Here is a 144,179-nt window from a genome sequence, read left to right as displayed (position 1 = left end):
AACAAAATAAACAAAAAAAACCAACCTCAAAATAACAAAAAAATATATAATAAAAATTACTAAAAAAAACCCCAAAAAACTTAAAATGACAAAAAACAAAACAAAAAACAAAAACAAAAAAACCTTAAAAAATAATCTCAAAATAACTCCAAAAAATGAAGCACTGGATCATGCAGAGCGGGTTAATACGAACATTTAAGCCCAAAATGATGAGTCTGATTGTTCGATATATGACATTAACGGGGATTTATTTTCTTATTTTATGTAGCATATCAAATAATTTACATCTATGACACCAATAAAAATAACTAAGTGTAAATGTGTTTTAATGCACTGCTGGCCACGTTCTCGTTGTGTTGATCAAAGAAGATTACTGAGATTATCCTGCTTTACAGTTACTGTGTCAGTGATATAATAATAGTTTCAATATTATCGTTTATCAGGATATTTTTTGACTCCTGATCTCTGCACACCTCACTCACTCCACTGAATAAAAAATATAGACGATTTTCCTTTCCTGAATTTTTTAAAGTGATAAAAAGTGTAAAAAATAATCATTTCTGGGAGATTTTATATAATCGTTATATCACCAGACTGAGCAGAAAAAAACGACTTATGCACAGGGGAGTCGACAGGGGGGACAAAGGGGTCTGCTGTCCCGGGGTTTAGGGGCCCAGAACTGGACGCTCTTCCTATTAATTTGTATTACAGGGGCCCGTGTGGGACTTTTTGCCCCCCAAATTCCAGTTGACGGCCCTGCTCATGACTATAACGGTTCTTTAAACGTGGAATTTATGATTCATGAGATTAAAATTACAATTATTCATATTCAGAACATTTTAAACTGTCAGAAACTTATTCCTACATGGGATGATACTGAAATTTTGTGTGAAGATCATCAAAGCCAAAATAATTACGATTAACGATTATATCACGATACTGATTAAAGTTGATGACAGTTGAAAATGTTATGGATATGAATAATTATAATTTTATGAAAGATTAAGAAATGTTATAGTCTTGTACTTTGTTATCAGTGAAAAAAACTACAATCTAGTGAAGAATATTGTGTATGAACAGGGCCGTCAACTGAAATTTAGGGGCCCGGGGCACAACGTCTCACATGGGCCCCCCGTAATACAAATTAAATAGGAAGAGAGTCCTGTTGACTTCCCTGTTGATAAGTAGCTTTGTTCTGCACATTCTGCTGATATAATGATGATTATCTTTGTTGCCGATTATCGTGATTATATAAAATGTCCCACGAACGATTATTGTCGACCCTTTTTATCAGAATAAATGATATTATTGTTTATTGTCCCATTCCTAAATTTGTCTAATTTATGCCACAGACATAATAAAGTAGAATTATCTCCAAAAACTAGTCTACAAGTAAAATATTGCTAAAATAATAATAATAATAAATAAATACAAATAAATAAAAATAAAAATATAAATAAATAAATATATAACTAAATAAATACATTAAATAAATAAATACAAATAAATAAAAATATAAATAAATAAATACATAAAATAAATAAATGAATAAAATAAGAAAAAAATATTGTAAAAAGAATTAAAAACAGCAATAAATAAATAGCAGAATGCAGCATGTTAGCAGTCTGTATCTGTAATGAGTCCTAAAAGTTATTTATTCAACCTTTTTAAATTTAAATCTAATCGTAGAGCAGGAAAACAACAGTAAGGAAAGAAAAAGTTCCCCACGATACACAGTGCCCCCCAAAAAACCCTATTCCATCAGTCCTGTAGTGAATAATAAGTGGATATAATAATGACTGTGACAGGTCTAAGTCCAGTTTGTAAAATAATAATAATAACAGCAGACTTTGACCTTGTTGTATTGACTCACACGAGCACTGGGACATTTAAGGACGTGGCCTTGACCCATTTTACACTTGAACAATTTGGACTCTGGCTCGTACAGTCCTGAGTCAACAACATCCAACATCAGTTTATCTCTTCAACAAACCCAAACATTCACAGCAAAAGAAAAATTCCATTCCGTCAACGCGACCAAAGCTCCGGATCACACCTGGATCTGACGGCTGAAGGATCACACGACAAACCCAAACATTTATTTCACTATTTCTTCTTTTTACAACATACGTCGCATCAGATTTATGAACTGAAATGGCATGTGGTCTGGGCACTTACACCTAGACAAGGAAATGGAGCCAGGAAGTGCACACATAATCACTTCCTGTTTGGAACGCGGCAGCTAGCAGGTTAGCTTATCGTTCAGTATATGACATTAGCATTGATTTATTTAGCTCATTTTATCTAGATGAGACAGATCTTATGTTTAAATTGTACTTTACACATACACGGTATAAAGAAGTGGATTAAGCGTCCAGCTCCAGTCAAATTAAGCTAATCAAGGCTAGCAGTTATAGCGGCTAATTTGAAGCAACGTTCCATATTAGGAATTCTGACTGCGAGTATCATAGCAACCAAAGAGCCAATCCAAAGCGAGGCTGTTGAAGGTAACGCCCTTTGGTTGAGCAGGGAGCAGGCGCTAAGCAACGCCGTCAATCAAACCTGTTGCTAACGCTAGCGGGAGTGACCTCGGGGAAAGAAGGCGCCTGATTCGTCTGTTTTTAATGTTCATATCTTGATTTACAGACACAATAGTGAAATAAAAACACCAGCAGCAGTTACAGCGAGAAAGACGTGACAATTTTTCTAAGTAAAGTGAATCGGAGCAAGAGTCGATGGAGCCGGAAGTGCGCACGTGATCACTTCCTGTTTGGAACGAAGCAGCAAGCGGGTTAGCTATGTCCATTTATATAAATAATCTATGACTTTACAGGAGTTTCAATCAGATATCTACAGTATAGACCTGTCACGATATATTACTGAAGTAAATAAAGGCAATAAATGATAATATTATCTACTAAAAAGCTATTCTAAATGTACAATATTGTCAAAAAACATGAGCTTAAATAACAAAATTGCAGAATAAAACACTTAAATAACTGGTTTGTAGCTATATTAAGTCATAAAAAGTTATTTATTCAACTTTCTACAGCTCAAATCTTATGATATTCCAAAAAAAACCTACCAAAAATATCCCACTACGGCAAAGAAAAAGTCCTCGTGATAAATATTCACCCCCAAAAACTATTATTCCATCTATCACGTACTGAAAGATAAGTCAATATAGTAATTATCACGACAGGCCTAGCAGTATCTCACTAAAACATCACGCAGTTTTGCCCTTTCGGATTTTTCCCAAGGAGCTTTAACCTCCCATAACCTCTGCCACAGTGACCAGCTCCGAATGGAACGCTCCGGGATTACCGAGAGCCACGGCGCCATCACATGATCCAGGCATGCCACTCATTCACACGTTCAGTATCGCTGTCAGCAACTCAAAGACACTGAGCCAGGCAAACTAGTTCCTCTTGTGCAATCAATAGTGAAGGCCAAAGGGGGGAGCGGAGGAGCGGGGGAAAGTGAAAGGAGGCACTGTAGCTCTGAGTGGAGGAATACACAGATGCGGAGGTGGTGACGGGGCGGCGAGTAGAGGGGAGAGAGTGCGTGGTCGTGACAGGCAGCGGAATACAAGGAGGCGTCATTTCCATGTCATGAATAGTTTAGTAGTGAAGGTTCTTGGCTGAGTCGAGTACAGTGCAGGAGCGTGAGTGTGAAACGCAACTCCCAGGTTCAAAGTTGACGTGTTTAATAAAGACGTGGCGTGTTCTGCGTCCCGATTGGCTAAGGGACTGCCAGATTTACATAAACGTCGGATCGCAGTGTGACTCTGAAGTGCTGTACGTTTGCAATTTGTTTTCTCCCCGACAAAACCCACAATGTCGATGAAACGTTCAAAAAGGCACCTACGAAGGTTTGAACTTCTAATCTTGATGTTTATTTTCTGTAATTAAAGATCACTCTCTAATCAACTGTTGTGTTGATGTAAAAGAAGTAATTTAAAAACAAAATGGCTTCCTGGGAAATCGTTGTTACTAAAGTGAGAGGCTGACGTGAAAGAATTCTTAAACATTTTGTAATTTAAAGGTTGGTTTGGGATGTTGCTTTGGAAGTTCACATGCATTTTGACAAAGAAGGAGGACACCCAAGCACGTGAATTTATATTATTAAAGGTGTGACTCTGAAGTGCTGTATGTTTGCAATTTGTTTTCTCCCCGACAAAACCCACAATGTCGATCGTTCAAAAAGACGCCTACGAAGGTTTGAACTTTGAGTTTAAACGAGAGAGAAATGTGAGAAAATGTTAATGCCTGTGTGAGAAAAGTGTATAAAGTGTGTGGTGAGGGGTTTTACAGACAAAAACATAGAGAATAATGTAAAAAATAAAGCTGATACTTCGCGGATTTTGCTTATCGCGGGTTATTTTTAGAACGTGACCCCTGAGATAAACGAGGGACCACTGCACATGTTAAATCTGCTAAATTAACTGAGCTAATTGTATTTAAAGCCCCACCGTGTAACTCTTTAGCCAAAAACAGACCAAAAAAAATGATGTTCTTCATTTCGGACGCTTTTATTACACAAAAAAATAGAAAAAAACATGTGTCTATACTGTGAGTGGGCTCGCATCTCCACAAACCTGACTGTTACTTGGCCTGTTTCCATGGAAATGTGGTTCCTTTGGCTTTAATAAAATTTATTTCCAGGGAGAATGTTAACGCCTGTGTGAGAAAAGTGTATAAAGTGTGTGGTGAGGGGTTTTACAGACAAAAACAGAGAGAATAATGTAAAAAATAAAGCTGATACTTCACGGATTTCGTCTATTGCGGGTTATTTTTAGAACGATAAACGAGGGACCAGTGTGATTCATGTTTGTGTAATCTTTAATCACTTATTTTCAAGACGCCATTTTGCCGATCAATCCCCGTTTTCACCTTCACTGTGACATACTTATTTAGTCTTACTTATTCTTCAATTTTACTTTCTTAATCGCTGATACTCGTAGGATTTGGCAGCGTCGCTTCCGTCATTTTGGTACAAACGGGGAAAAAAATCCGCTTCTTTTTAGCGTGACGTGCAGCTATCCATAGAAGTTGTTGTGATGACGTTTACGGCGACGTCAGCTCCCATTGGATGCCGCAGTTTTCTAACGCAGAAATTAGCAGACTTGTTTCTTTTTTTAAGTCGTTTTACATGAATATTGTGGTTTAGGTAACGTCCCTTTCCACCTGCAGCACCGTTTATCAGGGGAACGCAGGCGTCTGGTTTGTCCGTTATTACCTCTAAAGCGCCGGATGCTGTCGTCGCCGTTAGACTCGCGGTTGTGGATTTTCCATCACCGTAACTCCGCAACCGATTGTGCTTCATGTAAATTCAAACTGCGTCTCAAAGCGAAGACATGAGGCTCTTTAAATATGTTACTATCATTACGGTCATGTGCTTACGTCGCCCTCGAAGACGACCAATCAGAGCGCAGGTGCTAACAGGATTCTCCCAGTCGGTTATTCGATGTGTCAAAAGGAAAAATACGGATGGATAGAGGAGTAAAATAGAGGAAGTTGTATGAAAAAAGGCAAAAGTACAGGCTGATACTTCCTTTAACATGATTTTTATGGCTAAAAAAAAAAAGAAAAACCGTCTCGGCGAGATATAATGGTCTATAATGTGCTCAGTCCTTAAAGGGTTAATGTTCATATCTTGATTTACAGACACAATAATGAAAAAAAAATATCAGGATGAGGCAGTTTTAGTTTAGTTTATTGGTTTATTTTAACGGGGATCATGTGTAAATGCATAAATATCATAAAAGAAGAGACGCTTTACAGCAGATTTACTTAGATTTAGTCTAATTTCCATCTGGTCAATACGAACATTTAAGACCAAAATGACAAGTCTGACAGTTTTTCCAATAGAAAGCGAACTGGAGCCAGAGTCGATAAAGCCGAAAGCACAGCTAGCAGGTTAGCTCTGTCCGTTTATATATAAAATCTATCGCTTAAACGCCAAAGTACATTCACGTTCGGCGTCCTGTTCACCGCAATTACTCTCAAATCCAAAGTTTGAGAATCTGAACAACTTTAGCAGCACATCTGAGCTCAAATGAGACGCAACTATTTCTCACAATCCCATCCGTTTGAGTCCAATCATCAGCGCCCACAATCTCTTCACTTATAGTATTACTCAACGTCAGCCCCGTCTCGCTCATTTGTAAGCGATGAACTGCAAAGTCGTCCATTCAAACGCATGTAAATCTATTAAGCCGCCGAAAACAATTAGACGGACGGCGCGAAGTAGTTAAAATACCCTGACCAGTTCGGCAAATGATTGTACAGCCCGAAATGATGAGTGCGCCGCAGAGATTCCCATTAAGGAAGATGAAAACCGCCCCGAGCTACACGTCGGCGCATAAGCTAAGGAAGAACGATGGTTGGATTTGGGATGGGCTAATAAATAATACAATCACGGTAATAGAAAGACGGGAGGGGAAAGAAAGGGGGGGAACAGACTGCAAAAAGCACAAGGAGACTGCTGCATAGTTACTGCCTAGCAACAGAGCGCCGGCACAGTGGCTCTCAGACGTCTAAGTGTAAGTTTTAACACAGCGGCTTCAGCGAGTGTCTGCGTTAAAAGAGATACAGCCAGATTTACTCAACAGATTTGAATCGAAAAGCACAATAAGGTCACGGAAGGAGCGTCGGACATGTTGAGAGCAGCGGTGAACGTAAAGAAAAGAGGGTTCGGGTTTATTTTATGACTTATGAAACTGGAAGAATACGATCTTGCTGTACAGGTTTGGTTAGTTTACGTTGGGAAGGAATTATATGGAGTTGGCATCGAACTTAACCTACTTAGTTCCTCCTCTCGCTTTGATATTGCACCAAGATAGACAAGAAACGGTTTGGGATGGACAGATAGTGGTTTCTACGTCGTTCTCAACCAACTAGCCGCCTGTTTGGATTAAAAAATGGTTGTTTTTAGATCAGGGAAGCCCAAATCCTCCAAGAAGTCGAATTTAACATGTTAATCCACAGAAAACACGCTTAAATCTGGGCTTTGGTACGCTCCTTTTTCTTCAATCTGGTCTAAATCGCATTTTCTTTCTCAAATAGCTGCGATTGATAAGATATATTAAATCGATTTACACTGGTCCCTCGTTTATCAGACGGGTTATGTTCTAAAAATAACCCACAATAAGCGAAATCTGCGAAGTATCAGCTTTATTTTTTACATTATTCTCTCTGTTTTTGTCTGTAAAACCCCTCACCACACACTTTATACACTTTTCTCACACAGGCGTTAACATTTTCTCACATTTCTCTCTCGTTTAAACTCTCTCAAAGTTCAAACCTTCGTAGGCGTCTTTGTCGGTGCAGAACGTTTCATCGACATTGTGGGTTTTGTCGGGGAGAAAACAAATTGCAAACCTAAAGCACTACAGCACTTAGCTAAAAAAAAACATAATAAAGAAGCAAAAATTAATTTAAAAAAAATGAATATAAAAAACATAATAAAGAAGTAAAAATTAATAAAAAATAAATATAAAAAACATAATTAAGAAGTAAAAAAAAATTAAAAAATAAATATAAAAAACATAATAAAGAAGTAAAAATTAATTTAAAAATGAATATAAAAAACATAATAAAGAAGTAAAAATGAATAAAAAATAAATATAAAAAACATAATTAAGAAGTTAAAAAAAATTAAAAAATAAATATAAAAAACATAATAAAGAAGTAAAAATAAACATAAAAAATAAATATAAAAAACATAAAGTAAAAATGAGTGTTTAAACGAGAGAGAAATGTGAGAAAATGTTAATGCCTGTATGAGAAAAGTGTATAAAGTGTGTGGTGAGGGGTTTTACAGACAAAAACATAGAGAATAATTGTAAAAAATATGTATTTGTTAGCGTGACAGGTCTATTAAACTGAACTAGCTACAGGATCTTCAAATACAAAGTCTGTCAAAGTTGAATGACCTTATACTTTTATTGTTTGGTTGTATTTCACCACAAAAACCAAACCCTCCAGGCTGATAAAGGCTGTTCTCTGTGTCATGACATGTTGCCCATATTTGCTACTTCCTGTTTTCCTCGCTGACAGACTGAAACTGCTCCACGTCCGTCAGTCTGCGCTGTTCCTGGCGGCTCGCTGACACATGGAACACACCGCGACACACTTCTGTCACTTGGTATGTAAACCTACACAGAAACTAGTCCCACCCACTGACAAAATAGCACTTATCACACCCAAGGCACACAACTTTATCAGCCGCACACAAGCAGCTCCTCGTGTCACTGTCAGGGGCCTCGTCTTCCAAAACATGGATTCTACAAGTTCAGGATGTGTTTGTTTTATATAACGTCAATATTATAAACTGGTCACATGACAACTGTCTTCAAACATGGCGGCCTGTGCGTTTGTTTTTCATATAAACAGCTTTTACCTGTTACTATTATCAATATATTACAATGAATGAATCAATTAGTTTTGATATTTTTAGGTTAAGTGTCTTGCTCAAGGACACAATGACAGCAGTGGGAGCTGGAATCGCACCAACAACCTGTGGGTCAGTGGACAATGATGTTGAGAGCAGGATTCGAACCGGCAACCTTCAGATCAGAGGACGAGCACTCTCCCCACAGAGCTACTACTTTGACTCGTTTACTTTTACTTTGACTCGCATATTTTGATTTGCATACTTTTACTTGTTTATTTTGACTTGTTTACTTTTACTCGCATACTTTTACTCTTTTACTCGCATACATTTACTCGCACACTTTGACTCATATTCTTTGACTCGTATACTTTGACTCGTATACATTTACTCGCATACTTTGACTCGCATACATTTACTCGCATACTTTGACTAATTTATTTTGACTCGTATACTTTGACTCGCATACTTTGACTCGTATACATTTACTTGCATACTTTGACTCATAAATTTACTCGCATACTTTGACTCGTATACATTTACTCGCATACTTTGACTCATTTACTTTGACCCGTATACTTTGAATCATACATTTACTCGCATACTTTGACTCGTATACTTTGACTCGTATACTTTTATTTGATTACTTTTACTTGTTTACTTGAGTATATCACAACACTAATTACTGAAGTTGTAAGGTTTTGTTTTTAATTCATAAAGTCGTATAAAATATTAAAGTTGTAAAATGAATGTGACTTATTTACATTTACAGGCATACTTCCGTTTAATGCCTTAGTGTGGAATATTACAGCCAATAGAACAATATTCCCATGGAAACAAGCAGACGCAGGCGCTCCTCCAGGTCAAATACAGGTCAGGTTTGTGGAAATGCAAGCCCACTCATGGTAAAAACGCATGTTATTCTGTTTTTCTGTGCTATAAAAACATTCAAAACGAAAATACACTTTTATTTTAGTCAAATTCTCAGCTAAAAAGTGACATAGTAGAGCTTTAAGTTTATATTTTTAAATCTATGTAATAAGAGATAACACTAAAAACTAAGGAAAACATTTAAAAACTGAGAAAAACGAAAATACTCGCTTTTATTTTAGTCTAATTTTCAGCTAAAATGTTACATAGTAGAGCTTTAAGTTCATTTTTTACTACATAGATTTAAAAATGTAGACACTAGAAACTAAGGAAAACATTTAAAAACATCCAAAACGAAAATACTCGCTTTTATTTTAGTCAAATTCTCAGTTAAAAAGTGACATACTAGAGCTTTAAGTTTACATTTTTAAATCTATGTAATAAAAGATAGACACTAGAAACTAAGGAAAACATAAAAAAAATACAAAAAAAACGAAAATACACACTTATTTTAGTCAAATTCACAGCTAAAAAGTTGCATAGTAGAGCTTTAAGTTTACATTTTAAAATCTATATAGAGATAAACGCTAAAAACTAAGGAAAAGGTCTTGTAATAATGGCGTTTTCATGTTTTTACGTAACCGAAAAGCTGCTTTAAGAGAGAAAAAAACCAACAAAAAATCATTATGTGTCTCTATGCAGGGGAGCGATTGCGAGACGGGGTCAACCAGCTGGGTAAACAACAGCACAGAGAAGACAGAGGGGACAGAGGGGACAGAGGGGACAGGGTGCAGAGTATCTCCTTTCACATCTACACTGCAGTTCGAGTGAGACGCCCCCGCTGCAGCGATAGGGGCCTCGCCGTTTATCAGACACTCGCAAACGCCGTCGACCAAGTGAAACAACAAAACTAACAAAACTCGACGAGCTAATCAGGAGAAAACAGACGATTGTTTCACATGTTTGTCTGGCAATTGAGAAAACTTGGGTTTAAACGTCCGATACTTCCCAAAAACTCATATTTAAATTGTTTTTATTAAGCTTCTGTATAGTTTTGTCAATGGAAATGATAGGAGTTAAAATGACAAAGTACATTTTTAAAAACTTGTTCTACTTTTACACAACAATTTAAGCATGGGAAGAAATAAACAATCGAATTTACAAGGGAAAAAAGTTGGTTAATTGGATCAGTATAAGCACAATTTGGTTTAATAATAATTTTAGTCTTAAAATGTTGTTTTTCCAGGTGCAAAACTACAATTAAATGTGCTTTATTATACACAAAATTGACTCTTGTGAGGTTTAAACCGTGTTATAATGTTGTTACGTCATCAAAAACAGACCTGGAGTTGTGTTTTGTTTCATTCACACATGTTTGAGTAACATTTCCAAAGCTCAAAACGCTCTGTTCCACCTTGTGATGTCATGAAGTGGTAGTATTCTTGAAGTTACCAGCTACGTTTTTACCTTTCGTTCAGTAGAGACGGGTAATTCCAAGGCTGAAACGATCCAAATGATTGTAGAAATGAAGGTGTGTGGAGTTTAAAAACACTGTGGAGCACTTCCTGTATCACCACATGATGACATCACAAGGTGGAATAGTGTGTTTTCTCAGCCTAAATATGCAGGATTGTTTGTGTGTTAAACATGTGAGAATTAAACAAAAAAACACAACTCCACGTCTGTTTGTGACGAGGAAATAACATTAGAACAGATAAGAATATTGCATAATATGGGATCTTTAAGAATTTAGGAAAAATATCTGAGTTTAAAGTTGTGGAAAGTGCTTATAAACTCATCCTGGTGAGTAATTGTGATGCTCTGAATATAAACGGTAAGTGAGGAGTAACTTTGGACGACTGCAAACCAACATCAGCTAAAAAAAAACACGTAAAAACTTCAAAATCAGACTCGAATTAGATGGAAATAAAAAGTAGGAGTGGTAGTAGTAGTAGTAGTAGTAGTAGTAGTAGTAGTAGTAGTAGTAGTAGTAGTAGTAGTAGCCCCTCCAAACACCACCAACAATATGAAGTAGCAGTATTGCAGATTTGCCTTGCTCCAGTATATAATTAGTATAATAAGTACTTCTTCCTTGTGTACAGTTTTGTGATCACTCAGTGTTTTGATCTGGACACAAACGTTGCCAAATCGTCCAATATTTCAAACTGGAGGCACCGACGCGTCTGTTGTCCTCTATTGTTTTAGCTTCAAAGGCCTGTTTGAAGCACCTACACACTTCACCTCTGACCTCTGACCTGACACCTGCCGTTTTTACATTTCACACAGATGAAAGACGAATACTACTACTACTACTACTATTACTATCACTATTGCTACCATTATTACTACCACTACTAGTATTACCACTTTTACTACCACTACGACTACTTCTACTACTACTACAACTATAACTACCACTTCTACTACCACTACTACTATCACTACTACTTCTACAACTACCACTACCACTATAACTACCACGACTACTACAACTACCATTACTACTTCTACCACCACCATCACTACTACTTCTACCACTAGTACTACCACTACTATTACCACTATCACTACCACTACTACTACTTCTATGATTACCACCACTACCACTATAATTACCACGCCTACTACAACTACCATTACTACGTCTATGACTAACACTGCTACTACCACAATCACTACTACTTCTACGACTACTACCATCACTACTACCACTACTACTACTAGCACTACTACGGCTATTACCACTATTACTACCACTACTACTACTATTTCCATTCATTTGTAGGTTAAAGTAATTCTTTAGTTCCAGTTACAGATTTGTGTTTATACTTCGTCCATTTCTTGATGTACTCCCTGAAGTACTGCACACTTCTTGATGTACTCCCTGAAGTACTGCACACTTCTTGATGTACTCCCTGAAGTACTGCACACTTCTTGATGTACTCCCTAAAGTACTGCACACTTTAAACCCTGCTGCAGTGACATCAGAGCGTGGTGTCCGTGTGGCGTCTCATCCTCTGCCCTTAGACGATGAAACGCCTCAGAATCTTACATAAAATTACATAATGTCCCACCAGGGAAGTGACAAAAGGTTAATCTTGGCTTTAAAGAGCGTCTCCGGCCGCTCGTCCCGCCCGTCTCGCCCGTCCCGCTCGCGCTGTGGTCAAACACTCTGAACGCTCGCACTAATGATACCTTCTCATTCTGTCCCAGTCCAATTACCGCGCGCCCCGAGGAGAGCGCCGAGTCTATTAGAGCGGCGCTCCTCCACATTAACCACTCACAGCCCGTCAGAGCAGAGGCCGCCATCGAAGAGGACGCCATCGAAGAGGACGCCGTCGAAGAGGACGCCGTCGAAGAGGACGCCGTCGCACAACTCGAACATCACAGTCTGAGGGGTTTTACTACTTTTTTACTACTACTACAACAACTACTACTACTGCCACTACCACCACCACTATTACCATTCCCATTACCACTACTACTGCTCCGATCACTACTATTGCCACCACTCCTACTACTACTACTGCCATTGCTACTACTATTACCACTATTACCATTCCCACTACTACTAATAACCCTGCTAGCACTACTATTACCACTACTACTACTACCATTACTACTACTACTACTACTACTATCAAAAAAACAAGAGCTGCAACAAATAAATGTATGTATACAGTATAAGGTAAGTACACATGTTTTTAAGGTACTTTTCACCTCAGTAAAACACATGTAAATAAAGAAATACTTCCTTATTATTAGTAAAAGCAAAATGCTTTCCCCACTGTATGTGTGTGACTGTGAAATTAATGGTGGTATTTGGAAGGACTACTACTACTACTACTAAATGCTCATTTTTATACAGTACTTTTGCATCTTCAAGTCACTCAAATCTCTTTAAATCAAAGGGCAAGGTGAGTTATGCATCTTGCCCAAGGACACAACGACAGCATCTGAACAGAAATAACAGCTTTTCAGCCTTTTACGATGTGTTTTTTCCTTCCTTTTTTCAGACAAAAGCTCCAGAGTAGGGCATTAAAACAGCAATTCCAGTAAGAACACATGTTTAAAACCTACTTTCAAACTGTAAAACACATGCAAATAAAGTAAATAAACACTTCTGTATCATTAGCATCAAGTTTTAAATCTGTTATGACACGACGCACATTAAGGAGATAATTTGAGGTACAGTATTCGACCGCGCGGGCTAAATTAGCGCCCATCGTCTGTGTGTATGTTTAGCCCCATCCCGTGCCTATTCTATTCTGACGTCGCCTTTTATTTACTTTATTATTGCATAAGCGTTATCCCTCATTGATATTTCCACATTACGAAGCGCAACAGAGTCTATTGTAGGTTTTGACAGGGGCGTTTCATTGTTGTTGCCACTCTGCTGCTCTGCCTTTGAGGGATCAGGTGTCGACGGGACGGCCTAAGCCCCGCCGTGCGCGTCCGGGCCTGTGCAATCCAAACACGCACAGAACAGCACACTCATCACTTCCTGGTTGCCGTCACGTCCTCGTTTGGGATGTCCCGTCAGCTGGAGCGGGGACAGAGACACGGAGAGCGAGAGTAGAGTGTAGTACGACTCAATTCTGATTCTGTTAGCGTAGCGTTTGGGGTTAGCCGGGTGATTCTCGCCCGAGCGACCTTGTCAGAAAGTGAAGTGAAGAGGTCAGGGAAGACAAGTGCCCTCCTCCTCTACTCTCCTCCCTCCTCCTCTACCCTCCACCCTCCTCCTCTACCCTCCTCCTCTACCCTCCACCCTCCTCCTCTACCCTCCTCCTCTACCCTCCTCCCCCCTCCTCCCTCTCCTCTACCCTCCTCCTCTACCCTCCACCCTCCTCCTCTACCCTCTACCCTCCTCCTCTACCCTCCTCCCCCCTCCTCCCTCTCCTCTACCCTCCATCCTCATCCTCTACCCTCCTCCCTCCTCCTCTACCCTCCACCCTCTCCTCTACCCTCCTCCCTCCTCCTCTACCCTCCTCCCTCCTCCTCTACCCTCCATCATCCTCCTCTACCCTCCATCCTCCTCCTCTACCCTCCATCATCCTCCTCTACCCTCCTCCCTCCTCCTCTACCCTCCTCCCTCCTCCTCTACCCTCCTCCCTCCTCCTCTACCCTCCACCCTCCTCCTCTACCCTCCTCCCTCCTCCTCTACCCCCGTCGCACATGCACCTGTCACGGAGCTGCACTTCTGCTGCTGCTACTGTCAACATGGCATTTGGAGCTATTTGTACAAAAGCAACGAATACCACAAGCAAATACTAATAAGGATTTCTACGAGGACCTTTCAGACTCTATTTGGACAGATTTCAATAAAATCTAATACGTTTACACAATCTCCTTACAGCTCAGCGCACATTTTGCCACGTGCCAGTGTTTTTCAGAGCATTATGTAACGTTCAAATGGTTCATATATGTTAAAATCGGCTTTTTGGGTGGAGGATTCGTCATCACGATATACGATAATATTGCTAATCGCGATCAAAAAGGTCCGCAATTAATCGTTCGTGGCATTTTTTAATAATCATCACCAGACTGTGGCATTTTTACGGTTTCAATACAACGTTTAGATGCAAACTTGTTCTGAATCGGGATGGTTCTTCACCGTCGTACCTTCTGGGCAGTGAATCTACATCCAGATTATGCCGCACATTTATATCCTCCACTCAAGAAGGTGAAGTCTGATGTGTGGAATTATTATGGATTTGAAAAACAAAACAAGACCAACAAGATGAGCCACCGATCTGCAGAGCCTGACGAAAAAAAGTCGCGCATCCGAGAGCAAACACGAGCGACTTACGCGCACATTTACGACACAAACATCCTGCATCGTTTGACAAACTTGAGCTGAAAATATCCATCGTAAGAAACACCCCATGAGAAATAAACTATTGAATGTAGTTTGTGTTAGTTACGATTTGTGTGAATAATGGTGCGTGTTTGTGTCGACTTTGCTATCGCTAGGTTAGCACTAGCGGAACAGCATTTTGCACGGGTGATAGCACAGTTTGCTAGCAGCGGCGCATGGTTTTACAACAATCATGAATTAATCTGAATACCTAAAACCTCCTAAGACCTGGCAACGCATTTTGGGTTTTTTTTAGGTCACAACACATTTTTTTTTTCTCTAGAAGTTCCCGGTGTCACATATGAGGACATTAAACTGCCTTGGTTTAATAATTATCCTGTTAATGTCGTTTATCGTGATCTAGATCAAGTTGCAGGTCAGATTTTTTTTTTTAAAGATTCAAGATTTCATCGTCAACGTCAGAGAAAACAACAAAATTACTGCAGAGTTTTGATGTAAACTGGATTAGAAAAGATGCAAGAGGCCATTCATAAATAACCCCAGAGTAAACGTTAGCAGAGCGTGTAATAAACAGAAAAACGTCCCAGCGTCACAAGGACAAAAAGACAGATTTGTGGAGCAAGTTACGTCATTATGCAACAATTCAAAGTCCAATTCAGTGGTTCTGTATTGACGGTTTATTGGGAGTTATTGTCCTTCGAAATGGGGCAACAATTACGAAATTAATCCTCCCGCAACTGAATAAACGAAAGAAATCAGTTTAATGCCGCACTTCGGGACGTTCCAGGCAACAACATCTCCATGGAGACGGCTGATCTACCAACAGAAAAGTTACGTAATGCCCCGTTAAAGACTAATCGCTCAAGAACAGCACGATTTTACCTGCTTTTCAAAACGTCAAATATTCAAATATCCGTCCTGATGTTAAAAGTCAATCGAACCCGTTTTGAATCTCAAAGCTCACGGGACAAAATGCGTTTCTATTTTTATGTTTTTAAAGTTCTCCTCGTGAGTCTTTCAGGCTTTTGTCGGCGCAGAAGGAAGCTTTGAACAATTGCAATCGCGCCACGTTCTTGTGATGTCTTCCCGGGTAAAATGAAGTCGCAGCGTTTCTAAACAGAGCAAACAACCTCATCAGGATGCACCGCGGAACATCGTCAATTATTCAGCCTGCCAATGGGGAATACAAAACTTAAAGGCCCATCACGATAACGCATTTGGAAGCACGAGATGAGATTTTTTTTTTAAACAGACGACGGCCTGAGCTGCAGCAGAAGAAGAAACGGCAAAATGAAGCGATAATGAGCCGTAGAAGTGATGTTTTCGACTCTCTACGGCGCAAATCTTATCATGTTACAACTAAAATAACAAAAACGTACACACGGGAAACACTCTGCTAAAAATATATATTGTTACAGTATTGATGTAGTAATTATCATGACATAACTTTACATCATTTTCTTATTGTCTAATTGTCTTAAAAACATAAAAAAAAACAAAAACAAAACTGGTTCATCTGCCGTGTTCCAAAAGGTATTCCCCAGTTTTTAATGGTTAAAAGTTGTGAAAAGTGAGTTTATAAGCACTTATTTTGCAACTTTTCATAACTTTTAACCATCAACAATGACAACAACTAGCATGCCAACCGCACAATTCCTGACTATCACCCTTTATAATTCGATTGAGACAGTACGCAGCTTACGCAAATATGACCTCAAGAGCTGCTTAGACGATATATCTGCACTGGGGTGAGACTAATTTTGCTCAACAACAAAACTCTGTGAAAGTAGCTTAGTCGGTTGAGCGTTTGACCACTGATATGAAGGTTGCCGGTTCAAATCCTGCTCTTGAGTGGTCGGGTTGGTGTCATAGATGTGTCTGAATACACTGGTGTATAAATGGGTGAGTGATTCCTTGACGTAAAGCGCTTTGAGTGACTTAAAAGTGAAAAAAAGGGCGATTTGACCATTTACGTTGAAAAACTCAGGTGCGAGGGTCACGTTCCGAAGATAACCCGCAATAATCGAAATCCGCGAAGTATCAGCTTTATTTTTTTTACAATTATTCGCTACGTTTTTGTCTGTAAAACCCCTCACCACACACTTTATACACTTTTCTCACACAGGCGTTAACATTTTCTCACATTTCTCTCTCGTTTAAACTCTCGCAAAGTTCAAACCTTCGCAGATTTGAACGTTTCATGGACATTGTGGGTTTTGTCGGGGGAAAACTTGCAAATACACAGCACTTTAGAGTCACACTGAAACAAAAACTCCTCTGAAAGCTGCGAAAAACAGGCATTAACATTTTCTCGCATTTCTCTCTCGTTTAAACACAAAGTCAAAACCTTCGTAGCCGCCTTTTTGAACGTTTCATCGACATTGTGGGTTTTGTCGGGAAGAAAACTTACAAACATACAGCACTTCGGAGTCACACTGCGGAGGAGATTGATGGACAATGGTGTACAGCATTTTAACTGTCATTTTTGCCATGTTTTTTTCACGTACAGCGCCTCCTACGTGTCTCCGCTCACTCTTCTGACCTCCTGTCCAGCTGCGGGACTAGAATCCGGAGAAGCCCCTTGCGTATTAACCGCTTTATCAGCCGTCTCGATGTCCCCCCACCCACCAAATTACGCACACGCATCTCCCTAATGGGCCGGCTCAAATGCCACAGCTGCAGTTCATGTTGGATTTTTACTGGCCCACATTATCAGCCGTGAGCAGACGAGCTGTGGGCATCACCCGTTTTTACTCAACCCCTCCGTACTTCTCTCAGCCTCGCATCAAAACCATCGGCGATAACGTGTTTCATTATACGCCGCGGTGGAGGCTTCAGACGGGACAGATGAGCCAGATTAAAACGCAATTCACTGTGGTCCCCGAGAGGCCGAGGGGTTATCGTCCGTCGTCAGCTGAGTACGCGACGACGGGAGGTTCGTACGGGCGACTTTGATGAGTAAAGGTTGAATATATACAGTTTGAAATGGCATTAAAGCGACGTGGAGTTGCGGAGAAGCAGGATACAAGCTGCAAAAGTCATTATATTGTATTTTAAGTGGTACAATTAATCAGATTTTAAAGTTTCTGTGATTTCTAAGTGTTCATGATCAGCTTGGGTCGTGTGCAAGCGTCTGGAAAGAAGAAATGTACCGGATTTTCTGGACTATAAGTGTCTCTTTTTTCATAGTTTGTCCAGGGGTGCGACTTATACTCAGATGCGACTTATATGTGAAATGATTCAACTATATAATGCCATATCTTGGTTATTGTCGCCAGTTTCTACTCCTCCTGAACCACTGAACATTTAAAATTTAAACATTACGGTGATTTAAAAGACAAAGAGAAACACTGAACAAAAACGCCCCTAAAAGAAAACGGTAAAATGTTCAGAAGCGACACCGAGGACGAAGAATTCAGTGGATTTATTGATTTGGGGTGAGATCCAGAGTAAACTTGTTGCTTGTTTTTTCTGCTTTATTTATCTGATTAACTGTTAATATCTTACGTTAACAAACCAGACACGTGTTCAGTTCTGTCTGTGCTTCATGTCGCTGAATAAATATAAATGTGTTACGTTAGCGTGATGTACTGATATTCAGCCTGTTGTTCCACATTTTATTATTATTATTAGAACTTGACTTTAAAGATAAAATGTCTGTTTTTGGTCTTGGATTTTGTAAAATAAATTTCCTACAAAAATGCAACTTATATGTTTTTTCTTCATTATTATTTATTTTTCACTGGTGCGACTTATACTCCAGAGCGACTATAGTCCGGAAAATACGGGATTCTAAATTAATAAAATGTATGAGCTGCAATAAATAAGTAGCAAAATTAATCACTTTAGTTGTTTGTAGATGAGTCATAAAAGTTATTAATTCAAACCTCTACAGCTCAAATCTTATTGTATTGCAAAAAACAGCCAAAACGTTTTTGTAAAAATAATTTTGTAAAATAAATTCCCCAAAAAATGCAATTTATAGTCCAGTCCAACTTATGTTTTTTTTCCTTCATTATTTGTCTGGTGCGACTTATACTCCAGAGCGACGTATAGTCCAGAAAACATGGTACGGTTTATTAGATTTTATTGAAATTTGGCCAAAAAAAAGAGTCTGAAAGTCTTCATAGAAATTCTTATTAGAATTTCCTCATGGTATTCTGTTCTCGGTCTCGGATTTTGTAAAAGAAATTGCGACTTATATGTTTTTTTCTTCATTATTATTCATTTTTTGTCTGGAACTACTTTTTTTGTGTTAAATGGGACTAATTTAAAGTTTGTAGTGTTTATGTTCAGGAGATAGAACAAGTTTTAAATTATAATGATTTAATATAATGTAATTTTGACACATATAAGTGAAAAATACATTATTGTTGCCGTACCCGCCTCTCCTCCCTGGTATTTAACACAAGCTCAAACAGAACATCTTGGTGTTTTACTGAACGTTTTTGTTTTTTATTCACTTTTATGTGAAACTGAAGTCGACCTCGTATATTATATTTTATTTATTTTACAAACTGTCCACCCACAACAAGTCTCAAACATGAGGGCACGGAAAAGAAACGGAAATGCAACGGAAAAGCAACGGAAATGCAACGTTACGCAACCGATACTGACAAATCTGCAAACTTTTGAGTAAAGACACATCAATGTTTCTTATATAAAATGTAAACACTGCTGCATCGATGGTTAGTTATGAAGTAATTCCCTTATTTCCGTGATTGTATCTGACCCGATGCGAAAAATCACCCTGAAAAAAAACGTGAAATCCTGATTAGATCCTGTTGTTTGGTTTGGGTCACGACAGGGCGGGAGATGTTTGTCCAGGGATGGTGTTGCATTATTTCAAGTGTGCACCGGGTTGACCTTTGCTCCAAATCAAACGCTCTTGTGACTAAATCGTCCATTAGAAGCAGCAGATTCAACAACCGGACGTGAAACTGCGGCGTGTGGATGTGCGCCATGTTTCTGTGCGTTAAACGTGTCGCCGATCGGATGAGTCACGTCGGAGAGCGTCCCCGGCGTCGCCCACATCGACATAAACGCTTCATTATCGCTGGAAAACTCTGTCAGCGTGAATCCGGCGCGACGTGTGGAAGAAAAATACAAATACAGTTAGTTGTTCCTCGTTAAATCGCGGTTCAACTTTCGTGGTCTCGCTGTTTCGTGGATGTTGGATCGCAGTGTGACTCTTAAGTGCTGTATGTTTGTAAGTTTTCTCGCCGACAAAACCCGCAATGTCGATGAAACGTTCTGCAGCGACAAAGGCGTCTGCGGTCGCGCCCAAATGGTCAAGGAAGAAGAAAAGGTTGGACTTCTAGACACGCTGAAGGAAGGGAGAAGTTACGCGGCAGTAGGGGGCGCCATTACGGATAAATTAATCTTTGTTTTGTTGCGTAAAGGAGGAGGAAATACATAACATAAGGATGACAACATAAGGCAGCAATAAGTTTTAACGTAGATAGTGTATAAAGTGTGTGGTGAGGGGTTTTACAGCAAAAAACATAGAGAATAATTGTAAAAAATAAAGCTGATACTTCGCAGGTTATTTTTTAGAACGTAACCCCCGCGATAAACCAGGGACGACTGTAATTTAAAGTTAAAAAAACCAAAGATGCACTCAAAAAGTACAAAATAAAAGTTTTTATTACCACATGACAAAGTTAAAATCATGTCAATGCGTTTCAGTCGTTCAATCTCGAGTTTGAAACATGTTACCGCGATTTTTAATTTATTTGCCATGTGATAATAAAGGATTTTAGTTATTTTGTACTTTTTGAGGGCCTTGTTTTCTGAAGAGGACCAAAAGGACAACTCTGCACAATCTCTGTAGCTCTCCTGCCATCGAAATCCGTGAGGTATCAGCTTTATTTTTTACATTATTCTCTCTGTTTTTGCTGTAAAACCCCTCACCACACACTTTATACACTTTCCTCACACAGGCGTTAACATTTTCTCACATTTCTCTCTCGTTTAAACTCTCTCAAAGTTCAAACCTTCGTAGGCGTCTTTGTCGGTGCAGAACGTTTCATCGACATTGTGGGTTTTGTCGGGGAGAAAACAAATTGCAAACGTACAGCACTTCAGAGTCACACTGAGATCCAACGTTTATGTAAATTTGTCTGAACACATTCTGTACTGGACAGGAGACACGGCACGGAGGAGACTGATGGACAATGGTCTACAGTCCAACAGCCAATCAGGACGCACAACACAATGGTCTACAGTCCAACAGCCAATCAGGACACAGGACACAATGGTCTACAGTCCAACAGCCAATCAGGACGCACGACACAATGGTCTACAGTCCAACAGCCAATCAGGACACAGGACACAATGGTCTACAGTCCAACAGCCAATCAGGACGCACGACACAATGGTCTACAGTCCAACAGCCAATCAGGACGCACGACACAATGGTCTACAGTCCAACAGCCAATCAGGACGCACGACACAATGCACGTTTATACGATGTAAAAAAAACATGTGAAACTACGCTAAAAAAATCCACCAAACAGCGAGACCGTGAAAGATGAACCGCGATATAGCGAGAGACAACTGTATCTAAAATAAGTCTGTGACAATGAGCCGATATTTGCACTTTCAGCGTATCAGCTATCGGCCTTCGATCTCCAGGACAGGCCGATATTTAGTTGTTGCAAAAAAAAAAACTGCACAAACTGTGGCTAAACTGCTCTCTCTGTGTGTTTTTAAAAAGGGGCTGTCGTAAATGTAACTTTTTTAACTTAATATGAGGAAAATAACCTAAATCGAACTTACGTATCGACGCAGAAAATATCGGCAGAGCTTATCGGCCTCTGAATTCTAAATAATCAGCAATGAACATGGAAAAACCCAAATATCGTCCGATTTTTAGCCACAATAATCACAAAATCGAGTTATTGCTCCATATATGAAACCTGGAACAGTATATTTTGGCTCTTTTTTTGCCATTTTTATTCAATTGCACAAGATTTAAGCTGCAGATTGTAGAGAAAATAAACAGCAGAGTGAACACAGACGATATTATTGTTGCAGTTTAGGCGTTTTAACGAAGCTGTACATTTAAAAATCAGTTTAATGGGGTTCCTCGGGTTGTGGCAAAGTAGTTTTTATCGTTTATCGCAGTATTTCTCCGCTCAGACTGACACAGCTGCTCGTGTGGGGGGTTTCCCTGGTGTGTGCGGTGACATAATCAAGTTCGACAGCAGTTTCAATACATGTAACTCAATGGAACTGACAATAGAAGCTCACGCGGCGTTTTCAAGACGTGCTACAGAAATCCTGCATAGAACTATTTGCCAAATCTGTTCTTCTGAGTTTTTGTAAATGTCATACGCTTCGTCTGGATTTGCTCAACATTCAAGCTTCTCTTTGGGTTGGGTTCTTTTTTAAATGGACCTGAAAATACGAGAAGTTTGAAGAATTGCAACAGAAATCTGACAGTAAAAGCGAATAACAATCTGTCGAATCTGTTCAAGCTTCTCCTGAGGTTTGCAAATGTCATATGTTATGTTTTAGCTTTATTTTGCATTAAAATTCACGCTTTTCTTTGCGTTGGGTTCTTTTTTTTACGTGTAAATGAACCAAAAATACAAGAAATTTGAAGAATTGCTGCAGAAATCTTGCCCAAAAAACTGCACAGAACAAATTTACAAAGCTCAGGAGAAGCTTGAACAGATCTGGAGATGTTATATGTCATTTTTTTAGCTACATTTGCATCAATATTCAAGCTTCTCTTAGTGCTGGGTTCTTTTGGACGTGACAGTACAAGAATTTTGAAGAACTGCTGCACAAATCTTGCCAAAAACTGCACAGAACAATTTGCCAAATCTGTCCAAGCTTCTCCTGAGCTTTGCAAATGTCACATCCCGTTTTTTTTTAGCTATATTTGCATCAAAATTCAAGCTTCTCTTCATCTGAGGTTCTTTTTATGTGTAAATAGACCCGACAGTACAAGAAATTTGAAGAACTGCTACAGAAATCTTCCCCGAAATGTGAAAAACGATCTGCTGGAGGTTTCCCCTGAGCTTTTTTAAACACCACCTGCAGTTTTCTACACTGTATAAACCTCCAAACCTGCAAAATATTGTCTTCTTTCAGTATTTAAACGCCACTTTTCACATGTATCGTATTTATTCCACCGCCTGAATATAGAAAAGTAACGTTATGTCAACCCGACCTGTCAGTCCACCGTGTTACATCATGTCATGAGGTGAGTAATACAGGTTTAATAATACAACACAATTGATTTTAACTTTGACTTTAGCACATAGCTGTTAGACTTAAGAGCATGGCAGAGGAAATTGCGATGCTTTAATTATTCAGGAGGACAATCTTTCCTCATCAGAGCAGAGGAGGGGTGGATTGGTGCGTGTCCATCACTGGGAGCTTCTTACCTTGGTGACCACATTCTCCACGAGCCCAGTGTGCAGCTCAAACGTCCACTCACTGCACCTGCACTGCACACTGGCGCTGTCATTCAGGCTGATGCTGGAGGTGGTGGTGCTGCTGGTGGTGGTGGTGGAGCTCACGTTGGCAGAGACATAACCCGGTCTGGAGCTGCTGCTGCTGTTTGTCCAGGCAGTGTCCAGGAGCGAGGCGAACCCGCTGCTCACGTTGCTGAGGTTGGCAGGGGGCTGGACGCATGTGTTATTGGGCTGCGCCAGGAGGAAATTGTCTGAATAGTGACTGAATCCAATGAAAATCGCCGGGATCCATGTCAGCACGATCAGCTGTTTCTGGTACTTCCCAAATCCCCCGAGAAAAGGCAGCACGGCGCCGTCAATGCGCGTGAGCAGCGACGACGACGACGACGAGTTTTCCGGGGACACGAATCCGTTCTCGGGCTGCGGACGGTCCTCCCCGCCGGTGTCGAGCTGCACCACGGCCATCTCCCTCTCTCTCTCTCAGCCGGTGGATAGAGAGATGCGTGTTCCGTGGCGCAGAGGAGAGAGGAGGAGAGAGGAGGAGAGAGGAGGAGAAGCCGGGGGTTTTGCAGTGCTTTACCCCCCTGTCGTCTCTCCACACTCTGCGTCAGTGAGCGCGGCGTGTGCGCAGTCAGTCAATGGGACAGACGCGCCTCTCCGTGCGATTCTGTGTCTGATCAGGAAGCACTTCCCCCTGCGCCGGGTTCAGCTGCTCACTTCAAAACAAACTGCGGCCAGAGAGAAGAGGAGGAGGAGGCAGGAGAGGGGAGGAAGCGAGGAAAGAAAGGAAAGGAGAGGAAGGAAGGGAGGAAGGGGGTCTTTTCCGACATCGCGTGATCCATCCGTGGTTCCCTCTCATTCCGCCGCGTCCTCGGTGTTTCCCGCGCGCGCTACAGGTAACTCACCTGAGCACAGACCCTCCCCGCGCTGACTCAGCCCAAACATGGCCTCCCAAGAAACGCAGCTCTGCCTGTAAACGTAGAAGAAGTGAGTCCTGCGCGGCGCGTGTCCACTGCGCACAGACGCACAGACGCGCGCCTCTCCAGCTGTTTACCCAAATAATACAAGTCTTTGTTAGAAACACACTCAGCCACCGCCTCTTTCTGCTCCTGCATATTTTAATACAGCAGCAGCAGAAGCTCACACATTTGTCAGGACTGAGACAAAAGAGTCACGAGTTCAGTTCAGTCATAAACACTGTTATTAAAACGATAATTAAACTAAGAAAACAGGTCACAATCTGCACTGTCCTGCAACAAACTGATGCAACTTCACACGAATCCACCCTAAAAAAAAATTTAACAAATCAATATGAATTTTTATCAGCCATCTCCCTAATTTTGTGTCCAGTATAAACTTTAATAATAATGTTTAACAGCTGCATTTATTTGTCAAACGCTTGTTAAAAACTTTTCATCTTTACTGATTCAAATAATATTTAATAATCCTGCAAAATCAGACAAATAAAGCTGAAAATAAACACAATTTTGAGGATTACTAGTCACCTGACCACGTGACAGTCTCCCATTGGTTTTAGTGGAGCCTGTGTTTAACAATACTGCCTCCTGCTGGACAGAAGGTGAAATTACACTGTGGTTATTTGTAGAATTAAATGTTGGACTTGTTTTCTGGCCCCAATGAACCAACAGCACTGATATAATTATATAAAAACAGTGGATTTAACAATAATAGTCTGAATAAGTCTGAATTAAATCCTAAATATAAAATGTTTAGATGTTAAGTGCAGGTTATGAAGCTTTATTAAGTGAAATTTACGAGAATTTCACACAAAAAAAACAACTTTAAACTCTGAATCCATGCGTAAACTTCATGATTATTATTATTATTTTGATAAGAAACATTTATTCATGTCTTTAACAGGTGAGAGTGTTTTTGTCAAGTGCACTGATGACCCCTGGTGGATGATTGTAGAACTACATGCAGCACAAAGATTGAAACAGAGAATAAACTTCACTGGGAGAGGTTTGTGTAGCAATAAAAAAAAACACAAACAAGCAAAAAAACACATTTATGACTTGTAAATATAAAAAAGTAAACAAATTTTCTGCAAAAGTGTAATAAAACATGTATTTGTAGTATTTATTTTGCTCTACTGCTCGTCTTCCTCCTCATCGACACCACTTTATTTATTTATTGTCGTGTACTTTTTATATAATACCCCACTTCCCAAACACGTACTTCCCTCGATTACTGCGTTCACAAGTGGATACACGCCAACAGAAACCCTTTTTTTTTTTTTTTGTCCGTTGCACTTTGTCCTCTCCCTGGCCGGGCCGTGCGGTGTCATTCAAATGCGGCGACCCCTCCCTAACAACCAGGTGTGTCAGGTGCCCCGCCCTGCGCCGTGACTCATGCAGTGACTGTGTGTGTGAACGTTTCAAATCTTCTGTCTGCGACTCAACTCCTCGTTACACATGAAGAGAAAGCATTCACCGCCCAAAGGTGTGGCCCGCTGCAAAAAAAACTCACTTTTAAGATAACATCCAGTGAAAGGTACTAGAGATAATCGCTATCTTTAAAATACTCGGTGTATTTGACCCGCGCAGGATGCATTCTGTGTACTTTGGAGTCTCAGATTAGTGAGGATGCGATTTATTACTTGTGGTTAATGTTTGTGCCTCAGAGACATATTTTGTTCAAGTCTAAAGGCTCTGAGTTTGTGTCTTTAAACAACAAGTACTGCGAAGTTATACGAGGAAAACGTGGTCGAGTACGCAGTCAAGTACTTCAAATACACACTGAAAATTCAATAAACGCTGCTGCTCTACTGGTTCTGCTACTCCAACTACTACTACGTCCTATAATACTACTTCTATACATGTACTGCTACTACAATAAATAGTGGAATATACAAAATTAATAGTACTACAAACAGTATGGCTACTACTACTACTACAACTGCTGCAACTCTGCTACTAGAATAAAGAGTGGAATATCCTAAATTAATAGTACTACGAACAGTATTGCTGCTGCTGCTGCTACAACTGCTGCAACTTTTACTACTAAACAAAGGGCTAAATGAAGTTTCCTACTTAAAGAAGGAAAACGTGGTCGAGTACGCAGTCAAGTACTTCAAATATACACTGAATATTCAATAAATGTTGCTGCTCTACTGGTTCTGCTACTCCAACTACTACTACGTCCTTTAATACTACTTCTATGCATGTACTGCTACTAGCACAAAGAGTGGAATTGTACTGCAAATAATATTCCTACTTTCACTTCAATTGCTGCAACTCTGCTACTCCAACTGCTACTACTACTTCCTATAATACTACTTTTATGCATGTACTACTACTAGAATAAAGAGTGGAATATAAATATTTGATAGTACTACGAACAGTATTGCTACTACTGCAACTGCTGCAACTTTTACTACTAAACTCAGGCCTAAATGAAGTTATCTACTACTCCTACAAGTACTATTTTGTGTGTACATTAGCAGTAGTATTATTCAGTCAAATACTACAGTTTTTTTTGTATACCACTTTACTCGCTTTATTTCATATATTACTAATTATGAATACTTTCTCGTAGGTTGAATAATTACGCTAAATGCATCAGTACGTGCAGTGATTTTTGCTTTATTTTTTTATTTTTCACGATGATTTTTTGTTTGTACGACAACAAATCAAAAAATAAACAATTAATTAAAAAATAGGTAAAAATGCCCCATTCTGAGCTGATAGTGACGTCCCGGGGAACAAAAACCACGACAAAAGTACTAAATATTTGCCACTACTACATCGGAAAGTGGAGTGAATCACAATCGACGAGACAATGTCACTGAGTCAAGAGTTTTAATAAGCACCTGTGAAACTGTTGTGTCAAAGTGTGATGTAAGCGCCGTGTCTGGAAATGATATCAGGAGCGAGTCTGAAGATACACGACCGTGATTCACCGCCAGGATTAACTCAGCACAGTATTTCTCACACTCCACCAGGTGTTACATTCCTGCACCTGTGACCTTTTACGGCACCGGGGAACTTTTACATGCTTTTTATTTATTTTGACATCCAGATTCAACCCGGAAACGAGGAAAAAAAAGTCCAAAAGTCCAACATTAAGTTAAAGATTCACCTGTAAAGTGAAAAGGACAGAGGTTTTTTTGAGGTTTTTGTACTTGTGGGCCTTAAAAACATGTGAATTATGCAGAAAAAGAGGTAACAATCAACGCAAAATACATGATAAGGAAGGTAAAAGTTAAAGTGAAACGTGGTTGCCATGGCGACGGTGGTAGACACGCCCTTTTTTTGGCCAAAACAGTGAATAAAAACACCTGTAATGCAAGAAAAACACCTTTTTTTCACCATATCGCGACATATTTCAAAGCGGTAACATGTCCAAGGAGGCGAGAGAAAAGCTGATGCACCGCCAGAAAAGCTCCACAGTGCAGCTTTAGTCGTCTCCCTGGTCTCCTGCAGCTTTCTCTGTCTGCATTAGCTTAGAATTTCGCTAAAACCAATCGTTTATCGACTCACTGTGTGGTTGTGGTTAGCATTTCTGCGTTATTATCCAGCTCTCGTCGTAAATGCGTCTAAAAAGTGTTGCTAACGATAAAAATAAAGCAATGAAAACGTTATTACGATGTGAATCCTCTGCCACGAGCTCCAGTCGCCCGTAGCGTCCAATAAAACTTTAAACAATCATTTTCTAATAGTGTTTGCATAAGACTTATCAACTATACAGCTAATTATCCAGATAAAACGCACTATAAAAGCTCATTACTGCCAAATAAAGCTGCAACGTGTAACTTTCCTAGTGTTGGATCTATGTTATGGCTTAATCTGGGAGTTTAATCTGTCTATTTAGCATTTATTTAACTGTGGTAAGTGTTTTTATTGCTGAAAAACACCTGGCAAAACGTGCTTTCTCACTGCGACTGGGCTCACCGCTCCACAAACATGACCCGTGACCCGCGTAGCAACGGCACCTGCTCGTTTCCATGGAGTTACAGACACACACAGACACACACAGACACACCGGGGAGCGTTTTAAGCAAAGACAAGACAGACAAACTTCAGACCGAGCGGTGGAAATGGTGGAAATGGTGCAAACGAGCGCAGCCAAGTTCAGTGAAATTGAAACGCGTGTTTACTTTTAATCCGTGTAATTAACATGATGATCTTGGCTGCGTGTCCCGGTCCTTCCCTTTTCCGTGCAGAATGAAGATGGGAGCTGCAAGTCGAGTCCTGCGCTCGGCTTTGTTTAAACAACGGTAATAATGTCTTAAACCCGCAAGGATTACTGTCCAAAAATGCATCTGGGTTGGTCCTCGTCGTGCCTGAGAACAATATTACACTGATAAAACACTTAGTTAACCATAATCGCTCTGCAAATTAAGCTTTTCCATGAGTTTTCCTGACAAGTTGAGCTACGAAAAGCAATATTTTTACGGAATATTGTTTAAATACTATCAGAATTCCTGTGTGGGGCGTTGTCTGTGTGAATGTGTTGAGTGATTCCTTTGCAGTTCCTCAGGTTTTCTTTGCAAAACGCCAGAAAGAGCCGCAAAAAAACACGTTCTACAGTGAAGTTTTGGTGCAGAGTTTCACGTTTCTGTTCATATTTCACTTTTAAACGAGCGAAAGCAGAAGAGACGTTTGCAGAATCCTCAGAAAAGTTTGAAACTCGGTGTCGTTTCGCGTCACGACACCGATCCCCACCTTTCACTTTTCAGAGACACACCCTGATGGAGCTGAGTGTGCAGGACTAAACCAGGACTAAACCAGGACTAAACCGGGACTAAACCGGGACTAAAAAAGGACTAAACCAGGACTAAACCAGGACTAAACCAGGACTAAACCAGGACTAGACCAGGACTAGACCAGGACTAAACCGGGACTAAACCAGGACTAAACCAGGACTAAACCAGGACTAAACCGGGACTAAACCGGGACTAAAAAAGGACTAAACCAGGACTAAACCAGGACTAAACCAGGACTAAACCAGGACTAGACCAGGACTAGACCAGGACTAAACCGGGACTAAACCAGGACTAAACCGGGACTAAACCAGGACTAGACCGGGACTAAACCGGGACTAAACCGGGACTAAACCGGGACTAAACCAGGACTAAACCAGGACTAAACCAAGATTAAACCGGGACTAGACCGGGACTAAACCGGGACTAAACCAGGACTAGACCAGGACTAAACCAGGACTAAACCAGGACTAAACCAGGACTAAACCAGGACTAAACCGGGACTAAACCGGGACTAAACCAGGACTAGACCAGGACTAAACCTGGACTAAACCGGGACTAAACCGGGACTAAGCCAGGACTAAACCAGGACTAGACCAGGACTAAACCAGGACTAAAGCGGGACTAAACCAGGACTAAACCAGGACTAAACCAGGACTAGACCAGGACTAGACCAGGACTAAACCGGAACTAAACCGGGACTAAACCGGGACTAAAAAGGGACTAAACCGGGACTAAACTGGGACTAAACCAGGACTAAACCAGGACTAAACCAGGACTAAACCTGGACTAAACCGGGACTAAACCAGGACTAAACCAGGACTAAACCAGGACTAAACCAGGACAGAACCAGGACTAAACCAGGACAGAACCAGGACTAAACCAGGACTAAACCTGGACTAAACCGGGACTAAACCAGGACTAAAACAGGACTAAAACAGGACTAAAACAGGACTAAACCAGGACAGAACCAGGACTAAACCAGGACTAAACCAGGACTAAACCAGGACTAAACCAGGGCTAAACTGGGACTAAACCAGGACTAAACCGGGACTAAACCAGGACTAAACAAAGACTAAACTGGGACTAAACTGGGACTAAACATGGAGACTCTGTTTGACTTTTCTGCAGCTAAAACCTTTAAATCCAGACTCTGTTTTGTTTATCTGTGCGGGGGTTTATTCTGCTCCTCTGCGGGGGTTTATTCTGCTCCTCGTCTTTCTCTTTTAAAACACACGCCCTGATGAAGCTGTGCTGAGGTTTACAGAGATAAAAAAACAAACAAAAGTAAGTTACCAAAGGGTCGAACACGGTGAGAAAACGACATAAGATCCTCAGAGTTTGAGGTGGAGAAGCGTCACTCACAGATGAACTCTTTAAATGTGACCTCTGACCTCGAGAATGTTGAACCCCAGATGCAAATTCTTCACCGGACTGAGCAGAATCATCCTGCGCTCAGAGGACACGACGAAACACAACACAGATTTAACCATTACTCTATGCACGTATTTTTAGCTCGGAGAGACACTGACGACCGCGTAATAATTCACATTTAGGTGTAAAATGTTTGAATCACTCGAGCATGAAAATAAACCAGAAATATGTTTGAAATCTTGTGTTTTTTTATGTAATTTGGATTTGACTGTGCGATTTGAGCTCGTACGAGACATTTTAAACAGTTTTTCGTTTATTAAACAGTTTGTTAATCACATAAACTTTCAGAATGATGAGAAAGTAGGACCGTTGCCATAGCGATTAACAATTATACGTCTGTTCTAAGCAAAATCTGTCTATTTGAAAACGAAACGAAATAGATCGATTTTGCTTAGAACAGACGTATAATTGTTAATCGCTATGGCAACGGTTCTATTTTATAAACATGAAAATGACGAGAGAAAAGTCAAGACACAAAGTAATAAATAAATAAAGAGCAAAAGAATGAACCAAGTGTCTAAAGGAGGATTTTTATGAAGTTTATGCACAAATGTTCCAGGACTTAAACAGGACTAAACCAGGTCTAAATCAGGACTAAACCAGGACTAAAAAAGGAATTAAAAAAAAGGACTAAACCAGGACTAAAAAAGGACTAAACCAGGACTGAACCAGGACTAAACCAGGACTAAAAAAAGGACTAAAAAAGGACTAAACCAGGACTAAACCAGGACTAAACCAGGACTAAACCAGGACTAAACCAGGAATAAAAAAAGGACTAAAAAAGGACTAAACCAGGACTAAAAAAAAGGACTAAACCAGGACTAAACCAGGAATAAAAAAAGGACTAAACCAGGACTAAACCAGGACTGAACCAGGACTAAACCAGGACTGAACCAGGACTAAACCAGGACTTAAACAGGACTTAAACAGGACTAAACCAGGACTAAACCAGGACTAAACCAGGACTAAACCAGGACTAAACCAGGAATAAAAAAAGGACTAAAAAAGGACTAAACCAGGACTAAAAAAAAGGACTAAACCAGGACTAAACCAGGACTTAAACAGGACTTAAACAGGACTAAACCAGGACTAAACCAGGACTAAACCAGGACTAAAAAAGGACTAAACCAGGACTAAACCAGGACTAAACCAGGACTAAACTGGGACTAAAGCAGAACTAAACATGGAGAATCAGTGTTTGAGTTTTCTGCAGCTAAAACCTTTAAATCCAGACTGAACCTGATTCTTTTTTATCTATGCGGGGGGTTTATTCTGCACTTTCCACCTTTCACGTTCCTTTTCTCCTGATTATTTCCGTTTTAATCCGTTTGCTTTGTGCCTTTAACGTCTTTCTCATCCTGTAAAACACTTTAAATGCCTTTGCGCTGTACAAATAAACTTCCCTTTCCCTATTTCCTCTTATTTTCCCTTTTTTTTTTCTTTAAACACCGAAGCTCATGTTAGACTTTATCCACCTGCGTTTAACCCAACACGACCCGCGTTTCTCTTTAACCTCGTCCAAATCCACAGATCGAGTGTCTCTTTAAGTCGGTGCCAAACTATTTTTCAAACAGACCCATCGCGCAGAGTGAGTGACGCGCGGGACAGCCCTCTCACTCGGGCTCTGCTGTTTCGTAAACACAGCAGTAAAGGTGTGGTTTCAATCCAAAACCGAGCAGCTTCCGACTATTCACTCCAGAGCTCAGTATCTGCGCAACAGGAGAAGGAGGTGGAGGAGGTGGAGACGCGCAGCCCGAAAGAAACACGACATAAAACACACCACTTTGACTTCACCAGCAGCTCCACAGACATGAGTATGTACGGCTCCAACCCCAAACTGGCCACGCTGGGACCGAGGACTAACTCCAGACCGGATTTGTCCAACTTCCGTAACGACGTTTTTCTGAGTGGGAACGGTTACGCAGGGGAGTACCATGACGGGTACGCGACCACCTACTCCAGGACGTCCATGCACGGAGGAGGGGGTCACGGGGGGCAGAAGGTGGCCATGAGCATGGTGGGGGGCGGCGGAGGAGGTGGAGGTGTGATCAGGTAAGGACGGTTTTTTTACTGTGTCCTGACGCGTTCACGGGGCCTGTGGGGGAAAACTGTGCGTCAAATGGAGTTTTTAGAGTTTGGAAAAGCTGGGGAAACGCGTGTGGATGTGAAATGTGGACGGAAACACGCGGGGGAAATGGTTCAAATGGTTAAACAATGGCAAAATGAAATGTAATCCAACTGGTTTTTACGCTAATTGGGCACGATGAGGCTGTAGAGTCGCCATTACGCACGGGGAAAAACGCCACTGGATCCACTTTTCTGCGCTGGTTTTTTATCTTTAATGACACCATCTTGTCTTATTTCTGTATTTTTGCGGTGCATTTTTGTTAGATCCATGTTTTATTTCTCATGACGCTTCCAAATCTCCTGAATCAGATGAGTTTTACGCCCCTGACCCGCGCTCCCACTCATGATGTCATCTCCAAATGTCAAGTTTTTACACATTTATTTCACTCATGAGAAGTTTCACAAGTTTCTCACTTATCACCGTGACGCATGAGGAGAGGAGAGTCAGCATGACCCCCCTGTGACCCCACGGTGACCCCGACCATGACTCCTCCATTTACAGAACCAGGACTGAACCAGGACTAAAACAGGAGTAAATGTGGACTAAACCAGGACTAAAGTAGGACTAAAATAGGACTGAACCAGGACTAAACCAGGACTGAACCAGGACTAAATGTGGACTAAAGTAGGACTAAAGCAGGACTGAACCAGGACTGAGCAAGGATTAAACCAGGATTAAACCAGGACTAAACCAAGACTGAACCTACTTTAGTCCACTAAATGTGGACTAAAGCAGGACTGAACCAGAACTAAACCGGGACTAAAGCAGGACTGAACCGGGACTGAACCTGGACTAAACCAGGACTAATTCAAGACTAAACCAGGTCTAAAAAAATAAAAAAAACACCACATTTTTGCTCTAACGTCTCATCCCTGTCCTTTCGTAAACTCATTTACTTGCACTGTTTTATTATTATCATTTCCCTTATTTTAATCTGTATTTTCATTTATTTTGTTATTTTCAGCACACAGGCGATCCAGCATAAGTCCAACCTTCTCACAAGTCAGTGCCACGAATTCCTCCAAAGAGCAAAGAGCATCCTGCAGAGCGTAAGTCCACCGTAAAAAACCTGTTTTTGTCAGTTTTGAGGTGCCGTAGACGCTTTTTATTCCAAAATTAGCATCAGATTCCTCTTCCAGATCATGGCGTTTACCGAAGTACATGGTTAACCGTCATATTTTGTGCTTTTTTTTTTACAGGGCGGTCCTCCCATCGAAGCCGAGAAGCAGCTGGCGATGGCCCTGGAGTCGATGGAACAGCTTAAAATCTGCGGAATGGAACTGCAGCACCTGCGGATCCCGAACGACGTCTTCAGAAAGTGAGAACGCTCATCCCGCCGCTCGTTACGCCGTAGTAATCTTAACTAGGGGTTGGCGTGTGCACATAAACTGTAATGACGAGGCCTATGGCTAAGAAACACGCCCAGCAATGATAACAAACGCACAAACGCACACACAAACGCACAAACGCAGTAGTAGTGTAATTAATACTTTGGGTAAATACTTGGACACGTTCCATCGATGTCTTCATAGAAATGCAACGCTTTGACCGGAATGTTCCACTCAGCCTGTCACGATAACAAGTTTAATTTTAAAATGCAAAACATGACGCAACACCTAAGCGGTTATTTTATTAATTAATGTATTTGATTTATTAGTTATTTTATTTATTGTAGTTATTTTGTGTCTATAATGAGCGAGAACAGAGACGTTATTTATTCAACTTCTACAGCGCAAATCTTGTTATTCTGCAAAAAAAAAAGTCTCCGCGGTAAATTTTAACGGCTAAAAATAATTGTCCCATGTCTGTACGTCACGACGAGTTGGTGGAGTGATCACCGAGACAGGTCTATGTTCCGCAGTGGAGCTTTAAACGTACGTAAACTTTCACGCTTTTGTTCAACTGCAGCCGTTTCTGTACGTGCGTTTTTACTGTGAGTGCGCTCGCTTCTCCACAGACCTGACCTGTAACTTTGTCTGGTGGTGTCGCTTGTTTATCGGCACGGAGAGAGCTACGTTTAAGATGTATTTTTTACTTCTTTTTTTTACTTTACAATCCTTCAAATGTGAGCAAAAGTTGTAAATTGCGTGTTATTAAATATGAAAAATCGTCTAAACTTTGATCCAGGGCTGCGTCAGGAAGGGCATCTGGTTTAAACATCTATTCCAGTGTTTATTTTTTTGCTTTTGCGGCTCTAAAGATGCAAGTATTTACCCAGTGGCCGTATATTTTATGTCAGATGCCCTTCCTTTTGCATTTGGAGTGAGCAGCGCCGGATGAAGTACAGTCAGTTTTGTTATGTTTAAGTAAAAGTACAAATACAAAGGTAAAAAGTGAAGTAAAAAGGCAAAAGTTACACAAGTAAAAGTAAAAGTATCACATGAAAAAATCTGCATGAGTAAAAGTATTTAAGTATCTGTTTAACAATGTACTTTAAGAGTAAAAAGTACGTGTAAATATCGTGATTTTGAGTCGAAATGAGACAGAAACAACACGAATCAATTTTAATTTTAGTCTTAATTTTTCTGCTTTTTGTGTTTTTATTTTTGTTTTTACTCAAAGTTGAATCTCGAACTCAAACTTTAGTCAAAACGTTTGGTAAAAATAACCCCTTAAATCATATAAAAAGTACTTTTACTTTTCAGTTCTTTTCAAAAATGTAATGGAGTAGAAAGTACAGATACTGCTCTCAAATGTACTGAGGTAAAAGTAAAAAGTACACACTGTAAAATGTACTGAAGTAAAGCACAGATACATAAACATTACAGTACTTTACTCCTTGTCCTTCGTTACCTTCCCCAGTCTGAGCGACGTAAACAAAACACTAGAAGTACGAGCTAACACATGCGTCTGTTGAATCAGCGTTTTCCCATATACTTCACTGAATATTTAAGTATTCGAGTCTCTGCGGTTAATTTTTCTCATCTGTATCACATTTGCAGCGACTTGCACCGAACATTCTTGGCCTCACGGCACCTTTTAGCATTAGCCGCGTTAGCCGCATTAGCATTCACTTCAGGGACGAGCTAATTCACAGCTAAATTTATAGTTTGTCTTGTGTTTTTTTGTGTTTCTCGTCTCAGTTTGGACCAGCTCCAGCACATGCACGCCGCCATCCAGCAGCAGTTTGGAGGAGGCATGGGCACGAGGAGGAAGAGGACCAGCGTCGGGTCGGGGGACGGGGGGAGGCTTTACAGCGACGCCATGGCTTGGATCGCACAACAGAAGGTAAAACTGGAAGTATCCAACCTAGAAAGTATTTGCACTGAACTGAACCCGATCAAAGTTTAAACGAGGTCCAAGAAAAAGACAAAAAAAAAACGTAAAAGAACTGAAACTTTTGAGTAAATAAATCCTCTTCTTCACTTCGTTAAAGCACCAACATGTACTTTTACCTCCAAAATAGACAAAATCTCTTGCGTTTTTAATATGCGTGGGCTTGCATCTGCACAAACCTGGCTCGTACCCAACCCAAAAGACGACTCCCGTTTGTTTTTTCCTTGGAATTGTTCATCTTTTAGCGTCATCAAACATTAAAATCCTCCCTAAAGTTGAGTTTTAACTGTGTATCTCCGCGGAAATGTTAAGTTTACGCAGCGCCGCTTTAATTCGACGCCGTAAAACGCAGTAATTTTTCACGCTAAATGTAAAAAAGTGAAGTCTTTACTCAAACACGTGCGGGACGTTTTATTAAATCAAGTGTTGCGCGATGTTTTTTTGTTTGTTTTCGGTGTGAATCTCGCAGAAACGAACGAAAACGACAACTTAAACGAGGTCTAAACGCGAACGAGCGAACACGACCGGCGCTAGAACCGATTCGTATCTGCGGTCGTCATGGTTACTATCGTCTAAATCTGTCCTGGAAACGCAGTTTGAGAAACCGCTGCCTCGTTCGATTCTTCACAAACACAAACACAAACAGAGGAGTTAATGGTTCTCTGTGCACGAAGAGTCGCATCCCCCTGTGAATGAACGTCTGTGTGGAGGAGGAGGAGGTGGAGGAAGAGGAGGAGGTGGAGGGTGAGGGCGAGGGGGGGCGGGGCCAGTCACCGTATCGCTCCGCTTCGTCTGACCTGGTGTAACCGGAACCATCTGGACAGTCTAAACCTGATCCGTGAGCGAAAGAGGCCAAACGAGCGACAAAGAGACGCTGAGGGGAGACAGTGGGACAGAGTAGAGACGGATGTGGGACGTGAAAAGTACTTCTTAGATACTACGTGCTGAAATATGTGTGTTTTTTGTACTTTTCTTTACTTAACCCAGAGTATAACTGTACGACACACGGCACAGCAGTTTAGATTCTTTCTCAGCAGATTTTTGAAAGAGAATTGTTATTTTTTCTTATTATTTTGTTCGTTTTTTTCAGTTTTTTCATCATGTGTAGTAGTAGTAGTAGTAGCAGTAGTAGTAGTAGTAGTCATAAGTACTAGTAGTTGTACTTGTAGTTCTAGTTCTAGTTCTTGTTCTCTACTTTAACACATTCTCATTTTATAAATTAGTCTCATGTTTAAGTTTAAAGATGCAGCAGTTTATTCAGTATCGGTATCAATACTCTGCCGATACCTGATACTAACCGATACTTTGGCCGTTTTTGTTTGTTTTTTTTCTTTAAATTACTGTTGTGTTATTCCACAAAAGATTCAAACTGTGTTCTGCAACTTCACATCACGACTGAAGAACTTTGTATGAGGAAAAGTTTAAACATCTGAGACGTTCTGGGTCAAAATCCGTCTGTAAATCGTCTTTTTATTATTATTATTATTATTATTATTATTATTATTATTATTATTATTTTATTATTATTTTATTATTATTTTATTATTATGTTTATTATTTTTTTTATTATTATTTTATTATTTTTTTATTATTATTGTTATTACGTCCAATTAAAAGCTCAACTAGGAGATCGACTTAACCGATATCATGGAATCGATCCAGTATCGGTGCAGATATTTGATTCTTTGCGTCTCTATTTAAGTATGTGATAGATTTATGTTTTTAGTTCAAATCAAGTTTAATCCTTTATCATTTATATAATTATACTTTATATCATTTTTGCGGATTATTTTCCCCAAACTTTCCTCTGGTTTAATGATTTTAATGATTTTAATTATAATTTCTGCAAAACCAAAAGTGAATGTTGAAATCTGATCTGATTCTGACTGAGGCGTTTCATGAGACAAACTGAACCAGTCTGTGACATGTTCATGAGAAAACGCCCCGAGCTCAACCTCTCCCTCTCTCCCTCTTTATCTCTCCCTCCCTCTGTCTCTCCCTCTTTATCTCTCCCTCACTCTGTCTCTCCCTCTTTATCTCTCCCTCACTCTGTCTCTCCCTCTGTGTGTCTCTCCCTCCCCCTCTCTCTCTTGTTCTCTCCCCCTCTCTCTTCACTCTCTTTCTTTACCCCTCTTTGTTCTCTCTCTCCCCCTCTCTCTTTCTCTCTCTCTTTCTACCCCCTTTTGCTCTCTCTTTCTTTCTCTCACTCTCTCTCTACTCCTTTCACTCTCTCTTTCTCTCTCTCTTTACCTCTTTCTCTCTCTCCCCCACTCCCTTCCTCACTCTATTGCTCTCCCTTTCTCTCTCTTTCCTTCACTCCCTCCCTCTCCCTCTCTCTCTCTTTACCCATTTCACTCTCTCTTTGACTCTTTCTCCCTCTCTCTCTCCACCCCCTCCCTTTCTCTCCCTCCCTCCCTCCCTCCCTCCCTCTAACCCTATCACCCCCTCCCTCTCCCTCTTGTTCTCTCCCTCCCTCTCCCTCTTGCTCTCTCTCTTTACCCATTTCACTCTCTCTTTGTCTCGCTTTCTCCCTCTCTCTCTCCACCCCCTCCCTCTCCCTCTCTCTAACACCCTCCCTTTCTCTCCCTCCCTCCCTCTAACCCTATCACCCCCTCCCTCTCCCTCTTGTTCTCTCCCTCCCTCTCCCTCTTGTTCTCTCCCTCCCTCTCCCTCTTGTTCTCTCCCTCCCTCCCTTCCTTCCCAAACACACCCTTCACTCTTTCACCGCTGTGACCTCTCCCTTTCATTCTTCTCTTCTACTGTATCTTTATCTTAACTCAAACGTTCCTTCTTCTTTAAAACCCCAGACTCGACTGAGACGTTATAATTTAAACGCTGACGGTTCTGGATTCTCTGTCGTTTGTTTTTTTTTTGTTTTTTTGTCGACGTCCTGGAGGAAGGGCGTGTCGTAGAACAAAAGCCCGAGAGCAGAGCAGGACAAAAATGTGTGAGCAAAGAGCAGAGACGAGAGCAGCAGAAAAGTCTTATCAAAAGAACAGGACGAGGGGGGAATATTTGGCATAGTTTCCACCTAACGACGGGTACGACGGCGCACGCTGACACCTACAGGCCGGAAGGAACAACTACACTAAACCACACTGCACTGTTAAAGGTGCAGAGAGCTGTCACCTGTGTTTATGTTTCTTTTTTAATCCAAATTCCACATAAAAATATAATATCAACAGGGTTTTGTTTGGGAACCATGATGCAGTCGTTGTGTTTAGGGTAAATTATTCAGACAACATCCTTTTAAACTGGATTCAGAACAGAAAATAGAGCCATTACACTCATTCAAAGTCTTATTTATGTGTCTGTGAATTTACATTTAGGTGTTTCTTATGAGAATTCCACCTAATAACATGGAATTAATACAGAAATCTGACTGTAACCCTCCATCTGGCACTAAAACCTCATTTATTTTTGTCTGAAAATGACCAATACAAACTAAATAAAGTGTATAGACGGGCCAGGATAAGACGGCATGTTCAGAGCAGGAGTAGAATGTTTGTTTGTTTGTTTATTTATTTATTGTTTTATTGATTCATTTTATTTTTTATTTATTGTTTTATTTATTTATTTGTTATTTATTTATTGTTTTATCTATTTTTATTTAGTTATTTTTATTGATTTATTTTTGTTTTTTATTTATTTTTTTATTTAGTTATTTGTATTTATTGATTGATTTTTGTTTTTTATTTATTTTTTTATTTAGTTATTTTTATTTATTGATTGATTTTTGTTTTTTATTTATTTTTTTATTTAGTTATTTTTATTTATTGATTGATTTTTTTTTTTAATTTAGTTATTTTTATTTATTTATTGATTTTTGTTTTTTATTTTTTTATGTAGTTATTTTTATTTATTGGTTGATTTTTGTGTATTTATTTATTTTTTTATTTAGTTATGTTTATTTATTTATTGTTTTCTGTGTTTTTTTTATTTATTTTTTATATATTTTTTATTGTGTATTTGAATAGGAAAAGCACATAACACTTCAGTTTGTGTTATATATTGTGTGAATGATTCATTTTTCGCCTTTAGATCTTTGACCTAAATATCTGCAGTGTCATAACATGTTTTAGCACCAACAATTCAAGGTTTCATAACGGCTGTTGATTTCTATATGCACACACTACTACTACTACTACTACTACTGCAAATACTAGTACAAATACTACTTTTTACAGTTAATCCCGTTGTCATTCGGGGCGACAGTGGCTCAGTCGGTCGAGCGTTTTTGTCCGTTGATCCGAAAGTTTGCGGTTCAAATCTCGCTCTTGACATAAACATCTTTGGTTGAGCGGTCAGATCCATTAATCCACAGGTTGTCGGTGCGATTCCAGCTCTCACAGATGAATACTGTCGTTGTGTCCTCGGCCAAGACACCCGCCTCGCCCCAGTGTGTGTGTGTGTGTGTGTGTGTGTGTGTGTGTGTGTGTGAATGGGTCGTTTCTTGGTGTAAAACGCTTTGAAAGTTGAAAAACGCTGTATAAAAAGTGACTATTTACCATTTTCCCGTTCATTTTCCCACACACACATAAACCTTCATCTTCCGTATTTGTTTTGTACTTTTCATTTTCATGTTTTATTTCATTTTTTACTTCCAGCGCATGATTGAAACCGCTCCGTTCGGGGACGACTCGGCCACGATCGAAAAGCAGATCTCCGCTCACCAGAAAACCCACAGCTCCCTGCAGCGGAACCCGGAGGTGGACCGAGCCAGAGACGACCTGGTACGACCCAAAACGAGACGTGGATTTGAGCGAAATGTGTGTTTAGATCTTTAATTTAATTGTTTTTTTAATTTAGAACATGAGAAACGACAAGTACAACCTCTACACACTGGAACAAGAATGGGACACTCTGCAGGTAACTAACGCACTTATTTTTATTTTTATTTACATTTTTAATAGCCAAAACCTTAATTCATTCATGCCCGAGTTTCATGATGAGTTTGGGAATTAATTAAGTCGTTACGTCGCCTGAATCAATAAACTATTTGTTCGTTTTGAATAGTCTCTGTGCACAAAGCGCCCGGTAAACTCACTGTGAGCGTCACTACTTTATGTCCAATTATACGAGATTTTATGGGGTTTTTGCAGCGTCTAAAAGCTAAAATGAATAAATATTTAAAGAGACATGTGCTTATCTCAATGCTAATGCTAAATGCTAATGCTAATTGAGGTAAAATAAGCATAAAAACAACTTAAAACAACACCACAAACTGAAATATTCTGCATTTAAAGACGATCGGATCGGTTTTATTTGGATTCATTTGGATTTTAATGGGTTGTTTAGTTTATATTTTACGTTTTTAATAAAAGTTAGCATAAGATTTGAGATATAGCTAGCGTGCTTCTTAAGATAAAGATAAAAAAAAGCAGTTTACAGCTTACTAAAATGATTCATTATTATTTTGATTTGATTTTACATTTTATTTATGTATGTAATAGTTTTATTTATTATTTGTATTAAATTTTTTTCTTTCTTTTTGTAGTTATTATTTGTATTTATTATTAGTATTTTTTATGTATTTATTATTTTATTTTATTTCTTTATTTTTTTTGTATTATTTTGTATTTTATTTTATTTCTTTATGTATTTATTATTTTATTATTTATTAGCCACTTAGCTTGTGCTTTATTTTGGCTAAATAAGGTGTGGTTATTATAAAGTGTTGCCGTTTATTCGTTTTTTGTTTTTTTGTGTTGTTTTTTGTCTTTTTTCTCTAACAAACGCCGTGTCTTCTGTAGAAAATGTCCCACAGTCGCCTGAGTCAACTGCGCGAGCTGCAGAACATCATCGAGGACATCTCCAGAGCGATCATGTGGGTGAACGAACGAGAGGAGGAGGAGCTGGTGTTCGACTGGGGAGACAAAAACATCGACAACTACATCCCCAAGAAACAGGAGAGCTACTCGGTGAGAATCTGCACGTCTAAATCAAACTCTCAGTGAATCGTGAGATAAAGACGTGTTTTTGTATCGACAGAGGCTGATGCGAGACCTGGAGGAGAAAGAAAAGGAGCTGAACAAACTCAAAGTCAAAGCAGATGGACTCCTGACCAGTAACCACCCGGCCGCAGATAAGATAGAGGTGAGTTTCCTGCAGTTTACACAAGCAGTTTATCCAGTCTAAAGCAAACAGCAGAGCCCGACGTGACCTAGAATGTGTCAAACTTACATAAAATACAGCATTTACAGCAGGTTTTAGTGTTTATGATGATGATTATTGTGAGGAGAAACATCACAATGACTCCATGACCAGTGAGTGACTTAAAGAAGTAACTGCTTTTTTCATCTGGTTGTTTAAGTTATAATTTGAAAAATGATTAATTATTTAAATTTTATTTTACATTTTATGTATGTATTTAATATTTTTATTATTTGTATTTAATTTTCTTCTTGTTTTATGTAGTTATTTGTATTTATTATTTTTATTTAATTTGATTTATTTTTTATATATTTATTATTTTTATAAAATTTTATTTCTTTCTTTTTTATGTATTATTTTTTATTTAATTTGATTTATTTTTTATGTATTATTTTTATTTAATTTTATTTATTTATTTTTATGAATTTTTTTATTTTTATTTATCATTTTTATTTAGTTGTATTTCTTTCTTTTTATATATTCATTATTTTTATTTATCATTTTTATTTAATTTGATTTCATAATGCACGTTTTATGTTTATTTATTATTTTTATTTAATTTGATTTCATAATGCACGTTTTGTGTTTATTCATTATTTTTATTTTATTTTTTTCTTTATGTATTTATTATTTTTATCTATTATTTTAATTTAATTTAATTTCTTATTCACATTTATTTATTTTATTTTATTTTATTTTATTCTATTGATTGATTTATTTATTTTTTGTTATATTATTGTACCTGGACCAAAGCAAACCTTGAGATGACACATTCTGTGGCACTATTTTCACACTCTGCTTAAACTAAATGTGCTCAAAGTTAAATGGTCATATTCTATTCCATCATCTCATTTAATATTCTGAGTAAATACAGATGTTTGTGACCGTGTCTTTGTCCCGTAGGCCTACATGGACACGCTGCAGACTCAGTGGAGTTGGCTTCTGCAAATCACCAAGTGCATCCACGTTCACCTGAAGGAGAACGCCGCCTACAGCCAGGTACAGCTTAAACTTTTACCTTTTGAAATACTCACTATTACACATTTTGAAGTGTGATGTGTTGCTAAAGTAAATACAGATGATAAACGATAATATTTATGCACTGACACAAGAACCAAAGAGCAGATTTAAACCACGAAAACTTTTCTAAATCATCTACAAAATGGTTAAAAAACAAAGAGCTGCAAGAAACGAACAGAATGAAACAGAATGAAACACTGTAATGAGTCATAAAAGTTATTCATTCAAACTTTTACAGCTCAAATCTTATCATAAAGCCACAAAATGAGCAACGAATTCCCAGTTGTGCAAAGAAAAACTCCTTAAAAATGATTGTTCCATCTTAAACATCTTGAGTGATAAATAGATACAGTAATTATCATGTCAGTTCTACATTTATATTTATATTTTTGTTTATTTTTTTGTAAAGTTTTTCAAAGAGGCCAATGAGACGTACACCAAACTGCAGAAGGAGCACGAGACGATCCGGAGCAAGTTCACCTGTGACAAGAACACCCCGATGGAGAACCTGGTGGAGCTGCTGAGGAACCTGGAGGTGAAGTTTGTGACATTTACTCTGCGAATATTCAGTAGTACAAATACACACAGCGGACACACAAAAAGTCCTGTTTTTAATAAAATGAAGTTTTATTCTTGGGAAATTTTACCACTGATAAAAAAGAGGTTTTAGTGGATCTTTTGAAACTGAGAAAAACAAATGCTTGACTTTTTTACTGCATGGGACGTTTATTAAAATAGTTTGGGGCAGTTCACGTTTTCTTTTATTGGAAAATATGGTTGTGCACTTTCTATTCTATTCTGTTCTGTTCTATTTTGTTCTATTTAATTTTATTTAATTTTGTTCTATTTTATTATATTATTTTATTATTATTATAATTTTTCTGTTTTTTTATTTATATTTTTTTTTTCTATTTTATTATTTTTTATTTTGCTTTATTTTATTTCATTCTATTATATTTTATTATTTTCAATTTTCTTCTATTATTCTATTATTTTATTTTTTCTATTTTATTTTATTCAGTTTTAATTTATTATACTTTATTTTATTCTATTCTATTTTATTATTTTTTTCATATTTTTTTCTATTTTCATTTTTTTCTGTTTTTTTTTTTTTTTTTTTTTTTTACATTCGATGACGTCCTTAAAATAAAAAATAAATTCCAAAGTTCTCTAACACAAACACTACACATTATACAGTAAACCGTTTTCTTGCTTATGTAACATCTGTATAAAACGGAAAAATATTTGCAGTTCTGTTTCATTTGTGGTGTTTTATTTGTGGTGTTTTATTCGTGGTGTTTTATTTGTGTCTTGTTTGTTCTGCAGAGAGAGAAGGAGCGTATTATGGAGAACAGGAGGCAGGTCCAGAGTCTGGTGAATAAATCCAAGGCTATTGTTCGTCTGAAACCTCGTAACCCCGAGGACAAGAGCAGCAGCCCCGTCATCGTCCAAGCTCTGTGCGACTTTAAACAAGATCAGGTAAAAAACACGACCACAAGACAAAAGACGAAAGACCAAAGCCAAAAGCCAAAAGTCCAAAGCCAAAAGTCCAAAGCCAAAAGTCCAAAGCCAAAAGTCCAAAGCCAAAAGTCCAAAGACAAAAGTCCAAAGACAAAAGTCCAAAGACAAAAGTCCAAAGCCAAAATGTGTTAAAATGCAGACGAAACCTTTGCATGTTTATCTAAGTATCTACTTCATTTTGTGGCTACTTCCTGTTTTAAATATTTATGGCAGTTTGTGAATAAAAGTGGAAAAAACAGGAAGTACGGCAAGTTGTAAAACCGAATATCTCCATCTTTGTCATCAATACACAAAATTATACACAAAATACTTCCATTTCCTTTATTGTCCACTTATCCTGAGCTGTCAAAGCAGGGACACCCAGACTTTCCCCACCCCAGACACTTCCTCTAGTGCCTCTGGTGGATCCCAGAGCATTCCCAGGCCCAGAGACACAGTCCCACATAGAACAGTTATAATAAGTTATAATTGAAAAAAATATTTATTATAATTGTATTTATTTATTTATTTATTTATTTATTAAATTGAATGTATACATTTCTTTATTTATTAATTAAATTTTATGTATTTTTTTTTATTTTTTTATTTTGTATTTAATTTTATGTTGTATTTTTTTGTTTGTTTTTTTTATACTATTGCACCTGAACCTCTTGCTCCTGGTGGAACTGTCCAAAATGTAGAAATGTAGGATCATTTCAGGCTAAAAAAACACATTTTTTTGATCGTTACCTTCCATTATCGTTATGAAACCTCTGTGTGTGTTATATAAGTTGCCCATGTCCAACCAGGAAGTAAAAATATAAATTGACCAATATGTTTTTTTTCATGGCCAATGCCGATATCGATTATTTAGATTCTGTAGCCACCAATGACCGATGAGCTCTACCAAACCTAAAAGAGCCGTGTAATCACATTTAGTGCAGTTATCTCATCATATTTAAGTGTTGAAATGAGGTTTTGTGCGTTTTTACCCGTCATAAACACTTGTGTATTTAGTGTTTTTATTTGTGTTTTTGTAGAAGGGGATTCTCAAAGGAAACGAGGGAATCCTCAAAGACAATTCCCAACGCAGCAAGTGGCTCGTGACCGGACCTGGAGGACTCGACATGCTCATCCCGTCTGTGTGTCTGCTCATCCCCCCACCAAACCCACTGAGCATCGGACTGGCCAACAAGTACGCACAACACAACACAACAACACAACAACACAACGACACTACAATACAACAATAACAACACTATAACACAACAACATAACAATACATCTGTGTGTCTGCTCATCCCCCCACCAAACCCACTGAGCATCGGACTGGCCAACAAGTACGCACAACACGACACAACAACACAACACAACAATACAACAACACAACGACACTACAACTCAACAATACAACAATAACACAACAACATATCAATACATCTGTGTGTCTGCTCATCCCTGGCCAACAAGTATGCACAACACGACACAACACAACAACACAACGACACAACAACACAACAACACATCTGTTTGTCAGGACTTTGAGCTGCAAAATGGACTTTTCACAGCTGTTTAGAGCTTTTTAACCGTGTTCTAGAGCACATATGTCAAACTCAAGGCCCGTGGGCCAAATGCGGCCCGCCACATCATTTTTTGTGGCCCGCGACAAAGTAAATTAAAAGGTCTGACTGTTTAAAAATGTCAGTTTATCATTAGATACACAGTTAAACAGCCATTTTTTCATATTTATGCAAATCCATATGCAATATTTGTAACTTGAATATTTAATAAATATAGAAACGGTTAATTAACAAGATTCAAGTTGCATTTATTTGACATTAAATTTGGTTACATTTAGTGACATTTATCTTACAGTTAGTCACCATTTTGTTTGTTGTGGCCCTTTGTGAAAATGAGTTTGACGCTCCTGTTCTAGAGGAATGACTAGACTTAGACCAGACTAGACTTGGACCAGACTAGACTTGGACCAGACTAGACTTAGACTGGACTTAGATGACTAGACTTAGACTGGACTTAGATGACTAGACTTAGACCAGACTAGACTTAGACTGGACTTGGATGGCTAGACTTAGACCAGACTAGACTTAGACTGGACTTAGATGACTAGACTTAGACTAGACTAGACTTAGACTGGACTTAGATGACTAGACTTGGACTTAAAACTAGACTTAAATGATCAGAAGACTAGACTTAGTGATGACTCGACTTTGAGCTCTCGGACATTTCAGATGTTTTCGCCGTGTTCTACAGTGATTCAATACTTTTTCTTTAATTTTTTTTTTTTTTTTTTTGCAGGAATGAGCAGTACTACGAGGCCATTATGGGCATCTGGAACCAGCTCTACATAAACATCAAGAGTCTGATTTCGTGGCAGTACTGCGTCAAAGACATAAACTACATCAACACTCTGACTCTGAGCATGGTAAGAGCAAAACACCTGATTACACTGAAGTACTTCTGTTTATCCCAGTGGTTAAAGTTTGTACTACATCTATTTTAATTACTCTGTCTCAGGTTTAAACTCTTATAAATAAATTATTACTCCAGGATTAAGCAAGTTTAATTATGTGAGTATCAGTGGTGGAAGAAATACGAAATTCTGTTAAATATTCAAGTAAAAGTAAAAGTATCACATGAAAAAATCTACTGAAGCAAAAATATTAAACTGCCTGTTTAAAAATATACTTAAAGAGTAAAAAATAAAAGTATTTCGCTCAGATTTTGAGGTCGTGGGGCAGTTCACATTTTATTTTAAGTATGTTTGTGGGTCTGTTCTACTCTATGTTCTGTTCTATTTGATTTGATTCTGTTTTATCTTATTTTATTTTATTATATTATATTTTACTATATTATTATATTTTATTCTGTTCTATTTTATTATATAATTTAATTTTTTTCCTCTTCTATTTTGTTTATTTAATTGTATTCAATTTAATTTAATTTTATTTAGTTTTATTTTTTATTATATTCCATTTTATTATATTCTATTTTATTATATTATTCTATTTTATTCTGTTCTATTTTATTTATTTAATTTTATTCTATTTAATTTAATTTTATTCAATTTTTTTATTTTATTCTATTCTGTTTTATTATGTTCTATTGTATTTTATTCTATTATTCTATTAGATTTTGATAAAGATTTATACAAAATTTTGCTCAAAAGAAAAAAAATTGAATCTTCTTTTTTTTTTTTTTTTTTTTTTAAGCTGTTTTTATTTACAGTTACTTTACCTGGAATGTCCCACTGTACAGCATTAACTTGACTAAAAAAAGTGGGTTTATTTCCCCCAAACACCGTGAAAAACATGTATTCACACGGCTCGTCTCAAGATGATAAATCAGTTCAGCTTTAATTACTTTTTATTATTAATAGTGACGAGTAAAACCAGATTATTGATGATAAAGACGCGCACTGATGTACTCTCTACTTCTTCTTCTTCTTCTTCTGTTTGCAGTTGTCAAAGATGCGTCCTGAGGAGTATCGCAGTATCATCAAGAGGCTGGAGACGCACTATCAGGAGTTCTTACGCAGCAGCCAGGGCTCGGAGATGTTTGGAGAAGACGACAAGAAGAACATCCAAGGACATTTCGACAAGGCCCAGAACTACTACGACGCTCTGATCATCCAGCTGCCCACGTACAGTAAGGACACGGATATTTGTATTATTTATTTTTTACGTATTGATTTAAAGAACTGCCCTTTTATTCAAGTAAAAGTCTGGATTACTCTTCCCACAATAATATTTGAGCGTTTGTTGTAGTAATGTTTATAAAAAGTAGTGTTTCAGATGTGTACTGAGCAGGGGCGGCGCCAGGAACGGGCTCAAGGGGGCGCTGGCCTCCCCTAAAACAGGCCCCTCCCCCCCCCTGTATCTACGCTAAAGATTTTTTTTCCCTATTTGGTAACGAACAGTAACCAGAAAATGTAAAAAAAAGAGACAAAAAAACTGTAAAAATCCATATTTATGCGATAGTGGCTCAGTCGGCAGAGCGTTTCTCCACTGAGCTGAAGGTTGGCGGTTCGAAACCCGCTCTCGACATAAACATCATTGGTAGAGCGGTCAGATCCACCGATTCACAGGTTGTCGGTGCGATTCCAGCTCCCATAAATGAAGATAAACGCTGTCCTTGGGCAAGACACTTAACCTGTCTTGAATGTGTGTGAATGAGGGAGTGGTTTCTGGGTGTAAAGCGCTTTTGAGTGACTGGAAGGTGGAAAAGCGCTTTACAAAAATGTTTTAGGTTTTATGAATTACTACAAGAGCTAACTACATTTAAACTTAAAAAAAAAATGGCGACTCAAACGTGGAAGGAGGTGGAGCTCGTACTACAAAGGATTTAAATGAACATGTTAAGTGAGCGCCTCCAGCCAAAAGCGTCTGCTACTTAGAGCTTGTACATGAGTATCACTATGTACCTCATATTTACTGCACTGTACTGTATTTTCCAGACTATACTTCACTCTGGAGTATAAGTCGCACCAAAAAAATGCATAATAATGAAGTAAAAACGTATATAAGTCACGTTTTTGGGGAAATTTATTTTAGAAAATCTGAGACCAAGAACAGACATTTTTATATTTAAAGGCAAATAATAATAATAATAACAATAAAATATAGAACACATGTGTCAAACTCAAGGCCCATGGGCCAAATCTGGCCCGCCACGTCATTTTATGTGGCCCGTGACAAAGTAAATTAAAGGATATGATTGTTTTAAAATATCAGTTTTTCAGGAGATACACAGTTGCACATTTTTTCATATCTATGCAAATTCATATGCAATATTTGTAACTTGAATAAGTAATAAATATAGAAATGGTTAAATAACAAGATTAAAAAGTAGTTGCATTTATTTTGGTTATATTTAGTTACATTTATACTGTCTTAAAGTCACATCTGGCCTTTTGAGAGCAGTGATTTTGTTGATGTGACCTCTGTGAAAATGAGTTTGACGTCTCTGATATAGAACAACACGCTAACGCTAACGTAACACATTTATATTTATTCAGCTCCATGAAGCACAGACAGAACTGAACACGTGTCTGGTTTGTTAACGTAAGATATTAACAGTTAATCAGCATAAAAAACAAGCTGTCTGTGTGATAATAACAAAGATATGAGATTATATATTTGAATAATTTCACGTATAAGTCGCACCCCCGGACAAACTATGTTCATTTATTTTTGCAGCTGGAGAGATCAAAGAAGAAATCGTACAAGAAGAAATCAAGGAAACCAAAGGCGAACCCAAAACCAAAACGGACCAAACCACCAAAGAAGTGACGGTGACGGAGGTGACCGTGACCAAGACGACTCCGCCCACGTCCAAGCTGAGTGTGGCTCTGCTCAACAGCCTCCACGACCTGAGGTACCGTCTGCAGCAGGCGGAGGTCGACCTGACCGGCCACCTCCACATGCCCCTGGGAGAGAACAGCCTCCACGAGTGCTCCGTACACATCCAGAAACTACAGGTACTACCACAGGAGCGTACATCAGAATACACCATAGTACTTTCCCGTTGTACTTCATTCACGCTGTGTTACTCTAGTTTCTGATTTGTTCTAATGTTTCCTCGTCACAAACAGACCTGGAGTTGTGTTTTTTTTAAATTCATTCACACGTTTAACGCACAAACACACCTGTAGATTCTTCTGTCAAACGGAAAACACACTGTTGCACCTCGTGATGTCATCGTGTGGCGATACAGGAAGTGCTCCACTGTGTTTTTAAACTCCACCCACCTTCGTGACTTCACCGGAGTCATTTGATTCTTTGGAATATATACACAACGTTTTTTTTACGTCTGAAACAAAAGAATTTAGTCGTTTTTTTTTCGCTGATTCTGCAGAAATTACTCGTAAAACACCAAACACTTTCTTTTTTTTATCATTGATTTTTTTTAAGAAGAAGAAGAATAGCAGTTTTACAATATACATAGTCAAATACTTGTTTTGTTTTTGGAAAAAGTACAACTCCCACGCGTCCACCAACCAGAAATCTTATAATAATGCAGGGAATTATACTTTATCTCAGCACAACACTTAATATCATCTGTTGACGCCACAGTTCAATAGTCCACAGTATTTTTCTTTTGACACAAACTCACTGGGCGTTTCTCTGATCGGTTAATCCGTCAGTCACGACCGGAGAGTCTGTCACGATAACAAATTTTGAAGTACGATATCCTGCTGAAGTAAATATACACGATAAACGATAATGATAAAGCAGAATTAGTCACAAAAAGTGTTCTAAATGTGCAATATTGTTAAATATCATTGAGCTGCAGTTAATTTCAGCTCTGGAATTGACAAACTCGACTGAACTAAAGGTAAAAAAGGAGAGATTGAACTTGAAAACTAGCACTTAATGACATCACAAGGTGGAACAGAGCATTTTGAGGTTTGGAGATGTAGCTTGTGAATAATACAGGGTTACTCAAGCATGTGTGAATGAAACAAAACACAACTCCGGGTGTGTTTTTGAGGAGAAAATAACACTAAAACATGGCTTAACGCTTCACAAGAGTCAATTTTGCGTAATATCGGACTTTAATTTGTAACTAGACGATTATCACTGACAGAAATTACTTGTTATAACAGTTAAATTATGTGGATCTCAACTCATTCTCTTCAAAATATCACCAAAACTCCGTTAGTTCCTCAGCGTAATCACCGTCTTCTTTTCCAGCTGGTGCACCAAGACCTGGACGCGATGCACGACGACTACCTTCGCCTTCGGGAGTCCATCATTAAACAGCTGGAGGGCATCTCACCCGACTCTGAGCAGGCCAAGTTCCTCCGCGCCGAACTGGAATTCATCAACCAGAAACTCGGAGGGCTCCAGGGGCTCCAGGGTACTTATCTGCAAAGGTACGCAGCAGCTGATGACAGATATATTTGAGGTAGTACTTTAGATCCGCTTTAATTCTTTCCCGTCATCGCGTTCGAACAGGCTGACGGCGCTGAAGGGCCTGCTGCAGAGTCTGCTCCAGGCCGAGGACGTGATCAAAGTTCACGAAGCTCGTCTGACGGAGAAGGAAACCACGTCTTTGGACCCGAACGAGATCGAGCACTACCGCAGCACGTTAAAGGTCAGCGAATGTGTTTGTATTGTAGCGTTCTGGAGTAAGAAAACACGCCAGACATAAGAACCTGAGAGCAGATTTAAACCACGAAAATGAATCTAAATCTGCAATTTTGTTAGAAAATAATGAGCTGCAATAAATAAACAGCAGATGGAAACACTTTAGTACGTAGTTTGCATCTATAAAGAGTCATAAAAGTTATTAATTCCAACTTTTATAGCTTAAATTTTGGGTTCTGGGTACAAATCATCATGGTGGACCCACACTACATTTTGCTCCTTACAGAATTTGTAAGGGCCCCCTCTCTGTTGTGGGCCCCCGGTAAACATTCCCCTTTACCCCCCTCGGTCCCGACGCCCCTGCAGTCACATGTTCGCTCCTAGTCATCACCCTTTTTATTTTTGTTTTGTTTCTAGCAAATGAAAAGTGAACTGGACCACAAGAGAGACCTGCTGAATTCCCTAGAGTCCAACCTTTCCACGGCGATCCACTGGAACAGCCAAGTGCCCGACTCCTTCCACAAGTGCGACATCGACCTGTCCAAGTACAGCGACCTGGTCAACCAGATGATCGACCGCTGGCGCCGCATACACGGGCAGATCGACAACAGGTAACAGCGTGATTCTGCCGTGTTTGTGACCACAGTAAGGGTCAGGTCTAGGGCGGCAAAGTATTTTTAAATCAAACCGAAATTACCCCTTGAATTATCGCAATTAGCAAGAACCCGCATCCTGTCTTGTTGTGTAGTTTAGACCTGTACAAACGTGCTCTGAAATGCGAAAGATTTTTTAATTAGTTTAGCAATTCAGATTTCTGTTTTCTTCTGAGATTAGTTGTCTAGTCAAACGATTATTTGTAGACTTTTTAGACACATTATCAGCCAAAAAAAGATTGATATAAAGTGATTGAAAGCTTCTAAACAGTGGATATATACAAATCTCCTTCGACTCTATCGTTTCCAAACTGTGAATACATACAAATAGAGCGTATGAATGCAGAAAATCAGACATTTTTAAATATTTTTTGGACATTTTGAATTAAATGTCAAGTATGTAACGTTCTGGAGGTAGCACGTCACATATATAATGGTTTTCTTTGTTTTTTTAGTGCAATAAACGCACCCAAAATGAAAAAACAAACAAAAACAACATGCTTTTATCTTTTATCTGTTAAATATCTGTTGAATATCTGTTAAAAAAGCTCTTTCTGTGCACGTTTTAGACTCTGCACACACATGTATAAGTCAAAAGCTGGAGCTCTGGACTACAGGAACGATCACTTACAGTAAAAACCCTATGAATAACCTGGAATGTTCCCTCTTCCGTCTTCCTTTTCAGAATTTGGGACTTGGAGAAGCATGAGAAGCAGGTGAAGCATTATCAGCAAACGAGCACTTCCCTGAACCAGTGGATAGACAATGCCAGGAAGCGTCAGGACAATCTGCAGCTGGTCAAGCTCAATGACATCCAAGTGCTGACCGACCACCTCAACCAGCAGAAGGCACGTCCACAAACGCTTACATCAACAAAAAAACATGGAGGAATCATTTAGGAAATACTGAGATCGTGTATTGGTGGTTTTTAGATTTTATAATGTAATGACGCCGTACTACCAGACGGGGGAGCGCAAGAGCCAGATCTCCCTATTGATTACGTTGTACCTGGCCATGATATCCCCAAAAAAAATTAATTTGCAAATGTTTAACCTGTTCATTATAATTATTTTTTATTAATTTACCTTTATTCATACAGGGAAAGACCAAAGGGAGCACCTCAAACTCTCTTTTTCATGAGCGCCCTGTTTAAAATACAGAAAAATATACATAAAAAACAAACAAAACGAATAACTACTAACTACGTAGGTGCATTAAAAACATTAAAAACAGGAGCAGTCGTGATTATAAATGTTTATCACCAGATTATTAAAGTGCATTGAGGCACAAGAGCAAGGTTTTTTACTGATTACATTGTACCTTGCCATGAAATATTCAAATATTCATGTAAATTCGCAAAAGTTTAACCTGTTTATTATCATTTTTGACAACCAAGAACAACTTTAACTTAACTTTAGCTGCCCCTCCATCTCTATGAAATATTATTGGCCTATAGAATGTTATGACGTCGTCTGAAAATCACCAATATGTTGATCAAGCGTAATGTTATAATGAGTGACTAGAATGAAGTTTTCTTTCATTGTGGCGTCAAATAGAGAATAGAATATTGAGATTTTATTCTAAAATTGTTATTAACTGCAAGATAAATCGGTTTAAACGGCCCATATTACGCTATTTTCTGATCTACAGTACGTTATTATGTCATTTCCTCATCAAAAACACACCCAGAGTTGTGTTTTGTTCCATTCGCACACGTTTAACACAAAAAATCTGCGTGTGTTTCCTGCGTTTTTTTTCCTCAAAGTGAAAACATTCTGTTCCTGCATTACAAAAACATATGTGAATGAAACAAAACACAACTCTGAGTGTGTTTTTGATGAGTTAACAGCTTTATAACACGACTTAAAGCTCACAAGAGTCATTTTTTTGTGATATACAGTAGGACTTTTAATGCCATACTGTTGTAATCTACATGGAGACCAGCAGGTGGCACACTATCCACCATTAAAGCCACGCAGCACATTGTGATTCATATTTTTCAGGGTTTGTTACATAGCACAGGCATATATCATATTTCTATAGATGTATAAGTCAGAAATAAACAAAATGTCATACTCAGATTATATCAAATTAATGTTGAGTAATGTTTTTCCACAGTCGTTGCACACTGAAATCAAAATGAAGAAGGACAAAGTGGAGGATCTGCAGAAGAACGCCGACTCTTGTGCTGCTTCTATCAAGGTTAGTCGGTACAAAACAATAAACGAAATATTAAACGTGTGATCATAACCTATAAAAGATGTGTTATATTTTAGGACTATGAGCTGCAGCTCGCGTCCTACAGCGCTGGACTGGAGACTCTGCTCAACATCCCCATCAAGAAGACAATGATCCAGTCCCCAGCGTCTGTCGTGAGAACCGAGGTATGACCGATCAATATCTTCTATCGATAATGTTGTGTAGTAATGAAACGTGATATTTAATGTGGTATTTGTGCTTCATTAGGCTAATGAACTGCAGTCTCACTACATTGAGCTGCTGACCCGCTCTGGAGACTACCACAGGTTCTTGGGGGAGATGCTCAAGACCATGGAAGAGCTAAAGGTAAAAACAATACTACGTTATGTTCTTAAGTATTTATAGTTACTTAAAATTTTACAGTGATTGCTTTTACTTTTATTTCGGTACATTTGAGAGCAATACATTACACTACAATTTAAAAATATTTAAATATTTTTTCTTATTGCTAAAGGCTTGTTAAAAATGGTTTATTTTTTTTAGCATGTTTATAGTTTTAGCAAACAAATAACAATAATATACAAATAAAAACAGTTAGAAGAATTAGGATAAAGATCAGATTCTACTGAACAAAATAACAAATCAGATTCTACTGAAAATCGCAAATCAAATCAGAAATCAAAATCACAAATCAGATTCTGTAGAAAATCACAAATCAAATCAGAAATCACAATCACAAATCAGATTCTATTGAAAATCGCAAATCAAATCAGAAATCAAAATCACAAATCAGATTCTATTGAAAATCGCAAATCAAATCAGAAATCACAATCACAAATCAGATTCTGTAGAAAATCACAAATCAGAATCATAATTACATATTCTGTTGAAAATCACAAATAAGATTCAATAGAAAATCACAAGTCAAATCACAAATCAAAATCATAATAACATATTCTATTGAAAATCACAGATCAGACACCCACATGTTAAACGTCGTCAGCTCTAGGTTTACCGTAGACATTCGCATTCATTATATAACCTCACATTTTCTCATAAATCACAATTTAAGTAGTAAATTCACTTTGGACTTGTTTTTTTTTTTTTTATCCACAGATCAGAAACACAAAAATTGAAATGCTTGAGGAAGAAATGAGACGTCTAAAGGATGAGCTGAATGACCGTAACCTCAAAAACAAAAACCTGGAAGATGAACTGGCGCGGTTAAAGATGGAGCTCGGTGGATACAAAGATCAGCTCATTTCCATGGAAGAAATCAAGCGCACCTCTGTTATACAAGTTAACGCTACCAGGGAGAGTCTTGATTCCACTCAAACCCAACTCCAAGATCTTAATGACCAGCTCACCCGCCTGAAATACCAGCTGGAGGATGAGAAGAGAAAGAGGAGATTGGCTGAAGAACGTTATACCAGCCAGCAAGACGAGTATGAGACTGCTGTTCGTAAAAGGCAGAAAGAGCTTGAAGAACTGAACTGGGCAAGGATTGACCTGGAAAAGTCTGTGAAAGATAAAGAACGTGAACTGGAGAGGATGAAAATACTGCTCGAGGAAGAAGCAGCAAGGCGCAGGACTGCCGAGACGGAATCCTCTAAGGTAAGAGCACAGTGCAGCCAGGAACTTAATCAACTTAAACAATCTTACGAGACTCAAATCCACGTGACCAAGACGACCATCTTGCAAGAGTCCAAGCAGCGCGAAGACGACGCTACGGAATGGAAAATGCAATGTGATAGACTGGCAGCAGAGAAGAGAGATCTAGAGGAGGAGCTGAGGAGGTTGAGAATGTCCATTGCTCACAGCGAGGAGCAGAAGAACAGAGCAGAGCAGGAGGCCGACCAGCAGAGGGCGGCGTTCAGTCAGGAGACGAGAGCCCGCACTGAACTGGAGATGCAGATTAGGAGCCTGATGCAACAAAGAGAGGATGATGACATGAAAGTAAAGGAAGTCAGCAAGAGCATCCAGGAGAAGAGCAGGCAGATAAGCGTCCTCACGTTCAACATAGAAGAAGAGGGCAAAAAGAGACGAGCACTCGAGTTGGAACTGAATCGTTTGAAACAGTCTGAAGCAGATTTGAAAGCAAAGAACGCCTCCTACATTGATACGATTAACAAGATGAAGGTAACAGAACATGAGATTCGTATTACCAAAGTAGAGCTGGAGAAACAGACCAGCGAGAAGGCCATGGCGGAACAAAACTCAAACAAACTTCAAAACCGCATCCGGGAACTTCAGTGCTCGTTGGATAACATGGAAGGCGAGCTGGAAAGACAGAAGAAGTCCACACAAGAGGAGTTTACCAGAAGGAAAAGAATGGAAGCAGAGCTAGAAAGAATGAGCCAAGTCTGCAAAGAACACACCACAACTATTACGTCGCTCAAGTCCATCCAAATCGAGTCGACGAGTGTGGGGAAAAAGTACGAGCAGGAGATGAAAAACCTAAAACAGGAGCTTGATAAGAGTTTGAGGGAGCATAAGAGAACGAAAGAAGAGCTGGCGGCAGCGCTAGCAGAGATAAAAGCGCTAAAAAGCAAGTTGCAGCAAGAGCAGGTGAAAGTTCAGGAGATGAACCAGCGCAATGAAACCTTATACAAAACCATTGAGGAGAAGAGCCGCCTGCTGAACGACCACACAAACGAGATCGAGAAGTTGAAAAGTTTGACGCAGAATTTGACGAAGGAGAGGTTGAGGATAGAGGAAGAGTTGAGAGTAGTGAAGCAGGACAGAGATGATATAAAGAGTAGAAAGGATGCTGTTGACGGAGAAAGTGCGGCTCAGATTTCTTCGCTGCACATCCAGCTTCAGAGTAGCACCAAGAGAACGGCAGAGCTGCAGTCCCTCATCAACGATCTGACCAAGGAGAGGGAAAAGCTAAAAATGGAAATAGACAAAATCCAAAAGCAGTCGATTGAGGTACTTGTAAAATGCATGGACGGATCATCTCCATGGCTCAGCATAATTCATTTCTGCTGCTTGGCATGAACAACTGTAGAGTTCACTTTAACTTGTAGATGATTTTAATGATACACTGTGGGTGGCATTTTGCATGTTGTTGCACGTGTAATCACTGACACTAACTCAATCAAACCATCAATTCATTTCAAACTCTCTGACTCATTTACACTGGTCATGTACAATTTCACTAATTAATTATTGTTCATTTCATAAAATATATTTTGATAAATACTTGATGAGATACCAGAAGCACTTTAGTTTGTTAAAATTTGTTGAATTGGCTTCACTTAAGATAAAAATACGATATACAAAATAGATAGAATATAATAGATAAAGATATAAGACAAGTCTAACTAAAGCCCCACCGTGTAACGTTTCCACTGCAAAAAAGTTTACTGTGAACGCGCTTGCATCGTGTACGTCCTCTTTGGTCTCCACCTCCATTTTTCCATGGAAATGTTGTTCCTTTAGTTATAATATTCCACAGTTAAGGCATAAAACATATCTATCTCTACAGAGAATGTTCCAAAATATACTTTTAACTTTCTGTTTCCATGGAATCATGCAGGTGACACGCCACTGCCAGAAAGTTACACGGTTTTACTTTAAATGCACAAATTAAGATCAAAGAGCATACATCATTTTAATCGGTTTGCTTTGCACATTTGCTAGATGTAGTACGGCTTTTGATTGAAGTGCATTTTTATTATTCAACTTAATTGTTTTCATTTATTATTTTTTACAGACTACCATCCTGGTTCATGAATCTCAAAGCAAGTACACCGACATGCTCCGGGAGAAGGACAACCTGCTCGCAAAGATCAAACTCCTCGAACAAGAGAAAAACCGCAACTGCAGATCCGAAGATGAACTCAATCGCATTAAAATCACATTGGAAACTGAACTACGCAACAAGCAGCGACTCCAGGATGAAAAGAACAACATCGTTAAGGAGCTAACCTACATCAAGAGCCAGTACGAGCTGAGGGATAGTCAAATTAAACAGCTAAACACTGATAGAGACAGAGGCGATCGTGAGAGGCAGTCCCTGAAGAGCCAGCTTGAGAAGTTGATGTTGGAGCTGAGGACGGTGGAGGAAAGATACAAGAACCGGCTGGTGTGTTCTGAGAAGGAGGTATCCGAGCTGACCCTTAGGAGAGAGGCCCTGGAAAGAGAGATCAAAAGACTCCAGCAAAGACCAAATGTTTTGACCAGACAGACACAAACCGATGATAAAGGAACAAACATCGATCCGTCCAAGTTAGTATTTGATGGCGTTCGACGCAAAGTCACAGCCCACCAGCTCTGCGACTGCGGCATCATCAGCAAACACACCCTAGACCTGCTTTTAAAAGGCAAGAAGACCGTGGAAGAGATCGCCATAGACATCCAAGTCAATCTTAAAGGCACCGGGATCATCGCTGGCATAACATCTGGCTCTCACGGAAAAATGCCATTCACAGAAGCTAAAAATAGGAATCTCCTAAGCAGGGACAGCGCAATACTGCTGTTGGAAGCCCAGGCAGCGACAGGCTACATGGTGGACCCAACATTTAATGAGAAGATGCCAGTTGATACGGCTTGTTCCAGGGGCATTGTCGATACAGACGACAGAGACACCTTGCTAACAGCTGAAGCGGCTAGCACAGGTTTCAAAGATCCATACTCTGGAAAACTTCTGTCAGTTGGCCAGGCTTGCAAACAAGGACGGATAAACAAAGATCTCGCTCTCCGTTTGCTCCAAGCTCAGGAGGCTGTAGGAGGCATCATAGACCCTGTGTTGGGTGTCTTCCTTCCAAAAGATGTGGCGTTGGATCGCAATCTGATTGACGAAGATATGTACAGGGCTTTGAACAAGAAGCCAGCCTGCTACATCGACCCTTCTTCAGGGGCGAAGATAAGCTATAGTGATTTGAGAAAGAAGTGCACCGTGGAACCGGTTTCTGGCTTACTTTTGCTGCGTGGCCCAGACAAACCTTTGACTGTAAAAGGATTGAGAGGTGAGGTCACTGTTGATGAGCTGATCAAATCTGAGCTGCTGACTGACAGCGATTTGCAGAAGTTAAACGCAGGAAAACTCACAAGCAAAGATATCGAAGACAAACTCAAGAAGTATCTGTATGGTTCGACTTGCATTGCTGGCATTTACGACGAGGTCCATGACAGAATCATGCCCTTCTATCAGGCTATGAAAGAAGGCCTGCTCATGAGAGGAACCACCTTAGAACTCCTGGAAGCCCAAGCAGCATCAGGCTTCATTGTCGATCCAGTCAACAACCTCTTCCTCCCAGTTGAAGAGGCTGCAAAAAGAGGTCTGGTTGGAAAAGAATTTAAAAACAAGTTATTGTCCGCAGAAAAGGCAGTAACTGGATACACTGACCCACACACTGGAAAGACAATCTCCCTCTTCCAGGCTATAGAGAAAGAACTTATAGAAAAAGGTCACGGGATACGCTTACTGGAGGCCCAAATAGCGAGCGGTGGGATTATTGATCCCAAAGAGAGCCACAGAATTGACGTTGATGTGGCCTATAAAAGAGGATATTTTGATAAAGAGATGAATGAGATCCTAAGTTACGAGGGAGATGACACAAAAGGTTTCTTCGACCCCAACACTCAAGAAAACCTTACATATCTTCAACTGAAAGATAGATGCATTACTGATGCGAAGACTGGTCTAATTCTGCTGCCACTGAAAGATAAGAAAAAAATTCAGAAAAAAGAGACGAGCCGCACCAATGTTCTCCGCAAAAGGCGTGTCGTGATCGTGGACCCAGACACGGGGCTGGAAATGTCCGTCAGGGAAGCCTATCACCGAGAACTCATCGACTATGACACCTTCCTCGACCTGTCCGAGCAAGAGTGTGAATGGGAAGAGATTACCATCAAGGGGTCCGACGGCTCCAACCGCCTGGTGATTGTGGACCGGAAAACTGGAACTCAATATGACATCCAAGACTGTATGGAGCGCGGCGTCATCGAAAAATCATCCTTGGAGGACTATCGCAAAGGAACGCTAACACTAACCCAGTTCGCTGACCTGATCACAAGCAGAACCAGCGGAACAGAGATGAGCATCGCCGCCAGCACTGTAGAGGACATGGTTACCTGTAGCAGCCCCACTCAGCTCGCTCCGTCCTCTCCCACTGTACGCAGACGCTTCAACAGCATATCCATCACTGTTTCCCCACCTACAGTGTTTGACGACCAGAGTCCCGTAGGGGCCATTTTTGACACAGAAACACTGGAGAAGATCACAATTCAGGAAGCATTCCGTCGCGGTATTGTCGACATGATTACTGCCCAGAGACTGCTGGAGGCCCAAGCGTGCACTGGCGGCATCATCAACCCCGCTTCAGGTGACAGGCTTTCCTTGCAAGAAGCAGTTCATCAAGGCATTATTGACGAAAGCATGGCCACCAAGCTAAAGGCTGCGCAGAAAGCATACATTGGATTTGAAGACGTCAAATCTAAGAGAAAGATGTCTGCGGCAGAAGCGGTTAAAGAAACATGGCTGCCGTACGAAGCTGGTCAAAGATTCTTGGAGTTTCAGTACCTCACCGGAGGATTGATCGAACCTGGCACTGGAAGACGTATTTCTGTTGAAGAAGCCATTCACAGAGGCTGGCTGGACGGACAAGGCGCCCAAAAGCTCCAAGACACAAAGAACCATCAGAAGAACCTAACATGCCCCAAAACCAAACTCAAGATCTCCTACAAACACGCCATGGATAGCTGCATGGTTGAAGAAAGCAACGGCATGAAGATGTTGCAGGCTTCGTCAGTGTCGACCAAAGGGATCAGCAGTCCTTACAACGTGTCTAACCCGGGATCGAGGTCTGGATCCAGAGCCGGTTCTCGCGCCGGCTCCCAAAGTGGATCTCGCAGAGGCAGCGTGGATTACACTGCGTACAGCTATAGTTACGCTAGCACCACCAGCTCTGCCTTTAGCAACAACTCTTTATCTTAATGCACTATTAATATAACTACAGTATCGAAGACGTCCTTGCGCTTTGCAGTTTGAATTCACTTTTGTAACAGATTTGATATGATGTAAAGAACAGCTCTTTGACATACTAACTTGTGTAATTGTTTGCTCTGTGGGTGATGTGGTGCTAAAGACTTTCACGGTTTTGTAGCGTTGCTGTTTAACAATACATTGCTGATTTGTTTTTGTTTTATTTTTTATGTATGGCTTAGATGTATTTTTAAAAGGGGGCTTATTTTAAAAAACCTTTACACACCAAGAGATTTGCGCTATTTTAACTTTTTATTGTACCACGGCTTGGCAACAATTGAGAATATATAATAACGATGATAATGTAAGGTAGATACTTATGTTTAGAAAGATCAACTTTAACTGAATAAAATACTGATTTATGATTTGGAAAATAAAGTTTTAAATTTCTAACGTGCATTGAACTGTCTCCTTTCTGCTTTATACTGATATAGGCCTTACATTGCACAATTATAATCATCAAATTAAAGTTATATCTTGTAACTTTGGGTAACACTTGATAATAATGATGAAAAGAACTTTAAAGTGCTCATATTACGCTATTTTCTGATCTATTATAATGTTGTTTCCTCATCACAAACAGACCTGGTGTTGTGTTTTTTGTGGAGTTCTTCTCTCAAACAGAAAACACTGTTCAACCTTGTGATGTCATGACGTGATACAGGAAGTGCTCCACTGTGTTTTCAAACTCCACACATCTTCACGTGGCCAATCTGTACTGAACTAAAGGTAAAAAAGTAGCTGTTAAGTTGAAAAGTACCACTACATGACATCACAAGGTGGAACGGAGCATTTTGAGCTTTGGAGACTAATAATAAAGTGTTACTCAAACATGTGTGAGGTCTGTTTTTGAGGAGGTTACAGCATCAGAACATGACTTAAAGCTCACGAGGGCCTATAAACAGACTGAGCAGCTGCTGGGGGCCCCGAGGCCAGCAGAGGGCCTCCAAGAGCCTGTACATTTATACTGAAAATAATGTAATAAATCAAGTTTTATTGGACACAGAGCTTGTTGTTTAAATATCCATCTGAAACAATTACATTTGTTTTATATCTATAGTAGTAAAATATCTGCTGCTGCTGTGTTTGTTTTTGAGTCGGGCAGAGGTGAGGGCAGCTCTGTGTTTACACCGGAGCAAGGACCCGACATAATGTAAAAGTAAGAAACACTGTCGCCAACTGGAACACATTAAAATCCACCAGAAATGAAGAAAAAATGTCTAGAATTGTGAAAAATCTTGACCTCCCTCCTTATATGTTTGTGTTCTGTTCTTGTGTCTGTTGTAGTTGTGACATTCTGGATGTTTTCAGTCTGATGTTGTTCAGATAAACACAAAAACAACTGGACAAAGTGATGAGAGCAGAGTCAGAATGTGTCAAATGTGAATCAACAGCAGCTGAGTCAGGAGGGGGCCCCAGAGACACATTCAGCTTAGGGCCCCTGAAAGCTGGGACCGGCCCTGTATAGACCTTTAACTCCTAACTCTTTAAGTAGCTGCTACACCTGAATCCTTCTTAAAAATGTATTTGTTCATTATGATTATGAATTAAGTCTTTGTTCATGCTTTGTTATGGCCAATTATTAAAGTGTACTTAACTTTATGTGTATTGAAAGTAGTAGCTATTAAATGCCCAGTTTTTTACCAGTTTTACCAGTTTTGAAGAAGAATATAACTTTCTAAGACATGAACATGCATTTGAGAAGAATGTTAGTCTTTTTTCACTACAAACAAGATAATACTACTGCGGATTTACAAGGATTTACTCCAGTTTGGGGGGGGTCCAAAAGGTGCCAAGGTGCAGGAAGTCCCGTGTGCGTGAAATGGATAAAGGGTGAGAACAAATGGAGCTGATGGAGACAGAAAAGACCGAGCAGGAGCAACAGCAGCAACAGCAGCAGCAGCAGCAGCAGCAGCAGCGGGGGAGGTAAGTCCAATGGAAGGGGGAGGGACAACAGGAGACAGCCAGCCCCGGCGGCGCAGTGGGAGGAGGACTATCCCATGCCAGGACTTGTGGCGGCTACAGCGGCGACTCGGACTGGAGGAAGTGCGCGGGGGAAGATAGAGCAGCAAACGTTCAGACAACAGCAAAAAACCTCCAAGAAAGCAGTTAAAGTTTGTTTTTGAACGCGAAGTTTGAAGGGAGTAGTGGGACAAGGAGAAGGAGGAGGAGGAGGAGTAACAGCGACGCTTCATCTTTGGACCAAACGGGGAAGAAGTTGGATAAGAAGGAGTAGAGCATTCCAGCGCGCTACAATGAACGGCTGAGGACTTTGCTTCCATCTACTTCATTCAACTCTTACGAAACGGAGCCACAAACATAAAGGTAAGCGACTGCAGGAGCCGAACCACGCGTTTTACTCCACTTTTACGCACGAACTAAACTTTTACGCACGACTTAAGCTGCGAACTTAACTTTTACGCACGAAAATGAAACTTTGTGCGTCAGCCCCCCAGCACATTTCGTTGCTCATTAAACCAAAGGGCATAGTGTGTGGCATTGCTGTGTGTGTTTACCTTGGCACGCACTGCTGTTTAAACCCAGGAGTGTGTGAGAAGTCAAGACTGCTTCACTGTTGTGCCAGCAGTTCAGACAGAGAACATAGTCAGTGAAGCAGCCCCTAGCACTGATCTGGGATTTCTGAATGCTACAAGAGTATCATTGTAAGAAGCTTGGGTTACTCCAATCTGACCCTGTTTTCTTTTTAACTTTAAAATGCCTTTCTTCACTTGTGTTGTGACTATAATTTGGGGGTGTACGTAGCTTTTGTGGGCTTTGGAGTTCTGGAGAGCTTTATAATCTGAAACATATGGAGCAGTCTCTCTTTGGGATAGTCTCGGTTCTGGTTTGTGGACATCCAAAAGAAACTTTGCTTGTTTGGAGATGGATAAAATGCGGAGACAGGCAAACAGAGCAAAGGGATACAGGCTGTTTTCTTTGTGGCGCAGCTGGTGTGTGGTATTTCTGGCCCTGGGGCTGTGCTTTCTTGCTTTTTAGGCAGCCATTGTTGATGACATCTACAAGTGGGTTTACATCAGTTACCTGGACAAGTCTCCCTCACATTCACTTCTAAGATAAAGGTTCACTATTAAACTTTTCTGGTGTTTGTGTTTGCTTGTGTTCGCGGACATTTTATAGCTTTTAAAAAAAATCTCTAGCATGAAAAGCAGCTAGCATCACCAGGCGAAGTTACAGGTCAGATCACGCTCACAGAAAGAACAGAAAGAATGTTTTTTTACAGGTATTTTTCAGCGTGTAATTAAATAAATGCAATAAATAATAAATAAGTCACTGTGGAGTTAAGTTACATTCCAGGCAAAGCAATAACATTTCCTTTGAGATAATAACGTGGCAGACATGTCAACACAACATTTACACAGTGCAGCTTTTTAAAAAGTCACCCACCTGCGTTTACTCCCTCTTCCATCTTCTCTTTCAAGCAACACTAGTCATGCAGGTTGAACATTTTTGCAGAGCGTTGGCTTTCAAGACTCTAATTACAGGCTTTGAAAGTTAGGAAAACAGTCCAAAACTTGCAATTAGGGCTTTGTTGGTGTAAAGAGGTCAGGATGGTATCAACGCCTTAATGCGAGCTCGATGTGGAGTGTCTGCTGATTCAAAGAGCTTCTTCGCTGATAGGATATCGCAGTGGCAGGTGGAGCAGAGCATGAATGGAGGTAGTGATAAAGCGGTTTGGACAGGTGGGCAGGTGTGGTGTACTGTAAGAGAGCGCAGTGGTCTTTAATTGGTTTGACTGTTGGGTGAAATTTATGGCCTAAGTTCCACGGAACAACCCACTTCACTTGTATCTTATCTCTCATTCCAACTAAGGACGTGGGCGATATTTGATTAGTCAACTTCTCCGCTCACACTTAATCGTGTAATTGTAAATTTTGTGGGAATTATAGCGGCAAGTACTTTTTATCTACTTTTATGTCACTGTAACTTTACCTTATCATTAAGACGGTTTGATTACGCAAGGATGGTCACATACGAGAGGAAAGGAGCTTTTTTTTGAGACAGAAATGAAAGAAAATGAAGGATTTTACTATTTGCAGAACTCTGGAATAATCGTTACTGATATGTGCACTTTTTTGATATTTAGTTTGAGCGAACCAGCTGTCCAAACAACATGTATAAAGGTTTTTAGCACTTTATTATGAAGAGAAAACTGCACAAAACGTGACTACACAGCTCTCTTCAACGATTGTGGTAAAAAAAAATGGGCTGTGGGTAAGTTTTTAGTCAATTTAAATGGCAGAATTTGGAGAAAATTATTTAAATCAGTCCCAAAAATATCGTCAGATCTTATTGGCCGTTGGTTTCTCTGCATTCTAAACAATCGTTATCAACATCAGTCATGAAAAATCCATATCAGTTGATCGCTAATCGTTATTTTGCGATGCTTCTTCTCATAATAAGTGTAACGCAAAAATGTAATATCATGGCATCATTACTTCCATGCAAAACAGAGTGAAATACTGTGTGGGAAACATTTTATTTTTCTGACTTATTTTACTATTTAATTTGTTTATTGGCGGCAGGTCATCTCCAAAATCACCGGGAAACTTAAATTGTAAACAGAGAAGCACTTGGGCTAAGCTAACATTTTTAATTCACTGGATTATTCTTAAATTCTCAAACATTTTCTCAACAATCAAAAGTCAAATCTTCATAATTCTGTCGTGGAAATCGTTCCTTCTGTCAGAAACGATTCCCGAAGTCAAATTAGAAAGGTGATTTCGTACTCAAATTGACATTTTTGGGCTTGATCCATCTTTCGGGAACCGCTGTTTTGAGGCTGAGACAGGAAGTACAGTTGAACGTGTCCCATGGCGACCGCGGGCCACTCGGGCGAAACATGTGTGAACCATTATCCAGAGATGAACACATAGAAACGGAGGAAGCAGTTAAACACACACGACTGGAACGAGCTCAAAGACGAGCAACGTGAAAACAATACAGTCCAAAATCAGATAAAGCAATTACAAGAAGATCCAAAACTTCATGGAGTTTTTATCGCTTTGCCTGAAATGCTTCAAAGTGTGGCATTAAACTGGTCGATCTCCATGGAGACGAGCAGCAACACCGAGCCACAGTAAGAATGCATAATGTTCAAGATAAGTTATTAGCATCTGTAATCAAAGAAAGACGAGAAAGAGAAGTTTAATCGCGTAATTTACGACATTTTCAGCCTTGATATCGCTATGGAGAAAGTAGATGCCAGATGAACTCACAGAAAAGTTACGTAGAGAAGCTTTTATTTCAGTACAAGGAGCGACAGCGACTCAGTTTTTCTATTGTTTGTCCACTGATCCGAACGTTTGCAGCTTGAATCCTGCTCTCGACATAAACATCATTGGTTGAGCCGTCAAATCCATGAATCCACAGGTTGAGGGTGTGATTCTTGCTCCCACAGATGAACCCTGTCGTTGTGTCCTTGGGCAAGACACTTTAACCCACCTCTTTGGGTTTGAAAAGTGTCCCAAAAACACTATATAGAGCCGATTCATTATTATTATTATTATTATTATTATTGAATCCTTGTCCGTTGGTCGTCTTCATTTGACCCGTCCTTTAAAAGAGGATGGGTTGTAGGCCGTATTTTAGTAAAGATTGTGCATTTTTGGACCTGAAAATCTCCTGCAGCTCTTAATTTCCATCACTGTCCTGTGTTCGTCGAGTACAGAGGTGGAAATTAAGTTGATCTGAGTTAAAAGAGAAACAAATTGGGGTCAAATTGAACTTTTTTCAGACGGTTCTTATTATACAGTCAACATTGTTTTCAAACTTTAATTTGTCATAGAAATCATCGAAATGAACTAGTGGCCCAATTTCCAACCGATTTGATAAAGAAATGACCGAGTTCTGCTGTGAGTGAGTTATTTTTTAGGGTCAGACGACACAAGGGTTAAAGTGCATCACAGGTTGAACCGCTGGTGTTGCTAAAGCACAGTTAAGATCGTTATATTTAAGATTTTGTTTAAAACATTTACTTTTTTCCCTCAATTCACCAGTGTCTGCGTACACTGGTGTATCAATGGATGAGTGGTCGATTCGTATAAAGCGCTGAGTGTCTTAAAAACGGGAAAACGCTGTATAAAAATGCAACCTTTTACCATGTTAGACAGTATTACATGGCCACTCTTCTTCTTCTATGCATTTTCCTGTAGAACTTTGATCTAGTTTGTTTATTCCAGCTCTTGTGCAGTAAATGGGTGAGTTTTTCCTTCATATAAAGTGTTTTCAGTACCTTAAAAGTGTTAATGTGGCTATGTTATACTGTCTGTAAGATGGTAAATGCTCACTCTTCTTCTTCTTCTATGGTCTTTTCTGTAGAACTTTAGTTTATCTTTAGTTTATTCTTCTTCTATGAATTTTCTTATAGAACTTTAATCTAGTTTTAGTTTATTCCAGCTCTTGTGCAGTAAATAGGTGAGTTTTTCCTTCGTATAAAGTGTTTTCAGTACCTTAAAAGTGTTAATGTGGCTATGTTATAGTGTCTGTAAGATGGTAAATGCTCACTCTTCCTCTTCTTCTATGGTCTTTTCTGTAGAATTTTAGTTTAGCTTTAGTTTATTCCAGCTGAGTGTCTTAATAACGGAAAAACGCTGTATAAAAATGCAACCTTTTACCATGTTAGACAGTATTACATGGCCACTCTTCTTCTTCTATGCATTTTCCTGTAGAACTTTAATCTAGTTTTAGTTTATTCCAGCTCTTGTGCAGTGAATAGGTGAGTTTTTCCTTCATATAAAGTGTTTTCAGTACCTTAAAAGTGGAAATGTGGCTATGTTATAGTGTCTGTAAGATGGTAAATGCTCGCTCTTCTTCTTCTTCTATGGTCTTTTCTGTAGAACTTTAGTTTATCTTTAGTTTATTCCAGCTCTTGTGCAGTGAATAGGTGAGTTTTTCCTTCAAATAAAGTGTTTTCAATACCTTAAAAGTGGAAATGTGGCTATGTTATACTGTCTGTAAGATGGTAAACGCTCACTCTTCTTCTTCTTCTATGGATTTTCCTGTAGAACTTTAGTTTATCTTTAGTTTATTCCAGCTCTTGTGCAGTGAACGGGTGTCAAAGCCACAGCATAAACACACGGCGCCCCAGACAGGAAAGGACTAGAACAAACTGCGGCCTTGTTGTCCCCCCTGCAGGCCATTTAACCGGAGCCTGTTATGTCACCGTGGACATGCTATCCCACTCCAGTCCTCGCGCCGCTGCCAAAACTGAGCAGCAATTTGGAACAGCAATTTGGGACAGCGAGCCGCACCGATGGTATCTCCGTGATTACAAGGCCGTTGGATGAGAAAGCGAAATACCAACTGGAGTGTTTTCCAGACGCGGAGTTATCTGTGGACTTCCTGGAGAATTTCTAGCACTCGAGGCGTTTCTCAGGTTCACAGACGAACAGTTTGGAAGAAGGTTAAGGGTAGGTTTGAGTTTACCGCGTCTCAAAGGGAAAATCGGCGTCTAGGGATGGAACGATAAACGATATTATTGTTTATCGTGATAAAAAGGGTCGACAATAATCATCCGTGGGACATTTTATATAATCGTGATGAAGAAAATCGCAGTTATTTTACCAGAATGTGCAGAAAAAACGACTTATCCACGGGGGAATCAACGGAAGGGACAGAGGGGGCAGTTGTCCGGGGCCCCAGGGGCTTAGGGGGCCCAGAATTGAACCCTCTTCCTATTAATTTATTTTACAGGGGGCCCATGTGAGGCTTATCGTTCCGGGCCTCCAAATTTCACTTGACGTCCCTGCTCGTCCGTAATATTCTCAGTTAAAGTTATAATTATTCATATCCATAACAACTTTAATCATTATCGTGATATAATCGTTAATTGCGATTATTTTGGCCTCGATAATCGTCACGCAAGACTTCAGGAGTAACTGGCTGGAGGATATCTGGGAGCGTAGTACTAAACATAGATAAATAGTGCTATTACAGACGATTAAGAAAATAAAAATAAACATTAATTCGATTTGAGCTAAACCTGTAATTGGAAATATCTGGGTTATAATGAGGTCTGGAACAATCATTTTTGGGGTCAATATGTGTACTTTGTTGGTACTTTGTCAGTACTTTATTTGTACTTGTGGGAACTTTTTGTTATTTTTCTGTTCTACGATTAGATTTAAACTGTAAAGGGCCGAATAAATAACTTCTACAGATGTAAAGCGACTACTTAAGTGTTTCATTTTGTTGTTTATTTGTTGCAGTTTGTGTTTTTTTTTACCGTATTATACATTTTCGAATAGTTTTTTTGGATAATTCTACTTTAAATGAGTTTCAATATTACAGTTTATCGTGTATATTTTCTTCAGCGATATATCGAACTTCAAAACATGTTATCGTGATCAGGATCGAGTCAGGATTCAAAAATTAAATCCAGACTAAAACAAACCAGAGAGAACTGATACTAAACTTTCAAACTCTTTCAAATACCAGTTTTCGATGTTGATTTTGATGTTGTAAACACTTTTTTTTTAGACGATAGAATGTATTTTTCAGCACAGAACAAAAGTGCGTTCAGTAGTTCTGATATTGATCTTGTATCACTTTTCAAATGAGTCTCCAGTTTCGATACTAGTTTTAGATGGTTATAGGTGGAGTTCAGACTTTCATACAGATCCACATCAGAATGGGATTAAAATGGACTGAACCTGGGAATTTAACCTGGACTAGAACAAGACCGAACCAGGACTATGTCAGGACTAAACCGAGCGCAAACCAAAGTGTGAATGTGGACCTGGACTAAACCTGGACTAAACCGGGACTAAACCTAGACTGAACCTGGACTGAACCGGGACTGAACCGAGACTAAACCGGGACTAAACCGGGACTAAACCGGGACTAAACCGGGACTAAACCGGGACTAAACCGGGACTAAACCGGGACTAAACCGGGACTAAACCGGGACTAAACCGGGACTAAACTGGGACTAAACCGAGTGCAAACCAAAGTGTGAATGTGCACTGAACCAGGACTAAACCTGGACTAAACCAGGACTAAAGACAGACTGAACCGGGACTAAACCGGGACTGAACCGGGACTGAACCGGGACTGAACCGGGACTGAACCGGGACTGAACCGGGACTGAACCGGGACTAAACATGGACTGAACCGGGACTAAACATGGACTAAACATGGACTAAACATGGACTAAACATGGACTAAACATGGACTAAACATGGACTAAACATGGACTGAACCAGGGCTGAACCAGGACTGAACCGGGACCAAACCGGGACTAAACCGGGACTGAATCAGGACTAAACCAGGACTAAACCAAAGTGTGAATGCTTCCATGCATAAGACAGTTCTAGATCTCAGTATTAACACTTTAGAGACACTACCATAAAGTTTAACTGCCTGCATCAACTTTTCTCATTCTCATCTCAAACTGAATATTCATCTGGACGACCTCACTCGACGCCCTCTCCTCGCTCCTCGCCCACTATACAAGTTTCTAGGTCAACGAAGCCAAGTGAAGCCCCCAGGAAAACCACCCCACTGACGGAACAGTCCGGGGTTCTAACCATAGGGAAAGAGAAACTTCCAGAACATCTTTAATATCCAAAAAAACACATTATGATGGAGTCTGATTTTTCCATTGGCATCACTTTCAAGTCCACACACGCTGCGCCGGTCGAGCTTTATCACCACAGAGACTTAAGCCATAATCATAACTGTAGCTGAACGACATTTTGTACCAGATATGGACATTTATACGTATATACTGCTGTTATATTCAAAGCGTTTCTTGTTCTACTGCAGTATAAAGTACACTGGAGTAGCTGCTTTCATTTCAGACACACATTTAAACTTTAATGGCCAATAAAATATCCAAGTTGTCACAGACTGGTGGTTGTTGCTGTAGCGATCATGCGTAAACTCAAACGTTATAGTCTAGAAGCAGTTTAAGGTGGAATTTTGCGAGTTTTTTTAAAAATATAAACGTGAATTAGTTTATTGTTTTCATATGCGCCATTTTATTGTAACTTAAAGGGCCGGTGTTACGCGATTTTCTGATGTATTTTGTGTTTTTTTTGTTCCATTCACACAAGTTTAACACAGAAACTGTTTTTTTCTCAAACTGAAAACGCTCCGTTCCACCTCGTGATGTCATCATGTGGTGATACAGGAAGTGCTCCGCTGTGTTTTTAAACTCCACACACCTTCATTTCTAGAATCATTTGGATCATTTCAACGCCGGAATTACCAATTTCGACTAAACAAAAAGCAAAAAAAAGCAGCTGTTAACTTGAAAACTACCGCTACAACATGACATCACAAGGTGGAACGGAGCATTTTGAGCTTTGGAGACGTAAACAGACTAATTATAAAGAAGCAAAACACAACTCTAGGTCTGTTTTTGAGGAGGTAACGACATTAGAACATATTTAAACTAACGCAAGTGCAATTTGGAAGCTGTAATTATGGTATGAAATCAAAATAGGCTCAAATAAAACAAGTTTGTGGAGTTTGACGCACATTTCTATCAAATTCCTGGCAGCTAATTCAACCATTTAGCTAAATTTTATTATATTTATCTTCTATTTAATCTATAAAGTTTGTACTAGAACGTAAAAGCAACCAGTGCGACGATGACCGACCCAAACTGGATGGAAACTCCAGCTGTGAACACGCAGCAACCCTCTGATCCACACACACAAACACACACCCCCGCGACGATCCTTTCGGTTGCCGTGGCGTGTCCAAAATTCGGGAGAACTTTATTATTCGTGAGAGACAAGTACGCAGCGTTTGGCCGACTACTCCGACCACAACGGGCTCCGAAAATGAAAACAATGAGATCACGGCTGACGCGACGAGGCTGGGACTTAACCCCTTTAGCGTTTTGTGATTTGCAGTCTCTTTATGTTTTTCCAGACAGCGCACCTCCGTCACGGTACCTCCTCCTCCTCCTCCTGCCGCTTTCATCTCCACCTGCGTGTGCTTAATGGAAGATTCCACACAGACGGGGCCAGGTGGAGGAGGGCGGGGCTGCGGAATAGAAGCGACGAGCATCAATGGTGCGATGTTTTGGTGTGTACAGCGGTTGTGCGTTTTGACGTGGATGGAATAACGGCTTGTATTTATGGAAAAGTTAGAGATACGCAGTGGTGGAAGAAGTACTCAGCTTTGGTACTTAAGTAAAAGTACAGATATTGGAGCAAAGGAATTACTTAAGTCAAAGTATCACACGAAAAAAATGACTAAAAGTATTAAAGTACCTGTTTAAAAATGTGCGTAAAGAGTAAAAAGTACAAGTATTTCACGTAGACTTGAAGACGTTTTAAAGCTTTGTATTTCTATTTTTGTTTGCTCAAATTACAAACTCGATAAAAATTACTCCCTTCTCCAGGTTAACCAAATACTTTTACTTTTCAGTCCTGTACAAAAATCGAGTAGTAGAGTAGAAAGTACAAATACCGCTGTGAAAAGTAGTGAAGAAAAAATAAAACGTATCCACTTTTAAAAGCGCAAATTTGACGTATCTGTACTTTATTTAAACGCAGTACTTTACTACTTTTTACTTGGTTACGCTCCGCCAAATACCACAAGTTGTACAGCGTAGTATAATAATGATATAATCCTTTTGGTTTTGGTCAAATGACTAATGCCGAGTTACATAAGCGACGTAAGAAGTAAGAAAATACGGAAAGAAATGATTTTGTGTTTCCACTTTGCACCAATAAAAATCATCCCAAACGAAAATAATCTAAACTTGTGGTGAAGAAAAGGGAGTCGGGGAAAAAGTAGTTCTTGTCCGATCTTGCTTAAGCTCCTCACGGTAATGGCTGATTAGCGTCTGTACAGATATATGTTCTGGCTAATTTAACATCAGGTATTTGAAGTGGGCGCTCACTGTAACAAGTGTGAACGTGGCTCATCCGTGAAGCCCTTTACCTGCGGGGCTCATCGACCTGTAATCCCCCGACTCAACAAACCTGTCCCCGCTTGTCGCTAATGGACTTGGCAAGCGCGGTTAGCCTAGCGTACCCACCCCGCTCTCCCGCTTCTCTGCCATGGGTGGGCGACGGGGGAAGGGGGGATTGGCGTTTGGGGATTGGTGGCACCGCTCAGGACGTCGTCTTCGTGAGCCCTGCCTCGAACCCGGGAACAAAAGCAGAAGTCGGCGCAAATTAAAGGCCAATTATCTTTTGTGCGTGCCGGGACAAGCCGCTCGTTTCGGGAGAAGTGAGGGATGCTCGGAAAGAGTTGGAAGGCTGTGGGTTATCGCCGTGCTAAAAATAAGCGTACTATTCTACTCGATTATTTTTAACGAGCGATTTGATTGTGCTATAACCGCTTCCGCTAAACGACAACAAAGTCTTACGCAACTTTAACTTTAACCATATGCGTTTCCGGAGTCGTTCGCCGAGACTGGATAACGTCGCTAAATCGAAGCTATTGTTTTAAAATAGTTTGTTTCCGAGACAAAAGCCAAAGTTTTATTCAGCGTCCGACAACAATGGCAAGGCGTTAAACGAAATTATAAATACAAACACATGTCTTGTTTGTGATCAGACAAATCAGAAAACAAAGGAAAATCTAGATCCAAAAAGAAGTTGCTAGCGTAACCGTAGAGCTGGTCGCAAACGGTGAGCGGACTGAACCTCTACTAGGGATGGAAAGATAAACAATAATATCGTTTAATGTGATAAAAAGGGTCAAAATCACCAAAATGTTCCAAAAAAATCTACTTCTCCATTGGGGAGTTGACAGGGGATAAAGTGGTCTGTTGTCCCACGGCTCAGGGTCTTAGGGGGCCCAGAATTGGACCCTCTTCCTATTAATTTGTATTAGCTGGGGGCCCATGTCAGGCTTCTTGCCCCGGGCCCCAAAATGTCTGTGGACGGCCCTGCTCGTCCATAATTTTCTCCCCTAAATCAAAGTTGTTTTCGCTGATAACTTTTATATAATTGTACTTTGTTATTTAAACATGGAACTTATTCATAACATTACAATTATCAGCGTCTTTTGTCATTATCGTGAAATCACATTATCTTTAATCACAATTATTTTCGCAACGTAAAATTTCAGTATCGTCCCACGTCTAACTTCCACTACGTCCATGTCTGGGTCAATTAAAACTTGACTTTCAAATCCAACCCAAACCTTAATAGTTGTTATGAATTAAGACATTGTTTCCAGCTTTTTAAATGTAGTTTTTGGCGTCAAATGTGATGTAGTGGAGCGAGCCAATGGCGCCGCTAGCACAGAGCGACCAGACGTCCCCATTTGCCCAGGACAGTCCCAGTTTGAGCCCCGTTTCAGTAGATTTATCCAAAACCGTTGATTTGTTGAAGCTTTATTCAGGAAATGTCCCAGGTGTCTGTATTTTTTGACCAGTTTGATCCACGTCGACAGTAAAGGGAAGTAAAATATTCTCATTTGTTTTGCTAAAATATAGAAAACGTTCTTGAAAATGAGCAGAAGTCCCTCAGATCATGGCCGTCACAAGTGAGTCAACAACGCACGATGTTACGAGTTCTTTTCCACAGTTTTATTTAAACCAACCGTCCCAAACCCGGGTGTGTCCCAGTTTTAAATTCTGAAAATCTAGTCACTCTAAATAAACCACATATAGAGAATGAGACTGATTTAACACCGTCCACATGGCATTGATTTAAATTAGAAATACAAACACAAACATGTTTCTTGTTTGTGGTCAGACAAATTAGAATACAAGGGAAAAGAGTCACTGTGTGGGACGTCCATGTTACAATGACGGTAGCCTGTTATTTGCTCGCTTAGACGTAGATCTGGCTGCAAATGATGAGCTAAAGGAACCTTCACTTCCTCCACTTCTGCATTAATTAATGAGTGACTTGATTTTCAAACCCAAACCAACCTTAAAGGGCTCATATTACACTTTTTTTTTTTTCTTTCAATTTTTAGCTTTTTTTCTATATTTTTTTTTTCTATTTTCTGTTGTTGTTTTTTTTTTCTTCAAATTTTTGTTTCTATTTTTTGGTGTTTTGTTTTTTCTTTTTTTTCTCTCTCTCTCTCTCTCTATATATATATATATATCTATATATATATATATATATATATATAGATATATATATATATATATATATATATATAATTATATTTTATTTATTTATTTTTTCAAATTTTTGTTTGTTTTTTTTTGTTTTTTTTGTTTTGTTTTTTTTTTCATTTTTTATATAATTTATTTAGAGATTTTCTGGAATATATATATATTTAAAAAGAAATACATAGAAAGGTGTAGTATCCAGGGTTAATAAGTGAGACGGTTTCATTCACACAAACCCTGCATATTTAGGTTAAGCTTTACTTTCAAACAGAAAACACTCTATTCCACCTTGTGATGTCATCATGTGGCAATACAGGAAGTGCTCCGCTGTGTTTTTAAACTCCACACACCTTTATTTATAGAATCATTTGGATCATTTCAGCCCAGGAATTGCCAATTTCTACTGGACAAAACGTAAAAAAGTAGCTGTTAACTTGAAAACTACCACTTCGTGACATCACAAGGTGGAACAGAGCGTTTTGAGGTTTGGAGATGTAGACAAACGAATAATGCAGGATTATTCGACATGCGTAAATGAAACAAAACGCACCTCCAGGACTGTTTTTGACTTGGTAACAGCATTAAAACATGACTTAAATCTCACAAGAGTCCATTTTGTGTAATATCAGACCTTTTTTAATGAATTAATACATTGTTTTCAGCTTTTCAAATTCACTTTTTGGCACCAAATGTGACGTAGTAGAGCTCTATCTCGCCGTCGGCAGAGTCGTGCTTCATTCCGTACACCCAGATCCCCTTGGCAGCCCCTGAACCTCTCGCTAACTGAATTCCAGAGGTGGGAAATTGATTAGCACCTCCAGGTCACTCGGAGGTCAAATGTTAGTCTCCCTCCCTTTTAATAATGAGTTTGCACGGTACTTTGACACTTCCACAACATCAGCAAAAACCTCGTTCCTCATGCCACCGCCTTTAGCCCGGAGATACACGCGAGGCTACGCTAGGCTATCACGCACGGGCCGACCTGTTCGTTAATTCTCCATTAGTCATGCGTTTTTCTCTTCTGTCTCTCCGGGGAAATTGACTAAACCCACCATTAGTTTCAGCGGACCCCCAGGACCACCCCCAGGACCACCCCAGGACCACCCCCGCTCTGCTCCCGGGGATCGTTCTCTGAGCCGTGGCCGTTTTGCTTCCACTTTTATGGCGTTATCTCTTTCTCCTTCTCAAGGGTTGGGCTCGTAGCCTGCAGTAATCTTCCTCTTAATTGACACAGACATTCTTAACTGAGGAACGTTTAATCACAACAAACAATCGGGGTCAGTCAGAGAGGAGGAGGATGAAGAGGAGGAGGAGGAGTGATACAGTATCTTCAGCAGCTGTTGGAATGTGTTGGTTAAACGCTGTAATGATTTATTGAGTAAATATTTTCAGCCCTGATTCAGTATTTTTTTACAGGATCCACAAGAATATGTTTGCAAAAAGAGGACGCAGGAGCCAAACGGGTTATAAAAGTTATTTTCCGGAGTATACGTCGCTCTGGAGTATAAGTCGCACCAGCCAAAAATGCATAATAATGAAGAAAAACACATGTATAAGTTGCGCTAAACTGTAAGTCGCGTTTTTTGGAAAGATTATTTTACAAAATCCAAGACCTGCCCTTATGTTTGAGACTTGTTGTGGGTGAACAGTTTGTAAAATAAATAAAATATAATATACGAGGTCGACTTCAGCTTCACATAAAAGTGAATAAAAAACAAAAATGTTCAGTAAAACACCAAGATGTTCTGTCGAGCTTGTGTTAAATACCAGGGAGGAGAGGCGGGTACGGCAACAACAATGTATTTTTCACTTATATGTGTCCAAATTACATTATATTAAATCATTATAATTTAAAACTTGTTCTATCTCCTGAACTTAAACACTACAAACTTTAAATTAGTCCCATTTAACACAAAAAAAAAGTTACTCTGGAGTATAAGTCGCACCAGTGAAAAATGCAGAATAATGAAGAAAAAACATATAAGTCACATTTTTAGGGAAATTTATTTCCAAAATCCGAGACCAAGAACAGACATTTTATCTTTAAAGTCAAGTTCTAATAATAATAATAAAATGTGGAACAACAGGCTGAATATCAGTACATCACGCTAACGTAACACATTTATATTTATTCAGCTCCATGAAGCACAGACAGAACTGAACACGTGTCTGGTTTGTTAACGTAAGATATTAACAGTTAATCAGATAAATAAAGCAGAAAAAACAAGCAACAAGTTTACTCTGGATCTCACTACAAATCAATAAATCCATTAAATTCTTCGTCCTCGGTGTCACTTCTGAACATTTTACCGTTTTCTTTTAGGGGCGTTTTTGTTCAGTGTTTCTCTTTGTCTTTTAAATCACCGTAATGTTTAAATTTTAAATGTTCAGTGGTTCAGGAGGAGTAGAAACTGGCGAAGATATGGCATTATATAGTTGAACAATTTCACATATAAGTCGAATGTGAGTATAAGTCGCACCCCTGGACAAACTATGAAAAAAGAGACACTTATAGTCCAGAAAATAAGTCAGTTTTTACTTGAAATTAATTTAAATTTACTTCAAAACCCTCACAAGTGCCCAAAAACAAAGTAACAACAGAAAGGTGGACCTGTCTCTTCAAACACAAAAAGGCTAACTGCAGCTAACAGGCTAACAGGCCCAGCCACGCCACAAAAGCATAAATCTAAAAAATACACGTACGATAACGGGACAAAGAGGCGCCGGCACATAACACTGGGTCAATGTCCTCTCAGTAACACCACCGGTCACTCAGACGCGAATGAACGCCGGCAGAGAGGGACGAGTGTCTTGCTCAAAGGCGATCGTCATTGCAGAGCGGATATCAAACACTTCTGAGTTAAAGGCGCCTTGTGTAGCGTTTCTGGACCTGCTAGTGAAGGCGTTCCACAGTACAGCGTAGATCGGGGGGTCCAAACTTTTTTCTCCAAGGGCCACGTACTGAAAATGGTGCGACGTTGTACCTTTAATACGACTTGGAAGATTATTTTTTGATCTGTGTCATGATGCAGTGTGATGTTATTCAGGTTATGGAGGTAGAATCTCTTCAGTTTGTAGTAAAAATACTTCCTGATCAATTGGTCCAGTTTAGGAGGAGGCATGAGGGCCGACAAAAATTGGTTCGAGGGCCGTATTTTGCCCCTGGGCCGTAGTTTGGACAGTTCTGGCGTAGATGGATGAATCTTACGGTAAAAGGTCACGGTTTTTTTATACATTAAAGCGCTTTACATCAAGGACACCTGTGTACGCAGACACTGGGGCGAGGTGTCTTGCCCAAGGACAACCAGTGATACTTACGCCGAGATCGGGATTTGAACCGCAAAACTTCGGCTCAATGGACAAACGCTCTACTGAATGAGCTCCTGTCGCGCTACTGTCTTCAATTTTGACGCTTTTACAAACGTTTTTATCGCTAAAACACCTTTCAAAAACACGCATTCCCACTGTAAGCAGGGTTGCCTCTCCACAGATCTGACTCCTAAAATGAGCTATTGGCATCTCCGTGTAGAAAAGCAGGTGCTGAGCTGTACATATTGCACTATTATGTTACAAAAATGAGTTTTACACTGTACTTAAGAGACGTTAGGAGTCTCCCGTGTCTTAAAATACTTCATTACTCGGTTTCGTAAATACAGGCTTTTGAAAACACTCATGGATGACTTATAACTTTGAGCTGTCTTCACCCACTCCACTCGTTTAGCAGCAGTGAACACTTCCTTCCATCTGTCTAATCCAGAACACAAAACAGCCCACGCCTGCCAAACCGTCCGAACCCATTCATTTCACTGACACATCACAAGAACTGAAACAGAAACGCCAAACTTAAGATGTCACGTTATGTTGTGTTTTTTTTTTTGTCTTTTCCTCTGTGTTAAATCACGTCTAATTACAGCTCGTGTCGTTTTTGCCGGGAGCATTAGTCGAGTGCAGAGGTCAGCCAAAGATGAGCAGATAAGACTGGAGGGTGGTGCGTGCCTGTGGGTGTGGTGTGGTATTGTGGTCGGGATAGACGCCGGCTCTCTGGGCTTCACCAAGTTCAGGACTATGCCAACACTCTGGGCGTTCCAGCTACTAGTTTGAACCGGATTGTTTTTCACGGGTTGGCGGATGGATTAACCCTTTAGTCATGAAATAGTTCTGCAGAAGAAGAAGAAGAAGAAGAAGAAGTGACTCATGGGTTGAAGAGATTTAGGGTTTTGAGCCCGTCTGCGCAAAAATTCAGAAATCATTTGAAACTGTTTATTTTTATTTATTTGTTATGCGTTTGGAGAGATTGCAGTTCCTTCCTTATTAATAACTGGGTTGTTGAGTATAGAATGTTAAATTTTATGTATAAGGTGGAGGATTTAATATAAGTCCTTTTATTTTTTTGCCTCTTCCTGCAGCTGATATTTTATACTGTTGTTTTTATTATGAGTGAAAAAAAATAAAAAACATAAATAAATAAATATGGAAATAAGTAAATAAATTAGTAAATACACAAATTAATGAATAATACATAAATTAGTAAATAAATAAATAAAATACATAAATAAGTAAATTGTTAAATAAATGTAAATAAAAAATAGATAAATTAAGTAAATAAATTAAGAAAATAAATAAATAAATTATATAAGTAAATTGTTAAATAAATAGTAAATAAATTGTTAAATAAATAGTAAATAAATAAATTACATAAGTAAATTGTTAAATAAATAGTAAATAAATAAATTACATAAGTAAATTGTTAAATAAATAGTAAATAAATAAATACATAGATAAATTAGTAAGAAAATAAATAAGTCAATAAATAAACTAATTAAATGAATAATAATAATAAAAACAAATCTCTAGTTTTTGGAGCATCCAGGGCGTCAACTGGAATTTAGGGGCCCCCAGGGCAATAAATACTCACATGGGCCCCCTGTAATACAAATTAATAGGAAAAAGGTCCAATTCTGGGCCCTCTAAAACTCTGTGGCCCCGGACAACAGCCCCCTTTGTCCCGCCTGTCGACTCCCCCGTGGATAAGTCATTTTTTCTGCACATTTTTCAGTAGAATAAACTAAAACAAAGTATAAAAAACAAAAAAATGCACAAAACAAGATTCAATCATTTGTAATAGTCCATGTTACTCGTGGGTCTTTTTAATGGAGACATCAGCAGCCGGTCGCTTCTCACTAAAAACATGTGGTTTGCAGCAGAGTTTAGAATTTGGAAGAAGAATTTGAACTATTTTGTGATAAACGGCAATGTTTAAAAGTCTGTGTTGTTCATGTTCAAAAATTCATATTGTATTTTGAAAGACGAAATGAAATCTAATCAAAAATTGTGAACAAATGTGATTAATTTTGTTGTCATTTTGCCCAGACCTACTTTGCATTCGAGATCGATCTTAAATCTGAAGCAGAGGCCGATATTTCAGTAAAAAAAAAAAAAAGTATTAAAAAAACAAAAAAAAAGTATTAAAAAAACTACAAATCTCTGCACTTTGTTATAGGCCCTGTGTAGGAGACAGGAAAAGGTGCACTGTGTGTTTGCTGCATTTGAGCGTCTGATTGGTCGAGAGCCGAGGGGGCGGGGCTCACATGGGCAGGTGCGTGTGTGTGTAAATGTGTAAATACGGCACTTTCCTTGGGGCTGAGGTGTTGAAAATCGGGGCTGGGCAGCTGTAATTTTTGTTGACCCCCCAGTTTTACCTCCATTTACTCGTCTTACCATCGTCTGCTGTGTCCATTTTCTCTGCTGTGCTACTCTGTGTGTGTGTGTGTGTGTGTTCGCCAAATAAATCACCACAAAACACGTGTTGGATCTCAGCATATTTGTTTGCAATAATCTCCCAACACATCACAAAGCTACAAACTCTCTGGCTCTTGCATTTTTACAATTATTCTCTCTGTTTTTGTCTGTAAAACCCCTCACCACACACTTTATACACTTTTCTCACACAGGCGTTAACATTTTCTCACATTTTTCTCTCGTTTAAACACAAAGTTCAAACCTTCGTAGGCGTCTTTTTGAACGTTTCATCGACATTGTGGGTTTTGTCGGGGAGAAAACAAATTGCAAACGTACAGCACTTCAGAGTCACACCTTTAATAATGTAAATTCACGTGCTTGGGTACAGCTCCTTCTTTGTCAAAATGCATGTGAACTTCCAAAGCGACGTCCCAAACCAACCTTCAAATTACAAAATGTTTAAGAATTCTTTCACGTCAGCCTCTCACTTTAGTAACAACGATTTTCCAGGAAGCCATTTTGTTTTTAAATTACTTCTTTTACATCAACACAACAGTTGATTAGAGAGTGATCTTTAATTACAGAAAATAAAGATCAAGATTAGAAGTTCAAACCTTCGTAGGCGTCTTTGTCGGTGCAGAACGTTTCATCGACATTGTGGGTTTTGTCGGGGAGAAAACAAATTGCAAACGTACAGCACTTCAGAGTCACACTGCGATCCGACGTTTATGTAAATTTGTCTGAACACATTCTGTACTGGACAGGAGACACGGCACGGAGGAGACTGATGGACAATGGTCTACAGTCCAACAGCCAATCAGGACGCACGACACAATGGTCTACAGTCCAAGCGCCAATCAGGACGCAGGACACAATGGTCTACAGTCCAACAGCCAATCAGGACGCACGACACAATGCATGTTCATATGCTGTAAAAAAAAAAAAAAAGTGAAATTCCACTTAAAAAATCCACGAAACAGCAAGACCGCGAAAGGTGAACCGCGATATAGCGAGGGACAGTTGTACATCAGTATAGATTCCCACAATCTGACCAGTGACTCTTGCTACGTCCATCTTAACAGTCACTACGCAAACAAGACACTCCACTGACCTCCACCGTCCCACACGCGCTAAAGATATCTACACAGGAAACCTCAACACTATGACGCAACGCAGACTTTGACCAGCAAATATTGACTCCGATGTGTTAAAAATCATGCGAAAGCTCCTACTGAAGTGAACCAACTCTTTGTTTTTGTCTCTTTTTTTTTGTTTATCCGGGACAGGCCTGACCCAGACTCGAGATGGACGAGGGATATGAACTTGACCTGACGTACATCACGGAGAGGATCATCGCGGTGTCCTTCCCCCGAGGCTGCTCCGAGGAAATCTACGCCCACAACCTCAAAGATGTCACGCGGATGCTCAAGTCCAAACACGCCGACAATTATCTGGTCAGTGTCCGGCCCCGGCTGCCCTCGGAGCTCAGAGAGGGTCACGGGGCAGGAGAACACAGGGCTGCGGAGGTTTAAGGAATGTAAAACGGGGATCGGTGTCTCGTTGGAAGTTGTTTAATTGTGATGAATGTGGAGCTAAAAGCAAAATTTGACGTCTGTGTTGTTGTTTAAAGATTATCAACTTATCGGAGAGAAGGAGCGATCTGTCCAGAATGAACCCCAAGGTATGTGACATGGTTAAACTGTAAAAGTATCACAAATATGTCGAGTTATTATCTCTACGTTATCGTCCATGGACTGGCAAGACGAGGAAAGTTTATTTGTACAGCACAGTTGGTCCACAAAGTCATTCAATTAATCGATTAAAAACACAATACAACAAATCAAAATATAAATAATCATCATAAAATTGACATTAAAACAGAAAAGTGCAGAATAAACCCCTTTCAGTCACATGCACAGATAAACAGAACAGTTTGAGTCTGGATTTAAACATCGTCAAAGTCGAGGCCTGAGTCACATCTTCAGGAATTTAGACTGAACTGAAACACTGATTCAGCAGATTTATAGTCCTGCTTTAGTCCTGCTTTAGTCCTGGTTTAGTCCGGGTTTAGTCCGGGTTTAGTCCTGATTTATGCCTAGTTCAGTCCTGGTTTAGTCCTGGTTTAGCCCTGGTTTAGCCCGGGTTTAGTCCTGGTTTAGTCCTGGTTTAGTCCTGGTTTAGTCCTGGTTTAGTCCTGGTTCAGCCCGGGTTCAGTCCTGGTTTAGTCCTGGTTTAGTCCTGGTTTAGTCCTGGTTTAGTCCTGGTTTAGCCCTGGTTTAGTCCATGTCTAGTCCCGGATTAGTCCCGGTTTAGTCCTGACTCTGCACCAGTGAGAGGCCTGTCCGTGAAGTCCTCAGATTGGATTGGTTAGTAGTTAGTGCTTCACGCTAAACCCAAAACGATATATTGGCTTTAGCAAAAAACACACTGTCTGTAAAACTTTCATAATTTTACAGTTTATAGTGAATCACAAAACGCTGCCGTGATCCATCAGCGAGAACATCCACATTCACTTGACAAAACTAATTATTATATGTTATTTTTCTATTTTTATTTACATTTCAGTTTTAATATTTTTTTCTATAATTTGTTTATAGCATTTAGTCTATTTTATTTATTTTTTTGTTCACTTTTAGACCCTGGACACTGGTTGGCCTGATCAACACGCTCCACCTCTGGACAAGATCTGCACCATCTGCAAAGCCATGGAGAGCTGGCTGAACGCCGACCCGCTGCACGTGGTCGTGATCCACTGTCGGGTGAGTAAACGTTGGGATTCAGGTTCTGCAATAACAAAAGTATTTTTTCTTGGGCTTAGATGCTGTAACTTTATCTGAGATGAATCATATCCTGGTATTGTGTCGTCTTCAGGGTGGAAAGGGCCGCATCGGTGTAGTCATATCATCGTTTGTCCACTTCACGGATGTGTCAGCCAGGTAACCACAAACAGGTTTTTGTTGTTTGTTTTTACTAAAATGAGATCTTGGATTTTAAAAGCCCTTTATCTGATATTTACCATCTAAAAACAGGACAAACACGACTAGTTTCAACGGTTTTGATGTTATTTCTCACTGACCTTTTGCATTCTCCGCATCCTAACTATTCACAGCGATGTTTTCTATAACACGGTAATGCTAAAAACAACTAGCACGCTAATCACACACGCCCTGATTCTGATAATACAACAAGTTTCAGTCATTTCTAATAGTTCTAGACGTCAGCAGCCCGTCAAGAATTTGAACTATTTTTTGTGTTAAACGGCAATGTTTAAGTCTTTATTGTTGATGTTCTTCATGTTCTGTGTCCTGGATATTGTTTTTAGAAAGATGATAATGAAATCTAATCAGAAATTGTGAAAAAATTTATGTAAGTCTGGGGATTATGACAACAGAATTCAACAGTTATCAGACTTTAATCTCCAGCAGAGGCCGATATTTAGTTTGTCCGACGAGCCGCTTCCATTTGCATAAAAAGTATGTGTTTAAAGCTTTATTTAAACACTTTAGGTCAGTGAGGGAGATGTAAAAACAGGAATACACTGCTCCAGTTTGCAGTTTTGCAGTAAAACAACGTGAGTGATGGGTGTCTCTGGATCCTAAACAATCAATATCGGCCTCAGCGAATGAAAAAAAACATATCGGTCAAGCTCTACTTTGAAAAGAACAAAATATATATAAAGAGACTCGTCCTGGTGCAGTGGTCCCTCGTTTATCGCGGGGGTCACGTTCTAAAAATGACCCGTAATAGGTAAAATCCGCGAGGTATCAGCTTTATTTTTTACATTATTCTCTATGTTTTGCTCTAAAACCCCTCACCACACACTTTATACACTTTTCTCACACAGGCGTTAACATTTTCTCACATTTCTCTCTCGTTTAAACTCTCTCAAAGTTCAAACCTTCGTCGATTTTTTAAAATAAGTGCAGGATTATAGACCTGAAATTAGAAATACTGTAACAAATTTAGTTTTAATGATCAATCTACGAGGATGGACACATAAGAAATTGTTAATAGTGACCACGTGTATTCCACATTTCCTCTGAGCGTGCGTCTTCGTCTGGTCGCCGCTCCGCTGTAGTGTCCGTGAAACAGCGAGGCCACGAAAGATGAACTGTAATGCTATAATGCTAAAAAACGACTAACACATTTGAGTGAGTCTTTGAAATCTGGAGACTCTGGACCATGAGTCATCCTGGTAATGCTAAAAAACAACTAGCATGCTAAGCACACACTTCAAAAATTCGATAGTTTTTGGTAAAATGACCTAAATCGGCTCGACGTATCACCCCAAAAATATCGATAGAGCTCATCGACCATCAGTTTCTCTGGATTCTAAACAATCTGTGTCGTATCAGCCATGGAAAAAACCCATATTGGTTCATCTCTACTTTGAATTTAACAATATCACAACATTTCCGGAGACTAATTTTGTTAATCATGAGCAACACCGCTGTAAAACCACATCAGATTTCTTTATCACTGGGTCGAGGTGAGGCAGAGTGAGTCTTTGAAATCCAGAGAAACCACAGACCCTGGACCGTGAATCATCCTGGATAGAATTTCGTGAATCAACATGAAAACATGCGACTTACCGTAAGCGCTCCTGGCCACAGTGTCGGTGTCATGGAGCCTATTCATCTTTTTGAGAAAACCTATTCCGATTCTCCAACTATTGTGCGTCAACTTAATTTAATATGGCTCCTGCATATTTTCAAAGCCCTGGAGTCACAACAGCAGAGGTATCCATGCCCTGTTATTTCGCTATCGAATGCATAAACGGCTATTAAAACGAAAACATTATCGTATAAATATTGTGTTTTTCTAAGCGACAGTGTTCAGTGTGTCCATAATACAGTCTGTGTGTTTGTACGAGCTGAAATTATCTGGTAAATAAGCCTTTAGATTGGACTTTTTGCACCTTTTAAAGCGTTTTACGTGAAGGAAAACTCACACATTCCCACACCGGTGCACACAGGGGCGAGGGTTAAATGTCTTGCCCAAGGACACAACGACAGCATTTATCTGCGCGTGAGTGGATCTAATCGTGCAACAAATGATATATGTCTCGGTGTTACGACCCAAAAGGATCAAACATGTTAAAAAAGAGGATACAGGAGTCTAAACGGGTTACGAAAAGTTAAATAGTTTAGTTTAAGTTCATTTTAATTTAATTTAAAATGCCCCAAAACTGTTCTCCCGTGTCCAAAATAAAGTAACAGCGGAAAGGTGGACCTGATGAGCCAAACTGAACAAAAGGACGCAGCACCGGGCCAACGCCGTACAGAGGCGTAGATCTGGCGCCAACATCACTGACGTAAAACCAGAGACGTCCGCGACATCGAGCTTTATCAAACTAAAAGGCGAAAACAGGACAGTCCCACCGGGTCAAACACAAAAATGCTAACTGCAGCTAACAGGTTTGGTGCAGTCAGAGCCGTGTGGAGGGCGAAGCGAGGCGGAGTGAGCACGAGCAAGAACGCGAGAGAGAATGGCGTGGATACACGGCGTGGTACTGGGACCAGCCACGCCCCAAAACAAGCATAAATATAAAATACACGTAAGATAATGGAGCAAAAGGCGCTAGCACGTAACAGCGAGTCTGTGCGTAGCCTGTTTTTTGGAATATTCCCCTATTCCTCATTTACTTTATGCATTCTGAGTGTCCTAGTTATTCACGAAGATGAGTTTATAAGCACTTTTCAATACGTTTTACACTCCAGAGCGACGTATAGTTTGATAAATATAAGTTGCACCAGCCAAAATATGCATAATAATGAAGAAAAAACATAAGTCGCACTTTTTGGGGGAAGTTTATTTTACAAAATCCGAGACCAAGAACAGACATTTTATCTTTAAATCAAGTTATAATAATAATAATAAAATGTGGAACAACAGGCTGAATATCAGTACATCACGCTAACGTAACACATTTATATTTATTCAGCTCCATGAAGCACAGACAGAACTGAACACGTGTCTGGTTTGTTAACGTAAGATATTAACAGTTAATCAGATAAATAAAGAAGAAAAAACAACAACAAGTTTACTCTGGATCTCACTCCAAATCAATAAATCCACTGAATTCTTCATCCTCTGTGTCGCTTCTGAACATTTTACCGTTTTGTTTTAGGGGCGTTTTTGTTCAGTGTTTCTCTTTGTCTTTTAAATCAGCGTAATGTTTAAATTTTAAATGTTCAGTGGTTCAGGTGGAGTAGATACTGGTACAAGTCTAGACGTGAAATTATATATAAGTCACATCTGAGTATAAGTCGCACCCTCTATGAAAAAAGTGACACTTATCGTCCAGAAAATCCGTTAGATTCAGGTAGACGTACACAGCGGGCTTATTTTGACCTCCAGAACTGCCATACACCATATATTTGTACTGCGGCAAGACAAATTTTATGAGTACTAGCCCGTTTAAGTGAACAAAAACACCAAATGAGTGATATTTTTGGACGTCTACTTCTACTTGTAACACGAACTCTTTCTTATCTTAGTGTTTACATCACTCATCAAACAAAATGGCCGCTGTATCCTCCCTAATCTCTTAAGTTTTAACACGTAGCGGAGTGAAGACCTTGCGTATTGCCACTATGTAGACCCCTCCAGCACAAAGCCGCCATTGTGCCCTTACACAACACACCGCACCGCCACATCGCGCCCGACCAACCTCCGCTGTTACTTCCCGCTGAGAATAACGGGGTCGGTAAGGTGAACGTGAAAGCACAAGGTGTAGGGGAAGAGATAGCAAAACAATGAGGTGAAGTTTGAATGGAGGAAGAGACCGGCAGACGCGAAGTGAATGGGCTGTGTTGGTTTTAGGGTCATCTGAATAGGCTGGCTGAGCGCACACACGACCGCCTCCATCTGACCCCCTCGCTGTTTGCTTAAATCGAGCATTCTCTTCCTCTCCGCTGGACGCCTTTGTCTCCGCGCTTACTTTCACTCTCGTATGCGCGGGGCTTGTGTCGACGTAGCTGCGGTTCAAGATGGGTTTAAAGGCGTTATACCTCATTTGTGTTTGTAAAGAATGTGAAAAGTGGTCCAAAGTTATTCCTCTTTTACCCAGATGACACAAAACGGATTCTCGTGAGCTTTAACCCAAATTAGGATGTTGTTTCTTTATCAAAAACACACCCAGAGTTGTTTTTTTCATTCACACGCGTTTGAGTAACCTTTCATTATCAGTCTGTCTATTTTTTCCAAAGCTCAGAATGCTCCGTTGCACCTTGTGATGTCATCAAGTGGTAGTTTTCAAAGTTAGCTACAGCTACATTTTACCTTTTAGTTCAGTAAACAATTGGCAATTCCAGCTCTGAAATCATCATCCAAATGATTCTAGTGAAGGTTTTATGGAGTTTAAAAACACTGTGGAGCACTTCCTGTATTACCACATGATGACATCACAAGGTGGAACAGAGTGTTATCAGTTTGAGAGAAGAACGCAGCCAACTCCAGGTCTGTTTGTGATGAGAAAACATTAAAACAAAGATCAGAAAATAGCGTAATTTAGGGCTTTCACAGGTCAAAGTAAAGTTTTGCTGTCATGCTAAAGCTAATAACAACTAGCATGCTAACAACACACATCCAGATTAGTTGCAGACAGCACGCAGCGGGAAAAAAAACCCGGTAGAGGCTCTTAAACGCACATATATTACCGTAATTATCCTTACACTGTCTCTCTCTCTTCCGAAGTGCTGACCAGGCGTTGGATCGCTTCGCCATGAGGAAATACTACGATGATAAGGTCTCGGCGCTGATGACACCCTCGCAGAAGCGGTAAGCACCCAAAACACGCGCACGCCCTGGGTGTTTATGTAGGTAAGCTGTTGTTTGCGCGGGACACTGTTCCATAGACTCCATTCATGAGTTTGTTCTATGGGGTCACACCTGATTCAATACAAAGGATTCTATGGTGTTTACGTCTATTTAAACGACTTTCTGTTGGTAATTGTAGGACTTAAGAGGCCCCTTGGTGACAGTTGGCACGCTAACCTCACAAGGAACAGTGTGAGAACTTTTCTAAAGACAATACTATACACACAAGTCATAAAGAGCAGATAATTATTAATAGTAATTGTAGCTTAAATGTTTTCAAGGGCCTAAATTACACAAAATTGACTCTTGTAGGTTGAAGCCACGTTATAACTGTGTTTCCTCGTTTAACACATACATGGAGTTGTGTTTTGTTTCATTCACACATGTTTGAGCAACACTTTATTATTATATTAAGCGCAAAATCCTCCGTTCCACCTTGTGATGTCATGAAGTGGTAGTTTTCAAGTGAACGGCTCCTTTTACCTTTAGTTCAGTAGCGATAAGCGGCAACTCCAGACGCTGAAATGATCCAAATGATTCTATAAATGAAGGTGCGTGGAGTTTAAAAACACAGTGGAGCACTTCCTGTATTCGCACATGATGACATCACAAGGTGGAACAGAGTGTTTTGAGCTTTGGAGATGTAGACAGACTAATAATAAAGAGTCATGAATGAAACAAAACACAACTCCAGGTCTGTTTTTGAGGAGGGAACGACATTCTAACATGGATCAGTAAAACTTTAAGCTACAATGAAATGAAAATGTAATAAATAAAACGTTTTTTAATGGCACATGGATTTCCTAAACCCCAACAACTGGAACTGAAACTGCTTACTTAAGTATTCTGCTGTTCAAATATTTACTGAATTTAGAATCAATTGACTGAACAACTTATTACCTGTTAAACAACCTCTTAAAATTCTAAGTACCGGTAAATTAAATAAAGACGACTCGGTCGTTTTAAATGTAGAATACTTCAGTTTGTGGAGTTCTTTTAATGCTTTTTGTTACGGCTCATGTGACCGCGGCAAAGGAAGGTCACAGACACGACTGAAAACGTTTTAAGCTCTCTACTGGGGCGTTTATTCTCTACGTTAGTTAATAAATATGTGTAAATATGTGCTAAAGTGCGCTGAGGTGAGGGTCTGATGCCGTGGCCAGGTGGAGTCGAGCCAGAGGAGCAGCACTGGGCGTAGGAGGCGGGTCGTTTTATCGCCGGGTGGACGCGCCGGGCCCTAGTGCGCAACATGACACAACCCGGGCCGTGACACTTATTACACCTCAATATTAGCATTAGCGTTAGCACTGAGACGCAAACATGTCTCTTTCTCTGGTGAAGTATTCATTTTATTCCTGTTTTTATTCCTGTTCACTGTCTGACCCTAACCCCTTAACCTCTGACCTCTGACCCCTAACCCACCTGCAGCTCCCTGTCCACTGCCTCAGCTTTAAACATTTATTAATTTTAGCGTTATTTAGCCAAAACTTCATAGAGATAAAACTGGACACGAAGTAGTGACGCTAACAATGAGGTTGGGGGAAGACTGAGGACACGCTGGAGGGAACATGTCTCTCATCTGGCCTGGGAACGCCTCGGGATCCCACCGGAGGAGCTGGAGGAACGTGTCTGGGGTGAGGGAAGTCTGGGAGTCCCTGCTTTAGACTGCTGCCCCCGCGATAAGAGGAAGAAAATGGATGGAAATGAATTATTAGGACTGTTTAAAGACTTCGAATGCTCCTGTTTTAGACCTGGTTTCGATCTGGTTGTAATATTTGTAGCTTTTTTTTAAACTTTACTAATGATCTCATGTAACTCCCTGTTTCTACTCTAGATACGTCTGGATCCTCAACAGCCTCTTGAGCGGCTCGATGAAGATAAACGCCTCTCCGCTCTTCTTACATTGCATCATCCTTCACGGAATCCCAAACTTCAACTCTGCTGGAGGTGAAACTTGTCGTTACTTAACACTGTTGACTACACGGCTAACGGCTCGCAGCCAAAATACCGGCACTGGCGCTGTGGGAGAAGCCAGACGTGACCGCATCAGAGTAGTAAACACGATGGAGACTTATCTGAGCTGTATCTCTCACACACACATGCGCAGGCGGATTACGTAAACGCCACCGACGCCTTCACTGTGGCTTTCCATTAAAACTTATGGAAACTCCCACCCATGGCAGCGAGCAAATAAGTATTTTCTCAAGTTGGTTCTCAAAACAAGAGATCTTTGTATTAGCTGTGTACACAATATCACAGCTTTGGCAAATTTCCCATATACGAGATTTGTGACGTTTTTTTTTCTTTCTGTTCTTTTCTTTTCAGTGTGTCGGCCGTATATAAAGGTGTACCAGGGAATGCAGGCCGTGTATTCATCTGCGATCTAGTGAGTAAATACTGCCGACGGGTTATTATGTCAAAGTGCGCTGATGGTAATTTCCATTCAAAACAAAGCGAACATAGCGGACGCTGAATATCTCATGTGCGTTTGTCGTTTTCCAGATTGGACTTGAGCAAAAATTGGCGTAAAATCTTGAAAATGACTGTGTTAAAAGCATGAAAAACACAGTTAGCTCATGTTATTCCTCACTTACCTTGTGCTTTTTTGAGATTTTTAGTTATTCACAGCTTTTAGAGACCAGAGTAGAGTTTTGACATCACGGTAAAGCATGCTAACGGCGAACTTTCTGATTGTCTGGAGAAAAAACGAAACAAAATCGCATTATAATTAGACGCAAACTGTAAACAAAGGCCTGTCGTGATGATATATTTTAAAGTTTGATGTGTCGCTGAAGTAAATATTGCATAAAATGATAATATTGAAACACATTTTTGCAGATTTAAATGACAAAAACTGTTGTTGCTGCAATAAAAAAACAGCAGAATGAAACACTTTAATGCTTAGTTTGCATCTGCTATGAGTCGTATACGTTATTAATTCAACATTTTACAGCTTAAATCTGATCATATTGCCAAAAAAATAATGCAAAATTTCCCAGTTCTGCAAAGAAAAAGTGCGTTTGATAAATATTAACCCACAAAATATTGTTTCAGCTTCATTTACGGAACGAAAAAGTTGATAAAGTGATGATTGTGACAGGCCTGAGTCCACAGCAGACGTATTTTGACTTAATATTTATGAACGTTTTGCTCAAATACATGTGGAAAAAAAAAACATATACAGGCTTTTTACTCCAGATAGTGACTTTTTTGTATTGTTGTAAGTTCCATTGCAAACATACATAGACGTTTTATTGGAAAAATCATTGCTTTATGTGAACTGTGACACATTTACATCTGTATTTACTGTATATTTTCTGTCCGCAGTCACATCGGCTCAAGCCACAGAGACAGAGTTTGCATCCCCCTAGAACCGGCCCAGCTCCTAAAAGGCGATATTATGGTGAGAAATTATGATTTTTATTATATTCTGTTTGTATTTGCGTAGTACTAACTGTTTTGTTTACGTTTTCAGATCAAGTGCTACCACAAAAGTGAAATTCCGTCTGAACGCGAGGTCATATTCCGGCTCCAGTTCCACACAGGAGCAGTTCAGGGCTACAATCTGATGTTCGAAAAAGAGGATATGGAGAATGCTAATAAAGGTATTCACGTTTATATGTTTCCCACACTCACAAACCAGGAATATGAACTTTAAGTGACTTACACACACAATATCATGGATTAAAGGGCATCGTTCTGTCATTTTAAGGTTTGGGGTTTCAGTTTTGTTCGTTTTAATCATGAAAAAGCAATAATACAAAGTCAAAGAAGAAAATAATCAAATAAAAAGACACGTTTGAAAATGGAAATGCTTTTTTTTAAGTCCATATCAGCTTGGAAGGCAGTAGAGGTCTGAAATAAATTGATTCCCAGATACTAATCGATACTAAAACTATAATGTAGATTAATTTGAACCAGTGGCAATACTGAAAAAAAGTATTAAAAAGGACCACATTTGTTCCCACATCCAGACTGATCTGTTTTTTATACAGATTGATCTTAGTCTGGTCCTTCGTCCTCTGTTGTGTCTCAAACTTGGTCAAACGTGATCATCCAATCAGATTTGTTTTCTCTGTGACTCATGTGAAACGAAGCAGCTCATTGGTCACCTGTGATTTACAAATAAAATCACATTTCTCTCATGTCAGATTAACAGAGTTTAGACTTCGCTCGTTGATTCTGCAGAAATCCGCCATGTTTTTCATCCCCTTGTGAGATTTTTTTCACCCTTCATTATTATTATTATATATGGACAGACCGTGCATGTCTCTGATTGGCTAATCCACCTGTCAATCACGCCAATATGAAAACAAACAGATTCAGCAGTGACTCCCCAGACTCACATTTTTGTAAAATGTATTGAAGAAGTTTGTGTTATGGATCCCAGGCAACAAATTTGACCTTTTCTGAATGATTTGAGTCTATGTCAGCACCACATAGTACTACTACTACTACTACTACTACTACTACTACTACTACTACTACTACTACTGCTACTGCTACTGCTGCTGCTGCTACTGCTGCTACTGCTACTGCTACTGCTACTGCTGCTGCTGCTGCTGCTACTGCTACTGCTACTGCTACTGCTACTACTACTACTACTACTACTACTACTACTACTACTACTACTACTACTACTACTACTGCTGCTGCTGCTGCTGCTGCTGCTACTGCTACTGCTACTGCTGCTACTGCTACTGCTACTGCTACTACTGCTACTGCTACTGCTACTACTGCTACTGCTACTGCTACTGCTACTGCTACTGCTACTGCTACTGCTACTGCTACTGCTACTGCTACTACTACTGCTACTGCTACTGCTACTGCTACTGCTACTGCTACTACTACTACTACTACTACTACTGCTACTGCTACTACTACTACTACTACTACTGCTACTACTGCTACTGCTACTGCTACTACTACTACTACTACTGCTACTACTACTGCTGCTACTGCTACTGCTACTGCTACTACTACTACTGCTACTACTACTGCTACTACTACTGCTACTACTGCTGCTACTGCTACTACTGCTACTACTACTACTACCTACTACTACTGCTACTGCTACTGCTACAACTACTACCTACTACTGCTACTACTGCTACTACTACCTACTACTACTACTACTACTACTACTACTACCTACTACTACTGCCTACTACTGCTACAACTACTAACTACTACAACAACTACAACTAGTACTACTGCAAGAACAACTACTACTACTGCTACTACAACAACTACAACTACTACCTACTAACTACTACAACTACAACAATAACTGCAACTACAACAAATACTACAAGAACTACTACTACTGCATCTAATACAATTACAACTGCTACCTAACTACTACAACTACAACAACAACTACTACTACTACTATTATTTTGTGTTGAAAATGACATTCTTTGTATTTGAGGTATTGAAAGTCGAGTATGAGAGTAGTTGAAACTGTACAGTACCAAACTACCACGTACTGAACCTTATGTTTATCCTCAAGCTGCAACCACAGACTCTGTAAAGATGTGACTGAGTGAGTGCGACGTCACCCACAGAGTTCAGCTCAAATGAAGCAACGCTGTCAATCAAACCTGTTGCTAACGCTAACAGGAGCGACCTCGGGTATATCTTGATTTACAGACACAATAGTGAAATAAAAACCCCAGGATCATGTAGAGGGTTAATACGAACATTTAAGACCAAAATGAGTCTGAAGGACAGAGACAGAGAGAGGACACAGTTTAAATAAATAAATAAAAAATAAACTTAAAAAAAATCTAAATAACTAAAAAAAATATATAAATAAATAAATAAACCTCAAAATAACAAAAAAAAGTTTAATTAAAATAAAACCCCAAAATAACAAAAAAAAGTTTAATTAAAATAAAACCCCAAAATAACAAAAAAAAAACCAAGAAAAAACAAACAAAAGCTCAAAATAACTAACTAAACTAACTAAAATAATAATAATTTAAAAAAAAAAAAAAAAAAAAAAAAAAAAAAATCAAAATAACCAAAAAAAAAAGAGCCCCAGGATCATGTAGAGCAGGTTAATACAAACATTTAAGACCAAAATGACGAGTCTGAGCAGCAGTTGCAGAGAGAAGCGTCAAATTTTCAGTGTAACGTGAACGCGGCGGCTAGCAGGTTAGCTATGTCCATTTATATAAACAGTCTATGGTTGCAAATTAATTAAAACCCCTTTTAATTTGCACATTTTTGAATGGAGCGTTGAAATTGACTAACTTTACCATTTCTAACACTTTATCTTCTTCTAGATCCCAGATTTCCAGACTACGGTAAAGTGGAGCTGGTTTTCTCCGAGGGACCAGAGAGAATCCCAGGTAGGTTTGCTCTGGGGTGATTGAAAGGGGAGGAAATGGGGTTTTTGGCCTTGGTCCTGGGTGCTGTCCCGGGTCGCCCTTCCCCCCGTCCTCCCCCGGTGAGAGGGGATGTGGAATGCAGCCGAGGGGTAAATGTAGTGTGAAGTGTGTGCTGACAGAATGGGTAAAGCCTCACAGCATGGCCCCGGGTCTGGCTCCACGGGAGGGAAAGTATGTGCGTGACTCTGCGTATGTGGTTCAGCCTGAAAAAAAAAAAAAGTGTCTAGCTCAAGAGCGTAGCAACAGGATGCAAAGTTTGTACGAGAAATAGAACTGCCAACCTGCAAACGAGTAAAGAAATGAATGGAAAACGATCAGTATATTCCACAAAAATGACTCTTGTAGCTTTAAACTATGTTAGAATGTTATCACGTCATCAAAAACAGACCTGGAGTTGTGTTTTGTTTCATTCACACACGTTGAGAAACTGTCTGTCTGCATCTCCAAAGCCCAAAATGCTCCGTTCCACCTTGTGATGTCATCAAGTGGCATCAAGTTAACACCTCCTTTTACCTTTAGTTCAGTGGAGATAAGTGGCAATTCCAGAAGCTGAAATGATCCAGTTGATTCTAGTGGTGGGTGGAGTTTAAAAACACAGTAGTGCACTTCCTGTATCGCCACATGATGACATCACAAGGTGGAACAGAGCGTTTTCAGCTTGAAAGAAGAACCTAAATATACAGGATTTGTGTGTTAAACATGTGAATGAAACAAAACACAACTCCAGGTCTGTTTGCTTTATAATTAGATGCAGACAGCACATAGTATTTGAGAATCAGGAAGTGCACTGTTGGCATGCTAATGTTTGTTAGCATTACCGTGGCAGCAGAACTCGGCTCTGGCATTGAAATTCTGGCTTTCAACTCGTCTTTTTGAATAATTAAGATGTTATGAATGAGTTAGGAAAGTGAGGTATGAACTAGTTTTGTTTTAATGTTTTTAAAAATCAGGTACAGGCTTTTAATTTGTACCTACTCCCAATTCCCCCAGTGTAGCGGATATGTTCTGACAAGATTAAATGTTTGTTTCATTCTAATGTTCGTAAGTTTTTTTTCTGCTTCATTTCTCTGTAAAGCCTGGAAGAAGCGGCAAATGAGTTTGTTTAAATGAGTCTGTTGTTTTTTATTGTATTTTGTTAATTGTGTCTTATAAGCCCTTTAAAGGCCTCAGCATTTTTTATATGAGACACAATAATAAAATAGATGAATTCATGTGAGTTAATGTTGCCCCAAAATAAATGTATTTCTTTTTTTAAAAATTATTATTATTATTATTTTTTTGTATTGATACATTTTTTTCCATTTATTTTATCCTGGATTATCATTTTTTAAGTATGCTGGCTCTATTCCCATTAATTTTATATTTTATTATTATTTTTATATTATTTTATTTATTTTTTTAAATTTTATTTATTATTATTTTTATTATTATTATTATTATTATTATTATTATTATTATTATTAATTTTATTTTTAGATGATTTTTTTAAATTCTTTATTTAATTTTTTACATTGATACTTTTTTTCATTTATTTTCTCCTGGATTATCATTTTCTTCAAGTATGCTAGCTCTATTCACATTTATTTTATTATTATTTTTATATTATTTTATTATTTTTTTACATTATTTTATTTTGTTATATTTTTTATTATTATTATTATTTTTTTTTGTATTGATACATTTTTTTCCATTTATTTTATCCTGGATTATCATTTTTCAAGTATGCTGGCTCTATTCCCATTAATTTTATATTTTATTATTATTTTTATATTATTTTATTTATTTTTTTTAATTTTATTTATTATTATTTTTATTATTATTATTATTTATTTTATTTTTAGATGATTTTTTTTAAATTCTTTATTTAATTTTTTACATTGATACTTTTTTTTCATTTATTTTCTCCTGGATTATCATTTTCTTCAAGTATGCTAGCTCTATTCACATTTATTTTATTATTATTTTTATATTATTTTATTATTTTTTTACATTATTTTATTTTGTTATATTTTTTATTATTATTATTATTATTTTATTTATTTATTTTTTACATTGATACTTTTTTCCATTTATTTTCTCCTGGATTATCATTTTCTTCAAGTATGCTAGCTCTATTCACATTTATTTTATTTATTTTATTATTTTTATATTATTTTATTATTATTTTTACATTATTTTATTTTGTTATATTTTTATTATTTTTATATTATTATTATTATTATTATTATTATTATTATTATTATTATTATTATTATTATTATTAATTTATTTTTTACATTAATACTTTTTTTTCATTTTCTCCTGGATTATCATTTTCTTCACTTGTGTTAGTTCTACTCACCCTCTCGCTCTTCCACCTTTGCCCAGTATTTACCACAGCTGTGATGGTGATTAGATTTAATTGGACCCCAGTAAAAACTGTTTAAATCCTAAATATAACATACTTAAGATGGCTGACATTCCACTGAAACTCTCCCATGACTTTCATAATAAAACGGCGTGCGGGGGGCGGCGTGCGGGGGGCGGCGTGCGGGGGGACGGCGTGCGGGGGGGGCGGCGTGCGGGGGGCGCTGGTCGTCCTGTCCAGATACAGGAGCTGGGATAATGTGGACTTTGTGCACAGGTGCAGACAGGTGGCAGAACGGAGCAGACGTGATCGTCGACTACAACACCACAGATCCTCTGACGCGCTGGGACTCGTACCAAAACATCTGTGACATGGAAGGTACTGGTACTACACAGCACGAGTCACTACTACTATTACTATTACTATTACTACTGCTACTGCTACTGCTACTGCTACTACTACTACTACTACTACTACTACTACTACTACTACTACTACTACTACTACTACTAACTGCTACTGCTACTACTACTACGACAAACAGCATAAATACACACATGACTCACTCTGTACATGAAAAGGAGCTGTTGTAAAATGGGATAATGTTATGTATAGCCAGTCAATATTCTATTTTTTTCTTTATTTTTACTCCTTTCTACATTTTATAGACAAACAGAAGACATCAAATATATAAAGTAAGATATATGGGATTATGTGGTAATAAAAAACATAAATAATTCTACTTTTTGAAATATTTTATCCACCCTTTGCCTTGTTATTTCGCTTTTTTGTCATGATGACATAATTCCATGTGTTACTTCATATATTTGATGTCTTCTGTGTGTATATAACATGGAGAAAGTACTAAAAATACATAAAAATAAATAAATAAATGAGTGTATGTCCAAACTCTAGACTGGTAGTGTATACTTTAAGATAAATTATGTAACTTTTCTTGGTAGAGATTATTACTTTGCCTTGAACGTTCCACAGTATGGCATTAAACTTGTCTTTTATGAATTTATTCAAAATGTATTCATTGCTTTTTAACAAAATACTTTAAAAACATCCATTCTTACTGTGAAGGAATTGCCTCTCCATTGATCTGACTTGTAACTTGGCCTGATTGTTTGATGCAGATGCATAGATACAGTGTAATGCTGTACTGTGGACTATTTTAGGCAAGTAATACCATCTCCATCACTTTTAATTTATGATATTTAGTAGAATTTTAATTGTATAACTCTATTTACAGTATTTTCTGGAGTATAAGTCACACCTGAGTACAAGTAGTACCAGAGTATAAGTCGCACCAGCCAAAAAAATGCATAATAATGAAGAAAAACACATATATTTCACAAATAAATCACGTCTGAGTATAAGTCGCACCCCAAACTATGAAAAAAGTGCGACTTATTGTCCAGAAAATACAGTATTCTCATATAAACACTGGTTTGCGTTCTCGTCTTTTAACTCCGTAGGTTTTATTCCTAGACGACGTGGAGACTTACGTAGGCAGTTTTTGGTAGGACGACTCCTGACTGACACTTTTAAATACTGCAAATACTGAAGCAAGTACTAAATTTGCGTAAACTGCCTCTAAACTCGCTAAACTACACGCTCCATGTAATGACAAATGTTCAAAATCTTAAATAAACTTGTTGCCATGGCAGCGGAGAACTACTAAAGCGTACTTTTCAAGCCTATTTTTTCACTTGTAATAAAAAAACTCTGGAGAACAAAGCTCTGGGGAAGTTACTGCAGTAATCTTGTCTTTGTGATGTGGCTTCGGTTTTGTCCAGTAATGACGGAAAAGTCTCGAAGTTTTAAGTTTTTAAGGCAAATTAAAGTTGAAAATGAGGTTTTAGCACCAGGACTAGAGTCAAACTGCTGTATGTGAGGAATGCTGAGCTCAGACTGCAGTTAGTTCTCAGGACAAGTCTATTTTGTTGCTTCGTTAAATGAAAAGGCGGATTTAAACCATCACGTACACACACACACACGCTCTGGGTTTCCATGCTTCTCGGGGACATTACATTAACATCGTCGTCACGTTCGTTTCCTCGAGGCTGATCGTCACTCAGACCTTCTAACCGCAGTTACTATTGGTCTAAACTCAAAGGTGAAGCTTATCACTGTTCTGGTGGTTATTGTTTTGCCTCGGATGTTCCACAGTATGGCGTTAAACGTATCTGTCTCCATGGAGATGAGGAGGCGGCGCAGTCAGGCCAAGTCACGGGTCAGATCTGTTTTAAAACCTCCTGGGACCTGGCACATTTTGGGTTGTTTAGGCCACAGTGTGAATTTTTAGAAGAAGAAGAACAGCAGCAACAGTGCAAAAATACTCAGTTTAGAATATTTTTAAGAGTTTAAAATGTTCAGAATATTATTTTTTTGTTAAGGTTCATGTCGGCTCCTGTCTCTTCACATGAGACACATTGTTCCAAGAGGCACAATTGTTTCTTATTTAGTTTTTTTACTCAAGACAAATGTTGCCGTTTCAGACACTTAGTAGTTTTTGCAAATCATTATTCAAATGTTCTATCTAAATGATTCAAACGTAGAACCACTGTCCTCATATGTGACATCATTTTTCTCACAATATAAAAAGATAATTCTAGTTTTTTCACTTATCAGGTCCAATCAGCGCAAATAACAAAGACAAATGAATAAAGCCACGAAAGCGCTCGGGTCTCAGGAGATTAAACTAAACCATAACGTTAACCTGTTTCTACCCTTTTATAAACTTTAAATTAGAGATTGATCTGGGGTTTTTTCATGGCCGATACAGTTTAAAATCCGAGTGAGTGACGGCCACTAAACCAGATGTTTTTGGGTCAATATATAAGGACAATTTAGATTATTTTTGTCAAATTCTCTATATTTTTTTTAACCACAAACCTTTAAGACAGCAGTGTCAAACATATTTTCACAGAGAACCACATCAGTAACCAACTACTTTTTAAATAATTAACTGTCTCTGTATTTATTACTTATTCAAGTTACAAATATTGCATCTGCATTTGCCTTGATGTAAAAATATAGCTGTGTAATTGCGTATCTCCTGATAAAATGACATTTTAAGACCATCATACGCTTTAATTTATCCTGTCAAGGCCACATAAAATGATGTTGAGGGCCACATGTAGCCCGGGGGCCTTGAGTTTGAGCTGTGTATCACATTTAGCGCAGTTTTTTTTGTAGTAAAGTGTTAATATAAAGCTTTGTGTGTGGCAGCAAATCAACCAAAACTAAATATCGGCCTGTGCTGAAGATTTAAAGTCAAAACATCATCCTAAATCTCCTTTAAATCATGTCATGGATGTGATAATGATGAATTGCCGACACAGGGACATACTTTTCACGCTCGTCCCGCCCACAAGTCCCCAAAATGTGCTAAATACCCGTCCGCACACACTCGCACTACTCTCTCCCTGCCGGGCCCTCACGTCCTCGCTGTGGTCTCCCTCTCCACTCAACCACACAATTCACAACAGCCTCCCAGAATAGAGCCCGATCCACCCATTCCCACCATCCATTCACTACTTTTACGATTTGTTTTGATGAAATTGAACCCCTGTTTTATTTTTCGTTTGTCTAATGACGCTCCTAAAACTTTCAATTTGGAGAATCAAAGCAGATAAAACCAGAAAGCAACTAGTTCTTTTTTCCAGGCGAGTTTTCGGGAGCATTCATGTGGGACATTTACAGCGCCGTGTTGTTGTGTCAACTTAAAAACCGAGGAGTTTAGTTCAAATTCTACATCTACGACCCAGGTTAAAATAAAAACATCACATTTTCGATGTCCTTTCACAAAAGAATCAAAACATATTCATAGTTAAAATGCATTGAGTTCAAATTGGTTGCATTTCTGTTTTTATCATTTTCAAAACAGATCATTAAAATGTTTGTGGTGACAGTTACGTATTTGGCGTATTGCTGTTTTGTTTAAAAATAAATAATTAAAATAAAAAAAATAATAATAAAAATGTAAATAAATAATTAGATAAATAAAAATAATAAATAATTGGATAAATAAAACAATTAAATAAAAAAATTAAATAAAAATAAAACAAATACAATAATTAAATAAAAATCTAAATAAGTACATAGATAAATTAATAAAATAAGTACATAAATAATTAAAATAAATAAATAAATAAATACGTACAATCAAATTAATTAAATAAAAATAAAAATATCAGATTTTCAGTATCCTTTCACAAAAGAACCAAAACATATTGATAGTTAAAATGCATTGAGTTCAAATTGACTAGAGAAGTTGGCACCTTCTCCGTTTTTCACGTCTTTCTGTGCCGTGATTGGCCGATTACTACGACATTTTACGATTTGTTTTGATGAAATTGAACCCCTGTTTTATTTTTCGTTTGTCTAATGCCGCTCCTAAAACTTTCAATTTGGAGAATCAAAGCAGATAAAACCAGAAAGCTGCCCGTGTTTTTTTTCCAGGCGAGTTTTCGGGAGCATTCATGTGGGATATTTACAGCGCCGTGTTGTCGTGTAAACTCGAGACCGAGGAGCTTAGTTCAAATTCTACATCTACGTTCCAGGTTCCTCGGAGAAGCTGTCCGTCACAGAGGAGGAAGTCTTTACCACCGCGGTGCTAAAGTTGTGTAAAGAAAACTTCATTTACTTCAATGGCTTTGGGTAAACGGAGCGAGCTGATCCCGCTGTGTGAAGGGAACGCTGAGATTTTCCAGACTGGGTGTTGTTGTTTTTGGTTTATTGTCAACCCAGATCTCAGTGGTTGTTTAATTTAGTTACGCAGTGAAAATAAAAGCTAGTAAAGATTTATATGGCTGTGTTTTGAGACGTTTAAGAATCAACTGAAAGGAGCTGCGTTGTGTAAATGTTAAAGGAGCTGTATCTTTTTTTTTACCGGTTTAAAAACGTGAAAAAAAACAAATTAGTTTAATGTAAAAAGGTTTACAGTGATCCAAACGTATTCTTCATTTATCTTAATTAGTATTAGTATTGGATTATAAGAGCTGTTTACAACTTTTAAAGACGTGTGCGGAGTTCTGCCGTCACAGTCATGCTAACCACAGCTAGCATGCTAACCACACACTCCCTGAATCTCAGAGGACTTATTTTACCTCTATGGGGCATTAAAGAGGAGGTATTTACTTCTACGGGGTATTAAAGAGGAGGTATTTACTTCTACGGGGTATTAAAGAGGAGGTATTTACTTCTACGGGGTATTAAAGAGGAGGTATTTACTTCTACGGGGTATTAAAGAGGAGGTATTTACTTCTGTGGGGCATTAAAGAGGAGGTATTTACTTCTGTGGGGTATTAAAGAGGAGGTATTTACTTCTGTGGGGCATTAAAGAGGAGGTATTTACTTCTGTGGGGTATTAAAGAGGAGGTATTTACTTCTGTGGGGTATTAAAGAGGAGGTATTTACTTCTGTGGGGTATTAAAGAGGAGGTATTTACTTCTACGGGGTATTAAAGAGGAGGTATTTACTTCTACGGGGTATTAAAGAGGAGGTATTTACTTCTACGGGGTATTAAAGAGGAGGTATTTACTTCTGTGGGGCATTAAAGAGGAGGTATTTACTTCTGTGGGGTATTAAAGAGGAGGTATTTACTTCTGTGGGGTATTAAAGAGGAGGTATTTACTTCTGTGGGGTATTAAAGAGGAGGTATTTACTTCTATGGGGCATTAAAGAGGAGGTATTTACTTCTACGGAGTATTAAAGAGGAGGTATTTACTTCTATGTGGTATTAAAGAGGGTATTTTACTTCTATGGGGCAATAAAGAGGAGGTATTTACTTCTATGGGGCATTAAAGAGGAGGAATTTACTTCTATGGGGTATTAAAGAGGAGGTATTTACTTCTACGGGGTATTAAAGAGGAGGTATTTACTTCTACAGGGTATTAAAGAGGAGGTATTTACTTCTACGGGGTATTAAAGAGGAGGTATTTACTTCTACGGGGTATTAGAGAGGAGGTATTTACTTCTATGGGGTATTAAAGAGGAGGTATTTACTTCTATGGGGTATTAAAGAGGAGGTATTTACTTCTATGGGGTATCACAGGAAACAACATATTAAAATAGTTTTTGATGCTCTTAGTCTCTCCTCCCTTTGTTCCTCATGCTAAGTCACTCCACCTTCAGAGCACTATCACAACACAATCAGCTGCATCTCACTAATGAAACACATTGCATCAGGTTTGTGAAGTTATAGTGTACTGTTTTCTATTATTTTTATTTATTTGTGGAGAATGGGTGATGTAGGCTTGTGGGCGGAGCCTCATACAGCATATTACCGCTAATTGTAAGGAGGTTCATATAGGACCCGAGAGAGATCTCTAAATTACTCAAAGATGTTGGGATGAAACCTCTCCAGACGTGTTTACGATGAGGGAACCAAATTATAACATGGTAGAGAACGCTTAAAAGATTAAAATTCCACTTCAAAACCCAATAATGGATGATGTTCCTCAGATTGCGATGGGAAATTGTTGTAATACTAGGATATTTTCTGCCACGGCCAATATCGGTGCGATGCTCTCGTCGAGGAAGCGTGTAATTCATAGTTTGGAAACCTCAAATAGAAGAGTACTGGCTCCAGAACTGTGACTGAGGCAGCCTGGGAACTGCATGTTGATCTCTCATATCCAAAACACATCATTAAAATGTTCATGGCAACGATTACATATTTGGCGTATTGCTGTTTTCTTTAAAAAAAATAAATAAATAAAACAAATAAAAATAAATTAATTAATAAAATAATAATAATAATAATAATAATAATAATAATAATAATAATAATAATAATAATAAAATACAAAATAATAAAATAGAAATATAATGAAGGAAAAAAAAATAAAAACATCAGATTTTCGATATCCTTTCCCAAAAGAACCAAAACATACTGATAGTTAAAATCCATTGAGTTCAAATTGGTTGCATTTCTGTTATTTCACAGTTTCTTAATTACAAGTTAAAGTCACTATACCTGACTTTTACTCTCTTTAAAATAAACTAGTTGTGTTTTTTTCCTCACATTTTCAACAGTTTGTAATGGTCCAAAGTTACTCTTCACTTCCGTATGCATTCAGAGCATCGTAGTTACTCACCACTATGAGTTTATAAGCACTGCACTGGAGCAACACAAATTTAGCTAATCTAATCAAAGTAGTTGCAAAAAAATATAGTTGTTAGCAATAAAAATTATGTTATTTTCAGTTCCTTTTTATGTTATTTCAACCTAAACAAAGAGAATGATGATGACGCCATGTTTTTTGGATAAATAACTATAAATAACTATTACAAAACTTTTATTGGACCCAACAGCAACAGTGAAGTAAAAACACAGTCGGGGAAGAATAGAAATATCAGCAAGTACCAAAAATATTTTTAAAAAAGGATAATTTTGGGTTGACTTTGAGGTTTTGACTTAAATTTTTTTCACGTATTCAACAGTACTTTGCTCCTGATTGTAGTAATTATTTTGACAGGTTAAACATCAGTCTTACTCCGACTCCTGTGATACTAGAGCAGTTAGCACCTTCTCCGGTTTCACGTCTTTCTGTGCCGTAATTGCGCGATTACCCGGAGCCCTGAGCTGCGCCGCCGTCGTAGAAAAAAGCACTGACTCATTCCCCAAGTTCACCGTTGGGAACATTCCGGGTTATCCATTCACAGCTTTTGTTAATGTTTGGAAATTTCCCTTAAAAGAACAATTGAACGGCTATAGTCCTGCAGAGAGGAAGCACATCTGTTTTGCGCTTTTGAAAGAGAGACTTGTAATTTCATGACACACAAGTCGGGGCAAAAAAACGCACCTTCGCCGCCTCTTGCCGAGCGCTTCAAGTACAAGGCAACGATTGGTCTAATTAAACCCCGACTTAAAAACCTCGGAGGTACAAGAATGTTGTTTTCATTCTCTGCACTGCCCCATTTCTTTCTATTCTACTTTTTTCTTTCCCAAGTGGGGTAGTCCCTTGAATCGGGGCAAGAGGTCGGGTTACTTGCTTCCCCCCGACTCCGCCCCCTCGCTTAAGCCACGCCCCGCTTGTTTACATTCCTCTGTCCTTATATGGCAGTCTCAAGCCCCCCCCCCTTTTGTGCAAATACTCTCACCTTCTCAGAAAGAAAGAAGGAGCAGAGGCCAAGCTTCTTCTTCTGAACAGTTGACCCTCACTACTATCCACTCACTGCAAACCATGCATCCGAACGCCATTTTTCAAACTGCGGCTGCTAACGTGGACTTGATGTTGTGTCTTTACCTGGAGATTTCCACCAAGGTAGGAGTTTTTTCTTTTGAAATGGGTGGTCGCTGAGAAGGGAGGGCTGTCGGACAAGAAGCTAGTGACACACGTTGACAGGGAAAGACGGGATAGCTGGCAAAACATCTGCGTTCCAACCTGTTTTCCAGTCGATATCATCGGATTTGTTAGGATCTGACCTGCTAAAATCCCAATAAAATGAATACTTCAACCATTTAAATACTTCCATCCAAGTCCATCTCGTCCAGCGGATTGTTATCGGTCTATTGTCTGTGTACTTGTCACGAAGGATATTAAAAAAAAAAACATCCAGGAGTGTCCCGTCTCTTGTTACCTTGGTGGATTAAGGAGGTTGTTTGGACATATGCTGGAGGTCAAAGGGCAGGCGAGATGGAGTAGGGGAGGCTGAATCACGGCAGGGTGAGGAATGCAGAGGTCGGAGTTGTTAGCACAGAATTTTGAGCATCTTTTTATGTCATGCGATATGGGGAAAGGCTGAGGAGGACGTGATGCGTGTCTGGGGAGATGATTTTTTTTGGGAAAGTTTGGGAAGAGTGAGTGAGGTTTTCATGGATAGAAGTACAGTAGAAGTTGCTAGTTGCTTGTCATTTACGTTCCTGTCAATGCAATGTCCATGCTGCACGTTCAAATATATATTTAGTCCTGATTTTGAAGAGTTTATCGATATTTAGACCTTGTTTAGTCTCATTTTTAGTCAGTTAGAACTTGGTAAACCTCGCAAGTTTTCATTTCTAGTCACATTTTTCCAGTGTCTTTTAAATATTCACTAAAATAATGACTCACCAAACTGAACCAAACCCTCAGTCTTATTGTGATAATCAACATATTGTACTTTTATTTTATTTTTTTCAGTTGTCAAAGGTGTAAATGTGAAGCAGTATCCAAAAACGTATACGTATTTTTGATAATCCACAATTTGCAACCAGTTTTAGGAATGACAATATTCATATTTTGAGCTCTACATACTGTATTTTTGTTGTTAAGTGTTTGTTTTTGTCTTTTTATTTGTTCAAATGTCCTTTTCGTTGGTTTGTGCGTCGCTTGTTTGTGAATGGTGGTGGGCTGTCTAGATTTCCGTGTTGTCTGTCGTCTCTGTGTACAATAATATATGTTCCCATTCGAGCCGAGTGCATTCTTCTCTTTTTCCAGCCCCTCCTCGCGCTCCGGCTCTAAACCAGGACAAGGCGCAAGACAAGAACAAGAGGCGAGACCCCGGCGGAGGCGAGCCGTCGCTGGGTCGCGGGGCACGCACCACCTCCGCCACCTCCAGCCCGGACCACAGCGACCACGCCTTGTCCGTCAGCAGTGATTCCGGTCTGTCCAGTACGTCTCTGTGGGCCGACAAACCGACCACCGTCTCATCCGGCACCGTCCGACCGAACCAGGGCCCCAGCCAGCAGGAGAAAGTCCAGCTAAAGCGTCTTCTCAGCGGGTTCGGGCTTGAAGACCCTTCCCTGGATGAAATGGATGATCCGGGTAGCGTGGTGCAGCAGGTCGTTCCGGCGCAGGTCCATATGAACGGAAACCCTCGTCCTAGAGAAAGAGAGACGGATATTTTGGACGATGAGGTTATTACCGGGCACGACTTCCATAGCGTGGACAGCTTGGGGACGTTGTCATCTTCGTGTCATAAAAGCAGCCAGAATTCCTTGTTATCTGACGGGTTTGGAAGTCCGGGAGCAGAGGACCACGTTAACCAAACCCCAAATCACATCCATAACCCAACGATTGAGGAGTTTGACAGGGGTTACGGTGATAATCGTAGGCCGTGCATGGCTTCTAGAAGTAACTCGGTAGCCTCTTCAAACCCGAGTACCGCCGTGCCCAAACAGCACGTCTACAGACAGGGAAGCTACTCCACACAATCCTGGGTACGCCAACAGCAAATGGTCGCCGCGCAGAAAATCGCGTACATTCCCAAAGATTCCAACGAGAGATTTTCGAGCAACAAGCAGCAAGGATCAACCAACGAACCCCCAACTAGAGACTTAACTGATCCCGTGAGGATTACCCCGAAAGAAACCGCAACGCTGAACAACAACAACAACAACAAACGCGACGAGGAGTTCAAAACGCTAACTATGGACATCGACAACTCCATCGATCAGCTGAACCAACTCATAATGGACTTGGACCCGACGTTTGTCCCGGTGAAGAGCCAGAGCAGCACGCTAAAGAGAAGTGAGAGCTCGCACGTAAACGGATCTGGCAAATACACCAATGGCAATCGATTTGGCGATAGCAATGAAGCTACGCTAAAAAGCACACAGCAGACAGGTAAGCTAGCTCAACAGTCTGGAATCTATTAGACAGAATTTCCTCTATTAAACGTGATAGCTGTAATTAAACAACAGGCTAGCATAGTTTCTCACTGGAGTAGTTCCGTTGTAGTAATTTCACTTTTTCTTTGTGTCCGTCCTCATAACCAAGCACACCTTTTCTCCCCTGCAGCCTTGTTTTTTTTGTTTTTGTTTTAGAAATGGCAGGGTTGTTGCCAGCTTTTTAAGATGTTTGCCTTGCGTTTCGGAGCGAGGGGGCCGCCCGGACTTGTCGGTGGAGCTATGTGGTTAAAGAAGAAACAAAACGGAATGATAGCAGTTGTCGTCAGCGTATTTAACGGTTCACTCTGTAACTTTCTGGGAGGACGGTCACTCTCAGTCTCAGTCTCTCGTTCCCATGGAGACGCTATTGCTTTGCCTGGAACGTTGCACAGTATGGCATTGACATTATCTTGTTTTCACTGCTCAAAAATATCTTCCAAAAGCTGCATTCTTATTGTGATTCGGGTCACCTTTCCACAGAATTGGCCTGTAACTTTGCTTGGTCTCATCTCCCGCTTGTCTCCATGGAGATCCCGAAGTTTAATGCCATACTTTGAAGTATTCTAAGCAAAGCGGTAACGTTTTTAAGCTAGATTTTACTCAATAAGCTGCATTTATTTAAATTCTGTATGATAATTGATAAGAATTGCATTGTTTTTTAATTCCAAAGTTATGAAATGTAAAGGAAAAATGTAAGTTATTTAACATATTTTTATCCGTTTTTAGTTTTAAACAAACAGAACATTTAAATTTGACAGTTCAGACCACATAAAGTACAGTGGTGATTGTGGTTCGGGGGCCACAATACAGGGAGGACTTGAGGAATTTCCAAGCGAGGTACAAGTGAGCCCAGAGGGTAAGATTTTTCCTTTTGATTCCGAAGGCATGCCTGTCTGTGCAAATCAGCTACTCCGAGTCATTCCAAGAAACAAACTGCGGCTCCACTCATTAGCAAAAAGGCGGGAGGGGGGGATGTTAAAGTAGGGCAGTTGTGGAGGTTTAAAAGGAGATAGTAAAAGTTTGTGTGGAGCTAAAGATAATGGTGAAGTTTCATTGTGTGAGAGAATTTAAGACTAAAGCCGTGAGAGTTTTTTTATCCTGAAGTTGGATTATTTTTCTAATTAACTTCTAACTTTTTGGGGAAATGTTTTGGTACAGCGATGCGCATCAAATGTAATTTATTTAGCTTGATTTTATTACTTTATTTACTATCTACTTTGGGAATTTGCTTGGTTATTGTGGCTCCACAGTTTAAAAATAGACGTAAATGTTCTATATTACACAAAATTGACAGTTGTGAAGCTTTAAACCATGTTATGATGGTGTTTCCTCCTCAAAAACAGACCTGAAGTTGTGTTTTTTTCATTCACACATGTTTGAGTAACACTTTATTATTAGTCTGTAACATCTCCAAATCTCAAAATGCGACGTTCCACCTTGTGATGTCATCAAGTGGTAGTTTTCAAGTTAACGGCTCCTTTTTACCTTTGGTTCAGTAGTGATTGGAAACTCTAGGGTGTGAAGTAAAGGTGTGTGGAGTTTAAAAACACAGCGGAGCACTTCCTGTATGACCACTTGATGACATCACAAGGTGGAACGGAGTGTTTCCAAATTGAAAATTAGCTATTAAAGTTGTTTTTGGAGTGATTCGAGCATGTTTGAGTCATCTTTTGAGAGGATAAAGGACAAAGAAATAACTATAACATGATTAAAATCTCTGGCTTAGTTCTGGTTTAGTCCTGTTCCACCTTGTGATGTCATAAAGTGGTAGTTTTCAAGTTAACGGCTCCTTTTTACCTTTGTAGTAATTGGAAACTCTAAGGCTGAAATGATCCAAATGATTCTAGAAATGAAGGTGTGTGAAGTTTAAAAACACACTGGAGCACTTCCTGTATTACCACATGATGACATCACAAGGTGGAACAGAGTGTTTTCAGTTTGAGAGAAGAACTCAGCCTAAATATGTAAGGTTTGTGTGTTAAACTTGTGTGAATGAAACAAAAAAAAAAAAAAAACACAACTCCAGGTCTGTTTGTGACGAGGAAACAACATTATATCAGAAAATACCGACCAACATCGATACAAAACGATGCAAATTATTATTATTATTATGAGTTTTGTAGTTGGTTGTTGCAAGTTATTTTATATAATTATACTCCTACAACATTTCTGAGCTGATTAAAACTTCACATAAGCAAAGAAAGTCCCAAAATTGTAATAGTATGACAGGACGATGAAGCATTCGTCATGTTTTTTGTAATTATACTTTCTTTTGTATGGATTTAGAGTACTTAGATTATAAACTTATCCTCTTTTCTTCTTCAACTTTTGCCACTCAAACTTGGAGCAACCCCGCCTAATTTCTTTTCAGGTATTTTTTTATGACTAACACACCACACCGTAATTCACCTGGTTACAAAATGTGTTATGTAAATCCAGTTTCGCCCCAACACGCATGTAGTTATGTCTGTCACAAAGATACGTTTAGAAGTTTGATCGATTTCTGCGGAAAATGTAGAAGCTAAACAATAATATTAAAACTATTTCAACCACTGATAATAACCCAAAGGCAAGATTATCCTCAAAACATTTCATAAACGCAGTGTTATTAAAAACATGAGCTGCAGCAAATAAATAGCAGCGTTTAACCGTTTAGTAGTGAGTTAGTTTGTAGCTATAGCTCAAATCATAGACTGTTTATAAAAATGGACATGGCTAACCTGCTAGCCGCTGCGTTCCAAACAGGAAGTGAGCATTGTCACGCTTCCGGCTCCATCAGACTCGTCGTTTTGGTCTTAAATGTTCGTATTAACCCGCTCTACATGATCCTGGGGGTTTTATTTAGCTATTTTGTGGGTAAATTAAGATACGAACATTAATAACAGACAAATCAGGCGCCTTGTCCTGCTAGCGTTAGCAACGGGTTTGATTGACAGCGTTGCTAAGCGCCCGCTCCCTGCTAAACCAGCGGTGCGGATGGGAAGGGCCGTTAGCTTCAACAGCCTCGCTCCGGATTGGCTCTTTGGTTGCTATGATACTCGTGGTTGGAAACGCAGCTCCAAATTAGCCGCTATAACTGCTAGCCTCGATTAGCTTCATTTGACTGGAGCCTTTGTTCACTTCTTTATACAGTCTATGGCTCAGATCTAATTATAATACGGAAAAATAATAAAAGTTCGTCACTAGTACTAAAAAAAAGTCACCACGATAAACATTGAAACACAAAAATCATTCCTTCTGTTGTTTATCGAAGTCAGTGTAATAAATATTGTGGGTTTTTTTTGCCAAAAGTATGGAAAATTAGCTATTTTTTGTTAACCTCACTTACCTTACGCATTCCGAGCATCCTCATTACTCACCACAATGAGTTTATAAGCACTTTCCACAGCTCGTAGACACCAGCATGGACAACTAGCATGCTAACCGCCACGCAGCAGACTTATTTTGACCTCAACAGCGACTTATAACAAACCAAAGTATGTTTTTTTTTTCCAAATACGCGGGGGTAAATCCGGTGCAGCGCCTTTAAAGACAACTATATTATCCGAGTAAGTGGCGTGGAGCGTGAATCCTGTGTGACCCTGTGTGTGTCATTTGTACGACTGGCCCCGGACAATGTGCGTAATGATCCCGCGGCATTAGCGCTTTAGCACCGTTAGCATTCTTCAGGGCTGAGTGACACCCTAGTGCTGAGTGGCCATACTCTTCACAGCAGTCACAACACCGGACCGCCCCCCCAAGCACCACCGGACCCCCCCGACATCCTCACCCTCCTCCGCCAAACAAGACCTCCCAGCATTCCTCAGCTGTGCTCTCAAAACACGACCGCCGGCTGCATCTGTATTGACAATCTCGGAAAATTGTTGACCTACTACCTTCAAAACGGCGTGATAAGCTCATGAGTCAAGAGTGTAATCTTTAAGAATAACTTGAACCGCGTTTGTCGTGGGATTTTGACGCGTTTGAAGTGATCGTTTGAAGTGGTCGCAAGATATCCCCCGTAATGGTCTGTAAGAAAGTACTCAAGACTAACAAGTATTTGTACTTCTACTTGTACTTACAGATATCCCCTGTAATGGTCTGTAAGAGCTGCAGAGAAAAGAACAGGCGGCTCACAATAAGTATAAAATAACAGAAGTGTAGTCAACCATGTTACTGGAAAATATTACTCAAGTAGAAGTACAAAGTAGCAGTCCAAGAAAGTACTCAAGAGTAAACAAGTATTTGTACTTCTACATGTATTTCCAGATATCCCTTGTAATGGTTTCTGCATAGAACAGAACAGAACAGGCTGCTCACAATGAAATATGTTTGAAATGACATAGTGATGTGACTTCAAAATATTACTCAAGTAAAAGCACAAAGTAGTAGTCCAAGACAGCACTCAAGTAAGTTGGGAAAACTACAAGAAAGAATAGCTGTAAGAGTATAAATAGTAATAAAGTAATAAATAAATATACATTTTCAGTAAGGATCAGGTTTGAAATTCTTCAAAAAAAACTATCACAACAAATATGATGACATTAGTGGTGTTTTGTTTTGTGTTGGAGTTTTTTTATTTCACTTTTTCACATATACATGCAAAACAGCAGTCAGTTTTTGGATAAATATTTTTACTATATTTTTATTTAAATTTTCTTTTATCTTTTGTTTATCTTTTTTATATTTTTATTTATTTTATTCAATTTTTACATATTTTTATTTATTTATTTTATTCTGTTTTACTCTATTTTTATTTATATATTAATTTGTATTTATTTTATTCAATTTTTATTAATATTTATAATTTTTATTTGCATTTATTGTATTCTATTTTTACTCTTTTTTTTTTTTTTACATTTTTTGTTTATATTTATAGTTTTTATTTATATTTATTTCATTCTATTTTTATTCTATTCTTTCCCTGTGTCCGCAGCTGTTCAGGGTGAGAGCCGTGTGGGCGTGTCACGGAGCCTGAGTCGCCAGGGCAACGACGTCACAGATCACCCGGGATTCTGCCCCTCTGGGTGGGCCGAGGACTACAGGACCCAGCGGACCTACTCCCCTTGTGCACCGCAGACTCAGGTAACGCTAATACTGACCAGAAATGCAAGGAAATACGGCTGTAACCATAGAAACAATATAATGCAAATGTGCTTCAGTTTAAATAGATCATATATTTACATAATGCACATTTACACTATTTTATATTTTCTAATGTTGTGTTTTGTATAATTCACACATGTTTAACGCATTTTGCACATTTTAAATAGTAATAAACAGAAAGAGTTGGTGTGTGAAGTGAACATACTACTTCAAATGAGTAAATACGAAGGAGAAACAAATATAAAGCAATTAAAAGCTCTAAAAAAGACGATTTTGCATAGTTAGGTTCAGGTAATTAGGTAATAATAGTAACAAAACACAACTCCAGGTCTATTTTGCGTAAATATAGGGCGTTTAAAATTGCTATTTGATTGGTCACTATCTGCAAATCGCAAAAAAATACGTAGCGGTAGATCATATGTCGTCTTCTGTAAACAAAATATCTAAGATCCAGCTATATATCCTGCTAATTGTGTAGAAATACTTCGTAGCTGCAACACCGGGGCTGTAAAGTCAGTGTTTATTATTTTAACACATTACTACAGTATTTTCCAGAGTATAAGTCGCACCAGTGAAAAATGCATAAAAATGAAGAAAAAAACATATATAAGTTGAATTTTTGGGGGAATTTATTTGACAAAAGACCAAGGAAAAGATTCGAAATTATATATTTTAATAATTTCACGTATAAGTCACATCTGAGTATAAGTCGCACCAGTGAAAAATGCATAAAAATGAAGAAGAAAAAACATATACAAGTCGTATTTTTGGGGGAATTTATTTGACAAAAGACCAAGAAAAATATGTGAAATTATATATTTTAATAATTTCACGTATAAGTCGCATCTGAGTATAAGTCGCACCAGTGAAAAATGCATAAAAATGAAGAAAAAAAACCATATATAAGTTGTATTTTTGGGGGAATTTATTTGACAAAAGACCAAGAAAAAGATGTGAAATTATATATTTTAATAATTTCACGCATAAGTCGCATCTGAGTATAGGTCGCACCAGTGAAAAATGCATAAAAATGAAGAAGAAAACATGTATAAGTTGAATTTTTGGGGGAATTTATTTGACAAAAGACCAAGGAAAAGATGTGAAATTGTATATTTTAATAATTTCACGCATAAGTCGCATCTGAGTATAGGTCGCACCAGTGAAAAATGCATAAAAATGAAGAAGAAAACATGTATAAGTTGAATTTTTGGGGGAATTTATTTGACAAAAGACCAAGGAAAAGATTCGAAATTATATATTTTAATAATTTCACGTATAAGTCGCATCTGAGTATAAGTCGCACCCCGGACAAACTCTGAAAATGGTGGATTCGTGTTGTTTTTCAGGGTTTGTTGTACAGGAGCGACAGTGCGGATTACAGGTCACAGGGTCCAGACGTGGACAGTGGGGTCGAAGCGGGAAGTGACATGACTCCTCCCACTCCGGCGTTCCCCATCTCCCCGCCCACACCTTATGGTACGTGACATAATCGCCGTGTGTCGTCTTTAGACTCGTGCGTGTGGGAATTCTTTAATGTTTGACTTTGTTTACAGTGAAAAACATGTCTGAATTTAATCTAAGACAAACTCCATCTTTCAACACGCATTCCTTTGGCTACAAAAGTGAACACGGTGAGTTCAGATTTCATGTTTGTAAGCTGTATGAATGTTTTTTTTGTTTTTTTTTAAGTATTTATATAGAAAATTCATGGTCCGAGTCTCTAGTTAAAGGTCCACCGTGTAACTTTTCTGTGGGATGATACACCACGTTGCTTCACTGAGCGCTGGGTGAGTTCCGCTTCTCTCCAAAAGTGCGGAGCTGCTCTTCCTGCTCCGTTCATTCTTTGTGAGGATTTAGCAGAGTTTGGCTAAAATAAATCAGTATTTTATTTAAAAATGAGAGCGAAGACAGCAGGTCACAGACGGATGATCGGAGACGACATGTTAAGACCTTTACGACGATGGACGCGCTTAACCGGAGGAAACCTGTGTGTTTATAAAAGTAAACGTATGACTCGGTGCTAATGCTAATGCTAATGCTAACCTAATTGAAATCTCAAAATAGAACGAAAACAACTTCATGAAAATACATCTAATGGCCAAAGTCCATTGTTTTTCTGTACAAAATCATTAACATCACTGATTAATTTTAATTTCAGTTAGCATTAGCATTAGCATTAGCTTCATGACACAAATCCCTTCTTTTCTAAACACAGAAGCTTCCTCCGGTGAAGGATTTACGTCGCTGTCTGCTGATCTATCTGTAACTTTCTGTCTGATGCCTGGGATTTAAATACTGATTTCTTTTAGCACAAATCGTTTAATTTCCAACACAAAATGAACGGATCAGGAAGTGCAGCTCGGCAGTTTTTGAGAGAACCTGAACCAGGCGGCTCCGTGAAAAGGGCGTATAGGTTTTCCAGAAAAGTTGTAGTCTTAAACGCATCTCTTCAGTATTTACTTGGTTAAAGGGTCCTGTGGGTGAGATCACTTATTCACGGACCTGTGTCTTGGTGTAATCACCTGCTTGTCTCCATGGAGATGGATTAGTTAAAGCTGTACACTGGCACAATCAAGGCAAAGCAAGAATATATTATTTATTACAGGAAAAATTACACAGTGGAGCTTTGAGTCAAGACTGTTGTGTTTTTTGTGTAAAACAGCCAATTCAATACTAGGAATTTTCTTAATACATTTAAGAGATAATTATTACTACTAATGCTAATGCTACTACTAATCATAAAACTACTACTACTACTAATGTCAATACTACTGCTGCTTGCTGCTACTACTACTACTGCTGCTACTACTACTACTACTGCTAATGCTACTACTACTACTAATCCTAAAACTACTACTACTAATGTCAATACTACTGCTGCTTGCTGCTACTACTACTACTGCTACTAATGCTAATGCTACTACTACTACTAATCCTAAAACTACTACTACTACTACTACTAATGTCAATACTACTGCTGCTTGCTGCTACTACTACTACTACTACTAATGCTACTGCTAATCCTAAAACTACTGCTACTAATGCTACTACTACTACTGCTACTACTAATCCTAAAACTACTACTACTACTACTACTACTGCTACTACTACTACTATTCCTAAAACTACTACTACTACTACTAATGTCAATACTACTGCTGCTTGCTGCTACTGCTACTAATGCTACTAATCCTACTACTACTACTACTACTGCTAACTACTACTACTGCTACTAATACTAATGCTAATGCTACTACTACTACTAATCCTAAAACTACTACTACTAATGTCAATATTACTGCTGCTTGCTGCTACTACTACTACTAATGCTAATACTTCTACTACTGCTACTAATCCTACTACTACTACTAACTACTACTACTGCTACTAATGCTAATGCTAATAATGATCTACCGTTTAAACACTATGTCACATTAACTGGTCATGTGACAGACAAAACAATCATTCAAATTCAAAGTGGACTGAGGGTGAAAAACAAACGCTGCTTTCATGTTTGACCTTTGACCTCTCTGGTGGATCCTCATGTTTGACCTTTGACCTCTCTGGTGGATCCTTTCTCATTAGAACTGCACTAAACCAGGTTTCTTGGTTTCTACCTTGATAAAAGTCACATTGTTGAAGGAATTTGAGTCGTTTTGGGCAATTTGGAGAAAACAAAGACATAAAATCCGCGAGGAGGGAGTTTCCTATGTCATCCTGACCCTTAAATCAGGATTTTACTGCCTACATTTGTACCGTATATATACATTTAGCATTTTTGTGGGTTTTAAGGTGGTACACGCCCTGGGTATGACATCGTCGGTTTCTCTATTGTCAACTTTGATGCAAAAACGCTTTTATGGTTTCCGCGTTTATCCAGATCCATCTTACATCTACGCACTTGTAATTATATAAAGTGTCGTGTGCAAACTCCACCGTTCCCACCGTAAACCCAACTTCCAAACTCGACTGTGACGTTGCCATAGAGACGTGGCGTTGTACGTGTAAAGTCGGAGGAAGCCTGGGAACCCCGCGGTGCCTCTCACTCGCTTCGGTCTTGTGGTATCGTCATGGTAACGGCGGTGTCTGTGCTTCACAATAGGAGCGACGGGGAAGACGAAGTTATTTAGGCTGCTTTTTTTAACGGTTTATCAGCGCTGACGTGGCTGTTGATGGTTTAGTGGTGTCAGAAAATGGAAAAACGTAAGGGATGCACGTAGTTAATGCGCCGTTTGAACGTGCAGTTTTTATTAAAGGCGCTTTTAACCGTCTTAAAAATGTGAAAAACAAAACTTAATTGGTTTGCAGAGCTCCGTTTCCTGATTATTGGATAAAAAAACACTTCGGTTAGACGCAGTGGACATGTTTTGACCTCAAGAACTGCTTTTATATTTATACTGGGACATGTTTTGCTCAAAAATACACGGTAAAGGGCCTTTTAATGTGTGTTAACTGTTAATTCATTTTAAATTTAATGGTGAACTGTGTAACGACTCTGGTAAAAGCTGGGACACGACAACCTCATCAGGATTATTACACCTCTTAATAAAGCAGTTAGTTGGAAGTCACAGAGCTTGAGATCCACCGATATGTTTTTGTTTTTTGTTTTTTTTTTCATGTCCAGTGCTGATTCCACTTGTGTAGAATCCAGAGAAACCAATGGCTGATGAGCTCTGCCAATATATAAGGCCACTTTTGATAGTTTTTCCCAAATTATGTGATTTAAATTGGCTACAAACTCATCCATATCCCTTTTTTAAGTAGTAATAGTAGTAATATCTTCTCATTAAAGTTCATCTTTATGCATCTGGTTGGCAACATCGGCTTTTTTGGAGTTCGAAGGCCGATGGACCGATATTTGGTCTTTTTAGTGTAATTCCTTTTTTTGGGGGGTTAGTTTTTTTTAATTTAAGTGTTGATCTCATCTGCAGCTGAACGGGTTACAATCTGACTACATTTTTTTCTCCTTTTCAAACCCCACACCTCCCACACAGAAAATAAATAAATAATAATAATATAAAAAGTAAGAGTAATTCCGTCCAGGTTTGAATTCCTTTCATACAGTATCTGCAAATTTCCTCTAAAAAAACATCAGCAGAAATTGCATTACACATATTCATTATGGACTATACATAAAAAAAGAACTGATATATATTGTTTATTATAGAATATTATGTATTTTTCATGAATATACAGTTTGACAGAAGCGTTCACATAACACTCCGCTCCTCCAGCTCCACCCTCCTGTCCCTGCCCTGTAGGACCAAGCTCCGAACCCGGGGGGACAGAGCCGTCTCCATCGCTGCCCCCACCCTCTGGAACTCACTGCCCAAACCCCTCCGTGACCTCTGACCTCCCCACCTTCAAAAAAGACCTCAAAACTCACCTGTTTACAATCGCTTTTAATGTTTGACTTTATGTTGTAAATTCTGTGATATTTTATTCTTGTTTTTTTTGTGAAGCGTCTTTGAGTGTCTTGAAAAGCGCTATATAAATAAAATGTATTATTATTATTATCTCCACACACTAAAAATACTTTAATTTCCCTCTGAATGTTTGTTTCCAGAGCCTCGGGGATACTCTGAGGTCGACTCTTTGGCAGAGCCGTCCCTCAGCTGTCACAGGACGCTCACACACTCCACATCTGTCGTCGGGGCACTTCAGAGGACAGACAGGTACAAACATGCCCCGCCCACGATTACCTGTATCTCTGATGTTTCACTGTTTCCTGCTGTAAAATGTTAAAGGGGAAACTGCATGCTTGTTATTTGGTTGGTCTATGGCAGAGAAAAAGTAGTTTTTTTGTTTTAAATGGTAATGTACAGAATCCCTGAGCGACAAGTGAAAAAAAAAAAAAAAAAAAAAAAAAAAACATCATTTGAGTTCCAGTTTTAAGTTTTTTTTTTCCCTCTGGTTTGACCTTGTAGGTAACTAAATATATGTTTTATGTATATGTGGGGTTTTTTTGTTTGTTTTTTTTATTGTTGGTGCATCTGAAGTTTTTTTTTTCTGCACCAGCAATGCAAATGTTTTTATTTATTTATGTTTTGTGTGTGTGTTTTTGTTTTTGCTGTTGACTCATAATTTGTCTTCCTAGTACATTAATTGAAAATACAAAGACATCCGTTTATATTTGATTTTTTTCCCCATTAGTTAAACCATAACAGTGCAGGTAAAAAAAAAAAAAAAAAAAAAAAAAATCATCAGACCGTCAACAGCAAAAAAAAAAAAAAAAAAAAGTTTTTTCCTTTTACCTCCGAGCTCAAAGCAGTGAAAAAACAAATAAATACTTAAAATGTAGCCCAAATGATGCGTCTCTTTTTTTTTTTTTTTTTTGCGCTCCACTCAGGGATTCCGTACTCATGTTTTTAAAGTTTTTTTAAATGTTATAAAATTATCTTCAGGGAATTGTTATCTTCAGTATTTTTAAGACAAAATAAAATCTTATTGTAAATCGTCCTCTGATCTGAAGGTTGTTGGTTCAAATCCCGGTATCACAGATGAACACTGTTGTTGTGTCCTTGGGCAAGACACTTAACCCGCTTCACCCCAAGTGTCTGTGTGAACGTACAATTTAAACAACTGTTAGTCGATCATAATTAACACATTTTGCTGTTCCCTCAGCTCCTCCATCAGTCCCCCCTGGCCCGAACACCCCGCCCTGACCCGCCACGCCTCCCTGAACAACAGCTACGCCCCCTCCTCCTCCGCCCGTGACCCCCCGCTCCCCCACCATCACGGGGGCGTCTCCCTGGACTACAACCACCACCACTCCCCTCCCCTCCTCCACCACCACCACCACCCCCACATCCACCCGGCCCCCAACGGCCACAGCTCCCCGCGCAGCAGCCAGCGCAGTCGCATGGCCCACTTCGCCCTCAGCCGCTGTCCCGCTCAGAACTTCGAAGAACAAGACGATTCCGGACTAAGCTACGGCACGGACTCACCTCTCACGGCGAACGCGGGCAGAGACAGGACCCTGCTCACCGTCATGGAGGGGCACCACCAGCCTCCGCTCCTGCCCGAGAAGAAGAGGGCGTCGGACGGGGAGCACTCCCTGGGAACGGCCTCTCCGGCGCTGAGCGGGTTTTCCAGTCCTCACAGCGGGAGTTCACTCAGTATTCCCTTTCCCAATGTTCTACCAGATCTGTCCATGCAGATGTCTGGGAACGCATCGCCACTGCCGGGTAAATGTCACAGATTATGAATAAACCAACAATACGGAACAATATTCTGATTTATTTTGATTGTTTTGTTGGTTTTGTTTTGCAGATGTGTTGGCGAGCAAGCAGGTTACGGTCAAATTTGTCCAGGACACATCCAAATTCTGGTACAAGCCTGACATATCCAGAGATCAAGGTATGAAAGAATATAGTTGGGTTCATTTAAAAGTCTGATATAAAATTTACTTTTGTGAGGTTTGAGCCATGTTCTCAAAATGCTCCGTTCCACCTTGTGATGTCATGAAGTGGTAGTTTTCACGTTAACAGCTCATTTTACCTTTAGTTCAGTCGAATTAGTGCAATTCCAGGGCTGAAATTATCCAAATGATTCTTTAAATGAAGGTGTGTGGAGTTTAAAAACACAGTGGAGCACTTCCAGTATCACCACATGATGACATCACAAGGTGGAACGGAGTCAGATATGCAGGGTTTGTGCGTTAAACATGTGCGAATGAAACAAAACACAACTCCAGGTCTGTTTGTGACGAGGAAACGACATTAGAACAGATCAGAAAACAGCGTAATACAGGTCCTTTAAACAAAATTATATCTGCTCTTTAAGTTACTTCAATTCAAAATATTAATCGAGTTAATTTGAGTTAAAGGATAATTTTGATGGATTTATTATTATTATTTCATTATATCACTAGAAAATATCTGCCAGCGCTGCAGTGGTGGAAGGTAAAGTGCTGTACTTTTTATACGCATCTGTACTTCACTAAGTACATTTTACAGTGTGTACTTTTTACTTTTACTTGAGTACATTTGAGAGCAGTATCTGTACTTTCTACTCCACTACATTTTTGAACAGAAAAGTAAAAGTACTTTTCATCTGATTTGAGGGGTTATTTTTACCATGTTTGAGGAAACATCCTGACTAAAGTTTAAGAGTTCGAGCTTCAGCTTTGAGCAAAACAAAAATAAACACAGAAAAAATGATAAAATAAACAGATAAATACAAAAAAATAACAAAATAAACAAAAATAAATACACAAAATTGATTCATATTGTTACTGTGACCAAAATGTCTATTTTTAAATCAAAATCATCACTACATTTACACTTCAACAAAGGAACAACACTTTTTACTCTTAAAGTTCATTTTTAAACAAGCACTTAAATACTTTTTCTTAAGTAGATTTTTATGTGATACTTCTACTTTTGTTTGAGTAACTTTTCACCTCTGTATCTTTACTTCACTCAAACTGCACTTGGAGCGACTGTGAATGTGGCGTTTTATTGTGAAACAGCATTTTCATGTGATCATTAATCATTTATTAAGTTAAAATAGACCCTGAACAGAATCAACCAAACAGCATCTCGACCACCTCCACCGCCTCCACCCATCAGATCAGGACAAACGCTCTACCAACTGAGCCACTGTCGCCTCATTTTAGCTTTAAAAGTCAACTAAATCCAAACTATTCTCACATCAACGCTGAAACTATTTGAGTGGGATTCATTTTTGCATTGAAAATAAACGTTTTTCTTCTATATTTTCAGCCATTTCGGTTCTAAAGGATAAAGAGCCTGGTTCTTTCATCGTGCGGGACAGTCACTCGTTCAAAGGAGCGTACGGACTGGCCATGAAAGTAGCGACGCCTCCACCCACTGTCCTCCAGCAGAGCAAAAAAGGTCAGAACAACTCAACTAACCGAGAAAATGTACCCCCACCCCCCTGTGCCATTTCAGTTACATCAGACAAACCACAGACTGTTTATATAAACGCACATGGCTAACCTGCTAGCCGCTACGTTCCAAACAGGACGTGATCATTAGCGCGCTTCTGGCTCCATCAGGCTCGTCATTTTGGTCTTAAGTGTTCGTATTAACCCGCTCCACATGATCCTGGGGTTAATTTTTTATTTATTTTTTTTTATTTTGAGTTTATTTTTTAAGTTTTTTACTTTATTTTTTTAAGATATTTTGAGATTTTGTTTTTGTTTTTTGTTATTTTGAGTTTATTTTTTAAGCTTTTTATTTTTATTTTTTATTTATTTTGAGATTTTGTTTGTTTGTTTTTTGTTATAATTTTTTTGTTATTTTGAGTTTATTTTTTAAGCTTTTTTAAATTTTTTTTGTTATTTTGAGATTTTGTTTGTTTGTTTTTTGTTATTTTGAGGTTATTGTTTTTTAGTTTATTTTCTTTATTTTATTTTTTTTTTGTTATTTAGATTTTTATTTTTATTTTATTATTATGAGTTTATTTTTTGCAGTCCTCTCTCTCTGTACCTGCGTCTGTCAGACTCATTTTGGTCTTAAATGTTCGTATTAACCCTCTACATGATCCTGGGGTTTTTATTTCACTATTGTGTCTGTAAATCAAGATATGAACATTAATAACAGACAAATCAGGTCCTTCTTTCCCCGAGGACGCTCCTGTTAGCGTTAGCAACAGGTTTGATTGACAGCGTTGCTAAGCGCCCGCTCTGTGCTGAACCAGTCTTGTGGGCAGGAAGGGGCGTTACCTTCAACATCTTCGCTCTGGATTGGCTCTTTGGTTGCTATGATACTCATGGTCGGGATTCCACACATGAAACTCGACTCCAGATTAGCCGCTATAACCTCCAGCCTCGATTAGCTTCATTTGGAGCTGAACGGGTGACGTCACACTCACTCAGTCTGTGATAAAAACACATTCGTAAATCACATGACTCCAGGTCGTCTATAGTTTCGGTGGAACCTGAGAGTCTGACCTGGTGTTTGTGTTTGGAGCATCTCTCTCAAGCCTCGCAGACCGCTATGGACCGAGAGTCTTTGACCGAATCAGAGCGAGTTTATGGACTGAAACACGAGCTGAACATCTCTTTCTCCTGGGACACTATTGCCCCAAATAAACCCGATGAGGCGCTGTCCAGGGACCGTGTCAGAAGAGGCGTTTTCTGGTGTTTGGTGCGGTTTTAGTCCTGAGGAAGGTCAGAGGGAACGAAACGCTGTGAGAATAAAATTGAATCAAGAGTGAGACAGTGTGTGCGAGTTTTCTTAACTTTTCAGACCGAGTGTTTCTCCTCCTGTCAGGTGTGCAGACTCTACACTGAAACAAGTGCAGTTTTAGTCCTGAAAACGACTTGTAAACATTTGTCTGTATAATCCCTCAGTTGTCCAGTTAGTTTGTCTCTAATAACCTTTTGTCCACTTTTATATTTATTTATTTCCCACATTTACTTATAAAGGTTAAGAAAAAAGTCTCACTCTTGGTTCACTTTTATTCACAGTGTTTCAGTCCCGCTGACCTACCTCAGAGGGACATTATGTAAGTTAAGGGAGTGCCCCCTTCAGTTTAATCAACCAACCGCAACAGTAAAAAAACGTATTTACAATTAGACTTCAATGTACCTGCAAAATTGTGCATAATTCGCTTTACATCATTTTTATCGCATTTATTGCAAATTTGGGCTGTTGCGTTGCCATAGCGATTAACTATTTAAAACGAAATACTATGTTTTTAAAGGCTCGATGTCATTTAACAAGGCAACGGTTTAAACTCGAGCTACAGTTGGTTCACAAAGTCATTCAAAATGTTTTAGAGAAAAAGAAAAACATTAAAATCACAGTATAAACATAAATAATGATCATAAAATTAACATTAAAGACTGTTCCAGGTTTCCTCATGCTGATTCTTCATGTTTAGTCCTGACGCTTCTCCAAAATAAACATTACAGGTCATACGACGTGTGGTAATACGACACATAATGATAACTCTATTACCACAGAGTACGGTCGTCTTACTGTAAAAAACAAAAAAACTAGAGCCGACTTCTTGCTCCAGTGATGAAAAACAACTCAAACCAACAGTAAAGTTTCATTTTAACGACAGTCCAAGAGGTTCATCTGCTCCTCTGTTTATTTATTTCAATAGATTTTGTTATTTTCCTTGCACCAGTGAAGAATCGGAAAGAAATCTCACATCCATAACTCACATCAGATGGAACATGACGTTTAACATGGCGTTTCGGTAATCAGATTACTACAGAAATCAGATCATGAGCAGATTTTTTGGTGTGCAGGTAAACAAAAACAGTCGGGATATGAACTGATAAACTTATGCAAGAATCCCGTGCATTTCAGACACGTTTACAGCGGAAGAAAGAGAAAATATCGATGTAAAAACAGGATTCAATTCAAGTTTATTCCGGTCTAGCGAGTATTAAATGCCAAGGGGGAAGAGGTGGAGTGTGTTGTTCTTTGCGGCGTCCGTCCGTTTTCTTTCGCTTATCTAAAGGCAGAAGTCTAAGCAGGGACTAACAGACCTCCCTCACCCCAGACATGTCCTCCAGCTCCCCCAAGGCGTTCCCGTTCCAGCCGAGACACTGGGAACGCCTTGACGCTCTTTTATCTAAATAACTGCCTCCTTTGGACCTGTCCGGAGCAGAGTAAACTTGTAAACTTGCCGCAGTCGCAGTGAAATCGGTGTTTATTTTCCACACAAGTCAGAAACCGTCATATAATCCTTGAAATCCTCCGCACCCGAGCCCACCCTGGAGTTCTCCCACCTGCCCCTTTTGTTTTTGTGGGCCTCTCTGCGGCTCAACGCTGGCACCTGGAGTGACATCATGACGCGCTCGTTCTCGCTCCTGTCCCTGTGCGTGTGAAACTCAAGCACCTTAAGGAGACGCCATTGTGTCAACACATTCCTGACTCACCCCTCCCGGACCCCGGACCCTCCTCACACCCCTCCCCAGACCGTCCCGGGCCCCTCCTCAGCTGCTGTGCATTCATAATCCCATTAGGCTCCTTTAGGAATATGTTGTTTTTCCATTTAAAGAGCCTGTACCTTTTAATTAATTTATAGAGTGTTGATAAATGCTTAATGTAGCTGCTAAATAAAAAAAATAGACTGTTACCTTCCACTACTAATTATTATATATTTTATTTTACAAAGTACCGTATTTTCTGGATTATAAATCACACTTTGGCCAGTAATACTCAGGAATATAAATCGCATCATGAAAATAAGTCGCATCTGAGTTTATTATTTCACATGTTTGTTACGGTCACAACCCGACAATCACATTTTTTTCTTCATTATTATGCATTTTTTGATACTCTGGAAAATACTGTAGTAAAGTACTGTAATTAAGTCATTTTTAGGTTATTTCAGTACATTTTACAGTAGATACTTTTTACTTTTACTTGAGTACATTTGAGAGCAGTATCTGTACTTTCTACTCCGCTACATTTTTGAACAGGACTGAAAAGTAAAAGTATTTTTTATTATTGTCTGAGGCCTGTTTCTGTTGAACAAGCAAAAATCTTTATCCAAATCACCACATTTGAAGCTTTATAAGACTTCAAATCTGCGTGAAATACTTTTACTTTTTACTCTTTAACCACATTTTTAAACAGGTACTTCAATACTTTTACTTCAGTAGATGTTTTTTTTCATGTGATGCTTTTACTTTTATGTGAGTATTTATTTGCTCCGGTATTTGTACTTTTACTTAAGTAACAAAAAGGAGTACTTCTTCTTAAATTGTATTTTGTTTTTCCACAGGAGGTGATCTGTCGAATGAGCTGGTGCGACACTTCCTGATCGAGTGCACACAGAAGGGAGTGCGATTAAAGGGCTGCCCCAACGAGCCGTACTTTGGTGAGTGGCCCCCGTCTCTCACACTGCTATTGGCTTACAGCAGTGCCCTCTAGTGGCGGGATGGCATAACTACCCAAACGTTGTCCTGTTTAAAGGGCTTGTTCTGACGTTTCCTCGTCACAAACAGACCTGGAGTTGTATTTTGTTTCATTCACACATGTTTAAGACTGAATAGTTCTTCTCTCAGACTCGAAAACGCTCTGTTCCACCTTGTGATGTCATCATGTGGCGATACAGGAAGTGCTCCACTGTGTTTTTAAACTCCACACACCTTCACCAGAATAATTTGGATGATTTCAGCTCCTGGAATTACCAATCTCTACTGGACTAAACTAACTAAACTACCACTTCATGACATCACAAGGTGGTACAGAGCGTTTTGATCTTTGGAGATGTTACAGACGAATAATAAAAGAAACAAAACACAACTCCAGGTCTGTTTTTGAGGAGGTAACAGCATTAGAACATGACTTAAACCTCACGAGAGTCCATTTTGTGTAATATAGAAATTTTTAACACCACTATTGAAATAAACAAATGGTTACACACTTTATTTTTATTTTTATAGGAAGCTTAACTGCATTAGTGTGCCAGCATTCAATCACTCCTCTCGCTCTGCCCTGCAAACTCATCATACCAGACAGAGGTGAATATGGAACTGTCTGTTTTCGTCCACCATGTTCTTATAGATGAATTGAGTTACCTGTATTTTCATGTTTATAACTACAGTACATCTAATCTCTGTTTTGTTTGTTTTAGATCCATTAGAAGATATAGTCGAAAGCAGCTCTCCATCGATCTCCAACTCGGCTGCTGAGCTCTTAAAACAAGGCGCAGGTATTGAAAACTATGAGATTATCAGTGATTTACAGAGTGTTTTTTATGTATTTTATTTATTCTTATTCATTTCAAGGGCGCAACCAAAGCACATCTGACAGATTTGTTCCTATACGAGCTTGAAAAGGAGTTAAGAAGAAAAAGTATTACCCCGTCTTTCATTAGAACTTAAATTAAATGGTTTAGTCTCGGTTCAGTCCTCTGGTTTAGTCCCGGTTTACACCTGGTTTAGACCCAGGTTTAGTCCTGGTTTAGCCCCGGTTCGGTCCTCTGGTTTAGTCTCGGTTTAGTCTCGGTTCAGTCCCCTGCTTTAGTCCTGCTTTAGTCCCGCTTTAGTCCCGCTTTAGTCCCGCTTTAGTCCCGCTTTAGTCCCGCTTTAGTCCCGCTTTAGTCCCGCTTTAGTCCCGCTTTAGTCCCGCTTTAGTCCCGCTTTAGTCCCGCTTTAGCCCCGGTTTAGCCCCGGTTTAGCCCCGGTTTAGCCCCGGTTCGGTCCTCTGGTTTAGTCTCGGTTCAGTCCCGGTTCGGTCCTCTGGTTTAGTCTCGGTTCAGTCCCCTGCTTTAGTCCTGCTTTAGTCCCGCTTTAGTCCCGCTTTAGTCCCGCTTTAGTCCCGCTTTAGTCCCGCTTTAGTCCCGCTTTAGTCCCGCTTTAGTCCCGCTTTAGTCCCGCTTTAGTCCCGCTTTAGCCCCGGTTTAGCCCCGGTTTAGCCCCGGTTTAGCCCCGGTTCGGTCCTCTGGTTTAGTCTCGGTTCAGTCCCGGTTCGGTCCTCTGGTTTAGTCTCGGTTCAGTCCCCTGCTTTAGTCCTGCTTTAGTCCCGCTTTAGTCCCGCTTTAGTCCCGCTTTAGTCCCGCTTTAGTCCCGCTTTAGTCCCGCTTTAGTCCCGCTTTAGTCCCGCTTTAGTCCCGCTTTAGTCCCGCTTTAGTCCCGCTTTAGTCCCGCTTTAGTCCCGCTTTAGTCCCGCTTTAGTCCCGCTTTAGTCCCGCTTTAGTCCCGCTTTAGTCCCGCTTTAGTCCCGCTTTAGTCCCGGTTTAGCCCCGGTTTAGCCCCGGTTTAGCCCCGGTTTAGCCCCGGTTTAGCCCCGGTTTAGCCCCGGTTCGGTCCTCTGGTTTAGTCTCGGTTCAGTCCCGGTTCGGTCCTCTGGTTTAGTCTCGGTTCAGTCCCGGTTCGGTCCTCTGGTTTAGTCTCGGTTCAGTCCCGGTTCGGTCCTCTGGTTTAGTCTCGGTTTAGTCTCGGTTTAGTCTCGGTTCAGTCCCCTGCTTTAGTCCCGCTTTAGTCCCGCTTTAGCCCCGCTTTAGCCCCGCTTTAGCCCCGCTTTAGCCCCGCTTTAGCCCCGCTTTAGCCCCGCTTTAGCCCCGCTTTAGCCCCGCTTTAGCCCCGCTTTAGCCCCGGTTCGGTCCTCTGGTTTATCCCCGGTTTAGCCCCGGTTTAGCCCCGGTTCGGTCCTCTGGTTTAGTCCCGGTTCGGTCCTCTGGTTTAGTCCTGGTTCAGTCCCGGTTCGGTCCTCTGGTTTAGCCCCGGTTCGGTCCTCTGGTTTAGTCCTGGTTTAGTCCTGGTTTAGCCCCGGTTCGGTCCTCTGGTTTAGTCCTACCTCTATCTTCCATTAGAACATAAATGAAATGCTGTAAATGTTTAAACTTGTGTTTGTTGAGACTAAATGCATAAATCCTGGTGTGTCCTGCAGCGTGTAACGTGTGGTACCTGGGCTCGGTGGAGATGGAGTCGCTGACGGGCACTCAGGCCGTGCAGAAGGCCACCTCCATGACTCTGCACGCCAACCCCCCCGTCACCTCCACCGTCGTCCATTTCAAAGTGTCGTCCCAGGGAATCACACTCACCGACAACCAGAGGAAGTAAGACGCCAGAGACTGTTGAAACACACAACATTTTTATGAAATTAAGTAAAAGATAAATGCACAGCTGTTAACTGGACAAAAAGTTGTAGGAATGAAGGGAAAGAAATTGTTTTATAGAATAAGAAAGACATTAAAACCATAATACAACAAATCAAAACATAAATAATCATCAGAAAATTAACATTAAAGGAGAAAAGGACATTGTCAAAGTCGAGGTCTGAGTCACATCTTCAGGAAGAATGTTCCAGGTTTTAGCTGCACAAAACTGAAACACTGATTCAACATGTTTAGTCCTGGTTCAGTCCTGGTTCAGTCCTGGTTCAGTCCTGGTTCAGTCCTGGTTCAGTCCTGGTTCAGTCCTGGTTCAGTCCTGGTTCAGTCCTGGTTCAGTCCTGGTTCAGTCCTGGTTCATGTGGCACTAACATATCGGAGATGTTCTTTGGTGCTGGTCCATGGAGAGACTTGTTCACACTGAGCTGCTTTAAAGTCTCTGAGAAGTCTCACAGGACACATGTGCTCGTATTTCCTGGTTCTAGTCCTGACCCGAGCAGCAGTGTTCTGGATGTTCTGGATGTTCTGGATGTTCTGGATGTTCTGGATGTTCTGGATGTTCTGGATGTTCTGGATGTTCTGGATGTTCTGGATGTTCTGTTCTGTGGCTCGTTTGGAGAGTCCAGTGATCAGGACGTTACAGTCGTCTAATCTACTGGACACAAACGCAGGATAAGTCTCTGAGTCTGGTTTTGACAGTTTACCTTTGATTTTTGACATGTTTTTAGATGTAAAAAGCTGCAGATGTTACTGATTTGTTGTGGCTGTTAAAGCTCCTCATTACCTCTAGATTTCTCGCCTGATTTGAAGGTTTTAGAGAGAGACTGGATCCAAAGACGATGACTTGAGTCTTGTCCGAGTTTAGCTGATGAAAGAAAAAATACATTTCTCCTCGGGGTTTCTCTTTGTCCCACTGGGTTTTTTCTATACCGAGGAGGAGGGTCTAAGGACAGTTATCAATTTGCTTGTTTTCGTTGCTTGTCTGTTATTGACCAACGTCTGTTTCATTGTTGATTTTCTAACTTTGTGTTGGTTAAATCAATTCTCATGTTCAGTCCTAAAGAGGCGACGGCTGTTATGATTTTGAGCTTTACAAAAATAAATTGATTTAAATTGAATTGAACTGAAGAAACGGTTTTGAATGTGCAGCGAAACATCTTCACTCCTCCGACTTTTTGTCCAATCAAACCTGGACGACTAAGGAATTACACAAACATAAACACAACTAAATATTTTTTTTGTGTTTCAGGCTGTTTTTCCGGAGACACTACAACGTAAACACCGTCATATTCTGCGCGTTGGATCCTCAAGACAGGAAGTGAGTACAGCTTAAAGACTTAAACTTCAAATATTTGTCCAGCCGAATGACATCACAGCTCTGTTTTCCGCTCCCGCAGGTGGAAGGTCGACGGCTACCCTTCTGCAAAGTAAGTAAACGACTATTTGCTCCCGTCGTTCGGCTATAATTTCACATTTAACAGCTATTTTTAAACGCACACGGGCAGTTTGACACGTATGACGGCGCTGTTTTTAACCGCAGTGGTTTACTTCGCAGAATCTTCGGCTTTGTGGCCAGAAAAACAGGCACTTCTACCGACAATATCTGTCATCTGTTTGCGGAGCACGACCCCGAGCAGCCCGCCAGCGCTATTGTTAACTTCGTTTCCAAGGTGATGATTGGGTCGAACAAGAGTAAGTAAAACGGAGGACGAAACCGAACTCCCAAAAGAGACTCGTGGGGCCAAAATCCAGGGCTGAAGATACAGAAATACTTTGTTTTATATTGTTGAAAATGTTACAGATTTAAAGTTGTGTTCTGTAATGTTGCGTTGCCAAGAAACTAACTGGTTTGTACATATTTTTTTCAATATATTCTAATTTTAGTCACTAGAAACGTTCATTTTTGCATGTTTATTTTTTCATTTTATTATTTAATCGAAGACGTTTTAACTATAATGTTTTGGCGATGCTGTTCGTAGGTTGTAATCTTCACCGTCGACCGTTAATTTTAACCCGCAGATACGTTAAATGCCATACTGTGGGACATTCCAGGCAACAGAAACTACTATGCAATGTAAATTTGAACCATCGTGTCCTGATTTATTTACTTCTTTTTTTTCCATCTCAGTCATTAACACGTTTGTTTGTGAATATGACCACTTTTATAGCGGCCAGTAATGTGTTTTTAATGAATGTGCTTCGTATTAAAAAAAAGTATTTAAAGTTAAACCCTAATATATTGACTTCTAACTGGTCAAAGGTCACATTTTCTCACACGTTCATCTGTGGGAGCTAGAATCGCACCGTCAACCTGTGGGACAGTGGATTCGACCGCTCAACCAATGATTTTTTTTTTTTTGTTTATGTCGAGAGCGGGATTTGAACCGGTAACCTCCAGATCTCCGTGCTGGACTGTACGTGATCATGGCCGTGTGTGTTTGTTTGTTTTTTGGGCAGCCATAGGGACAAAGCTATTTGAATGTTCGTACCTCACACGTTCCGTCTTCAGCGATATCGTGCCTCTGTTAATAACTTGTGATAACATTTGTACATTGACTAAGAAATGTTTGATCCTATATAATGTAAATAAACTGGAAACAATACGGCACTTTATTGTCTTTATTTATTTTATGGTTGGAGGAGTGAATTATATTTATTCTTTATACACAGGTACAAGTGTAACTGGTCGTATTGGGCCAGAATTTGGGAGCTTAATCAGCAAGTTAATGTAGATTTATTAAATTTAATTGTATTTGTTTTTTGTGTCCTCTTAGAATTATATATATATATTGTTCCTGAATACTTTCTATAAACTTTTGTCAAGATTTTGTACGATTTTGTGACTTTTTCTATGATTTATATGACCAAAAATGAACCACCTTATTCCATTGTCCTAAATTTCAATATGTTGAAATAAATAAATGAATGAATAAATAAAATAAAATAAAATATACACATACCTCAGAATTATCCAGAATGCAATAGAACACCCAATAATTACAAAATTTGCTAATACTAATCTGTCTGATGTCAATTTTATAAGAATAATACAAACATGTATAATGCTGCCACGGCTGGATGAAGTTAAAACAGCTGAACAGTTTTCACATGGCCAGCAGAGGGCGCTACCATCGCACAAGTATCTCCTTACTACTTAATGCCAGTCTTCTTTGCTTTTTAATTAGGACAAGCAATTAGGCTAAAGTTTGCATCCTGGTCCAGTTCTTTCCACACATGGAGCACTGCACAGACTTCAGACACAGTGAGCACCTGCAGCTTTACGCACAGCCCGGACAGGCCCGGACAGGCCGCGGGGGCCCGGCGCGGTGCTGCAGGTGCTGGAAGTGAAGAATTCCCGGGGAGGACAGGAAGGAAGCGGGCCCAGGTGTGGTGAGTGCCTGGTCCTCTCCTCTCTGTGATTTACGGCGTGTGCGCTGCAGAGGAGCCGTGCGTAATGGAGTTGTGCGTAATGGAGCCGTGCGTAATGGAGCTGTGCGTAATGGAGCCGCGCGCAGAGGAGCTGTGCGTAATGGAGCCGCGCGCAGAGGAGCTGTGCGTAATGGAGCCGCGCGCAGAGGAGCTGTGCGTACTGGGCTGGAAGAAAAGAGGTTGGGGAAAGTCCAGAAAAGCGCGCAGTGTGATCAGAGCGCGGGGTGAGTGACACAGAGGCGTGTTTCACTGCGCTGATAACAGGGACCAGAGTGGAATAAGACACTTCATCGGAGAAATGTTTTTACTTTTACTTTTTGGTCTTGTCTTTTCTTTCAGTACGCAGTACGAATATGCAGATGATACAGCTATATTAGGACTTCTCTCAGACAGCACATCACTTGGACAATATCAGAACTCTGTATCAAACTCAATCTCAAGAAAACACAAGAAATGACCTTTGGCCCTGAAATATTTGACCCTACCATCATTGACAATATTTATTTTTTTATTTACTTATTTGATAGGGACAGCGCATATTAATGAACGTCTGTAAACACAGTGTAAATATGCCAGATTATAGCAAAAAATACTAATTTCCATCTGTTTTCCCTAGGCAGGTACACAGACAACAAATACAACATAGACATTACAAAAATACACAAAAATATCACAATAGACGCTGCTGAACATTTCAATTATCTTGGACTCACAATTGATCATAAACTGACCTTTGACTTTCACACTCTGGACATTTCAAAAAGATGCAATCAAAGACTTTCTGTTACCCGTAAATTAAAAGGACTTCATGTTTCAGCACATCTACTGCTTATTCTGTGCACCAGCATCGTCCAACCTGTCCTACTGTACTGTCCACCGTGTTTTCTTATCACGCTCAGTTAAAAAAACGTAATTCTTTCACAAAAATAACCCTTCTAGCAGCAAAAATCATTGGTCTCCCTCCTCCCAGTCTGTCACAGCTAAACTCTAAAGCCATTACTCGTATATAACACAGGAATAACACAGGACCACACTCACCCACTGCACCGGTACTTTACTCTACTGCCTTTTGGTCGACGATACAGGACTCTCAGACGTAATAAAGCACGTTTCAAAAATAGTTTCATACCCACAGCCGTTATTAACCTGAACAATGTATAGACCACGACACTCTGATTATCATGATGCACTTTTATAATGTCATTTACTTGCCCTGGGTCTGTCCAGTGTATGTGATGTGTTTGTGTTTGTCTTGTATGTAAATAGCGTTTTTTCACTGTGAGAACATGACCGTGAAGACAAATTTCCCCTCGAGGACAATAAAGTAACTAACTACCTCAAAAGTTTGCCGTCATCGAGGCCTACTGAGTTTATCCAGGACAAAGGGTATTAGTAACAGCCTAAATATAGTAATAATAATAATAATGCGATGTAACTTTAATAAGATACTGTTCATCAAGAAAAAAAGTAAAAATAACGACCACGCCTTACCTTTGTCCACAAAAGCCTTTACGCTGACCCTCTGTGAGTTTTATCTTGATAAATTACACTATAATAACTGTACTATTCTCTTCTGTATTGTCAGATTAGATTTTTCTCTAAAATAAAGATCTATTGCGGATGTTTCAATTCCAAAACACCAATAACAATACTTTGATCACCCTGTCTGCTGGAGATGTTACTGATCACCTGGAATGTTGCACAATATGGCATTAAAGTCACCAGCTGTAATCATTAATTGTAAATATGTATTTGTAAATGTACATATTTTTAATTATGTCCACATTATATTGTCGTTCAATATGTTTAATTCTTATCTTTGAGTGTTTTCTTAATTGTAGGTTGCCTTGTTACATCTGGCCTGGGGACAACCGATGAAAACTAGCTCTAGTCAGCTAACTCGGGCACATTTACTTTTTTTTGTAATGTTGATTAATGTGCATTGTCCCCTTTTTTAAATAAATAAATAAATAAAAAATAAAATAAAATCCGACTGGGCCCTGTTGTGTTCTCACCTATCACCACTAGATGGCGTCTACTTTATTTCTGTCAGACGGGGCTCCAGCTTTGGCCTGACAAAAAAAAAAAACAGAGCACAGTTTCACAAGCGCCATCTGCTGGTGAAAATACATGAAATAAAGGTGCAGATGGAAGCTTTAAAGTAATCCATCTGGCATTTATTTAAGACAAGTTTATGTTATTATTTTTTTTATAGCACAAATACATTGTAAATACATGGGTTCTTATGTAAACGAGCTTGCATTTCCACAGATCTGACCTGTGATGTAGTTTCGTGGCATCACTCGCTTGTTTCTATAATTTATATTTAAAGCCAAACGGAGAAACATTCCAGGCAAAGCAATGAAATCTCTGGAGACAAGCAGGTGGCAGTTCCTCCTCCGGAAAAGTGACTTAGTGCAACTTTAACAAAAAGACCTGACATCAACCGAAGAGCAGAGACTAAAAAATATAATTTACTTCCTACGAAAACAACAACAACAACACACAACTTTTACTTTTGCATTAGATTTACTATATAAACCTGTCCCAATAAAACATCTTCAAGTCCGATATATCACCGTAAATATAGACGATAAATGATAATATTGAAACCAAACCATAAAGCAGAATTATCCAGCAAAAAGTATTTTAAATGTATCAGATAAAATGTTTTAAAATGAACTACAATAAATTAGTTTGTGTCTATAATGAGAGATAGAAGTTCATGATTCAAACTCAGCTTAAATCTAAATCTGAGGTTTTCCCTGAAGAAGAAAGACTCTTTTTGTTGTTTTGTCCATTTTATGATGAATTTAAAAATCTTTTATTTGATGAAATGTTCACCCGATGCCCCGATTATGTTCTGGTATAACGACGACAACAAAATTAAATGTTTATAAGTTGGTTTCATTTCTGTGTATATCCTGAAAGACGCATCAGATGAGTTTGTTTACATGAGTCTGTTGGTGTTTTGTAAAATGGAGTCTCGGCCTTTTTTGTTTGAAAGACACAACAATAAAATAGATTTAATCATTTTTTTCTAATGGTGGACTAGAAAAATAACCCAAAACTTCTCACTACTGCAAAGAAAAAGTCCAAACGATAAACTCTGACCCCAAAAACTACTGTTCCATCTGTGTTTAATGATAAGTCGATGTAGTTTTTTATCACAACAGACCTGACTCTCCACAGAACAACAAAAACTCGAGCCTTTTCTGGATCAGAGCTGATACTTGATACTCGTGTTGTTTAACCCGGAGTCCCCCCCCTGCGCCGCACAATCCCTCCAAAACCAGCACAAATCAGCCTCACGTCCAAACAACACCGGGGGGAAAGACCTTTGATTTGCTCACTGACCACAAAAACCCCCCAACGCTCCGCCATTTTACACCGGACTCTTAATGAGAAAGCCGCCTCCGCTCTCATCTCTCTCTCTCGCAGCAACAATAAACGTGGCTAAAAATAGACGAGGTATTCAGATGACCACACTGTTCCCTGTGTGGTCAAACTGGGATAGTATTAGGGCCGCTTCAGTTCAGTTACGCAACAGAACGGCCCATTGTGCGGAGCCGCTATCGGAGGTGTTTCTCATGGGTTGGCGTGACCTCTGGGGAACGAGAGGTGACCCCGGACCTCTGTGTTTGGGTCCTGCCTCCAAATGAGTTGTTTACTTGGGTTTAGTTTTGTAGGCCAACGCAGCAGAGGAATGTAACGAGGTACTGTACAGTTTTAAGGTATCTGTGGTATCGTAAGTACTTTTTACAGTGTGTACTTTTTACTTTTACTTCACTACACCTGAGAGCAGTATCTGTACTTTCTATTCCGCTATGTTTCTGAACAGGACTGCAAAGTAAAAGTACTTTTCATATGATTTGAGGGGTTTTTACATCCTGAATAAAGTTTAAGAGTTGAGCAAAAACAAAAATAAACAAAAGAAAAATGAAGAAATTGATTTGTATCGTTACCAAAATACGAATATTTTTTAACCACTACATGAAACACTTGTGCGAAATACTACTTTTTACTCTTAAAGTACATTTTCAAACAGGTATCTAAACACTTTTACTTAAGCAGATCTCTTCACGTGATACTTTTACTTTCACTTGAGTGACTTTTAACCTGTGCGTCTGTACTTTTACTTAAGTAACAAAACAGAGTTCAAGCTTCGACTTTGAGCAAAACAAAAATATTCATCAGAAAAATAAAAGAAAAAACTGATTCGTGTTGTTAATGTTGAACAAAATATGTCTCAGTGAGTTTGAATTATGAACTTCTGTCACTTGTTATAGACGCAAACTACTTCAGTGTTGCGTTTTGTTATTCATTTTTTATTTTTTGTACATTTAAGAAGGAACTGGAGGACGTGTCTGGGGTGAAGGAAGTCTGGGAGTCCCTGCTTAGACTGCTGCCCCTGGATAAGAGGAAGAAAATGGACGGATGGATGGATAAAATACTTTTTGGGGGATAATTCTGCTCTACGGTTTGGTTTCAATATTATAGTTTATCGTCTATATTTACAGCGATATATCGGACTTGAGAATGTAGAATCTGGAATATCTCTACATTTACACTTTAACAAATACACAACACTTTTACTTTTTACTCTTAAACTACATTTTGAAACAGACACTTTAATACGTTTATGGAGAATAAGTCGCACCAGCCAAAAAAATGCATAATGATAAAGAAAAAAAACAAAAACATTTTACATATAAGTCGCACTCTGGGCCAAACTATGAAAAAAAGTGTGACTTATATTCTGGAAAATACTGTACTTCATCAGTAGTACAGCAGGTCCAGAGTTTAGTTTGACATAAAAATAATAAGTAAATCCAGAAACCAAGTTAAACCCAACGCAGAGGAAATTAGAAATATTACATTAAAATATTACACTAAACATCTGTCTGTGGGTTTTAGGTTTGGACCGTTACTATAGAAATCGTCTTTTCACAGTTTTTAACCATGTTCTAGTCTTTTCTTCTCATTGAGCCTCTTAAGTTAAATATGAATCACTCCAAATACAAGTAATCTTTTATTTTCAAGACGCCATTTTGCCGATCTACCCCGTTTAACTTCCACTGTGACGTCCGCACTTCCTTCTCCAATTTTATTTTCTTAATCTGTGATACTCGTAGGATCCAGCAGCGTCATTTTGGTACAAATAAAAAAAAAATGTACTGCTCGCTAGTGTGACGTGCAGCTGTCCATAGGGGGCGCTGACAGTTACACAGCGCTTTGTTGTGATGACTTTGACATCAGGGGATTAAGTCGTTTTAGATGAATATTGTGATTTAAAACGTGCAAATTATAAGAAAATGATCAACAAGTGTCAGAGATTATAACTTTAGAGCAAACACAAGTGCGTTAGGTCTGATTTAAGAAAATAAAACCTAATATTTTATCTTTTAAATAGGATAAAGTCGTCAAAATGGTGCGTTTACTGGGAATCTGAAAGGTTTATTTAGGCATATTAAAATGACTTTTCCTCATAACAATTGTAATGTTTTTCACAATTACAAAAACAATTAAAGCCGCAAGCGGCATCGAACGGCCCTCGCGGGCCGTGCTTCGCACTAGGCCGGCCCCGCACTCCCTGTGGGTGGCGCTGACGCGCCACTTGTCCCTTTTTTATTGCGGCTTTGGGCTGCACTTGTCACCAAACAAGTCAAAACACATCGGAAGTGCTGATGCACAAAATGCAAAAACATGGGTTTTCCAGGCATCGCCATGGCAACACCGTGCAAAATACAAACTTGGCCCCTTGGACTTTTTGGACGGGGACGACCTGAAGAATCACCGTGCCAAATTTCACATTCCTCAATGAAGCGAATAAGTCGTTATAAGACTTTGAAATGTACGAAAATTTGGAAATTTTCCCATTAGGATAACATGGGCGCTTTCGCGCATCGCCATGGCAACCCAGTGAAAAATATGACATGGGTCTGATTGACTTTTTTGATCAGGATGACATGAGGAGTCATGGTGCCAAATTTCACATTATTCCATGAAACTAATATTTTTCCCATGAATGGGAAAAATTGGGAGGATTCCCATTAGGATAACATTGGCAGTTTGGCGCATCGCCATGGCAACACGCTGCAAAAGACGACATAGGTCTGATTGACTTTATTGATTGGGATGACCCAATGGAATTTTGTGTCAAATTTGGTAACATTTGGGAAAACTAAATTTTTGGCCTTCCATACAAATTTATTAAATGTTCTGTAGGGGGCGCTATCGCGCCAATTTAGTTTCTGTCACAATGAGTAGCTTTAGGCCCGAAAGTTTTACAACTGATTCAAATTTGAGCAAAATCGGACTTTGCATGCGCAAACGGGAGCAAATTTTGACTTTTGAAAATTGCAAAAATTCCGATGGAATTTTGCGGCTTCGCCGCACGGAAACTGTAAAAGGGATCATCATAAATTGGATAACTTTTGATGCCCCACTTGTCTAGATGATGTACAGTGATTTTCAGCCCTGCAGGTGAAGCGCCTTCAGAGGAGTTGACGAAAATGCGACGTCAGCGAAAACGCTGACTTTGCATTTTGGAATTTTCAATCCAAGATGGCCGACTTCCGGTGCGTCCGAGGGCGTGGCCATAATAATCTTTTTTGTTTGGCATCACTTGAAGAATGCGTGTACCGAATTTCGTGGCTCTATGGCAAAGTTGACATCGGGACGTCTCCCATTGACGCAATGTATTTTGACTTTTGCAGGGGGCGCTGTCGCGCCATTTTTTTATGCCCAATGATGCACCACATAAAAAAATAAATTTTTCGCCAGACCTGAATTTTGGGCAAAATTTGGTGAGTTTTTGAAAATGTTCAGGGGGTCAAATTACTGCTCAAAGAGCAGAAGAATAAAATAGGATAGGGCTCGATGCCAGGAGTGTGTTTGGGTACATTAGCGCTTCGCGCTGCGTCAGCGTCAACATTGAGTCAATGGGCTTCGCCCATTGACTCAATGTTGACGCTGACATGCTAGCAACAACAAATATGAAAACCCATGCCTACGGCATGGGTTGCTAGGACACAGGAGTCTCTGCAAGGTCGCGGTGCTGCCACGAAGTTGCGCGCTTCGCGCGCAACTTCGTGAAGACAGTCTGCAACGATGAGTGCGACGCACTCATCGTTGCAGACGACGGCCTATTGCGGAAGCAATAGGCCCTACGCCCTGTAGGGGCTCGGGCCTAATTAAAACAAAAGATTATCCCAAAGTTATTTATGTGTCTGTAATAATGCAATTTTACATTTTTACAACCCCAGAAACAAACTGACTCCATTACGACGAGAACAAGAACATTTTGAGTTACTTTTTCTCGAAATTTGTAGCTGCTGAAAATGGTTTAGTTTAAAGGTAGAATCACTTTTCAATGTGCAGTTTATTTGAAATCATAAAATCCTTCACAAACATGTTCTACTTCCAACATATTTCCACCGTTACAACTATTAACTCTCTTCTCTGTGAGCTGCCAATCCGTCTGGGAGTCTGTGTGCTTCCCCGGGGATTGAACCCACAACCTCCTGTCTGTGGGGTAAGAGCACCATGTTCTCTCTCCGTTTGATCACCATGGCTTTCCTTGGTTTTATGAATGGTCAACAAAAAGAACAATAAAACGCGGGAATGCCAAAACCGCGGCTTGGACTGGTAGACAACCAAATTGCAGAGTTCACTTGAAGGGGTAGAGCCTCCTCCACAACTTTTGATGAGGTTTTGGGTACAACAGACATTGACGCAACTTTATAAAGAGAAAATTGCATAAAACGCTGCCTTCCCTGTCATTCGGTTTGATGAAGTTACGTGGGCTGGAAATGTAGAAGGAAGGAAACAAGGCTGCGGATGCCGGCGCAGAGGGACAATGTGTGAATTTTTGCCATAGTTTAAGTCGATGCCACACTTTTGTTGACGAAAAGTGTTGGTATTTTTGTAGAAGAATAAAAAAATAAACATTAGTGAATGAAAGGAATGAGCGGAGACGTGTTGGGCTGTCGGTCGATGGCGTCTCAGTCGACCAAAATGTGTATTACTCGATTAATTGTTTTATTTATTATAAGGATTTATATGGGGCAAAAGCTAAAAAGTTAGTGAGTCAGCTGAAGATTTGGTATTATTTGCTAAAAAGTCTTTATATAAATGCTTTGTTTCCTTGTACGGCCGAGCGTTGATGCTCATTTCCAAGTAGATTCCGACTGAAATGTTCCTTAAGTACTGGTATCGAAAAAAACGCAGTTCGTTTGGTGTCAACTTTCGGTTCTTTGGCTTTAAACACGAGCGTCAACGAGCAAATAAATAAACCGCAGTGATTTATCAGCAGCTCTGCACAAACGATCGACACAAACAGCATCACGTTTAACACAGACCGACGTGTGTCCAGACCACAGACTGTGTAAAGAAGTGGACTAGCTCAAAAATTCCGTAAAAAAAAACATGCATTTTTACTCGCCTCTGCACAGCTCTGACTTGTAACTTAGTCTGTCGGCGCTACCTGCTCGTCTCCATGGAGATAAGTGAGTTTAAAGCATAGACTGTGTAAAGAAGTGGACTAAGTGAGTGTGACGTCACCCACAGCGTTCAGCTCCAAATGAAGCTAATCGAGGCTAGCAGGTATAGCGGCTAATTTAGAGCCGAGTTTGATATTTAGAATTCTGACCGCGAGTATCATAGCAACCAAAGAGCCAATCCAGAGTGAGGCTGTTGAAGGTAAAGCCCCTTCTCGCTGGAGCTTAGCAACGCTGTCAATCAAACCTGTTGCTAACGCTAGCCGGAGCGACCTCAGGGAAAGAAAATGACTAATTTGTCTGTTATTAATGTTCATATTTTGATTTATCAACACAATAGTGAAATAAAAACGCCAGGATCATGTAGAGGGTTAATACGAACATTTAAGACCAAAATAACGAGAAGGGACACAGTTTTTTCATGTAAAGTGAATTGGAGCCAGAGTTGATGGTGCCAGACATTTGCCCATGATCACTTCCTGTTTGGAACATGGCGGCTAGAAGGTTAGCTATGTCCATTTAGAGTTGCAGTGGATCCACTCTTCAGGTCTCCAGTGCGGGACTTTTACAGTGTCTCACAGTCAAAGTGTTGTGCTTAATAATAAACCCACATCCAGTCACAGCTCTCAGTGTAAAGTGTAAAGCTCAAGCCAAACAGATATGAACCAAACTCCGCCTCGTCCTCCGTCCTGGTGAAAGTGTAGCTGGGTTATAGGCTAACTGGACGTCCTACAGCCTTGTACTATGTTTAAAAATATGAATTACTATAGTTATAATGTAATTCAAGGATTAAAAATATGTTCTTAATAATACTGTCCATTAATTTACACTTACAAAACAGCCAGGCACCGCATAAAAAAACATCCAGAAATCGGTATTGAAAAGCAGGTATCATTAAAGTACTGGTATAAAAAAAATCAAACCTTATTTCTTAGTACTTTTTTCTAATACTGTTTTTGCATGAACGCCCCCTGCAGGTGTAGTCTGGGATTGCAGTTCAGGTCAGATCCATAAAGATACACCAGTTTTCAGAGCTTTTGCCACGCCTCCTTTTTATTTGACCAATCGATCGGCAGCACATGTCTTTAGTCGATTAAAATGGAGACTAGATCCGAGTTTCGTTTTTCAATAGAAAGCGAACTGGAGCCAGAGTCGATGGAGCCGGAAATGTAAATACAATTGAATGAAAAAGTACTTAAAAGACAAAGTTTAAAATGTCACGTGATCAACATAAGGCTTTTTTTATTACATTATAGACGGAGCAGGAAGTGTAGGAAATCCAAGACGAAGATGTATCAGAATGACTCTCGGGGGCATCGGAGCAGGACTCAGGGAATCAGGGAAGTACAGTTTGTAATTCAAATAATGATATATTTTATCCGTTAGGCCGTTCTAGACACTCAAGGTCGGCTTACAATAACGAACATGTACAAAACCCTTCACATACAAAGGTAAAACATACAGAAAAAAACATGTACAGTACTTTAAATCAGACACATTGCACTCGTGTCGCTCTATAATTATAATCTCTGACACTCATGGATCGTTTTGTTACAATTTGCACTTTTTAAATCACAATATTCATCTAAAACAACTTAATAAAAGAACAAATCCGCTGACTTCTACGTTAGAAAACTGCGGTGTCCAACGGGAGCCGACGTCGCCGTAAACGCCATCACAGCAAAGCGCCGCGTAGCTGTTGGCGCCCCCTATGGACAGCTGCGCGTCACATTTAACATTTGTACCGAAATGACGACGCAAACGCTGCTGAATCCTACGAGTATCACCGATTAAGAAAATAAAACGAAAGAGAAAATCGAAGTGCGTACGTCACAGTGGGTGTTTGTCATGACGATGGACAAAACGGGCGATTAAAGATTACGCAAACGTGGACAAATCACTCCAAAAAACAACTTCGAGTGAGTAAAGGTTGAGGGGAAACAAGTCGTATTTGTGCATAATAGTTCAGCTTTAAAGGAACTGTTGGAGATGGAGTGAACAGACCAGTCTAAACACGAGAAAGATTCAAGTCATTAAAGAAAATATAAATGTACTGCCCACGTTTGGTAAGTAATGACGCAGTATGTACAGATCCACAGGAAACGATGCACTTTAATCAGCCCACACTGGACTAAATGAATGGTATAGTCTCCGCGGCTCGGTATTAAGCCCACTGTTTGTGCCCACTCTCCTGGACTTTTGAAGTGCCAGACGTACGGAGGTAAGGCTGAGTCCAAAGTGCAAAGAAAGGCTGAAATCAGAATGAACGAGTCGTTTATTAACAATGATTCAAGCTTAGTAATGACTCAGTACCATTTAATTAAGGAGTTATGGTTTAGAATCGCACGTACGTTTATTTGAGCAGGTTAGTTGGAGACTGGTTTCTTTTTCCCCAGAGACCGAGGTCAGAGGTCAGTGTGGCAGGGCGCATTGATTTTACTTGTAAATCTTTAGGGTTTTAATAAAGGCGTGGTGAAGATATATTTCCACTTAGTTAATCGTTATTTAATAAATCAAGTCTGTTCATGTCTTGAAATAATTTAAAATAAGGGTGGCAGTGGTTCAGTTGGTCGAGCGCTCGTCCTCAAATCCAAATGTTGGCGGTTCCCATGGATGAAAACTGTTGTTGTTTACTTGGGCAAGACACTCCCTGCACCCTCACCTCAAGTGTCTGAAGATTTTTGATGTAAAGTGCTTTGGGTTCTTTGTTAAGTAGAAAAGCTTTTATATGAAGGTGGTAACTTTTTTTACATTTTGTAGTCATTTCAAAATATAAACTGTATTTTCTGGACTATACGTCGCTCTGGAGTATAAGTCGCACCAGAGGAAAAATGCTTAATAATGAAGAAAAAACATATATAAGTCGCATTTTGGGGGAAATTTATTTTACAAAATCCGAGACCAAGAACAGACATTTTATCTTTAAAGTCAAGTTCTAATAATAATAAT

At 39.4% G+C, this 144,179-nt stretch overlaps 3 protein-coding genes across 5 annotated transcripts in view; 2 read left to right on the top strand and 1 right to left on the bottom strand.

Annotated features, from left to right (window-relative positions):
* Positions 1-24,464, bottom strand: part of LOC117385237 (solute carrier family 22 member 23-like) — a 111,047-nt gene extending 86,583 nt beyond the window's left edge. Inside the window, exon 1 of the mRNA XM_033982508.2 lies at positions 23,482-24,464. Coding sequence (XP_033838399.1) covers positions 23,482-23,976 — 495 coding nt within the window. The 5' untranslated portion in view covers positions 23,977-24,464. The remainder of the gene's footprint in view (positions 1-23,481) is intronic.
* A 7,784-nt stretch (positions 24,465-32,248) lies between these two features.
* LOC117385609 (desmoplakin-A-like) lies at positions 32,249-62,098 on the top strand. Of its 2 annotated transcripts, none has more exons than XM_033982904.2 (24): positions 32,249-32,722; positions 33,763-33,847; positions 33,998-34,116; positions 35,882-36,026; positions 40,682-40,807; positions 40,884-40,943; positions 41,828-41,995; positions 42,066-42,170; positions 43,131-43,226; positions 43,657-43,782; positions 44,574-44,726; positions 45,788-45,942; positions 47,064-47,190; positions 48,227-48,413; positions 49,964-50,244; positions 51,461-51,642; positions 51,725-51,863; positions 52,274-52,467; positions 53,195-53,357; positions 54,628-54,711; positions 54,786-54,893; positions 54,976-55,074; positions 55,825-56,322; positions 58,427-62,098. In XM_033982904.2, the coding sequence occupies exons 1-24, from the start codon at positions 32,481-32,483 to the stop codon at positions 61,649-61,651; spliced, it is 6,867 nt and encodes a 2,288-aa protein (XP_033838795.1). In that variant the 5' UTR covers positions 32,249-32,480; the 3' UTR covers positions 61,652-62,098. The 2 variants fall into 2 exon arrangements, with proteins under 2 accessions (XP_033838795.1, XP_033838794.1); XM_033982903.2 differs by having other exon boundaries at positions 55,825-57,639; positions 58,427-62,092.
* A 1,640-nt stretch (positions 62,099-63,738) lies between these two features.
* Positions 63,739-131,907, top strand: LOC117385011 (tensin-3-like). 2 transcript variants are annotated; one of them, XM_033982229.2, is made up of 27 exons: positions 63,739-64,024; positions 82,784-82,951; positions 83,128-83,178; positions 84,134-84,256; positions 84,369-84,433; positions 89,196-89,279; positions 91,153-91,265; positions 91,644-91,704; positions 92,646-92,721; positions 92,794-92,923; positions 95,609-95,674; positions 98,337-98,438; positions 107,492-108,619; positions 113,579-113,727; positions 115,095-115,224; positions 115,302-115,379; positions 119,315-119,423; positions 120,373-120,935; positions 121,021-121,107; positions 122,475-122,606; positions 126,466-126,561; positions 127,130-127,207; positions 127,321-127,398; positions 129,078-129,246; positions 130,550-130,618; positions 130,698-130,727; positions 130,856-131,907. In XM_033982229.2, the coding sequence occupies exons 2-27, from the start codon at positions 82,802-82,804 to the stop codon at positions 130,998-131,000; spliced, it is 4,062 nt and encodes a 1,353-aa protein (XP_033838120.1). In that variant the 5' UTR covers positions 63,739-64,024; positions 82,784-82,801; the 3' UTR covers positions 131,001-131,907. The 2 variants fall into 2 exon arrangements, with proteins under 2 accessions (XP_033838120.1, XP_055084512.1); XM_055228537.1 differs by lacking the exons at positions 129,078-129,246; positions 130,856-131,907 and having other exon boundaries at positions 63,793-64,024.
* Positions 131,908-144,179: the final 12,272 nt, after the last annotated feature.

This window comes from Periophthalmus magnuspinnatus, chromosome 17 (assembly GCF_009829125.3).
Source record: "Periophthalmus magnuspinnatus isolate fPerMag1 chromosome 17, fPerMag1.2.pri, whole genome shotgun sequence".
Taxonomy (NCBI): Eukaryota; Metazoa; Chordata; class Actinopteri; order Gobiiformes; family Gobiidae; genus Periophthalmus; species Periophthalmus magnuspinnatus.
Note: the sequence above shows the minus strand (reverse complement) of the source record. Positions and strands in the feature narration are given on the sequence as shown.

What these genes read in the sequence shown, in the direction of transcription:
- LOC117385609 (XM_033982903.2), top strand. Translation starts at nt 32,481, where the DNA reads ATGAGTATGTACGGCTCCAACCCCAAACTGGCCACGCTGGGACCGAGG. An exon ending in CCGAACGACGTCTTCAGAAA is followed by an intron (nt 34,117 to 35,881) that starts GTGAGAACGCTC and finishes TTCTCGTCTCAG; the next exon opens with TTTGGACCAGCTCCAGCACA. An exon ending in AGCTGCTGAGGAACCTGGAG is followed by an intron (nt 43,783 to 44,573) that starts GTGAAGTTTGTG and finishes TTTGTTCTGCAG; the next exon opens with AGAGAGAAGGAGCGTATTAT.
- LOC117385011 (XM_033982229.2), top strand. Translation starts at nt 82,802, where the DNA reads ATGGACGAGGGATATGAACTTGACCTGACGTACATCACGGAGAGGATC. An exon ending in CTTGTGCACCGCAGACTCAG is followed by an intron (nt 113,728 to 115,094) that starts GTAACGCTAATA and finishes GTTGTTTTTCAG; the next exon opens with GGTTTGTTGTACAGGAGCGA. An exon ending in ACTCATCATACCAGACAGAG is followed by an intron (nt 127,208 to 127,320) that starts GTGAATATGGAA and finishes TGTTTGTTTTAG; the next exon opens with ATCCATTAGAAGATATAGTC.